A 144,179-nucleotide genomic window follows, 5' to 3' on the forward strand; every position below is an offset into this window, starting at 1 on the left:
TTTGGGGTCATTATCATGTTGGAATACTGCCCAGTCTCCATTGGCATTCATGGTTCCCTCAATAAACTGTAGCTCCCCAGTGCCAGCAGCATTCATGCAGCTCCAGACCATGACACTCCCACCACCATGCTTGACTGTAGGCAAGATACGCTTGTCTTTGTACTCACCTGGTACTCACCTGGTTGCTGCCACATACACTTGACACCATCTGAACCAAATATGTTTATCTTGGTCTCATCAGACCACAGTACATGGTTCCAGTAATCCATGTCCTTAATCTGCTTGTCTTCAGCAAACTTTGCAGGCTTTCTTGTGCATCATCTTTAGAAGAGGCTTCCTTCTAGGACAACAGCCATGTAGACCAATTTAATGCAGTGTGTGGCGTATGGTCAGAGCACTGACATGCTGACCCTCCACCCCTTTAACCTCTGCAGCAAAGCTGGCAGCACTCATTCGTCTATTTCCCAAAGAAAACCTTTGGATATAACGCTGAGCATGTGCACTTAACCATGGTGAGGCCTGTTCTGAGTGGAGCCTGTCCTGTTAAACCGCCGTATGGTCTTGGCCACAATTCTGTAGCTTAGTTCCAGAGTCTTGGCAATCTTTTAATACCCTAGGCCATCTTTATGTAGAGCAACAATTCTTTTTTTCAGAGAGTTCTTTGCCATGAGGTGCACTGTTGAACTTCCATGACCAGTATGAAAGAGTGAGAGCGATAACACCAAATTTAATACACCTGCTCCCCATTCACACCTGAGACCTTGTAACACTAACGAGACACATGACACCGGGGAGGGAAAATGGCTAACTGGGCCCAATTTGGACATTTTCACTTTGGGGTGTTCTCACTTTTGTTGCCAGCAGTTTAGACATTAATGGCTGTGTGTTGAGTTATTTTGAAGGGGCCAGCAAATTTACACTGTTATACAAGCTGCACACACACTACTTTACATTGTAGCAAACTTTCATTTCTTCAGTGTTGTCACATGAAAAGATATAATAAAATATTTACAAAAATGTGAGGGGTGTACTCACTTTTATGAAATACTGTGTATATATAGTTCCCAGGGTAGCCACGGCACTCTTTGCTTGAAATAAATGCCCAGGTGCTCACCCACAATGATATCCATATCAATCCAAATCTAGTTTAGAGGTACTCACAGATCTTGCAGAGGAGAAAGTTCAAAAACAGAAGTGTTTTTATTGTCATCGTTTTGATGAAGCCCAGTCCGTATTGAGAAATTAATTAGGGGGCAATTTTAACAAGTTACTTCTCACTCACAGCATGAGCATACTTATAATTAGGGATGAGCTTCGAGTTCGAGTCGAACCCATGTTTGACTCGAACATCGCCTCTTTGATTGTTCGTCGAATTTCGAACGTTATGGGCCGTTCGCTCCAAATTCAAGTGGCGCATCACGGCCCGTAATCTACTGCGGCATCGCAGTGCATTACTGGTTGATGATTGGCTAAGCATGCACTATGACCCGCATGCTTGGCCAATCACAGCGCCATCTGTACAGAGAGCCATAATTGGCCAAAGCCAGGGTGGCTTTGGCCAATTATGGCTCAGGGGGTTTAGTACACGCCCCACACTATATAAGGCTGCCTGCGTGGCGGCCTTGTGTAGTGTGTTGCGGCGGCGGAGAGAGAGATAGACAGAGAGACAGTGTAATTTGATTTAAGTTAGATAGAGTAGGCAGGCGAGTCAGTTAGCTGCACTTACAGTGTATTGTGTATATATATATATATATATATGCATCCTAGGTGTTGTATGTGTATATGTATATATATATATATATATATATATATATATATATATATATATATATATATACTGTATTCAGATTAGCTAGATCCGTTCCTGTTATTCTCTTCCTAATACACTGACAGGCAGGCAGGAGTTTTTACAGTTTTTACAGTTAGTGTACTGTGTCCTTTGCACAGTGTGCACCTAAAGCTACCTGAAGAAAATTTCTGGTGTTCTTCTGATCCTATTAATAACACAGGCAGGCAGCTGCAGTATTTACAGTTAGTGTACTGTGTCCTCTGCACAGTGTGCACCTAAGGCTAGCTGAAGACAATTTCTGGTGTTCTCATACTAATAATACTACAGGCAGGTAGTTGATTCTGCTAGCTGCAGTATAATCAGTATATATATATATATCCCAGCTTTGTGCAGCTACATCTCACTGCAGGCCATTAGTATGTCTGGAAGGCCAACAAGGAGAGGCAGACAGTCACAAGCCAATAAAAGAGGGCAAGCAGGCTCTGTGTCTAGAGGCAACAGTGCTGGTCGTGGACACGGTGCATCCTCATCAGCATGTGGCCATGGGACACGCTTGTCATTTTTTTCGGCAGCTAGCCCTGTTGAGCCGTAACATGCCTAAGACTTGGTAGAGTGGATGACCAAACCGTCCTCATCCTCCTCATCCTCTGTCACTTAGGCTCAGGGTACTTTGTCTGGCAAAGCAGCTGCCAACACGGCCTCTTCCCTCGGCTCAATGGCATCAGTCACTCCTTCCCTAGCCCCACCATGTCCTCCAGGAGAATGCACAGCATTTTGAAGGCTCTGATGATGGTACCCAGCTAGAGGAAGACAGTAACATTAGCCCAGAGAGAGGGGGTGCCCAAGAAGGACAGCAATCTGGCAGTCATGTTCCCCCAGCTGCAGCATACTGCCAGCTTGCTCCAGTGATGAGGAGGGAGGGGATGATGAGGAAGTCACTGACTCCACGTGGGTGCCTGATAGGAGAGAAGAGGAGGAGGAGGCACATCTCCAACGAGGCAAGATGCCCTCCAGGGGCCAGCTTAAGGGCAGCACACTGACTGCATCATAACGCAGAGCTCCGCATGTGCAGAGCGCTGCTGTCTCTGCGCATTATTCCAAAAGTTCTTTGGTGTGGGCCTTTTTTGAGATGAGTGCATCAGATCGCACCGCTGCTATTTGCAACATATGTCTCAAGCATATCTCAAGTGGCCAAAACATCACCCGCTTGGGCACCACATGCTTGACCAGACATATGTCGACCTGCCATGCAGTTCGTTGGCAAGCGTACCTAAAAGACCCACACCAAAGAACAAAGCGGACCTCTCCTTGCTCCTCATCAGCTGGGATCTCCAACCCGTCTATACCTTCAGTCCTCTCTGAAACCTACACTGAGAGGAATGAAGGTGTAGAATTAGGTGTTTCACAGCCAAGTACTTGCAGGCAATCTGCTATCGGTACACCAACATCAGATTGTTCCAGGCACATTTCCCTGCCCCAGCTGCTGCACCACCGAAAGAAGTTCGCTCTCAGCCATCCACATGCCAAGCGGTTGAATGCTAGCTTGGCTAAATTGCTAGCACTTCAACTGCTCCCTTTTCAGTTGGTAAACTCTGCCCCCTTCCGTGAGTATGTGGAATGTGCGGTTCCTCAGTGGCAGGTTCCCAAATGCCACTTTTTTCATGGAAGGCGATTCCGGCTCTCTACCGGCATGTGGAAGGCAATGTCTTGGCCTCGCTGGACAGGGTGGTCAGCAGTAAGGTGCATATTACCACTGACTCATGGTCCAGCAGGTGCAGTAGTGTTGGAGGTTGTTCCGCCACCACGCCTCCAAAATGCTACTAGTGGTGATTCTGCCACACCTCTCTCCTCTACCCCTCCTCTTCTTCTTCCTCCATGGCCTCTTCCTGTGCTGATTTGTCCTCGGAACCAGCAGTGCTCCGTAGGCATTCAAGGGGCTACGCAAGCACCCATTCAAAAAGATGCCATCCGGTGCTTGAGCTGGTGTGCTTGAGGGACAGGAGCCACACTGGGGCAGAGTTTCTGTCAGCTCTGCAGGGGCAGGTTCAGAGGTGGTTGTCGCCACGCCAGCTTAAGCCAGTAATGGTGGTTTGCGATAATGGCACCAACCTCCTCTCTGCCCTCCTACAGGGACAACTGACCCAAGTGCCCTGTTTGGCTCACGTCCTTAACTTGGTGGTGTAGCGGTTCTTGGGCAGGTACCCAGGCTTACCGGATATCCTGAGGCAGGCCAGGAAAGTCTGTGTGCATTTCCGCAGGTCATATAATGCCAGTGCTCGGCTGGCTGACCTCCAAAAGGAATTTAACCTGCCCAAGAACCACCTAATCTGTGACATGCCCACCAGGTGGAACTTAACGATGGCCATGCTGCAGCGGCTGCACACACAGCAGAGGGCCATCAATGAGTACCTATGCGACTATGGCACCAGGACAGGGTCAGGGGAGCTTGGTTTTATTTCCCCACACCGGTGGGCTATGATCAGGGATGCATGCACTGCCCTGTCACCATTTGAGGATGCTACGAGGATGGTGAGCAGTGACAGTGCATGCATCAGTGACACTGTCCCTCTTGTCCACCTGTTGGAGCACACACTGCGTGGAATAATGGACAGGGCACTTGAGGCAGAACAGAGGGAGGAAGAGGAGGACTTCCTTACCTCTCAAGGCCTCCTTTATCCAGACAGGAACACTGGAGGGGGCCTTGAGAGGTAAGGAAGGAGCAGGAGGATTGTGTCAGCATGGAGGTGGAGCCTGGCACTCAGCATCAGCAGCAGTCTTCAAGGGATAATTTACATTCTAAAGAAACCCATGGACTTATACATGGCCGGGAGGAGGTGGATATGGATCATGTCGTCCTTAGTGACCCAGAGGACTCTGGACCGAATGGCTCAGCAAACCTATGCTGCATGGCCTCCCTGATCCTGCAAAGCCTGCGGAAGTATTCTCATATTCGTGGTATCAAGAGGAGGGATGATTACTGACTGGCAACCCTCCTTGATCCACGTTACAAGGGTAAGTTTTGCCGTTGCAGAGGGAGAAGAGGATGAAACATCTTCGGGAGGCCTTGCAGAAAGGTTTGTGCAACGTGTTTCCAGAGCCTAGGAGGTTACAATTTCCTGGTCCTCCTGGACAACGTGTTGCTGAGGCTTCGGTCAGTCACAGAAGGAGCGGTGGAGAAGGTGGCCGTCTGACCGATGCGTTCACACAATTTTTTAGTCCGCAGCCCCAAGGTATGATTGGTTCCAGCAACCATCGCCAGCGTCTGATTCACATGGTGCAGGAATACCTAGGGGCAAGATTAGACTTGGACACCTTTCCCACCGAAAATCCTCTGGGTTACTGGGTCTTGAGGATGGATCACTGGCCAGAGCTTGCACTGTATGCAATTGAGCTACTGGCCTGTCCTGCATCCAGCGTTCTTTTAGAACGCACATTCAGTGCTGCTGGAGGCTTTATAACCGATCACAGGGTGCGCCTGTCCACCGAATCGGTCGAATGGCTGACCTTCATAAAAATGAATCAGTCTTGGACCACCAGCTACCAAGCACCTGATGCTGATGTAACCGAATATTTTTTTTTTAATGTGAGATCCCTTCAAGACTGCCTATGCTGATGCTGAGTGACTATCCTGTTATGCTGAGTGACAATCCTCTTCCTCCTCAATTTTCATGCTGATAGCTTGTAAGAACATTTTTGGTTCTGGGCACCGCTACCAGTGGCTAAGGCCCAATTTTTTTTCCCCTGTTTAACAGGGGCATGTAATTACAATTTGTATGCAATACTTTGCAGCAGGGCTCATTCCTGCGCTCCAACTAGAGTATCTGTGAGGGGTTGCAGTGTTGTGGCACCAGCACCAGTTCCCAAGGCCCAATTTTTCAGCCCCTGTTTAACAGGGGCGTATAATTACAATTTTTGATGCAATACTTTGCAGCAGGGCTCATTCCTGCGCTCCAACTATAGCATCTGTGAAGGGTTGCAGTGTTGTGGCACCAGTGCCTAAGGCCCAATTTTTCTGCCCCTGTTCAACAGTGACATGTAATTACAGTTCTTGATCTAATATTTCACAGCAGGGCCCATTCTTGCGCCCACCAAGAGTAACTGTGAGGACTTACAGTGTTGTGGCACCAGCACCACCACCAAAGGCCCAAATTTTCTACCACTGTTCAACAATGGCATGTAATTACAATTCTTGATCTAATATTTCACAACAGGGCCCATTCCCGCTCCCACCAAGAGTAACTGTGAGGGCTTACAGTGTTGTGGCAACACCAACACCTAAGGCCCCAATTTCTGCTATATAGGGCAGGCCCCTACTTTCAAACATCCAACTTACAAACCACTCCAACTTGCAAACGGAAGGAGACAACAGGAAGTGAGATGAAATCTACCCCTAAGAAGGGAAATTCTCTCCTGTAAGAGTTAATATGGGAAAAACGTGTCTCCTCTCCATTGATGCTTTATCACCAATCCTTGTTTCACTAAAAACCCCAAATCTTCCAAAAACATTTGTCATTGGCACAGAAAGTGAGGTGAAATCTTCTGAAGAGGTGCACAGACAGTAAAACAAATGTTACAGGGGTGATAACCCTTCCCTATGTTTTCCAAAAAGCTCAAACATAGATTTTTTGGCTGGAGCTACACTTTAAAAATGTACCAGTTCAAAATTACAAACAGATTCTACTTAACAACAAACCTACAGACCCTGTCTTGTTTGCACCGCCTGTATACTGCTGTTCAGAGTATATAGGGCCTGGGGGCCCCACGCCTTTCCTTTTTTTAATTTGGGTGCGCAGTTCCGCTTAATATCCATACAAGACCCAAAGGGCCTGGTAATGGACTGGGGGGGGTACCCATGCCGTTTGTCTCACTGATTTTCATCCATATTACCGGGACCCGACATTACATTCAAGCTGCAAGCAGTTTTAAATAACTATTCCTTTACAAATGTCATTTTGTGCATGGACTGTTTTAAGCATGGGAAAAACGCGCCAATTTACAGGCATACTATAGACACCCCCCAGGTGCGATATTTAAAGGGATATTTCACTTTTTTTTCACTTTAAGCATCATTAAAATCACTGCTCCCAAAAAAATGGCTGTTTTTAAAACTTTTTTTTGCATTGATAAATGTCCCCTGGGGCAGGACTCGGGTCCCCAAAGCCTTTTTAGGACAATAACTTGCAAATTAGCCTTTAAAATCCCATAGACTTTAAAGGGGGTTCTAAAGTTCACGCAAACTTTCGGTCCGTTCGCAGGTTCTGGTGCGAACCGAACCGAGGGGTGTTCGGCTCATCCCTACTTATAATTACACCCCAAAACACATTCTACTATACCTCCTGAGTATGGTCAGATCACATGTGTGATACTTTTTCACAGCCCAGATGCATAAAGAGGCTCAAAATCCAAGGAGCACCTTTGGGCTTTTAAGAAACATAAAGTACACATAGCATCTAGTTTCCTGGCTACCTATCACAGTTGTGGAGGCCCTGGAGCACCAGGACAATGGAAACACCCACAAACTGACCCAATTTTGGAAAGAAAACACTCCAAGGTATTTTCAGAAAAGGCATAGTGAGTCTTTTGAAAATGTCGGGTTTTTTTTACACAAATTTTTGGAAAATGCAGGAAAGAAAATTAAATTGTATTTTTTTACACAAAGTTGTCATATAATAAGATATTTCTATCACACATCATCGGCATATGTAGAATTACACCCCAAATACATTTTACTACTTCTTCCTAGTATGGTGATACCACATGTGAGAGACTTTTTATCAGCCTAGCCACACAGAGGGGCCCAAAATCCACGGAGCACTTTTGTGCATTCTAGGATCATAAATTACGCATCTAATTTCCTGAATACCTATTACATTTTTGGAGGCCCTGGAGCACAGTGGAAACACCCCAACGTATTTTCTAAGAGGCATAGTGAATTTTTGGAAGACTTTTTTTGCTATATGTTTTTGGAAAATGCGGAATAGAAATTAAAATTTATTTTTTTACACCATGTTGTCAATTTAATAGGATAAATAATAATTCACTTCACCAATATCTTCAATAAGTGTGAATTCCTAGTTGCATCACTCCTTGCAAGATGATTGCTCAGATCTTTCCTAAACTGATTCCTCTGGGGTACCCCTTCCCCTGGCCCCTAATTACAATCACCTGCATTATAAATTATAAAAAGATAATAAAAAAAGAGAGAGAGAAACTTAAAAATATCACCCTTCTTTCCATTTCACATCCCCTCCCTCTTCCCCTATCTTTCCCTTCTTCATTCGTCCCATTTCACTTTCATTCAACATAAAATATTTGTTATTTTTATTTTCCCATTCTTTTGAAAATGTGGTGCGCATCGGTACTAAAATGGTACTCTTTTGACATGACCTCACAGGCTTGCTGGAGCCTTACTCCCCTGTTTCAGAAGTTATACCTAGAAGGAACTATGTAACAGTCAAAGGAATAGTGCGCTAATTCATCCTGTACATAAATCCAAAAAATACTATATATTTTTATAAATAAATTCTGCCACTGTTGATATTATAGCAGTGTATAAATTAATTTTAAACATGAATGTAAATGACACACAATAGTAAATATGTGGTAAATGATTCAAGTGAAAACGTCCCACACAATGATATTGAGTCTAGGATCCTTCCTTAGACACTTCAATATGTGCTACGCAGTGATAAAATTCTGTGATATAAACCACCACTGCCACCTCCAGGTGAATTGCCCATTCACCTTAGGAAAAGACCCCTTAGGTCTAATCACGCCTTTGCTTTAATGGTCTTTAGTAATCATGAAAGGAAACACCGCTGTATCTGTGAAGTGACTCAGAGCAAAAAGAAGACTTTCATTGCGCAAAATTGCTTGAATAAATGCGTTTTTATTAAACATAAACATGCCCACTCACATAGTCATCATATTGTGCAAAGCCTAAAATGATCATAAGCCAAAAAGCTTGACTCCTCACCGTTTCTTCCAGGTTTACCAAGACACCGGAAGTGAAGTGGGTGGAGCCCTTGACGTCACTACCCACCAATCAAGACCCAATCAAGTAAATATGGGTGCTTATACGGAGTCCAAGAGGCTAAAGCCTCTCCAGGACTGGTGTAGCGGTGCTCATGGACACTGTAACCAGTGTGGTGGTGATTAGGGACAATATGACTGGTATGGTGGTGATGATCAGTGACACTGTAACTAGTGTGGCAGTGATCAGGGATACTGTAACTGATGTGGCAGTGATCAGGGACACTGTAACTGATGTGGTGGTGATCAGGAACACTGTGACTGGTGTGGCAGTGATCAGGGACACTCTGATGTGGCGGTTATCAGGGACACTAACTGGTGTAGCGGTGATCAAGGACACTGTAACTGGGGTGGCGGTGATCAGGGAGAATTTAACTGGTGTGGCAATGATTAGGGACACTGTAACTGATGTGATGGTGATCAGGGACACTGTAACTGGTGTGACAGTGATCAGGGACACTGTGACTGGTGTGGCAGTGATCAGGGACACTGTAACTGGTGTGGCAGTGATCAGGGGCACTGTGACTGGTGTAACAGTGATCAAGAACACTATAACTGGGGTGGCGGTGATCAGGGAATGTTAAACTGGTGTGGCAATGATTAGGGATACTGACTGGTGACAGTATGTAAAAAAAAAAAAAAAAAAAAAAAAGTTGCAGTTTCTTTTTCCAATTTTGTATCACTATTTTTTAACATAGTGTGACCAGAGCAGTGCAGTGTCACCATAGTGGCACTGGGGGGGGGGGGGTATTATTTTTGTTTATACCTTGATTGCATATTACAGTGATGATCACAGTATAAGCAATATATAAAACTATTGAAAGGCTTCATTCACAAGTCCATCAAGTCCAACCTATGTGTGTGATTATATGTCAGTATTACATTGTATATCCCTGTATGTTTGCGGTCGCTCAGGTGCTTATCTAATCGTTTTTTGAAACTATCGATCCCCCCCGCTGAAACCACCGCCTGTGGAAGGGAATTCTACATCCTTGCCACTCTTACAGTAAAGAACCCTCTACGCTGTTTAAGGTTAAACCTCTTTTCTTCTACGTGTCTTATTAAACTCCCACACCAGTATGGTATTTGTAAATTGAAATCATATCCCCTTTCAAGCGTCTCTTCTCCAGAGAGAATAAGTTTAGTGCTCGCAACTTTTCTTCATAACTAATATCCTCCAGACCCTTTATTAGCTTTGTTACTCTTCTCTTTATTCGCTCCACTTCCAGTACTTCCTTTCTGAGGAACTGAACAGCATACTCCAGGTGAGGCCGGACCAGAGTCTTGTAGAGTGGGAGGATTATTGCTTTATCGAGTTAATCCCCTTTTTAATGCATGCCTATATTCTGCTTGCTTTGTTAGCAGCAGCTTGGCATTGCATGCCATTGCTGAGCCTATCATCTACTAGGACCCCCAGGTCCTTTTCCATCCTTGATTCCCCCAGAGGTTCTCCCCCTAGTGAGTAAATTGCATTTATATTTTTGCAACACAAATGCATTATTTCACATTTTTCTACATTAAACCTCATTTGCCATGTAGTTGCCCACCCCATTAATTTGATCAGATCTTCTTGCAAGGTTTCCACATGCTGCAGAGAAGTTATTGCCCTGCTTAGCTTAGTATCGTCCGCAAATACAGAGATTTAACTGTTTACCCCATCCTCCCGGTAGTTTATGAACAAATTAAAAAGGATTGGTCCCATCACTGAACCCAGGGGTACCCCACTTCCCACCTCTGACCATTCAAAGTACTCCCCATTTATCACCACCCTCTGAACTCACCCTTGTAGCCAGTTTTAAATCCATGTACTCACGATATGGTCCACGCCAACGGATCTTACTTTGTACAGTAAACATTTATGGGGAACTGTGTCAAATGCTTTTGCAAAATCCAGATACACCATGTCTACGGGCCTTCCTTTATCTAGATGGCAACTCACCTCCTCATAGAAGGTTAATAGATTGGTTTGGCAAAAACGATTCTTCTTGAATTCATGCTGATTACTGCTAATGATAACGTTTTCATTACTAAAATCCTGTATATAGTCCCTTATCATCCTCTCCAAGAGCTTGCATACTATTGATGTAAGGCTAGGTCTGTAATTCTGAGGGATGTATTTTGGCCCTTTTTTAAATATTGGTGCTACATTGGCTTTTCTCCAATCAGCTGGTACCATTCCAGTCGTAGACTGTCAGAAAAAATTAGGAACAATGGTCTGGCAATTACTTGACTGAGTTCCTCAAGTACCCTTGGTTGCAAGCCATCTGGTCTCGGTGATTTATTAATGCTAAGTTTCTCAAGTCTATTTCTAATTCTGTCCTCTGTTAGCCATGAGGGTGCTTCCTGTGATGTGTCATGAGGATAAACACTGAAGTTTTGGTTACTGAAGCCCCCGATTCCTTTGTGAAGACTGAGGAGAAGAATCAATTCAATACCTTCACCATCTCCCTGTCCTTTGTAACCAGATGTCCTTCCTCATTCTTTATGGGGCCAATATGGTCTGTCCTCCCTTTTTTAATGTTTATATACTTAAAGAATTTCTTGGGGTTTTGTTTGCTTTCCTCCGCTATGTGTCTCTCGTGATCTAACTTATCCTCCCTAATTGCACCCTTACATTTCGTGTTGCATTTGTTGTAAAGTCTGAATGTTGATGATGATCCCTCAGCCTTGTATTTTTTGAAGGCCTTCTCCTTTGCTTTTATATGCATTTTTACTGTGGGGTTAAGCCATCCTGGACTTTTGTTCGCTCTTTTAAATTTATTTCCCAATGGGATGCACTGGCTAATGCCCTTATTTAATATGCTCTTAAAACAAACCCATATCTCCTCCGTGTTCTTTGTTCCTAAGATTTTATCCCAATTTATATCTTCTAGCAAGGTTTGTAGTTTAGGGAAGTTGGCTCTTTTGAAATTCAGAGTCTTTGTATTCCCCTTATGTTTCCTATTTGTGTGATTGCCCCGTATTTCCACATCCGTGATTAGGTCTGTATTGTTGGTAATCAGTATATCTAGTAACGCTTTGTTTCTAGTTGGTGCGTCTACCATCTGACCCATGAAATTGTCCTGCAAGACATTTAGGAACTGGCGAGCCTTAGACGAATGCGTGGTGCCCTCCGCCCAGTCTATGTCTGGATAATTAAAATCCCCCATTATGATAACACTTCCCATCCTTGCTGCTAATCCAAATTGTGATAGGAGGTCCATCTCCCCCTCCTCCCTCAGGTTACGGGGCCTAAAGCATACTCCCAGTATTATTTTCCCCTCAGCTTCATCCCTTTGAAGCTCTACCCATAAGAATTTCACCTCCTCCCTAGCTCCCTTATTGATGTCATCTCTCTCATTCACTTGTACAATATTCCTGACATATAGGCATACCCCTCCCCCCTTTTTACCCTCTCTATCTCTGTGATAAAGGGAATGCCCTTGAATGGTTGCCAGTCAATCATGAGAGCTGTTGAACCAGGTCTTTGAAATTCCCACAAAATCGAAATCCTCCTCGTACAACAGTATCTCTAGTTCATGCCACGAAACCTTTGTTTACTACTGGGATCACTACTTGGTGATCCTGCCTGTAAGTTAGGGTTGCCACCTGTCCGGGATTCACCCAGACAGTCCGGGCTTTGAATCATGTGTCAGGGTATCAGTCCACCTAAAACCCGGACACATTGTTCAGACACAGTGTCGACTGGTGCTTGCCACCCCCTCCTCGGTCGGTCAAACCCCCCTGTCGTTTTGTCGATTGATCAGCAAACCCTGCACTTACCCCATCTAGGTTGCAGGTCTGCATCTCCTCCTCAGTTTCTCCTGCTCGGCGTCTCCTTCTCTGTGTCTCCTGCTCGGCGTCTCCTGCTAGGCATCGCTTGCTCGGTGTCTCCTGCCCAGCGTCTCCTGCTCGGCATCTCCTCGGCGTCTCCTGCTCAGTGTCTCCTCCTCGGTGTCTCCTGTTTGGCATCTCCTGCTCGGTGTCTCCTCAGTGTCTCCTGCTTGGAGTCTCCTCTATGTCTCCTGTTTGGCTTCTCCTTTTCGGTGTCTTCTCCTTGGTGTCTCCTGCTCGGTGTATCCTGCTCAAAATCTCCTGCTCGGAGTCTCCTCTGTGTCTCCTGCTCGGCGTCTAATCATTGTCTCCTGCTCGGCGTCTAATCCTCCATGTCTCATGCTCAGTGTCTCCTGCTTAACGTCTCCTTCTCCGTGTCTCCTGCTCGGTGTCTTCTGCTCGGTGTCTCCTCCTCGGTGTCTCCTGCTGGGCGTCTCCTCCTCGGTGTCTTGTGCTCGGCATCTCCTGCTCGGTGTTTCCTGCTCGGCATCTCCTCCTCGGCGTCTCCTCCTCTGTGTCTCCTGCTCGGCGTCTCCTCCTCGGTGTCTCCTGCTTGGCGTCTCCTCCTCGGTGGCTTCCCCTGCATTTGCTCCTTGGTGGCCAATACGATTGCTTCTCCTCTTAGCCAGTTGGGTCTCAGGTGCCCGGTGCCCTGCATGTAGATTAGGGGCTGGGCGCATAGATTAGGGGGAGGGCCACCACTGTTCAGACAGGAATGTGGCTCGTAAAAGGGCTTGACAGGAGGGTGAGGGGGCACTATGTGTGCCGCATTGCTATTCTCTTGCCCAAAGGTGTCCCAGGTCTGTTACAATTCTCTAATGTATGCTAAAAAAAAAATGTTGACTGTGCAAAGCTAAAGTGTTCGGGTTTGGCTAGAAGAAAAAATGGAAAGCCTACTGTAAGTCTGTTTTTTTCCATCTGTTAACAGCCCAAGCTGTCTATCAGAATGGCACTTGGAGGGTTGAGACATACACTGACAGGGGTGCTTACATGGAGTCAACTTTTATTCATTTATGTAAAACCTTTATATCAAAAGGAAAAAACGGTTGGTGTAGCTGCTTAAAAGGTGTTAGCTGCAATTTCTAGTCAAGTCCCTCTAAATCTGTTAGTGCATCTAACACTACAATCTCCCCAGACCAAAGTTGCCTACCACCCGTAAATATACAGGCAGTTTGAAAATTTAGGGTGATTAAATGTTTGTTACGGGCAGTGGCTGCCTGTAAAAAAACAAAGTGGCTTTTGGCCAACTTTGTTCAGGCAAGCTTGGCGGGGGGGTGTTTGTGTGACCTCACATTGATGTCAAGGTGGCACTTAGCGCCTTTTATGAATCAGAGTTTCTAGGACTGGAGGCTGAAGGGGGAGATGGGAGGAGAGCTGCCACTCGCTGGGAGTCAGGACTCAGAGCTGCCAGGACTGGAGGCCAGAGGGGGAGATGAGAGAGCATCCTGCTGGGAGTCTCAGGACTCAGCACTGTCACAGAGGACACCATAAGGGGCTGAGAAGAGGGACGCAATGAGTAAACAGGGCAAGTCTGCTAAACCAGCAGCCAAACCAGTCTCTGTCCATCTCTGATAGTATGCCTGCAGTCTCTGACCATCTCTTGTACCATGTCCGCAGCCTTTGACCATCTCTTGTACCATGTCCACAGTCTCTGACCATATCTTGTACCATGTCCGCAGTCCCTGACTATCTCTTGTATCATGTCTGCAATCGCTTACTATCTCTTGTCTTGTGTTGTGTCTGCGATCTCCATGGAGGAGCCTGGGGAGGAGTCAAAAGCAGGAGCACCGCCAGGACGGGGGTCATGGAAGGAATCAGACGCATGGGAACTGTGGAGAGGAAAATATAGGATGAAAGCAGAGCTGCCAAGCTGGAGCCCAGAGAGGACCATCTGACTGAGCCCAGCACAGTGCACCTGAGAGGAGGTCAGTGAGAGTGGCGCCAGGCCAGTCTGAGGGGGGGGGTCACTGATGTAAGGGGGGAGTGAATACAGTAAGGTACGGGGGGCACTGATATAGAGGTTTACACATGGACACCCATTCCACTGAAAACTGCTGCATGCTCCTTTTTACAAATTGCTTTTTGAACAATGCATTAGCATTACTGTCTCTTTGGTAACTGCTATGTCAGTTTTTCATGATGTCTCTGAGCTTCAGCTGGGGAGATCCACCCTCTGTTTGCCCTGTTTACTATTCCACCAAATTCAGAACAGGAATTAAGGGGACCTCTATTCTACTGATCCTGGGATTTCTGCTCAATTCTGTGGTGGTGGCTAATTGTCTATGTGACTGAAATTGAAGGGAAATCTCTCCAGCAGGATGCATGTGACAAAACTGCTGGGTTTTATTAACCTGACCTTCATGGGAATGAAAAAATATGTTTTTTGAGTTTTCTTATAAAGTAAACACATTGCTAATAGCAGTAGCTATATGTTTATTGCTTTAATATTTGCGGTTTTGCACTTAAAATGACTGTTTTATGTACTTTTATGAAGTGTCAGTAAAAAATATGACTCTGTCAGTACATTTCATGATTTTTGTCAGTAAAAAATTGATTCTGTTTGTAAATTTTGGGCCTCGTCTCAGTAAATTTCACTTTAGAAGGTTGGCAACACTGCCTCAGACTGAGGATGCTACTATCCAAAGGTATCTTTGTTGCTTCTCCATCTAGAGTGGAGACACCCTTATGCCCCGTACACAAGGTTGGATTTTCCGACGGAAAATGTTCAATGGGAGCTTGTTGTAATTCCGACCATGTGTAGGCTCCATCGGACATTTTCCATCGCAATTTCCATCACACAAAATTTTCCGACAACAAAATCCGTTGTCGTAAATTCCGAGCGCGTGCACACAATTCCGACGCGCAGTCCCACGAAGTCCCACGTATGCTCGGAATCAAGCAGAAGAGCCACACTGGCTATTGAACTTCCTTTTTCTCGGCTCGTCGTACGTGTTGTACATCACCACGTTCTTGACGTTCGGAATTTCCGACAAGATTTGTGTGACCGTGTGTATGCAAGACAAGTTTGAGCCAACATCCGTCGGAAAAAATCCATGGATTTTGTTGTCGGAATGTCCGATCGTGTGTACAGGGCATAAGACAGGAATTATATTACTGACAGCATCAATAAACGAAACTAAAGATAAAAAAAAGCCTTAAGAAAGAGAAAACAAATGCAGCCACCACATTTAAATACCAAATTGGTAGCATATAATGTAAAGCACAGCATACATAGTGCAGTAGATTGTGGTACATAGTGTGCTATTAAAATAGCAGTTAGTAGAAAGTGTGTGAATGTGGGATCACTACTGGGTAAATATAATTTTTGCATGTATAATAAAGTCAGTAGCATTAAACATGTAATGGTTCTCTGTTGCATTTTAGAAGACACTTATATTACCATATTTGGTTATAAGTTCTGAACATGCTATTGTTTGATCTGCAATTTTGCTGATTTTACTAAAGTCATATCACTGTTTGTATTCACATTTACAGTGTAGTAGGTTCAAAATATATGTTTATTAAAGTATGCAGCACTTACATTTAAGGTAAAAAATGTCCTGCTTCTAATTGACAGCAGGGCTCGGAGGCTCCCGCGTCACTTCCAGTATAGGCAGCATCACCAAGCTTCACCCTACATGTGTCGTCACAGTCACGTGACTTCCTCAGGGATATCTGGCATCTCAGGGGTATCTCAGCCAATGGCTGAGAGAGCTGACCAGAGTGTTCTGGTTGGAAGATCGCTGTACTAACATCAGATTGCTATTACAGTGGTTCTGCCCTAAGCTGTCAGGTTTTTGCTGTATACAGAGCTTAAGGATTCACTTTTTTTTTTTACGGGTATATCTGATTGGAATCATGTTTGTTAATGACAGGGTCATAATAAGTAGTGATCTTTATCTCCTCTATGTAAATTAAGCCCCGTACACAAGGCCGAATGCTGGGAGACATCTGTCGGTTCAATAAAAAAAGTCCGACATTCGGCGCCTGTGTATGTCGGTTTGTCTGGCTGTTTGACTGGCTTCTGTCAGAAGCGCATGCTGGAAAACCAGTAGCTGACTGACTCCTGATCAGCGCTCTCAGCCAATGGCAGAGAGCGCTGATTGGAGTGTTCTGGTGGAGGGGCCGCCCCCCTGTCAGAAAACAACAGCTCAGCGGGGGAGATTGTTGTACTAACGTCGGATGGTTAGTACAACGACTCCGACCAGTTTTTTTTGGGGTTGAACAAAAAAACTGGTAGTGTGTACCAGGCATAAGGGTCTACAGAAGCTGATTCTGCTCATGCCACACTCATGCCACACTCCCACGGACAACATGTAGACAAATTGGTTCTATATGTAACGCAATCTGAATTTCACTCAATACAAAGATAATACAATTAAAAAGCCCGTGTTTAAAGGTTTTCTGCTCTGAGTCTAAATTTATGCATGGAAGCTGAGAGTTGTAATATTGAACACTTACTTTTAGAGTTCAGCTCAAGAATATCGAGGACTAGCAACTAGATTAATATTTTTAGCAATGCATTTCCCTCTGCTGCTGTACGCTGTTCACTGACTCCTTCTGTTTATCTCATTGTGTTGCAGTCTTTTCATGCACAGTTAGAGTTTTTAGTTAGAAATGTGCACTCCTGGGATAACAGAACAGCTCAAAAATGTAGAGGAAAAAAAAGTTTTTCAGCTATTTGTAGATATATTTTTAAGAACTTAAAATTCCTTTTTGTAACAATAACTGTTAGAAAAAGCCAATACACAAATGAACCAGAGATACCAAAGTGTAACAAAGACAAAAGAGGAAAGAGCCATGGGATTCTAGCTCTGTATAGTGCAGTTGATTTAAATATCTTTTGTACTATTTCTTAAGCTAGTAACAGTTTCATAGCAGCTTTATGGTAGGTAAGGTTAAATAAAGATAATAGCCCACCCAGTTCAACCTGTGTAGGTGTATGTGTGTCAATGTCGATAATCATTCCCATATCTCTGTATGTTGTGTTCACTAGGATGTACGTCCAAGAGTCTGTTAAAATTATCACTACTTCCTGCTGACACCACCAATTGTGGAAGATAGTTTCATATCCTTATCACCCTGACAGTGAAAAAATCCCTACGCAGCTTAAGGTTAATTTGCTTCTCCTCCAATCCCATTGTGTGGCCCCGTGTCCTCTAACACTCACTGAGAATGAAACGTTTTCTTCCTACGCTGCGATCACCATCATTTGTATACCGCTATCAAATCTCCTCTCAAGTGTCTCTTCTCCAGGGAGAATACATTTAGTGCTTCCAGCTTCAGCACATCCTTCCTGAGGACTGGTGACTAGGACTGGATGGAATAATCCAGATGTGGCCGAACCAGAGTTTTATAAAATGCAGGATTATTTTATCTCTGGAGTAAATTCCCTTTTTAATCCAAGCTAATAGTCTGCTGGCTTTGCTTGCTGCAGCTTGACATTGCATGGTATTGCTCAGTCTGTCTACTACCAGGATCCCTAGATCTTTCTTCATCCTTGATTCCGTCAGAGGTTCTCCCCCTAGTGAGTAGTTTGCGTTTAGATTTTTAGTCCCCAAGTGCATCATTTTACATTTCCCAACATTAAACCTCATTTGCCATGTAGTTGCCCACCCCATTATTTTATTCAGATTTTCCTGTAAAATGTATATATCCTGATGTAAAGTTATTGCCTTGCTTATTTTTGTGTCGTCCACAAAAACTGAGGTTCAGCTATTTATACCAACCTCTATATCATTTATGAATTAATTAAAGTGGTAGTAAACTCTGGTCTACCACTTGTACCTACAGGCAAGACTATAGTAAAGCTTACCTATAGGTACTGTGAATATCTCGAAAACTTGCACAGTTTATGAGATATTCAGAGTGCATGCAGCCGGTGACATTACTGTTGCATGCGCTCTGAAGGTCCTGCATACAGTGCCAAACCTTCAGAGTCCTTGCCATAAACGGCGGCTCCCATGCGCACATGCGCATGCGCGGAAGTGACGTCATTGCGCCCCTGGCCACTCATGTCAAACCCAGAAGAAAGACCGGGGGAAGATGTCAGCCCTCTCAGCTGTGACAGCGTGGTGCTGGAGGGCTTAGTTCTAAGGTAAGTCTCTCATAATGTGCTAGTATGCGATGTATACCAGCACGTTATGACATTGCCTTGTAGGGAATTTTTTTTCCTGCAACTGCAGTTTACTACCGTGTTAAACAGAATTGGTCCCAAGACAGAGCCTTGGGTTACCCCACTTATCACTCCAGACCATGGGGAACTGTATCAAATGCTTTTGCAAAATAAAGATACACCACATCCACAGGCCTTCCCCTGTCTAGATGGTAGCTCACATCCTCATAGAATGTTAACAGATTGGTCTGGCAGGAACAACCCTTCATGAACCCATGCTGATTACTGCTGATGATAACATTTTCATCAACAAATTCTTGAATATAGTCTCTTATCATCCCCTCCAATAGTTTACATACTATTGATGTTACGCTGATTGGCCTGTAGTTTCCAGGTATATGTCTCTGCCCTTTTTTAAATATTGGTACCACATGGGCTTTTCTCCAATCAGCTGGTACTATTCCTGTTAATATGCTGTCCATAAAGATTAGGAATAATGGTCCTATAATAATATAACCTGACTGAGTTCTTTGGGGACTCTCGGGTATAAGCCATCCAGTCCTGGTGATTTATTTGTGTTAAGCTTTTCTAGTCTTTTCTGGACACTGGCTTCTGTTAGCCACAAGGGTACATCCTGTGACGTGTTACTAATATAGCGGTACCCCCGTAGGGGCTGCTGAAAATTGTGGTCCACCTGTCACCCTGTCCAGCCCAGCATTCACTTCCCAGTCACATTGGAGACAATGAACAGCCTATATGGTTGTTATTGTATTTTTATTGAGGGATTTGAAATTGGATAGGGATGGGAATATTTGGGATGCCCAGTAGAATTATAGAACAGTCAATTTGGGACAGAACTATGTACACTCTTTGTACATGACATTTCTCCAGTCTCCTCCAACACGTCTCTTGCTTGCAGACTATCAACCTCTCTCTCTCCTGCACAACACTTTACTCTAGGCACAGCTATCACATGGTTTGGCCCAACTCTAACTCAGTCAGGCCTTAAGAATTTGCCCTTTCCAGGCAGGGACCACGGGTCCCTTTCTAATGTAGCAAAAATAGATTAGGAAGTCTTTAGTGCTAGCTGTCCTATGGTAGACTATTGCTTCCAGCAATCCCTCTTCAGGCCCTGCTAGCCCTCCTGGCTGCAGCTGCCCGACTCCACTGCCTGTGACATTGCAATCCTCACTGGCTCCACACCCAGATCTGACTGTTTCCTCTCAGTCCTCTCTGGCATGCCTCTCCAGTACTCCTGATAACACGTCACTCACCAGCCCTCCTGGCTGCTCGCATACCGGTGGTTCCCTCCTGAAGACTTGCCTGACAGCACCAGCTCCTGCTGTCCTCTCTGACTCCCCTCTGTGCCTCCTGTCCAGATCCTTCATGCGTTCTTGAAGGGATCCTTCTTGCACCCAAGTCCCAGGCCCAAGGTCACCACCCAGAATGCAGAATCGGGAGCGCCCACAAAGGCCCCGACAGCCTAGCACTCCATCCTCAGTTCTTCCACCCGACAACTCCTCCCCAGCTGAGCTTACCCTGGGTATATCAAGGAGTCCTGCCCCCTGCCAATCTTAGTTGGGGATTGGTCAGGGCTCCCTAAGACACCCCAGACAACTCCATCTATCTTCCATGCCTTTCTTCTAGAATCCTCTAGAAGGAAAAGGGAGGTGACAATGGAGTGATGCTGTCTGTGAGTAACCAGCCTACTCTGAGCCACTCCCAGCTCACACAGATCAAAACAAACATGCTTAGCTTCCAGCTAGGCCTGTCTAAATTGACCTGCTCTCTCACATAAAATCTCACCTCTAGCACCTACCTAAGTAGAGGGTGCTACACTGACAATACAGTCGTGGTCAGTACACTCCTTTTTAGAAGACTTAGTAGAAGAAAGCATTTAGTACAGTTGCCACCTCTGTGACATCTGTAACCATCCTCCCATTATCGTCTTTGATGTTGCCAATATGCTCTGACCTCGCATTTTTACTGTTAATATATCCAAAAAAATTCTTGTTTTTTTTTGTTGTTTTTACTCTCCTCTACTATGTGTCTCTCATAGTCTGATTGAATTATTACAGTTCTTATTGCATTCCTTATAGTGTTGAAATGCTGACAATGACCCATCCCCTTTATATTTTTTAAAGGCCATTTTTTCTCTTTTTTTTTTTTTAAAGATATGTTTATTGCAGTTTCTTAACTTACAGACATACAAAGACAAAACAAAAAGGGCCTATTAAGGTCCAACATGAAGAACCCAGATACAGAGTGCTCTTACCTCAATCCAGAACAATAATTGGTTAGTACATCCATTAAGAATTATGCTAGAAAACAAATTAGAGCATTCACAGTGTCAAACTCCATAGACAAACAGTTTGACCAATAGTCGGTAAAATTGCAAGAGAATGTAATCATGGTACAGGGCAAGCTGTCTCAGGCTTACTCTGATCACGGCAGTATAGGGGAGAGGGTCAGGGGGCTGACCAGCCCCCTGCCCCAGATTTTACGAAATGCTTTTGGTCTTTTACGGATGTCAAAAGTGAGTTTATAAAGCAGAAGAGCTTCATTAACCAGTTTTAACCATAATGCCTTAGTTGGGGTTGCCGCTCCCCTCCAGGTCAATAAAATAGATTTCTTGGCATAAAAATATAGGTTACGAAGTAGTTGTTTGACCCGGGAGGAGACAGTCAAGTCATCAAAGACATCCAGAAGGCAGTTCTTGGGGTGGATTATGTTGGGGAGTCCCAATGCCGAGGAGAGAAAAGAGCCTACGCTCCGCCAGAAGTCCTGTATTATGGGGCAATTCCAAAAACAGTGAAGGAAATCCGCTATGTGTCCACATCCCCGAAAGCACTCAGCAGAAGATACTATGCCCATTTTGTGCATTTTAGCCGGTGTGAGATGCGATTGGTGAAAAATCTTAATTTGAATTACCCTATCCCTAGAGGATATAACAGAAGCCTTAAAAGTATCACTGAATTCCGACTAGTCATCTTCCATGATGGAGATATCTAGGGATTCCCACGTCCATTGTGCCATTTTAAATCTAGGGTTAGAGTCTGTCACCAAAGCTGCATAGTAAGTAGAGATAAGTTTCGTCTGGTCTTGGGATCTTAGGATTTTTTCCAGGTCAGGAGTTTTAAGCGAATTGTCCTGGGAACCGAACTGTGCTCACACAGCATGCCTAAGTTGGTAATAAAAGAACAAATAGGTACACGGCAAGTCAAAATCTCATCTGTGAGAAGGATTTAAATCCTTGAGGGGTGTATGTGTGACATAGATATTTGATCCCTTTAGAAGTCCATCTTTGAGGGTCAGGTAAGGAATTTAGTTCCGGAAGCGTAAGATTAAACCAAAGTGGACTATTGGGGGAGGTTAACCACGAGTCAGAGGTATGTTTAAGCATCACAGTTTCAAACCAGGATAGGGAGGTACGTAAGATAGTCATTCCAGGTCCTGGTGGTGTACGACCTCGATAAACGATGTTATGTAGTGTTTCAAATGAGGAAACTATTCAGTGGTGGTACATGCATTGTTTGAGTCAGGATGCAGCCAGTCATGAATATTGACCAATTGAGATGCCTGATAGTAGAGATAAAAGTCAGGGAAAGCTAATCCCGCCAAGTGAGATGGGAGACGAAGTGTCTCCAATGCCACTCGTTCCAGAGGAACGCGATACATATAGAGTCAATGCTCTTAAAAATCGTTTTGGGGATTTTACAGGGGGGGTTAGCCAGGACATACAACAGTTTAGGCAGATATATCATTTTGTATCATTTTGAGGACGTTGGCCTGTCCCATCAAATCCAAAGGCAAGTCCCTCTATTGTTTGGTTTGGGTCTGTAATTGGAGCAGTGGTGGGCCTAGGTTATTGACTATATAGATTGACAGTGGCATTTGTACCACAACCCCTAGGTATCTAAAGGAGTTGGTTATTTGTAGTCTAGAATCCGAGTCAGTCTGTGGAGTGAGGGCTTGATCTAGGGGAAAGAGAATAGACTTGTCCCAGTTCACTTGGAATCCGGAGAAGTCACCAAAAGTGGTTACAGTAGTTAACAGATTGGTGAGTGAGTCCTGAGTAGGGATGAGCTTCGTGTTCGAGTCGAACCCATGTTCGACTCGAACATCGGCTGTTCGATCGTTCGCCGAATTGCGAACGTTATGGGCCGTTCGCGCTAAATTCGTGTGGCGCGTCACGGCCCATAATTCACTGCGGCATCGCAGTGCATTGCTGGCTGATGATTGGCCAAGCATGCACTATGACCCGCATGCTTGGCCAATCACAGCGCCGTCAGTAGAGAGAGCTGTAATTGGCCAAAGCCAGGGTGGCTTTGGCCAATTATGGCTCAGGGGATTTAGTACACACCCCACACTATATAAGGCCGCCTGCACGGCGGCCCTGTGTAGTGTGTGTTCCGGTGTGCTGAGAGATAGAGAGAGAGAGAGACAGTGTCATTTGATTTGAGTTAGATAGATTAGGCAGAACAGTCAGTCAGTTAGCTGCACTTACAGTGTATTGTGTATATATATGCATCCCAGGTGTTGCATATATATATATACACTGTATTCAGTTTAGCTAGATCCGTTCCTGTTATCTTCTATCTAGACTATTTACATTTAATGCAGTGCGTCCTGCTCACAGTGTTCAGCTAGATCCGTTCCTGCTATTTACATTTAGTGCAGTGCGTCCTGCTCACAGTGTTCAGCTAGATCCGTTCCTGTTATCTTCTAGACTATTTACATTTAGTGCAGTGCGTCCTGCTCACAGTGTTCAGCTAGATCCGTTCCTGTTATCTTCCTACTGACAGGCAGGCTTGTCTGGTTACAGTATATAAAGCTACCTGAAGAAAATTACAGGTGTTCTATTTGATCCTATTAGTACCACGGTCAGGCAGCTAGACTATTTACATTTAGTACAGTGCGTCCTGCTCACAGTGTACAGCTAGATCCGTTCCTGTTATCTTCCTACTGACAGGCAGGCTTGTCTGGTTACAGTATATAAAGCTACCTGAAGAAAATTACAGGTGTTCTATTTGATCCTATTAGTACCACGGTCAGGCAGCTAGACTATTTACATTTAGTACAGTGCGTCCTGCTCACAGTGTTCAGCTAGATCCGTTCCTGTTATCTTCCTACTGACAGGCAGGCTTGTCTGGTTACAGTATATAAAGCTACTTGAAGAAAATTACAGGTGTTCTATCCCAGCTTAGTGCAGCTACAGGCCATTAGTATGTCTGGAAGGCCAAGAAGGAGAGGCAGACAGTCACAAGCCAATAAGAGAGGGCAAGCAGGCTCTGTGTCTAGTGCTGGTCGTGGAGACGGTGCATCCTCATCAGCACGTGGCCATGGGACACGCTTGGCCTTTTTTTCGGCAGCTGGCCGTGTTGAGCCGCAACATGCGGAAGACTTGGTCGAGTGGATGACCAAGCCGTCCTCATCCTCCTCATCCTCTCTCACCCATGCCCAGGGTGCTTTGTCTGGCAAAGCAGCGGCCTCTTCCCTCAGCTCAATGTCATCAGTGACTCCTTCCCTAGCTCCACCATGTCCTCATGAGGATTCCCTCGAACTGTTTGACCACAGTGTTGGGTACATGCTCCAGGAGGATGCCCAGCGTTTGGAAGGCTCTGATGACGATACTGAGCTCGATGAAGGCAGTAACATGAGCACGGACAGAGGGGGTGCCCAAGAAGGACAGCAATCTGGCAGTCATGCTCCCCCTGCTGCAGCATACTGCCAGGTTTGCTCCAGTGATGAGGAGGGAGGGGATGATGAGGTCACTGACTCAACGTGGGTGCCTGATAGGAGAGAGGAGGAGGAGGAGGAGGAGGAGGAGGAGGAGGCGGCGGCACATCACCAACGAGGCAGGATGCCCTCCAGGGGCCAGCCTAAGGGCAGCACATTGACTGCATCACACCCCAAAGCTCCACATGTGCAGGGCGCTGCAGTCTCTGCGCGTTATTCAAAAAGTTCTTTGGTGTGGGCCTTTTTTGAGACGAGTGCATCAGATCGCACCGCTGCTATTTGCAACATATGTCTCAAGCGTATCTCGCGTGGCCAAAACATCTCCCGCTTGGGTACCACATGCTTGACCAGACATATGTTGACCTGCCATGCAGTTCGTTGGCAAGCGTATCTAAAAGACCCACACCAAAGAACAAAGAGGATCTCTCCTTGCTCCTCATCAGCTGAGATTTCCAACCCCACTAGACCTTCAGTCCTCTCTGAGACCTGCAGTGAGAGGAATGAAGGTGTAGAATTAGGTGTGTCACAGCCAAGTACTTGTGGGCAATCTGCTTTTGGTACACCGACGTCAGATTGTACCAGGCAAATTTCCCTGCCCCAGCTGCTGCACCGCCGAAAGAAGTTTGCTCCCAGCCATCCACATGCCCAGCGGTTGAATGCTAGCTTGGCAAAATTGCTAGCACTTCAACTGCTGCCTTTTCAGTTGGTAGACTCTGCCCCCTTCCGTGAGTTTGTGGAATGTGCGGTTCCTCAGTGGCAGGTACCCAAACGCCACTTTTTCTCACGGAAGGCGATTCCGGCTCTCTACCGGCATGTGGAAGGCAATGTCCATGCCTCGCTGGACAGGGCGGTCAGCGGTAAGGTGCATATTACCGCTGACTCATGGTCCAGCAGGCATGGACAGGGACGTTACCTAAGTTTCACGGCGCATTGGGTGACTCTGCTGGCAGCTGGGAAGGATGCAGGACAAGGTGCAGTAGTGTTGGAGGTTGTTCCGCCACCACGCCTCCAAAATGCTGATTGTGACACACCTCTCTCCTCCACCCCCTCCTCTTCTTCTTCCTCTATGGCCTCTTCCTCGGAACCAGCGGTGCTCCGTAGGCGTTCAAGGGGCTACGCAAGTACGCAGGCCAAAAGATGCCATGCGGTGCTTGAGCTGGTGTGCTTGGGGGACAGGAGCCACACTGGGGCAGAGGTTTTGTCAGCTCTGCAGGGGCAGGTTCAGAGGTGGTTGACGCCACGCCAACTTAAGGCAGGAATGGTGGTTTGCGACAATGGCACCAACCTCCTCTCTGCCCTCCGACAGGGACAAATGACCCATGTGCCCTGTTTGGCTCACGTCCTTAACTTGGTGGTGCAGCGGTTCTTGGGCAGGTACCCGGGCTTACAGGATGTCCTGAGGCAGGCCAGGAAAGTCTGTGTGCATTTCCGCCGGTCATATAATGCCAGTGCTCGGCTGACGGACCTCCAAAAGGAGTTTAACCTGCCCAAGAACCGCCTAATCTGTGACATGCCCACCAGGTGGAACTCAACGTTGGCCATGCTGCAGCGGCTGCACACGCAGCAGAGGGCCATCAATGAGTACCTGTGCGACTATGGCACCAGGACAGGGTCAGGGGAGCTTGTTTTTTTTTCCCCACGCCAGTGGGCCATGATCAGGGATGCATGCACTGTCCTGTCACCATTCGAGGAGGCCACGAGGATGGTGAGCAGTGACAGTGCATGCATCAGTGACACTGTCCCCCTTGTCCACCTGTTGGAGCACACGCTGCGTGGAATAATGGACAGGGCACTTGAGGCAGAACAGAGGCAGGAAGAGGAGGACTTCCTTAGCTCTCAAGGCCCCCTTTATCCAGACAGTGTTCCTGCGTGCCCGCCGATCACACAGGAAGAGGACGAGGAGGAAGAGGAGGAGGAGGAAGATTGTGTCAGTATGGAGGTGGAGCCTGGCACTCAGCATCAGCAGCAGTCTTTAAGGGATCAGTCCCAAGAAACACATGGACTTGTACGTGGCTGGGAGGAGGTGGCTGCGGACCATGTCGTTCTTAGTGACCCAGAGGACTCCGGACCGAATGCCTCAGCAAACCTACGCTGCATGGCCTCCCTGATCCTGCAAAGCCTGCGTAAGGATCCTCGTATTCGTGGTATCAAGGAGAAGGACCAATACTGGCTGGCAACCCTCCTTGATCCACGTTACAAGGGTAAGGTTGCGGACCTTATCTTGCCATCGCAGAGGGAGCAGAGGATGAAACATCTTCGGGAGACCTTGCAGAAAGGTCTGTGCAACGCGTTCCCAGAGACTGGGAGGTTACAAACTCCTGTTTCTGGACAACGTGTTGCTGAGGCTTCGGTCAGTCAAAGAAGGAGCGGTGGAGAAGGTGGCCGTCTGACCGATGCGTTCAGACAATTTTTTGGTCCGCAGCCCCAAGGTATGATCGGTTCCAGCAACCATCGCCAGCGTCTGTTTTATATGGTGCAGGAATACCTAGGGGCAAGATCAGACTTGGACACCTTTCCCACCGAAAATCCTCTGGGTTACTGGGTCTTGAGGATGGATCACTGGCCAGAGCTTGCACAGTATGCAATTGAGCTACTGGCCTGTCCTGCATCCAGCGTTCTTTCGGAACGCACATTCAGTGCTGCTGGAGGCGTGGTAACCGATCACAGGGTGCGTCTGTCCACCGACTCGGTCGATCGGCTGACCTTCATAAAAATGAATGAGTCTTGGATCACCACCAGCTACCAAGCACCTGATGCTGATGTAACCGAATAATTTTTTTTGAAATCTCAGATCCCTTCAAAGACTGCCTATGCTGATGCTGAGTGACTATCCCTGAGTAATTATCCTCTTCCTCCTCAATCATCACGCTGATAGCTTGTAAGAACATTTTTGGTTCTGGGCGCCACCACCAGTGCCTAAGGCACAATTTTTCAGCCCCTGTTTAACAGGGGCGTGTAATTACAATTTTTGATGTAATACTTTGCAGCAGGGCTCGTTCCTGCATTCCAACTAGAGTGTCTGTGAGGGGTTGCAGTGTTGTGGCACCAGCACCAGTGCCTAAGGCCCAATTTTTCTGCCCCTGTCTAACAGGGGCGTGTAATTACAATTTTTGATGCAATACTTTGCAGCAGGGCTCGTTCCTGCGTTCCAACTAGAGTGTCTGTGAGGGGTTGCAGTGTTGTGGCACCAGCACCAGTGCCTAAGGCCCAATTTTTCTGCCCCTGTCTAACAGGGGCGTGTAATTACAATTTTTGAAGCAATACTTTGCAGCAGGGCTCGTTCCTGCGTTCCAACTAGAGTGTCTGTGAGGGGTTGCAGTGTTGTGGCACCAGCACCAGTGCCTAAGGCCCAATTTTTCTGCCCCTGTCTAACAGGGGCGTGTAATTACAATTTTTGAAGCAATACTTTGCAGCAGGGCTCATTCCTGCGTTCCAACTAGAGTGTCTGTGAGGGGTTGCAGTGTTGTGGCACCAGCACCAGTGCCTAAGGCCTAATTTTTCAGCTCCTGTTCAACAGGGGCATGTAATTACAATTCTTGATCTAATATTTCACAGCAGGGCCCTGTGAGGGCTTACAGTGTTGTGGCCACAGCAATACCTAAGGCCCAAATTTCTGCTGAGTATATAGGGCAGGACCCTACTTTCAAACATCTAACTTACAAATGACTCCTACTTGCAAACGGAAGGAGACAACAGGAAGTGAGATGAAATCTACCCCTAGGAAGGGAAATTCTCTCCTGTAAGAGTTAATATGGGAAAACAATTTCTCCTTTCCACTGATGCTTTCCAATCCTTGTTCCACAAAAAAACCCAAATTTTCAAAAAACATTTTTCATTGGGACAAAAAAGTGAGGTGAAATCTTCTGAAGAGGAGGAAAGACAGCAAAACAAATGTCACAGGGGTGATAACCCTTCCCTATGTTTTCCAAAAAGCTTAGAAAAGATTTTTTGGCTGGAGCTAAACACGTTAAAAATGTTCAAAATTACAAACAGATTCTACTTAACAACAAACCTACAGTCCCTGTCTTGTTTGCACTGCTGTTCAGAGTATATAGGGCCTGGTGGCCCCACACCTTTCCTTATTTTAATTTGGGTGCGGGGTTCCCCTTAATATCCATACAAGACCCAAAGGGCCTGGTAATGGACTGGGGGGTACCCATGCCGTTTGTCTCACTGATTTTCATCCATATTGCCATGACCCGACATGACATTAAACCCGCAAGCAGTTTTAAATGAGATTTTTTCCTTTAAAAATGACATTTGGTGCAGGGACTGTTCTAAACATGGGAAACACGCGTCACTTTACAGGCATACTATAGACACCCCCCAGGTACGATATTTAAAGGAATATTTCACTTTTTTTTTTTACTTTAAGCATCATTAAAATCACTGCTCCCGAAAAAACGGCCGTTTTTAAAAGTTTTTTTTGCATTGATACATGTCCCCTGGGGTAGGACCCGGGTCCCCAAACCCTTTTTAGGACAATACCATGCAAATTAGCCTTTAAAATGAGCACTTTTGATTTCGAACGTTCGAGTCCCATAGACGTCAATGGGGTTCTAACGTTCGTGCGAACTTTCGGTCCGTTCGCGGGTTCTGGTGCGAACCGAACCGGGGGGTGTTCGGCTCATCCCTAGTCCTGAGAGTCTGCTAGCTAAACGAGTGTATCATCCGCATAGAGAGAAATCCTTTCCTCTATGCCATTGATGGGTAGACCACAAATTATTGGGGAGTTACGGATCCGGACAGCCAGGGGCTCCATGGCCAACGCGAATAGGAGGGGCGATAAAGGGCAGCCCTGTCTGGTGCTCCTGGTTATCATTTTTTTTTCTCTTTAATAAGACTTTTTTAATTTACGGTTTAGCCACTCAGGTTAAACCTTTGCTCCTCTATATTTATTGCCCATTGGAATGCACTGTGTGATACCTTTGTTTAATATGTTCCTAAAACATTCCCATTTTTCCTCCGTGTTCAATGTTTCTCGGATTTAGTCCCAATTGATGTTATTGAGCGCAGTTCAGAAACATTTATTCATTCGTCATATGCAGATCACAATTACCGTATTTATCGGCGTATAACACGAGCTGACGTCTAACACGCACCCAAGTTTAGGAGGGAAGTTTAAGGAAAAAACCTTTAGGAGGGAAGTTTAAGGAAAAAACTTACTTTTTAAATGCCCATCAATGCAGCCTTATCAGTGTCAATCTGCAGCCTTGGCCATCATTGCAGAATGATCAGTGTCCATCTGCAGCCTTGCCCATCATTGCAGAATGATCAGTGTCCATCTGCAGCCTTGCCCAAAATTGCAGCATGATCTTTTAAATTATTGCGCCGCCAAGATAGACAGAGACGGTTGTTCTGTGTATTCAGCTCCTCTCAGCTCGTCTCGCAGTCCCGCCCAGTCCCGCCCCTTGGCCCGGCTCCTATGATGGACACAACACCGGTCCTATGGTGGGACGTAAAGGCTAGGAGGCGGGACTGGGCGTGACTGCAAGCAGAGCCGATCGGAGCTGAGCCTAGCCGAGAACACAGTACACTTGACTCTGTCTATTTCGGCGCCGCCCGTTCCCTCCTTACCCTCCGCAGCAGTGGTTCGGCGTATAACACGCACCCACGTTTTTCTCCTGATTGTAACGGGAAAAAAGTGTGTGTTATATGCCGATAGATACGGTATTTTTCATTTTTTTCTAGAAATGTGATTAGTGTGATCAACACTAGCCTATGTACCAGTGGTGCCATTTAAATCTGGATATACACTAGTAGAATTTTGAACAAAAATTTGTATGCAAATTCCCAATACATTCAAATATCCTTCAAAAGTAGTTCAAGATTTTGTTTGCTTTTAACATTAGATTTGGCGTAAATGGACTTTATTGAACGACCAAATACACTGTTAGAAATTTGCACATTTGGGAAAAATTTGATTTTTCTCCTCACTGTGGTCAAAAACGTACGTCAATTTGACCTCATTAATGATTAGAAAAACAAACGTTCTTGCAACATTCATTCAATGAAAAATTTTGAACCAAATTTTGCTAGTGTATATTCAGCTTTTCTCTTTAGGCCAGTGGTCTCCAAACTGCAGAACGGGGGACAGATGTGACCTTGTGCTTGCCTTTATCTGACCCTTTGGGCAGTATTACATCAAATGACTCCAGCAATGGGACATACTTTTTCCCCACGACACCAATGATGGGGCACTATTCCTCCCACTGACACCAAGAAGGGGGCATAATTCCTCCCAATGATACCAACAATGGGGCACTATTTCTCCCACTGATAACAATGATTTGGCATAATTCCACCCAAAGACACCAACAAAGGGGCACTATTCCTCCCACTGACACTAATGATGGGGCATAATTCTTCCCAATGACACCAACAATGGGGCACTATTCCTCCCAATGATACCAATGATGGGACACTATTCTTCCCATTGATGACACCAATGAGGAACCCCTGCTGAGCTGTTGTGTTCTGACAGCACTCTCTGCCATTGGCTAATCGAGTCGGTCGGCTGCTGGTTTTCCAGCATGCTCGTCTGACAGAACCTGGCAGTTGGGAGGCATACACACAGGCTAAATGTCGGCCAAATTTTTTTGAACCGGCCAATGTCTCCCAACATTCGGCCCGTGTGTACAGAGCTTTAGAAAGCACAACTGTATGCTTTGCAAGTGAGCATAATCAAACTGAACAGCGGTTGTGAGAAAAAAAAAAAAAGCTAAGAGGAGATCCCGATCAAGTGATTTGTCAAAGTCACATGACCAGCTCTCCTCCAGTCACAGAGCTCTCTCTGCTGGATTAAGCAGAAAGAAATCCATGGGATAGTGCAAAATATGGAGAACAACAATTTTTAAATGGCCCAAAAAATGTAGCCTATGGTGTGCAGATTGCAATGGCATATGTATTCGGTCAATATAAATGAGCCCTTTATAGTTGCATTCATTTCTGTGGTACAAAATCATTTATAGAGCATTGTCTATTTTTATGTTGCACCGATTGTAGTTTGAAGAATTCATGGACACAAATTTATTGTAACATTCACTATTATACATTATTGAGTATTAAATTTAATATGTCTACTTTCAAACTCCAAACATTCAATAACTAGGTAGTAAGATGGACAGAATAGTAAAGCCCTTTGTACTGTCAAAGTTTTTTATATTGTATATTCAACTTCACAATAGAATAATTCATTAGTGGGAATGCTTTAGCAGTCCCACTATTGTTATTCGATTTTATTTATTTTTATTTTTAATTTTATTTATTATTCCGTACGTTTTTTGGCTCTGCGTAAATTCTGCATACTTTCAGCTATTAAAACCATTCAACTATTAAAATGTTCGTCTCTTTCAGCTGATGATGGGACTTTTTCAACTTTTTTTCTACTATTTATACTTTTTAAAATATTAAGCTTTTTATCACTTTTTTTTTAACATTGAAGTCAATGGGAGCATGCTTCAGATCCTTAAAATCTTCTTCCGCTCCCAAAAGTTTCAGCTCCTTCATACTTTCACCTACAGACGTCAAACAAACTTTAAAATGTTCACAAAATATTCAGCTATCTGGCTATATCTTTTCAATTTGATATCTTTTACAGTTTTTGTGAAAAGCTGTTTGTTTAGTGGTCATTTCAGGACATTTTAGCAATTAAACAGAGTGTACTGTGCTGCTTGATGTATTCGGCCACATGTCTTTGGTAAAAAAAAATGTCAATAAGCGTATATTTATTGGTTTGCGCAAAAGTTATAGCGTCTACAAACTAGGGTACATTTTCTGGAATTTACACAGCTTTTAGTTTATGACTGCCTATGTCATTTCTTGAGGTGCTAAAATGGCAGGGCAGTACAAAACCCCCAAATTACCCCATTTTGGAAAGTAGACACCCCAAGGAAACTGCTGAGTGTCATGTTGAGCCCATTGAATATTATTTTTTTGTCCCAAGTGATTGAATAATGACAAAAAAAAATTACAAAAAGTTGTCACTAAATGATATATTGCTCACACAGGCCATGGGCATATGTGGCATTTCACCCCAAAATACATTTAGCTGCTTCTCCTGAGTATGGGGATACCACATGTGTGGGACTTTTTGGGAGCTTAGCCGCGTACGGGGCCCCTGAAAACCAATCACCGCCTTCAGGATTTCTAAGGGCGTAAATTTTTGATTTCACTCTTCACTGCCTATCACAGTTTCGGTGGCCATGGAATGCCCAGGTGGCACAACCCCCCCCCCCCCCAAATGACCCCATTTTGGAAAGTAGACACCCCAAGCTATTTGCTGAGAGGCGAGTGAGTATTTTGCAGCTCTCATTTGTTTTTGAAAATGAAGAAAGACAAGAAAAAATGTTTTTTTTTCTTTTTTCAATTTTCAAAAGTTTGTGACAAAAAGTGAGGTCTGCAAAATACTCACAATACCTCTCAGCAAATAGCTTGGGGTATCTACTTTCCAAAATAGGGTCATTTGGGGGGGGGGGGGGAGGTTGTGCCACCTGGGCATTCCATGGCCTCTGAAACTGTGATAGCCAGTGAAGAGTGAAATAAAAAATTTACGCCCTTAGAAAGCCTGAAGGCGGTGCTTGATTTTCGGGGTCCAGTACGAGGCTAGGCTCCCAAAAAGTCTCACACATGTGGTATCCCCGTACTCAGGAGAAGCAACAGAATGTATTTTGGGGTGTAATTTCACATATTCGCATGGCATGTTTGAGAAATATATCATTTAGTGACAACTTTGTGCAAAAAAACAAAACAATTGTCTCTTTCCTGCAACTTGTGTCACAATATAAAATATTCCATGGACGTGACATGCTTCTCAGCAAATAGCTTGGGGTGTCTACTTTACAAAATGGGGTCATTTGGGGGGGGTTGAACTGTCCTGGCATTTTATGCACAACATTTAGAAGCTTATGTCACACATCACCCTCTCTTCTAACCACTTGAAGACAAAGCCCTTTCTGACACTTTTTGTTTACATGAAAAAATTATTTTTTTTTGCAAGAAAATTACTTTGAACCCCCAAACATTATATATTTTTTTAAAGCAAATGCCCAACAGATTAAAATGGTGGGTGTTTCTTTTTTTTTTTCACACAGTATTTGTGCAGCGATTTTTCAAACGCATTTTTTGGGGAAAAAACACACTTTTTTTAAATTTTAATGCACTAAAACACACTATATTGCCCAAATGTTTAATGAAATAAAAAAGATGATCTTAGGCCGAGTACATGGATACCAAACATGACATGCTTTAAAATTGCGCACAAACGTGCAGTGGCAACAAAATAAATACATTTTTAAAAGCCTTTACAGGTTACCACTTTAGATTTACAGAGGAGGTCTACTGCTAAAATTACTGCCCTCGATCTGACCTTCGCGGTGATACCTCACATGCATGGTGCAATTGCTGTTTACATTTGACGCTAGACCGACGCTTGCGTTCGCCTTAGCGCGAGAGCAGGGGGGGACAGAGGTGCTTTTTTTTTTTTTTTTATTTATTATTTTTTTGCTTTTTTATCTTATTTTTAAACTGTTCCTTTCATTTTTTTTAATCATTCTTATTGTTATCTCAGGGAATGTAAATATCCCCTATGATAGCAATAGGTAGTGACAGGTACTCTTTTTTGAAAAAATTGGGGTCTATTAGATCCTAGATCTCTCCTCTGCCCTCAAAGCATCTGACCACACCAAGGTCGGTGTGATAAAATGCTTTTCCAATTTCCCAATGGCGCTGTTTACATCTGGCGAAATTTAAGTCATAAAATGCTCATAGTTTCCGGTTTCTTAGGCCATAGAGATGTTTGGAGTCACTCTGGTCTCTGATCAGCTCTATGGTCAGCTGGCTGAATCACCGGCTGCATTCTCAGGTTCCCTGTTGAGACAGGAGAGCCAGAGAAAAACACGGAAGACGGTGGTGGGGGGGCATTCCCTCCCACTGCTTGTAAAAGCAGTCTAGAGGCTAATTAGCTGCTAGGATTGCTTTTACATGAAAGCCGACCGCTGGCTGAAAAGAATGATACCAAGATGATACCTAAACCTGCAGGCATCATTATTGTATAACCACTCAAATTTGTGAATTGCGTACCTGAAGACAAAAAAAACAATAAAACACAGTAAACGGTAAAGTATAAAAAATTGCATACCTGAAAAGCAAACTTGATAAAACATAATAACAATAAAACATTGCAGAATAGAATACAGTAAAAAAGAGCAGAACAATAGAGAGAGAATAGAGAGAGAGAGAACAATAAAACGACAACTATTTTTTTTTTTATTTTATATATTTTTTTGTGTTTTTTTTTTTTTTTACACTTTTTTTTGTAACTGTAACTTTTATAACTGTAACCGGTTCCAGGTTCGGGTCTCTCAAAATGCGATGGCATCTTGGGAGACCCTGTGAAAGTGTGTCCTAGTCTGTGCAATGCTGTACCCTACGCTAATACTCAACTAGTGTATGATAGCATTCAAAACATTCACCAATGCAAAGACCAAGATTGTCAGGACAGGAGGGACAATAATAGCGGGTGTCACGCCTATATCCGCGCTTGCTGCAGACACGACATCTTTTTTGGGGGGGTTCGTTGGGTAGGGGTACTCGGGAGGACATAATGAAAATGCCTCTCATGCAGCCGACTGCATTTGGTTGGGGATGTGAATGGGGGAAGTACGGGTGCCGCAGAAGCGGTGGGTTCCCAATTAGGATTGGCGAATGCAGCAGGAAGGGCATTATGGGCACGATGGGCCTGTGATTGTCTTCTTCTTGGTGGCAGCGGGACACTACTTGTGCTTGCCACCTCACCAGCTTGAACTGCATTTATGGGACTCCCCACGTCACCAAGTGTTACTGCAGTGCTGGTTTGACTATGACCGGGGTGTACTAGGCCGCTGGTGCTTGCCAGTTCACCAAAACGCTACCAAAAAAACTGTTAGCGATCGTAGGGATCAGGCCTGACTCTGCGAATGCTGCAGTTATGCATTTAGTGTTTTGTAAGTGACAGTGATCGATCGATACTGCACTTGGGTGGGCTGGGCTGGGCTGGGCCGGGCAGGGGGGCAAAACGCAGGTGCTAGCAGGTATCTGGGCTGATCCCGCTAACACTGCATTTTTGGGAACCCTAAACTGCTGGGGACGCTAGTATAGATCTGAACTGATCAGATATTGATCCGTTCAGATACTATACCACTAAGGGAGGTGTACGGTGCGTGCGTGGGTGTTAGTGGTACTGGCGCTAACCTGGTGCTGCCTGGGGCTGGTGCTTACCAGTTCACCAAAATGCTACAAAAAAAACTGTTAGCGATCGCAGGGATCAGGCCTGACTCTGCGAACGCTGCAGCTATGCGTTTAGTGTTTTGTAAGTGTCAGTGATCGATCGATACTGCACTTGGGTGGGCTGGGCTGGGCTGGGCAAAGGGGCAAAACACAGGTGCTAGCAGGTATCTGGGCTGATCCCGCTAACACTGCATTTTTGGGAACCCTAAACTGCTGGGGACTCTAGTATAGATCTGATCGGATCAGATATTGATCCGTTCAGATACTATACCACTAAGGGAGGCGTATGCTGCATGCGTGGGTGTTAGCGGTACTGGCGCTAACCTGACGCTGCCTGGGGCGACGCATATCACCGCCGGGTGATCAGGGGGTTAAACCTTTATTAGGTAATAAACCGCGGGTGCCCTGACACTATAAAAAATAAACTAACCAGCGTCACCCGTAACAGTTATACGGTGATCACTGGTGAAAGGGTTAACTAGGGGGCAATCAAGGGGTTAAAACATTTCTTAGGCAGTATATGGGGGTCCCTGACGCTATAAAACGCTGACGGCGAACCTATATATTTACCTCCTTAACTAGCGTCACCAGTGACACTAATACAGCGATCAGAAAAACGATCGCTTAGTGACACTGGCGACGGGGGGTGATCAAGGGGTTAAAACTTTATTAGGGGGGGTTAGGGGGTACCCTAGACCTAAAGGGGGCTAACACTAACTGCCCTACCACACTAACTGTCACAAACTGACACCAATGCAATAATCAGAAAAAAACAAAAAAAACAAACTGCTTGGTGTCAGTGTGACAGGGGTGATTAGGGGGTGATCGGGGGGTAATTGGGGGGTGATGGGGGGTGTAAAGTATGCCTGGCATGTTCTACTGTGTGTGTTGGTGTAACTCACTCGGATGTCTTCTCTCCTCGGCGCCGGAACGGAAAATACCGAGCCGAGGAGAGATGACATCACTTCCTCTGCCACTGTGTACTATACACAGGCAGGGGAAGATTCTCATTGTCTGGGAGCGATCGCGAGGGGGGCCACGAATGGATGGCCTCCCCCTCACCTCTGAACGCTCCCAGACAGAAGCTGACCGCCTCGGGCACCGGGGGGGTCCGATCGGACCCCCTGCCCGCGGCAAGCAATCACGTACCAGGTACGTGATCTTGCCTGCCCATGCCATTCTGCCGCAGTATATCTGCATTAGGCGGTCGGCAAGTGGTTAAGGAATACTTAAGTCATACTTAAGGAATCTGGCCAATCCCCAGCCAGTGAGCCTGGCAGGGTGGCCGTGTCAGCCCCCTAATATGGGGGCGCCTGACCAGCAGGGGAGTTGGATGGAAGATGGAGTGCTGAGGAGCCTGTCGGTGTCCTAGGAGGGGACCCCTGGGTCTAGGGGGGCTCTACCTCCAGGCTGGGGCTCAGTCTGACCTCGAAGAATCATTTTAGCAGTGGCAGCTGGTGTTTTTTTTGGGGGGGTGGTAAACAATGCACCCCCCTGGTCAGTTGGGTTACCAGCCCGGCACTCGCCCCTTTGATGGCACTGACAGTGCTTCCCTCCGGGCGACAGGCGGTGTCTTCCCCTGCATCACAGCGGCCGTGCATCTCCTATTCCTTTCGGCCAATGGAAATGGGTCTCAGGACCCACTTCCTGATTGGCCAGGAGGAGAATCAGTGTGACAATAGGGAATATTCAACTGGGTGGGCTCAGGGTGGAAATCTCTTTTTTTGAAGCCTATTAGAGCCCCTGGCTCTAATCACGTGCTTCAAAAAAAACCCCCACTGGAGTCCATGCATCCGGCATGCAGATTAGGGGGCCGGACCCATGGATGGGGGGCGGTGCCCCTGTGCTACAAATGGACAGGCCACCACTGTCTTTTAGTGTCTGTTTTTTGAGAAGGAATCTTGCCTAAGAGCAGCAGGGAACAAGGAGGACAGAGTGAGTACATCAGCACACCCAGGGATTCACAAAGGGGAAAGACTGACACATGCAGCAGGCTATCAAAGGACAGCGCTGTGCTTAACCATTTTATACCTTGTGCTGGGAGAGCTTCAGAGCAGCTGGGTGGGCTGGTAGACAAGAAGCCAGGAGGACTGATAGTACATGCAGGAGGTGGAATGAGGAGCAGTTCTATAAGAGGAGAGGAGATACTCCTGCATGTAGTTTTGTAACATTTTGTGCTATTTTGCAAAGGGTACTGAGGGCTCTTGGTCCGTAAGGGACTTTGCCACTGATCCAAGAGACTGGGTGTTTCTAGCAAGGAGAGCAGTCCAAGATCTTTTCTCTGTACACAGGAAGGAAGTTGTCCTCACCTGTTGTTCTTCAAGTCAAGTTAGGCATCCCATAATCCCTATACCCTATCAAAGTTGTTTCCCCAATAAAACAACAAGAATAAGCCCATGGACTAATTTCTTGTGTCTGGATGCAAGTTGGATATGCATGTTGCCTGCCTGTGCAGGAATAGGGGGAACCAGTAACCAGCAGCTCCAGCGGGGGGTAGCGCTTCATAAATATACCTGTGGGTTTTCTGTGGAAGCTGGAAAACACTGTAGTAGGCACCACTACTGCAGTGATCTCTCCTAGCTTTTGGGCCCTGTACTGAGCGTCTGCCCTGCTGCATTGTGAACACAGACATGGTTCAGAGAACACTTTCTCAATGAATGCAAAAGTGTTCTCTGATTGGACAATGTGTAGAGGTGGGGTGCTGAGGTCATGATCTCCACCTTGTCCAATCAAATAACACTTTGCATTCAATTAAATCTTGCAAAGTGGCACCCATGCCAAGCTGGTGATCTTCTGTGTTCACTAAGCAGCAAGGTACTGTAACTGCATGACACAGGACCTGGAAGCCAGCGGAGATCACTGTAATAGCAGATCACAGTACAGTGATTTCCAGATTTCACAAGGATCCCACAGGCATGGCACATGCATAGTTACATTGGTCCTGCTTGGACAAATATACATATGTAAAAATTGGCAACAGCATTTGTGCAGTTGTATGAAAAATCACATAGCAGTAAGTTTGCATCACAGCCCATTGTTCTATGTTAATTATAATTTTCTTTTAAAGAGGCATACATTAACAGCAGATAATGTACTTGTCTTCAATTGCAGGGCACTAAAGCTGGGTACACACTCCTGACAGCTCCAGTTGGAGCCGTTGTACTAACCATGTGACCCCCGACCAGAACACTTTGATCAGCGCTTTGTCATTGGCTGAGAGTGCTGATCGGGAGTCGCCGGCTGCTGATTTTCCAGCATGTACATCCGACAGAAGCCGGCCAAAAAATTTAAAACGTCAGCAGCTACAGTATGTGTAGCTGCTGACATTTTTAATTTTTTGCTGGAGTGGGCACTTTAAGCCCCGTACACACGGGCCAAATATCAGGAGACAACAGCCAGTTAAAAAAAGGAAGGCCGACTTTCGGTCTGTGTATATGTTGGTCTGTCCGACAGAAGCTGGATGTGCATGCTGGAAAATCAGCAGCCGGCCGTCTCCCGATCAGCGCTCTCAGCCAATGACAGAGAGAGCTGATCGGAGTGTTCTGGCAGAGGGGCATACCCCTGTCATAACACAACAGCTCAATGGAGGAGATAGCTGGACTAATCTTGCATAGTTAGTACAACGGCTCCAACTTTTAATATTAGGACACTTACCTGTCTTGGAATCCAGCCGTTGTTTCCATAGGCTCTCGGGTCCTGCCACCGCCATTGCCTGTAAGGGAAACCGGCAGTAAAGCCTTGCAGCCATCTCTCGGTAACAGGTACCCGCTCCCCCCCCCGAAAGGTGCCAAATGTGGCACTGGAGGGGGGGGCAGATAAGCGGAGCCTCCACTTTTGGGTGGAACTCGGCTTTAAGTCTTGGGTATTGAAAAATATTGGTACTATCCTCCCAGATTTCACTTTAAATGTATTCAATTATAAAACCTTACTAAAACTTTTATATATTTGTCTATGTTTGTTATCAATACTATTTTATATGACCTCGATTGTAATGTGTAATTAGAAAGTTAGTTACTACCTTGCAGAGTTCTAGCAGCGTAAGTGACCAACTGTGCCCTCTGACTGCAAATGGATCATTCTCTTCCTTTAAGATATGGTAAAAATAGTATATTTTACCTGTAACATTACACTTAGCTAATGTCCATTGTCACTGCTGTCATATGTGTCACAAAATTGAGTTTCATTGAGTGGAATGAAGCCACATTCGGCTAAAGTCTCAATATGCTTACAAAATATTACTTTTTCTGGTAGTATCAGCTGTGCTATGTTCTCAGCATGGCTAAATTGAAGAAATGAGACACTAACTTTGTGTTGCTTGACAGAATGTTGATGTTTCTAAATTACCACTTTTTTGCTGGTCACAGTAAAAATAAATCTGAATTCTGTGTTTGTCCAATTAAAAACTCAACAACATGCCAACTTTCTAAAAGATAAATCTTTCCTTATTTGCTCCAAATTGTCTGTTAAATAAATTATTGAATGCATTTTTATCTCATTTTATTAAATTTAAAAAACCTATTGAAATTCTGAGCTATCCTGTCCGCTGCCTCTGTACTCTTTCACACTTTCTATGTTACCTCAAGAGTCTGTTTGCCCCCCCCCCCTAGCTCTTATCTTGGAACTACAAGTCATTTAGTGCCTATGCTTTGGAGATGAAAACAGTGGTATTATTAAATAGTGTAGCAAAGGAAAACTGGGCAGGGCTGACACCACTCCCAAAAATGCTATGTGTGTCAGCCAACAATAAGAAATTAGCAGCTGAGTGCATTTTTAGCAGATCAACAGGGTTTTCTTAATACTTGCATGATATTTTTGGGGGAAAAGGTCTTGACATATGCTGTAAGATATAATGTTCATTAAAAGTAGGGATGTGTGAAATTGAAAGTTTTCTCTTCACCATAATTTTGGTGCATATTGGTACATTTCAGCAAAATTCACCAATTTGGTATAATGCATTGGAGTAAATAGGAAAGGTGAAATTTGGATGGCTGGTATAGTTTTTTTTAAGGTGTAATAGCCTTTTGACATTTAAAAATGTCAACAGTCCTAAATGCTAATAATAATCTCTGCCATACACATACATGAATATAATTACCTGGTGTGTCTGTCTAGTGGCTTTGCAGACTACAATTTTTTTCTTAAAAAAAAATGGTTACATTACATACAAATGTATAATCAAATTTGAATTTAGAACATGACTTTTTAGATAAGGGCACTTTAAATAAGTGATCTGAATTTAGCATAATATTTCTCATAGGTGTATGGGTCTAATCCCTGGTTTTGCAAATGTTTTAAATTACCATATTTTTTGGTGTATAACACGCACCCCAATTTTAGGAGGGAAGTTTAAGGAAAAAAACATACATTTTAAATAAAGAACTTTGAAGCAAAATTAGGGTCACAGCTCATCAATGCACCCTTCTCAGTGCCCATCTGCAGCCATTAAATTGACCAACAATGCAGCCTGTTCAGTGCCCATCTGCAGCCTCACCTTTCCCATCATTGCAGCCTTGCCAGTGTTGGATTATCCCTCATGTCTCTGAGGGAAGAGGAGGAGCATGCGTCTCTGAATTACACAGAGTCGCGATCTTCTGTGTACCCGGCACTCCGTCACTCACAGCCACGCCTCCTGGCCGTGTTCATTTGATAGACAGAACAGTGGCCCAATGCGGGGCCAGGAGGCGTGGCTGTGAGTGACGGAGCGCTGGGTACACAGGAGATCACAGCTTTATGTAATTCAGCAGTGCTCGCTCCTCCTCTTCCCTCAGAGACAGCAGGGATTGGTTTATAACACACCCCCACGATTTTCCCCTGATTTTAAGGGGAAAAAAGTGCGTGTTATACGCCGATAAATACGGTACTCATTCCAGTCGTGCATACACTGCTCAAATTACCTGACACCAGTGATGTTAGATAATGATTAATGCTGCATTGGTGCTGGTTATTGTGCAAAAATCCTTTGATAACCACACCTTTTGTAAAATAGGGGGAAGAAAGCAGGACTTTTTTTTTTCTTTTTTGGGGGGGAGGTTTAGCTCTTTGAAATTACAAGAAAGCTGACATCTGACATCTAACTCCAGCAATAACCACCAGCAAATCCCCCCAGCAAGCATGAAGGCATGCAATAACCCCCAGTAATAGTAACATCCAGCAATAAACCTCTTGAAAACTAGGAATTTCCCTAACATACTAAAAGTAATGGAATACTTCTCTGTACGTAACCTGAGCTGGGTCCTCCTGGTGACTTGGTCCTGGTTATTTTGCCAATCCAATGCCACAACCTCTTCCCCTGCTTTCCTTCCAAATCAGAATGCAGTCACTCCTCTTGTAGCCCAGTTCTTGGGTCGAAAGCCCTCTTCCCAAGCAGCCTGTTGGGACTATAAACAAATACACAGGATTACTCTGAGGACCATTTAGACAAGTCCACTCTTGCATTGCTTTATATTAAAGGTGAACTTCTGATGTTGCTTAATTTATTATAGGTGAAATTCTGACTCTGTATGATCGGGGTGCTATAGGTTTGGTGGAAGAATGTTTGGGGGTACTATAGTACACCCAGTCTTCCTCCGGCACCTCCACTGGCTGGCACCTACTGTAGCTGCTGCACTGTTTATGCTCTGGGGGGTTTGGGCTCCCTTAACTACCCCCAAGAAAAGAGGGAATAGAGAATATATAACAACTTTGTCAGAAACTCAGTGTTTTGATGAAGAGTTCTGAAGAATGCCGGCAGAGAAGTCTGTCTTACTTGAGCTTTGGTTGTATGGTGTTCTGCCTGGGTTGGTGATGCCCATCAGTTAGAAAGTGCACAGTCAACTTTACATGCATCTTTCAGGTAGCTTAAGCACAAAGCCATGTTTGGCTGCAGAAGTATGTACTGTTTGGCTCAGCACTTTAAAACTTGATGGTTGGGGGACACTAGGCAGGATTAACAAAATGTTAAATCAGAGGCTCCCTTATGATACCTGTTGGAATGTAATCTTGAGATTCCCCCTTTTGATACCTGGGTGGATATTAATCAAAAGCAAATCTATGGCCTCCTTAAGTGTCCTGAGGGTCTCCAAACTCTGGATTCTTTATTATTCAAATATTGATCAGAAGTAAAATGAGCCAGCCCTGGCCTGGCCCTTTAACCCCCCCCCCCATTGTTTCCCTATAGTCCAATAAATGGGCAGGTGGCCTTACTGGACAATAGGAGGAGCTACAAGGAGGAAGTAGACAATATCATGACTCTGCTCTCTGGCTGAAATTTACATAAAAGTGTATCCTGGGTTTTGTGGAACTCTGGGGAATGTCTGTAAATAAACTAAAGTGCTGCATTCAATACATTCTATGAACCAGTATAGCAGGCTTAAAGAGGACACATGTAGATGTAAAGCATCATGTTTATCGACTTAGCAGAATGGCATTTCTGCAGTCTTTTCCCTCTCTCTCTTAGTAAAGCTTTTTAGTAACAGTGGGGAAAAAAATGAGTACATATCTCTAATCCTAATATTTAGCTTTCTCCGAAAAGCATTTTATGTTTTGGAACACAACTCTTTTAGACCTTATACACACAGGCAATGCTCATTTTGGGATGTAATTACTTATGATTATGCGTTTTTATATGTGCAAAGTGTTAAGTCACTATATTGCCTAGAATATTCACTTATTCTAGCCACTAGAATGAGTTAATGCTTGTTTAGGTGCATTTGTGCACTTTTTATGTGCTTATGGGCATTTGTACATGCTTAAGTGTTTGGGGCTTTTTTTTTACACCCTTGAATGCTGTGCGCAAATATGTGCTTTAACACCTGCATATACATGGGCATATTAGCTTACATGTAGCTGAATTTATAGGTGTAAATAAAAACGCCCAATGAAGACAATGTTTCTTAAGCCCGTGTGCCTGAGGCCCTAAAACCAATAACACAACAGTCTTTGCGCTACAAGTCCAAGAACTCCAAAACAGAAACACACTAACCAAGGAATTCCTCATGGAAAAGAGTTAATTCGAAAGTCAATCTGGCACAACACTCATTGCAGCTCCGTGATCAGGGGGAAACTGATAGCTGTGAAGAAATAAGAAAAATCAGCGTGCACAGGCTCATGGTGAAAATAACGTTTGTTTAATGGAGTATAGAAGATAAAACAATGCACTTACAAACATAGGTGAAACACAAGCTTCAAAAATCCTCCAGTGGGGAACTGTCACGTACCTGGTGGCGGAGCCCAGAGTGCAGGGGATGGCCTCTCGTGTGCCTCTGGCTCAAGAACCCCTGATAGAGGAAACAGGGACTCGAGAGCGCAGTGGGCCACAAGTGTCTGGCAGGTGGCAGGTGTCTCTGTAGTACAACTGGAGCACTGGAACAGCGGACTGTAAGAAGATGCACCGGATAGATGTCAGGAACACTGGAATCACTGGCCGTGAGGAGAAGCACTGTAGCAGGCAGGAACTCTGGAACAGCAGGCGGCAGGGAGGTGTTTTGTAGTTCAGCTGGAGCACAGGAACAGCAGGCTGTAAGAGGGTGCACTAGGACTCTGGCAAGAACACTGGAACCACTGGCTGTGAGGGGAAGCACTGTAGCAGGCAGGAACTCTGGAACAACAGGCAGCAGGGAGGTGTTCTGTAGTTCAGCTGGAGTGCGAGCAGAATCAGACAGGCCGGGTCAACACTGGCGGGCAATCAGGTACCAAACGGAGGCAGAAGATTAGTCAGGATACAGTCCGGATGGGCAACAGGCAGGTAGCGGATAACCATAGGAAGAGGCAGGAGAATAGTCAAACGAGCCGGGGTCAGGGACTGGCAGCAAACAGGAGTAGTCAGGAACAAGCCAGGTAAACAAGAAGCAGATAGGAAGGTATTCAGGTAGCTTAGGGTCACAGGGAACGCTGTAGACCGGACAGCAAGAAGGCATGCTGACAGGTTCCTTTAAATAGGCCTAATGGCGCCAAACGCTGTCACACTGCACGTCCGCGCACACTCGTGCATGCCTGTGTACCGATCGCACGTGCCTGTTCGTACCATCGTGCACCCGCGTACACCCGTTCGTACTAGCGCACACCCGCATGCGTCCGTTCGCACCAATGCGCCTCCGCGCGCGTCCTCTGGCTCTATCAACAGTGGTTCTGTTAACCGATCTTCCGCCGATGGCTGCGCTAACGGGACGCCTTTCATGACATTGCCCCCCCCCAAGGGGCAGCCTCTGGATGCCCAACTGTGCCATCTTACTTGGGTGAGACCTATTAAAGGCAAGAATCAGCCTCCTCGCATGGATGTTGGACTCCGGCTCCCAGGAGTTCTCCTCAGGCCCGTACCCCTTCCACTTTACCAAAAACTGGATTGGTTATGTCTCTTCCTGCAATCCAGAATGGACTCCACCTCATATTCAGTTTCTCTGTCAATGATTACAGGTTCAGGGGGACCGACCCTCTGGTTGACAAAAGGATCAGGAACCGTGGGTTTGAGTAGGGCCACGTGAAAGACCGGGTGGATCCAGAACGACTCCGGTAACTTCAGTTCATAGGCCACATTATTGATCTTCCTAAGAACTGGGTAGGGACCCACAAATTTAGGGTCCAATTTCTTGGAAGGACATGCCAATTTTAAATTCAAAGTAGACAGCCAGACCAGATCCCCGGGCTTGAGGTCAAGCTCCCCCCTTCTCTTCTTGTCAAATACCTCTTTGTTGTAGTTCTGAGTCCTTGCCATAGTCTCCTGCAGAAGTTTATTATTTGACTCGAAGAAGTTTAGATTCTCTTGAACAGCTGGCACTGGGCACTCCGGAATGTTACTGGACAGGAACAGGGGATGGAAACCATAATTTGAAAAAAACGGTGATTGCTTCGTGGCAGAATGGACAGAATTGTTATAAGCAAATTCGGCAAGAGGTAGAAGCAGGGCCCAATCGTCCTGGGAGAAAGAAGAAAAGCAGCGCAGATACTGCTCAAGCGTCTGATTTGTTCTTTCCATCTGGCCATTTGTTTGGGGGTGATAGGCAGAGGAGAAAGAAAGGTCAATTTTCAAAGATCCACAGAGCGCCTTCCAAAACTTGGAAGTAAATTGCACCCCCCCGATCTGAAGTAATGTCTGCAGGAATGCCATGAAGCCTCACCACTTCCCTGATAATTGTCCTTGCAGTCTCAGCAGCAGTAGGTGTGCCCTTCATTGGTAATAAATGAGCCATTTTTGATATTCTATCCACCACTACAAAGATTGTAGTATAGCCTTAAGAAGGTGGCAGCTCGACAATAAAATCCATGGAGATCATCCTCCATGGCCTCTCCAGGATGGGTAGTGGCTTCAACAGACCCCAAGCCTAACATTTGCTGCCCTTGTTTTGAATGCAAATGGCACATGCTTCCACTGCGGCACATGGCACATGCGTCCCTGCAATCTTTCCTTAACCGCGGCCACCAGAATGTACGTAGAAGGAGTTCAGATGTCTTGTGCACACCGAAGTGGCCGACCAACATGTGGTCATGACAGGAACTAAGAACTGCCGCTCGCAACTCCTGGGGTATGAAGATCTTATCTTTGAACCAAAGAAGCCCATCTCTGGACTGTAGAGCTGAATCAGGTGGAGCAGAGGCGTCCCTAGAAGCTTGCTTGATCTGTGAGAGTAGATCCCCTTGGAGCAGCAGGAAGTTTCCTGAGGACAAAATGGTGTCTGGAGATGGAGATGCTTCAGGACCATTGTACATTCGTGACAGTGCGTCGGGCTTGGTGTTCTTTGATCCGGGATGATAGGTTATGTGGAATGAAAATCTGGTAAAGAAAAGTGCCCATTTGGCCTGTCGTGGTCTTAATCTCTTGGCAGTCCTTTAATATTCCAGATTCTTGTGATCTGTATAAACAAGAATTGGATGAGCTGCTCCCTCCAGGAGATATCGCCACTCCTCAAGTGCAGCTTTAATCGCCAACAATTCTCGATCGCCCACATCATAGTTCCTCTCTGCTTCGGATAATTTGCGAGAAAAGAAAGTGACTGGGTGCAGAAGAGTCCTAGGCCCCTGTCTCTGGGAAAGCACTGCACCAACCGCTATTTCCGAGGCGTCTACTTCCAAAATGTATGGTAATGTGGAATCAGGGTGCTTTAAGACTGAGGCTGAAACAAACAGATCCTTTAGCATTGTGAAGGCCGCCTGAGCTTCAGTAGACCAATGGAACTTAAGGCTCTGCTTGGTTAACTTTGTAATGGGAGAAATAATGGTTGAGAATCCTTTGATGAATTTCCTGTAGAAATTCGCAAATCCTACAAAACGTTGGATTCCCTTCTTGTCGGTGGGAGCAGGCCAATCCAGAATAGCAGAGACCTTCTGAGGGTCCATCTTAATACCCTCTACTGAGATAATTAGACCAAGGAACTGGATACTCTCTTGCTCAAAGACACACTTCTCAGGTTTGGCGTAGAGGCCATGTAGCCGAAGTCGGGTCAAGACATTTCTGACATGTTCATGATGCTCAGCTAAAGAAGAAGAAAAAATCAGGATATCATCTAAGTAGATAATAACAAACAGGTCAAGATAGTCTCTGAAGATGTCATTCACAAAGTATTGAAATGTAGCAGGGGCATTGCACAGTCCAAAGGGCATGACTAAATATTCGAAGTGCCCAAATCGGGTACGGAAAGCTGTCTTCCATTCGTCTCCTCTACGAATGCGGACAAGGTTGTAGGCACCACGAAGATCCAACTTGGAGAACACTACTGCAGACCCTAGTCTTTGAAAAAGTTCTGGCACCAAGGGCAAAGGGTATTGGTTCTTAATTGTGATTTTATTAAGTGCCCGATAATCCACACAAGGGCGTAGAGAATGGTCTTTCTTCTCCACAAAGAAAATTTCTGCTCCTGCCGGGGACGTGGAGGGTCGGATGACCCTTTCTTCAGATTGTCATCAATATAAGTCTTTAATGCCCCTAGTTCTAGTTCTGACAAAGGGAAAATCCTCCCAAAAGGAATCTCTGCCCCTGGAAGAAGTTCAACTGGGCAATCGTATGGCCGGTGGGGAGGAAGGGTCTCAGCCCCCTTTTGACTGAAAACGTCCAAGAAGCTGTGGTAGGCTTCAGGTACAATTCGGCAGGTTTTGGTGTCAGTTTCCATGCATAGTAGGGAAGAAGGAGCATCGGTGAATTCTGGTAGACAGTGTTGCTGGCAGTAGGAGGATACGAACTCAATCTTTGCCGAGGTCCAATCAATTTGCGGGTTATGTGCCTTTAGCCACGGCATGCCTAGTATGACGGGGAATAGAGGAGACTCAATGACATCTAGACATAGTAGCTCTTGATGAGTGCCGCCAATGGTGGTATGCAGGGGTACAGTCTCCTGAGTGACTGGCCCTGATCTGAGGGTAGAGCCATCGGCCAAATATACAGAAAGTTCTTTCACTCTGGGCCGAAGGGGAATGTGATGTCTGGAAGCAAAGGACAAGTCTATAAAACCGCTGCAGGCCCCGGAATCAATGATAGCGCTGGTTGGTAAATTCCCTCCTGGGAGCTGTAAGAGAATCGGAACAGCCAGATGAGAAACGTCATTCAGTACAGCAGGGGTAAGAGCAGGGGAAATAGAAAAGCACTTACGAAGCCTTGCCGGGCATGTCCGTACAAAATGTCCAGATTCCCCACAGTACATGCACAGGTTACCAGCCCGACTGCGTTGGCACTCTTCAGGGGTAAGTGAAGGGCGTAAGAGGCCCAACTGCATCGATTCTGGAGTATCAGAGGCAACGGTGGTTGGAGCTGGAGAAGCAGAGTGGGAAGAATTAGGCACACGGGGCAACATCCAGACAGGGCGAGAAGGACCAGAGGATCGCTCCGTACGCCGTTCCCTTAGGGCGTCTGTCTATCTGGATAGAGAGGTCTATGAGACCCTCTAGAGTCTCTGGAATGCCCACTCGGCCAGTTCGTCTTTTAGGGATTCCGACAGGCCCATACGGAACTGATACCGTAAGGCAGCATTATTCCAGTTCGTGTCGGAACTCCAGCGTCTGAATTCCGACACGTAGTCCTCCACAGGCCTGCGGCCTTGTTGTAGAGCATGCAGGGCTGCCTCTGCAGTGGCAATTAATTGAGGCTCCTCATATAGCGATGACATGGCCTGAAAGAAGTCGTTTAAGGTGTCAAGTGAAACATCCTTCTTCTCTAGAAGAAGATAGGCCCAGGACTGGGGCTCGCCTGACAACAGTGAGATCACGAACCCCACTTTAGTAGCCTCCAGAGAAAAAGTCCTTGGCTGAAGGGCGAAAAAGAGTTCACATGAATTGCGAAAAGTCCTGAATTCACTCTGGTTACCCGAAAATATTTCAGGCGTGGGGACCCTGGGTTCAGGCGGCATCATCACCACTGAGGGCGCAGCAGGAGTCCCGGAAACAGGGGGTGAGGATGCTGCTAAAGCTTAGATTCGGCCTTCCAGTTGGGTATAGCCCTCTTGTAGGCTTTTTACTGCTTGGGTAAGTCCAGCAAGATGACGGCAGAGCTCGTCCATAGGAGAGGCTCCCTGCGTGGGCTCGGACATGGCTGTCCGGTACTGTCACCTACCTGGTGGCGGAGCCCAGAGTGCCGGGGATGGCCTCTCATGTGCCTCTGGCTCAAGAACCCCTGATAGAGGAAACAGAGACTCGAGAGCGCAGTGGGCCACAAGTGCCTGGCAGGTGGCAGGTGTCTCTGTAGTACAACTGGAGCACTGGAACAGTGGACTGTAAGAAGATGCACTGGATAGATGTCAGGAACACTGGAACCACTGGCCGTGAGGAGAAGCACTGTAGCAGGCAGGAACCCCGGAACAGCAGGCGGCAGGGAGGTGTTTTGTAGTTCAGCTGGAGCACAGGAACAGCAGGCTGTAAGAGGGTGCACTAGGACTCTGGCAGGAACACCGGAACCACTGGCTGTGAGGGGAAGCACTGTAGCAGGCAGGAACTCTGGAACAACAGACAGCAGGGAGGTGTTGTGTAGTTCAGCTGGAGTGCGAGCAGAATCAGACAGGCCGGGTCAACACTGGCGAGCAAGCAGGTACCAAACGGAGGCAGAAGAGTAGTCAGCATACAGTCCGGATCGGCAACAGGCAGGTAGCGGATAACCATAGGAAGAGGCAGGAGAATAGTCAAACGAGCAGGGGTCAGGGACTGGCAGCAAACAAGAGTAGTCAGGAACAAGCCAGGTAAACAGGAAGCAGATAGGCAGGTATTCAGGTAGCTTAGGGTCACAGGGAACGCTGTAGACCGGACAGCAAGAAGGCATGCTGACAGGCTCCTTTAAATAGGCCTAATGGCGCCAAACGCTGTCACACTGCACGTCCGCGCGCATCCGCACGCACTTGTGCACGCCTGTGTACCGATCGCACGTGCCCGTTTGCACCATCGTGCACCCGCGTACACCCGTTCGTACTAGCGCACACCCGCATGCGTCCGTTCGCACCAATGCGCCTCCGCGCGCGTCCTCTGGCTCTATCAACAGTGGTTCTGCTAACCCATCTTCCGCCGACGGCTGCGCTAACGGGACGCCTTTCATGACAGGAACCCTGAACAGAATCCCATCCAAGCAGCGTGGTTAATGAGATGTCCAAAGGGTGGATGGGTTCACATGGAAGCTGATTGGTTACCATGCATGGCAGCTCCAGATTCTGCCTGCTCAGGTTTTAGTAAATCAACCCCCCCCCAACCCCTTCCCAGTTGTTCCTTAAAAAGCTAAACACCCAGCAGACTTCTATCAGATTTTATCCATGGTGTTATAATACTGGGTGTAAAACATCCAGTGCTTGCCAGAATTATGTCACTAACACAATCTCAATACATCACAGTTCAAGAGAACTGCAAACAGTTAAATCAAGACATGCAGGAGTTTTCTGTAACTTATAAACAGTTCACTGCCATTGTCAGTGCTCATCCAAATGCTAAATTCTTCTTTAGCCACAACTGTAACGTTATTGGTTACTGCCTAGCGCCAGCTCTCTACTCACACGAATTCTAATATGAAATGAAATGAAAAATCCATTCAGTGATGGCTTTTCTCATTTGTACTCTGAGGTATATCCCACTTTAGAGATTGACCATTTAGAATTAAGACCACTTTACCTCCTTATTCCATTAGGAATGTCACTGCTTTAAGTGCTGTTTATTAATCCAGTCTGCACACACAGCCTAAATGACAATCTGAGGCATTGCCACTGGATGGCATTAGTTAGTTGTAAAGATGAGTGAGTGAAAGATTCTGCTTTTATACAGTATTTCTTGTGTTAGCTTGTTCAGTCAGGCAGTATTTCTCTTCAAGTTTGACTTTCGTGATATTTTCTTGTATCAATAAGCACTAAAGTTAACGCCTGACTCAGAGGTGCAGTAGGCAAACAGGTTTTTGCAAGATTTTCTATAGATCCTTGGAGATGCTAATAGGCAACTATGGGCCATGTGTTATAATACTGCAAACTGCTCTGTGCAGCATAATATGTCCTCTTATCTATATATAAATTATGAATATATAAACACCTAATGCTTCATTATTTTACATTTGTGAAAGGTAAGAGTCACGACTTAAAAAAATTACTGTAATGGTATTATTTTTATTGTTTTCTTTTTTCACTTTTGTGTATGGTTAGTGTACAGCCATGGCCAAAAGTTTTGAGAATGACACAAATATTAATTTTCACAAAGTCTGCTGCTTCAGTGTTTTTATATTTTTTTGTCAGATGTTACTATGGTATACTAAAGTATAATTACAAACCATTCATAAGTGTCAAAGGCTTTTATTGACAATTACATTAAGTTTATGCAAAGAGTCAATATTTGCAGTCTTGACCCTTCTTTTTCAAGATCTCTGCCATTCGCCCAGGCATGCTGTCAATCAACTTCTGGGCCACATCCTGACTGATGGCAGCCCATTCCTGCATAATCAATGCTTGGATTTTGTCAGAATTTGTGGGGGTTTACCCACTTCTTGAGGATTGATCACAAGTTCTCAATGGGATTAAGGTAAGGGTAGTTTCCTGGCCATGGACCCGAAATTTTGATGTTTGTTCCCCAAGCCACCTAGTTATCACTTTTGGCAAGTTATACCTTATGGCAAGGTGCTCCATCATGCTAAAAAGGCATTGTTCATCACCAAACTGTTCTTGGATGGTTGGGAGAAGTTGCTCTCAGAGGATGTTTTTGTACCCTTCTTTATTTAAGACTGTGTTCTTAAGCAAAATTGTGAGTGAGCCCACTTCCTTAGCTGAGAAGCAACTCCACACATGAACGGTCTCAACTTGCTTTACTGTTGCCATGACACAGGACTGATGGTAGAGCTCACCTTTTCTTCTCCAGACAAGGTTTTTTCCGGATGCCTCAAACAATCAGAAAGGTGATTCATCAGAGAAAATTACTTTACCCCAGTCCTCAGCAGTCCAATCTCTGTACCTTTTGCAGAATATCAGTCTGTCCCTGATGTTTTTCTTGGAGAGAAGTGGCTTCTTTGCTGCCCTTCTTGACACCAGGCCATCCTCCAAGAGTCTTCTCCTTACTGTGCATGCAGATGCACTTACACCTGCCTGCTGCCATTCCTGCGCAAGCTCTGCACTGGTGGTGCTCTGATCCTGCAGCTGAATCAACTGTAGGAGACGGTCCTGGTGCTTGCTAGACTTTCTTGGGTGCCCTGAAGCCATCTTCACAAATACAGTGGAAATGTTTTTTATGGGATTTTTTTATGGGATTAGGTTCATTTTCATGGAAAAGAGGGACATTGCAATTAGTTGCAATTCATCTGATCACTCTTCATAACATTCTGGAGAATATGCAATTTGCCATCATAAAAAATGAGGCAGTAGACTTTGTGAAAATTAATATTTGTGTCATTCTCAAAACTTGTAATTGCTGTGTTTGCTGTTGAGGGAAAAAGTGAGAAGCCCATATCCCTAAATCTGAACCGAACTAGAAAAACCCTCTATATATGTTTTATTGAAAAGAATTAAAAATATGTTCCATAACAAAATACAATAAAAGAAAAGACGCAGTTAACATAACAGATAACCATTCGAACAGTCAACACATTTGGTTTGATGAAGACAATAATAACAATGCTTTTAGAATTTTAACAAATTTAAGCCTTTTCTTCTTCAGGGGCAATTAAATGTCAAAAGATAGTTATCTATAATACAAAAAAACAGTATTAAAACCATAATCATTTTAATACACAAAAAAAGTATTGGATGGAAATATGTATGACCATATACTACTATTAATAGGCACCACTTGGTGGGGACCTCTTATCCCTCAGTGGCTGGGGAAGTGGGTGCTCTCGTAGGGGGCCCCCTATTGTCTACCGCTTCTCCTGTGACCTATAGCAGCAAAGGACGAAACCCTCTCATTTTAAAGTATTGAATGTTTCATATGCAATTTCCCCTACCTTACCGGGTCAGTGGATATACATTGTAAAGTTTTGGGGGGATAACACAGGATCATGTGCAAAGCCGTTTAAATTTTAAACAAAAGGATGTTTATTTTTCTTCAGGAAAAAACACAAAGGAATGCTTCCAGCAGAAAAACAAAATACAAAGCAAAAGTCTGCTTGTCTTCAGCACAAAAACAGTATCAACAAAATATAAGAAAATACACAGTTCATTGAAGGGGCTTTACCCCAGAGTTAGCATGGTCCCCGGTGGGCTATTTGGCAGTTTTCTGCAAACTTGCAGTACTCCAAACATATGTCTCACCACCACTCCTACTCACACACCATCACACCTAATACTGCTTCCTGTTTTAAATGCTGCTTCCTGTGGCTCCTAACCCTGTGTGTACTGGAGTCCCTGTAGTCCCTGGAGTGGAGGCCCTTTTCCCACCCGAATATTACTTCAGGGCCTCTGAAATTCCAGGTCCCAAATACCTCTCTACTAACAAAGAGAGAACTGTGAGTCAGTCCTCTCCTTAGTATGGATATTCCAGGAATTCCTCATCCATTTTGGGTGACCCCCTGAATACTCACACACTTCCCTTAAAGGGACCACAACCTGAATACAGGTGCTATATAGTGCCCTTCCATTACCCAGCCTTGACGTCTTGTACATATCCCCGCCCTCTGCCTCAATGCAGAGGTGTTGGAGGCACCATTTGACACCACACAATGCGCTCGGGAGAGGGCATTGGCATTTTGATGCTGTCTCCTGGGTCTGTGCTCTTCCACAAAATTGAACTCTTGGAGAGAAAGGAACCATCTTGTTACCCTGTCTGTTTTTTTCATTTCATCTAGGTCAATGGGGCATGGTCTGACACCAGGCAGAACTTCCTACCTAGCAGAAAGTACCACAGTCAGTCCAGAGCCCATTTAATGGCGAGACACTCCAGCTCCACCACAGCATAGTTTTTCTCAGCTGTCGTCAGCTTCCTACTAAGAAAAACTATGGGGTGCTCTTCCATTGCCCACTTGAGACAAGACCGTTCCTAATCCTTCGTTTGAAACATCAGTCTGCACCACAAACTCTTTAGAAAAATCTGGAGCTATGAGCACCGGATGCTGGCACAATGCCGTCTTAAGCTTCTGAAAAGCTTCTTCGGCACTGGAATTTTACTTAATCATCACTGACTTTTTGCCTTTGGTTAAATCCATTAATGGTGCAGCAATGGTGGCAAAGTTGAGGACAAACTTCCGGTAGTAGCCAACTATGCCCAAAAATGCTCTGACCTGCGTTTTGCTCAGGGGATGAAGCCAGTCCTGTATGGATTACACCTTACTTATTTGAGGCTTCACAAGCCCTCTACCCACAATGTACCCTAGTTACTTGGCTTCCTCCATCCCAATTGCACACTTCTCAGGATTGATTGTGAACCCTGATTTTTTCAAGGAGTCTACGACTGCCTGAACCCAGCGAAGATATAATATATATATATATGTATATATATATATATATATATATATATATATATAAATAATAATATATATATATATATATATATATATATATATATATATATATATATATATATATATAGGAAGTGGTCTTCCAGGGTGGAGAAGGCTGTTTTCTCCCTGGCTTCCTTGGTTACAGGAATCTGCCAGTACCCTTTTATGAGGTACCCAACCTCTCAATTAGCTTGTCTACCCGAGGCATGGGATATGCATCAAACTTGGAGACTTCATTAAGTTTTCTAAAGTGATTGCTGAAGCGAAGGGTTCCATTGGTTTTTATATCAACGCGATTGGACTCGACCACTCACTCTGCGACTCTTCAATGACCTCAAGCTCAAGCATTATTTTTACCTAATCAGACACTGCCACCCTATCTGCTTCTGGGATATATGATTTAACGGGATTTTTACATTGGGCTCAGTTACAATCTCATGCTCGATGATGTTGATGAGACCAGGCTAACCTGAAAACATGTCTCTATTTCTTGTTGGGTTTGTGACCTGGACAAGGTAGCAGAAACTTGCACCAGGTCAACTCCCGCAGGGTCCCCTGACTGGACACCTACCACCGCGGATACCTGTTCTCTTTAAATGTCAGTTGCAAGTTTAAACGGCCTTTGCGTCTGCCAATTTAAAAGTTTGGGGGGTGATAGCTTATGCAAAGCCATTTAAATTTTAAACAAAGGGGTGTTTCTTCAGGCAAAAACACCAAGGAATGCTTCCAGCAGCAAAACAAAATACAAAGCAAAAGTCCCCTTGTCTTCAGCACAAAAGCAGTATCAACAAAATATAAAAAAAAAAGTTTATTGAAGGAACTTTACCCCAGGGTTAGCATGGTCCCCATTGGGCTTCAGGGCCCCTGAAATTTTGGGTCCCAAATACCTCTCTACTAACACAGAGAGAACTGCGAGTCAGTCCTCTTTTTAGTATAGCTATCCCAGGAATTCATCTTGGGTGACCCCCTGAATACTCACACACTTCCCTTAAAGGGATCTAAACGCGTTGGACTATTATTGTCTTCATCAAACCAAATGTGTTGACCGATCGAATGGTTATCTGTTATGTTAACTGCATCTTTTCTTTTGTCGTATTTTGTTATGTAACATATTGTTCACTTTTTTCAATAAAACATATATTTTTTATACATCATTAAAGTGATTGATGCCCTAAAAAGTCCCATTTAGAGAGTTTTTATTTTTTTTTTTCTCAAAACTTTTAGCTATGGCTGTACTGTCACTCTGTACACTCAAGCACATGAACACAATAACAGTATAGAATACAGAACTTTGTGAAAAGAAGCAGAGGGGTTCAGTGCCTCAAACAAATGTGTCTAAGATTGCATAACAATGTTTACCAACCACAAGAATTTGCAATACTCACAAAACCCCCATAAGTTAAACCTTAGGTAAGTTTGATGGACCCCTATTCTTCTCAAGATTCAGCTTTACCATCACCTACAAACATGGCACTGACATCTCTGATACTGATGCTCTTTTCAAATTATTCTATCTCTACAACTGTGATACGGTTAAAATTTTTAAGGTCATACATTATTCCAGTATCTTACTAGCTCTGTCTAACAATCCAGAGTTTCACATGGCCACCCGTTGGTACCTCCTTGTCTTTGGAAAAGGATGCCCCACTAGGCCCATGGCTCTAAATTTGCTGAAGGCCTAGGCATCCACAGCACATATACGCTCCTAGCATATTCCAGTTGGTGGCTCAACATGACAAGGATACCATCCTTGCTTGCCCTGTGTGGGCTCAAATAAAAGTCTTCAACTTGGCTCCCTCCTGTCTCCAGCAGCCCATCTGGGTCAAACCCTGGGCACAAATTTCAATGTGTAGCAAGGTGCAGCCATCTGTGTGATCCCCCACTCACCCCACCACTGCTGGTGTTGCTGCTGTGTACAGATCAGCTGTTCTGAACAGTGACAAAGTGGGTTGTGTCTCCCCTCTTCCGCTTTCCTTCTCTCTCCCACTACTGGAAAACTGTACAGACCGAGATAAGCACTGTGTAATGTTTTCAGTAGCCAGCTCTCTAATCTCACTTTTCTGCTGTAAAGCTACAGAGCGGGTTCTGTGTAAAATCCCACACTCATTCCTGCTTCCCCCTCCCTCTTCAAACAGTAGATCTAAACCAATCAGCTGGAGGGAGGTGGCTCTGTAGATGATACACCAGCTACTAAGGACATTGGGAATTGTAGTCCACATGGAGTACAGCACAAAACAAGTAAAGACTATGGGCTGCAGAACTGAAATTCCCAGGATTCCCCATGTCAGAGAAGCAGAGCTTCAGCATTTTCCCAGGCAAATCAAAAGGGATCGAGGCAGTTCAGAGCTGTGATTGAGAGAATGAGTTTCTGCTTCATGGCGGTCTACACACACACACACACACACACTAGAGTGATAAGAGACTCTGAAAGTTCTTCTGTCATGCCAGAACCCAGGGCTGGACAGACCCACAGTGGTTTCTGTCTGGGCCCGTGAAAGATGGAGCTCTTGTGAGCACCCATTGAGCTGAGAGACTGAGCTTTGCAGAGGACCAGACCTGCTGTGAGACTGAGCCACCAGAACCTGACTTCAGGGGACAGCAGACCACCAAGTGATCTGAATCAGATGCTTGTTCAAAAGGAGGGGTGAGCTGAAAATCCATGCCTATTACAACAGTGACACAGTTAATGCAGGAGAGACCCCTGTCTCGTTTAACAGTGCACTAGCCATCCGCTGCACACTCTTAAGGGACTGCTATATGTGCACCTCCTACAGAAGGGCCCCAACGAAAGCTTACCAACACTGACATTTAGGTTCCAGGTACTTTGCTGATACTTTCATGGGTATTCCTTAGTCAGAAACACATATGCCCACCCGCTATTGGGGCTGTATGCATAGTGTGAAGGACATTTAATTTTTTTTTCAAATTAGTTGATGCTAATACTTTAACCCTGTTGGACCGGTTTTAACTTTGTTGGACATTGCTATAGTTAAATTTACATCTAGGTTAGAGGTCATTGCTCTTTTACCTAGTATATTATCCATGAATATGTCTATTTTCCTAAGGCAGAGGGACTTTAAAGGCTTTGTACTAAGCTGAAAATATAGCAAGAATATAGCAAAATATATATATATATACACACACATATCATGGGTACATCTATTCCCCATGATATGGCAATGTAGCTTGAATTTCTGTTTATTTGCCTTTTGAATGATTTGTGCACTGTTACTAAAATTCTTCAATACATTCATTTAATCTACCACCAGTCGCTTGGCCTTTTTCCTGTGTAGTGTTATAGTATAGCATACTAACGCTTAAGGTACACAGGTGTGAGTGGCCTTCTAGCTATAACTGGGTGTGTCAGTGGGGACTCAGCAGCTTTAGGAGTCCTGCCAGAACAGAGAACCCATCAGCACCAGTGGCTTCTGTGGGGGTAAGAGCTACACATGGATTTTGTGAGAATTGGGTTCCATGACTCTCCTGGGCAGAACTTGCTCTTAACAATCGCCCTCATTCCATTTGCCAAATGAGTCCTCTCTTTGGTTTTAGAGGAGCATCCATAAATTCCTTTATCTTGTCCAAATATAAACTCTAAACATTCAGTCATAAGTCTCTGATTCTCTCTCCCGGCCCCACTCCATCAAAAGCAATTTTCTAATTGTCGCCACCATGCAGCTCCCAGCCTTAAACCCAGTGATTTAGCTTGCTAAAAAAACTCTCCATCTCAAATTACCTTCCATCAAACTTGCCCCTCACTTTATTGGTCCTTATAAAGTGTCTTCCAGAATCAATCCAGTTACTGATAGACTATAGCTTCCTCCTCAACTCCATATTCCCAATTTATATAATATTTTGTTATTGAAATCTCTGGTGCTTAATCATTTTTCTAAACCTGTTTGGCCATATAAAACCTCAGAAGCATTTGAGGTCCATACCATCCTGGATTCCAAGTTCAAAAACAATAAGCTCTATTATTTAAATGATTGGAAGATATTTAACTAGCTTTTGACATCTTTGACCCACAACTCGTTAGCAAGTGCCATCAACACTTCCCTTTAAAGCCTGCCTCCCCATAAAAATGGGAGGTACTGTGATGGCTACTTTTAAATAGAACTAAAGTTCCACTGTCACAGACTGTGAGCATGCAGGCTCTTTATTGTATAGGAGACATGCAGGATTGACTTCATCCCACCCTGGCAAATGAAGACAGCTGAAAACCGGGCCCCAGACGAAAATTGCCAGACCACTGAAGAAATTGGGGACCATTGAAGAAAAAATAAGTTTAGCAACACTTCACTTTAAAGCGAAACTAAAGTCTCCTTTTTTTCAGTTAAAAATAACAAACATGTTATACTTACCTGCTCTGTGGGGTGGATTTGCACAGAACAGCAGAACATCTTCCTCTTCTCGGCTCCCTCTTCGATGCTCATGGCCCCTCCCTGCTGTTGAGTGCCCCCACAGCAAGCAGCTTGCTATGAGGGCACCCGAGCCGAGCTGCAGCTCCCTGGGTCCATTCAGACACAGAGCCATGGCCCGACCCCTTTTCTTTCCTCATTGGCTGACTGTCTTTGACAGCAGTGGGAGCCAATGGTGCTGCACTGCTGTCTCAGCCAATGAGGAGGGGAGTCCCGGGCAGCCTAGACACACTTACAGCATTGCTGGATCTAGATGGGGCTCAGGTAAGTATTAGGGGGGCTGAGGGGGGCTGTTGCACACAGAAGTTTTTTTTTTATCCTAATGCATAGAATCCATTAAGATAAAAAACCTTCTGCCTTTACAATCACTTTAACTTTCTAGTTCCAGCAGTGTGTCCTCATGGCATGTAAAAGATCACGCATCTGTTTTTTACCCCGGGTGTTGCAGCCATAGTCAATTAGATGCATCCACTTCATTTAGACCAACGCACTCCATTGACAGATACCCATGAAATGTTTGCCTATGTAGTCTCTGAGTTCCCAAGTGTGTTACTAGCCTGTCCTTGTGCCTCTCTGTTCTCTGATCCTCTCCTGTGCCTCTACTGGTAAGATCCATCTGTCAGATCCTTTCTGGAGCTGCTGCTTCTTGTACAATCCACCTGTCAGCTTCCTACTGCAGTTGCTGCTCCCAGTATGCTTCATTTGTCATCAAATCAACACAGCCACTGCTCCTGTTATGCATTCCACCTGTCGCCTCCCCTCTGCAGCCACTCCACCAGGCAAGCACTGTAGTGCCACACTAAAGCCACTCTTTGTATGCTCTGCTCTCCAAGCCCTAACACATCTGAGCTTCCTTCTTCAGTGCTCCTACTAGCTTCCTTAGTTATCCTGCCCTATCTTTCTACTATGTCTGCTAGTATCCAGTGAAGTGACTCAATGGTGGATCACAGCTGAGTCAAAACCACCATGTGGGGATGTGTAGTCCCATCCATCCCAAGCATTTTTTGGACTCTGCTCCCCCATGAACCCAGCCATGGTCAGGGTAGGGTCTGGTCCACTTATCTCCTGTAACGGGTTTGTGACACCCCAGCTACTTCTGTATTGCTCAATGGGCAATTTCAGTGGAGTTAGAATTAATGATGACCACGGTGAGAATCATGAAGAGGAAAAGAAACCCAGGGTATGCAAATAATAAGAAGCCTGCAAATATATATAAGCATATTGGTAGATTGCCGTTACAAAAAAAAAAAAACATTTATTATGACCTATATGACACAAAAATCAGTAAACAGTAAAGAAATTGAAAAGTAACTACAGTCAACAAGATAAATGTATGAACTACAGTGTATAAAAGTTTTTGAAACTTTAGCATATGTTTAATATAGCAATGGTGTTTGCATTTCCACAGACATTTTAAGTATTACTGATAGTCAAAAAGAAAGTGACAAATAGTTATGTTAGGTACTCAGAGATGGCGAAATCAACTGCATATAAAACACCAGTAGCATTTCCTTGCTGTTTTTCAGGTATTAGATAAGCATTCAGAGAATGTCTGAGAGGCATCCTGAATACTTGACAAACACTCATGCAAATAAGCTATTACATTAAAAACAGTGCTGAAACACTTTATAACTGCCAGGAAACTGCCTAACAACTGCTTAGTAACCTTTCCTATTATTGTTATCAGAGCAGCTTGCTGTGAGTTGAAGCTGTTAGGAGTGAATGATAAGCACAGAATTCTGCAGGAGTCATCTCAGTTTCAAATGAGCTAACTGTCAACAGCTAGCATGTGTACTGTCCAATGTGTTTATAATACAAGTTTATGTAACGTGCAACTGGCATGCTGTTTAAGAGTGCATTAATTACTTACTTCAGCCCTAATATACCATCCAATAGTGGACTCTGCAGCAGTTATTTCCAAGTGTAACAACAGTTGCATTTTTTGTTTTTACAGTATACCAGGCAGCCCTTCATAAAATAACATACATTTAACACTTGACCTCCTGAAGGTTTAACTCCTTTCATGACTAGAGCATTTTCTGCTATTCAGCACTGTGCTACTTTAACTGGCAATTGCTTGGTCGTGCAACACTGTACCCAAATTCAATTTATAATTTTTTTTTTCACACAAATAGAGCTTTCTTTAGGTGGTATTTGATCACCATGGGGTTTTTTTTGTTTTTTATTATATAAAACGAAAAAAAAATTAAATTCTTTTCACATATGTTTTTAATACTGTCACCATAGTGACACTGTACTGCTTTGGGAAGGTGATCAGGATCTTTTTTACACTCTAATTGCTTATTACAGTGATGATTACCATATAAGCAATCATTTTTACTTTGTGAATGACATTCATTCTTGTGCCATTGTGTAGTATTGATAGCTGTGATTGATTGGATCTGCCACTGTGATTGGCCCTGTACCATGTGATCATTGTGACCAATCACAGAGAACATCACAATAGTACACAATGGCTATGAATTAAAGCTATTGTTTACAACTGACATGTGATGGCTGTGCCCGGTCCCCTGGACACAGCGGGTTACAGATTGCACCACTGCGCAGCCCCTAGGGCAACTGGGAGGACGTCATTCTGGCAGCTCTGTTGTCTGACAATTCTTATATAACTATGAGGTGTGGCTATGAGGTGACGTCACCCGGATACCCTGTCCCCTTGTGACGTCACGGACCCATCATGCCCGGGGTGGTGACGTAAAAAGGGTGTGGTCTCCGAGTGACATCACTGTATAGCCACACCCCATAGTTATAAAGAACAGTCAGACACCGGAGCTGCCAGAGTGGCAGGAGCTTTTGTTGGGAGAAGAGTGTTTTTTCTTTTTAACAGGTTGGCGGCAGAGGTGAGGGCAGCAGCAACAGCCAATGGTGATTGGTGTTGGAGCTCCACAGGGAACATTATTCATTTTTAATAAAGGACTTGGATTTGGGGGGGACCTCACTCCTTTTTGTTTTCAATAAATTTTGCATTGCTAACATTGCCTCTGAGCACAAGATGCATGTCACAAGTCAGATCAGTTAAGATGCTGATCCGACTTGCATGCAACTTCCACTAAATTCAGTGGGCTGAAATATGACCAAAGTAGTGCAGGAACGGACCGGCACAAGTCGGACCAGTTAACATTGATTTTTACATGTCATGCAACATGTACTCTCAAAGTCGGAGCGTATGTCGCACCTGTGTGAACCGGGCCTTAGCCGCCAATCAAATTGTGCTTTACAAAAACCTTACCAGCAGGCATATCTGATGTTACCTCTCTGAATAAAAACTGGTGTAAAAAAAAAATGTTCCTATGCAAAAAAACAATGTTTTTTCTTTAAGGCTGCACTCACACCTCTCAATTTTTAGGCACATGTGTTTTCCATTTAAATAAATAAAAATATATTAAAGAGAGTGTCAATACACTCTGGAGCATGTTGCAATGGACTTTGTATTGGACTTTGTATTGTTACAATGGACTTTGTATTGCCTGTCAATGCATAAATTAAATCATGCAAGCACACATGAGAAATACAAAACACATTGAAATGTGTGCAAACATGCACCAAAGAATGCTTTCGTGCATTTCCCTGGAATTAATTGAAAAACATATGTATATTAAAAAACATAGGCGGACCAGTGCGCATGCGCGAGGGATCCGTGATGGCCGCCTGATCACGGAGCTCTGCACCACACCAGACCAGCGCCGTCTGCAGCGCCCCCTCCAACCACACTCAGCTAGTCTTATCGGGGCAATCGGACCCTTCACCCCGCATGTTTAATCCGACTTCCAGGCGTAATCTGGAGCCGGCATTCTCAGCTTCCACCCGGCCTGGGTGTACAAAGATGGCCGCCGCGGCAGATGCAGTCACACAGCCTTGTGTCTCCTTCACATAAGGCTCGCTGGATCACAGGCAAGTGCTCTCTCTAGCCATTCTACACTACCCCCCAGGACCTCAGGGACAGGGCCAGCAAGACATGATACCCTCCCCGGCATCCACAGAGTCCCTGCTCGGCCACTCTTTCGGGGATCAGGCTTTCTCCCCCACAGGGCCTGCAATGGACACATACACAGACTTCACCCACCATGAAGCCCCTGCCCAGGATCTCCATTTTAATGTGGAAGATCTCTGCCTCAAACTGTCTCCGCTCCTGGATAGGGGCCTAGCCTCCACAGCAGCTAAAATCACTGGGGACATAAAAGATCTCCAAAATATTGGCTCTAGGATGGAGGCAATTAAAAGCAAGCTGGATCAGACTGCTGCAGTTTCTTATCAAAACTCTGATCTTATTCCAAGAACAATTGGACACAGCGGTTTCTCAAATTGACGATTTAGAGAACAGGTCCAGGAGGTACAACTTCAGGATCAGAGGCTTGCCTGAAACTATCCTGGATATTACAGCAGCAACACAAGATCTAATGGAAATGCTGATCCCGAATATCCCTCAACACTGCATGGACCTGGACAGAACCCATAGAGCCCTAGGCCCCCCCAGGAAGGATGGCTCCCACAGGGACATCATAGCCAAACCTCACTTCTATGCAATTAAGCAAGTGGTAATGAAAGAGTCACAAGCTTTTGCCCCAGGTGACATGCCAAGGTTACCCTGTGCATATTTTTGTTGACCTAGCCACTTCTACCATCCAGCATAGAAGAAGCCAGAAACCACTTCTACATGCCCTTATCCAGAGAGACATCAAGTATAGATGGGCTTTTCCATTCTAGGTGAAATTCACATATAAGGGCCAGAACAAAACCTTTTCCAACTTCGCCATGGGTGAAAAGCTCCTCCTCAGTCTGAAGATAATCTCTCAGGAGATGGACATGGAAACTGCGTCCCCCTCCACAGGCTCCAACAAAAGACCATCACCAGCAAGTCCTCTGAACGCCCTTTGGAATAAACCTAAGGCCTGCAGATCTTCCCATCATGGCCCTCCTTGAATTCCTGCCCGGAGCAGAGTTTACATCCTAGTTGGCTGCTTGTCAAAGAGCTTATCCAATCTTCTTTTTGCCAAGATTGATTTTCTCCCTTAATCCAGGTGTTGTTATCCTGGTGTTCATCCGGTGTTCCATTGACAGTTGTTTTTCAGTTTTCATTTTTCCCACTACTACCAGCAACGAGAAATCCAGAGACTCTCCCTCCACTTTGGTGGAGAGGGACAAAACGTCCTGAGCTACCTAGTGTCTCTCTCTCTGGAACCATCTCAGCTAAACTTAGCAACCCATGGTGCTTTCTCCCTCCCCTCACCTTATTCGGTGAGGTGAAGGGGGGTTCTAATGAGCAGGGATATTAGGGTCAGCTGGACTCTTAATATGGCAACATGAGTTTTTAGTGTCTGTTTATAGCTCTGCTGAAATTAACCCAATCACCTCGATTCCATGTTTTATTGTTTTACTTAAAATACTTTCTCTCGTTTTTAGGACGCTCTGGTCTGGGGTGGCTCACATGTGCCTCCCCCCATTCCTTGGACTCCTAATGGTTTCTGGGGGATAGGACCTCCAAGCCTCTTCTGGCATGGAGATTTTTGTTTCTCAAATCTCTCTCACTCCTACGTGCGAGATGATCCCTGGGTCCCTTTTCTCCTCCGCCTGGTACCCACCGGGGAGAAAACCCCCTCTTCCACTATCTCTCTTCTCGCTCCTTTTCTCTACTCTTTCTTCATTTGGGCATCACCTAACCATTTTATTCCTTTCAGTGTGTTCCCTCACCTGGCCTTCACAACCTCAGAGACCCTACTGGAGCAGACTAGAAATCACATCTACTTCCATTAGCTGGAAAAGACTACCAGAGGTAAGTGGTAGTGGACATTTCTGTGCACCTCCACTCTGGTTCCATGGCTGACCACATACGTAATGCTCTAAAAGGTAGCTACTCATAACGTCCAGGACATGAATTCCCCCCTCAAATGTAGAAAATTGTTCAACCATTACAATTCCTCAAAACTAGATATCGTTATGCTTCAAGAAACTCACTTTCCGGCTTGGTACAGTCCCAAGTTCCTTCACTCACACTTCCCTAATTTTTTCTTAGCCAGCGCAGAAAATAAAACTAAGGGGGTGGCCATTGTATTTGCAAAATCATGCAAATTCACTTCGATCTCAGACATAAAAGACCAGGAGAGCAGATTCATCCTAGTGGAAGGAACGATCGAGGGTCATCTCTATTCTCTGATCTCTTACTATACCCCTAACAAAGGTCAAGCAGCCTTCTTCAAACACCTCTTTGACTCCCTCTTCCCCATCTTGGAGGGCACGGTCATTTTTGGGGGGGGTCCAATGCAGCCTTTGATCAGGGTCTGGATAGAAGGCAGGTTGACACCAGCACACTGAATGCTGCAGCCGATTGTTCCTTGTAATGCATGCACTCTTGAATTTAAACTGTAAGTTACTACAATAAATTTGTTTTTAAATGGAATTGCGGGCTTCACTATTGGTCACTTATTTCCTTTATTGAGCACTGCTGATCGATTTACTGAATGCCTTGCATCTGATGTGAGTTCCTGGAGAAGTTTATTGAGGGAGAATATTATCTGGACATCGTTTATTTGGCCTATGGGGGAGAATTTTGCTATAAAGCCGGATATGCAGGATGAGCCTGGGGTCATTACGACATACATATAATTTCCAGCCATCTGGTAAGCAGATCACTTTACCACGTGGTGTCGAGTGCTTTCGTATACATGCACTATAGCTGGTGACTGGAATATTCCTCTCCTCTACTTTGGACTTACTAATAGTTGTCATTTTAAGCGCCACATTTTTTAGACTTTGTATTTTTATGTTCGGTTATCAACAGACTGTGCTGGCTGCTTCTATTTATTGGTTTGCATAGAATAGCGCAGATATTGATATAATTTTATACTGGATAGATCTAGACCTCCCATCCCCCCAATGACCTGCCCGACCAAAGAAAGCCTCAAAATTGCCAAACTCATACATGCCCATGGCATGGCTGACGTCTGAAGAGAATTAGACCCTACCAAAAAAGATTTCTCACACTTCTCCAGCCTTTACAACTTATACGCCAGGATTGATCACCTCTTAGTCCAGACTCACACTATCCCTCTCATCACAAATTCTGAAATCAAGGACACGGTCCTGTCAGACCACTTTTTAGTGATCATGACGATACCCTTGAAACACACAAGATCAGGCCAAGTAAGCGTCACCATGCTAGATTTTTACACCAAACTATACAGCCCCAACAAATCCAAGGATGACACTTCCATCTCCAGATACCTAAACAGCCTCCCCATTCCATCTCTCTCCACAGATCATAGGGACATCCTTGAAGCTCCCTTCTCTGAAGGAAGGGTTCTGGGAGTTATCAAAGCTCTTAAAACGGGATCAGCCCCTGGCCCCCGGATGGACTCTCTAATCCCTATTACAAGACATTTCCCACCACCCTGATCATCCACTTAACAAAATTCCTTAACACAAAGACGCAGTGAATCCCACTTGATACCCACCTTAACACAGTGTATATTGCAGTTATTCCAAAACCGGTCAAGAAAACCAGAAGAGGTTAGCAACTACAGACCCATCTCCCTTATCAAAATCCTCACTAAAATCCTGAAAATTGTTTAGCTTCCTTCATTAACATATATATATACATAAGGATCAAGTTAGGTTCATCCCAGGCAGAAAAGGCCCGCATCAGATCAGGAGGCCTATTGATATAGTATCAATTCTCCAAACAAATGCTCCTCTCGCTAGACCTACAAAAGGCCTTTGACTCGGTCTCCTGGCCATACATTTTTGCGATTCTTGAGTGATTCTTGGGATTTTGGCAAACGATTTATGGGCCTGATGCATACTCTTTACTCGAACCCCAAAGCTTACATCAGGCTCCAAGGTTATTACTCCAAGCCAATATCAATATTGAAGGGTACTAGACAAGGCTGCCCACTATCTCCACTCATTTTTGCGATAGCTATTGAGACACTTGCCAGTGCTATCCACCAAAATCCTAACATACAGGGAGTTTCCTGTGGTCCTCAGACCCATAAATGCAGCCTCTTTGTGGACGACATTCTCCTATTCCTCACTTCCCCTATAACCTCCCTTCCTAACCTGTGCCACACCTTGGATGAATTTGCCAGGATCTCAGGCCTTCAGGTAAACTACTCCAAGTCCCAAGCTCTAAATATTTCCCTACAATCTGACACCATAGTCCTCTTACAAAAAACCTTTAAATTCAAATGGAGCGATGCCGCCATTAGATATCTGGGAATTAACCTAGCAGAAAAAACTGAGGCTCTCAATGCTAGTAACTATCCCCCTATGTATCGCAAGCTGGAGTCAGACCTCCTATCCTGGTCCAAGAACAACCTATCATGGCTGGGGAGAGTGAACTCCGTAAAAATGACGCTGCTTCCCAGGTTGCTATACCTGTTCCATTCTCTACCAATACCGATTAAGAAGGACCACATCAAATCCTTTTCAAAGCAAATTTCTTAAATTCACATGGGGAAAGGCGGGTTACAGAATCCCACAACAAACGTTATACCTACACAGAAAAAAGGGAGGGCTGGGATTACCTCATCTTCAGAAATATTATGTAGCGGCAAGACTAGCTCAGCTATCGGTAATCTACTCCAGGTACGAAAAACCGGATTGGGTGCAAATAAAAAACAGGCAGCACCATGTTTCACCCTAGACTACCTACTGTGGAGTCCCCCGAGAGCTCGCCCCCCGATTATGGCCGCTACCCTTTCCCACTCCTTTGCCCTCTGGGACTCTTTGCGTTCAGATCCTTCTCTAGTATCAACATACAAACTGTTAACCCACCTCTTTAACAATTCAGACTTTCCCCCAGGAAGAAACATTCTGGCATTTAAATGGTGGCTGGACAAGGGACTGTACTGAATTGGACACTTCTTTATGGACGCGGGCCCTATTACCCTTACTCACTGTATCAAAAAGCTTGAACTACCCCATTCAGAAAATAGGTTAAGACAAATTTCTAATTTCTTAAATTCGATATGGAAGGATAAACCTCTTCCAGCAAGGTTCACCAATTATGAGCTGTGGTGTGGTCAGGCCATGGACCAGAAGGGGGGGTCTCGATAGTCTACTCGTCACTTACCTCTCCGACCGCTAAGTCATGCATTCTTGGGAGTCTTACTTCCAATTCCAGTGGGACCTGGGGAACTGGCAGAAGATAAGCTTCAATTCTTTCAAAGGCATCTTGACTACTACTTTAACGGAAGCAAGTCTGAAAGTTATCTCTAGATGGTATTACACTCCCTCAAGATTGGCCTCTATTTATCCTGCAGTGGACCCTCTATGTTTCAGAGGATGCCAGCTCATAGGCACGATGGCCCACATCTGGTAGGAGTGCCCCAGAATACGTTCCTTCTGGAAAAAAATATTTAGTATGAGCGATAAGCTTGTGGGAGGTCAGATCTCCAGAACCCCAATAGTTGCCCTCCTCAACGCACATATTCCAAAAATATCCAAATCCTCCCGCAAGCTAATACACTTCATTCTGCTGCCTGTTTAATACATTTCTAAATCTGTTTCATACGTGATGTAATTTTCAAATGTATTACTTATGTAATTCAAAATAAAATCTTTTTGAAATTAAAAAAACATAGGTGTGCTGAAATATAGTCCTTCACATTTATCTTGCAAAACATTACAGCATCTATAGATTTGTTCATGATCTCCCATCCCTAACTCAACAGCACATTGTTCCAGAACTTAACAGTTCCCTGCATACTGATACTCCATCCCCAGATCAGTGATGTATAAGGCTTAAAAGTGGTTGTAAACCCTGTACAACCACTTTTACCTATAGGTAAGCCTATATTAAGGCTTACCTGTAGGTACTGCAAATATCTCCTAAACCTGTATGGTTTCGGAGATATTTACCATATACGCTTGCGCCAACGTCATCGGCTCATGCGCACTAAAGAAAGGGCATAGTCGTGCCGTTTCTATAGCGCCCGCGCTGTGACCGTCAGCTCGGGAGTGACATCACGCGACTCTGGCCAGCCAGAGAGCCGGAGTCTGCGGTCGATGGGAGGAAAAGGGGTGAAGATAGACGCTTCCACACAGCGGGGACAGCGGTGACATCGCTGGCTGCCTTTGCAGGTAAGTGCAACATAATGGGCTAGTATACGATGCATACTAGCCCATTATGCTTTTACTTTGCAGGGAAAAAGAGGAAGTAAAACTCATCAGGGTTTACTTCTTCTTTAATTCAAAAAGTTTTAACACAAGTAAGGGTCATTATTTTTATATCTACTTGGGCTCAGCTGAAAATAACTGTCACTTGAATACAAAATATAATGTAAAAATTATACAAAAATACAAAACATAATTCCATATCCTCTCCCTATATTTTGATTTAGTGAAATGAGCCTATTTCACTGGCAAATATCACTCTCTATAGCAGTCTGGAAGTATCACTGCTTCCTTTTCCCAACTTAGCAGTTCCCTGCAAAAAAAAAAAAAAGAAAAAAAAACATTTCCCTTTCATTCCTGGCTCTAAAACATAGTGTCCTTGGAAAATGTATCTTCCCCAATCCCAGATTCAGAAGTTTAGCCTCTCTGGAGATTGCCAGGTACTATGTACTGTTAAGGATAAGGCCATATGAACATTTCTAACCACATTGATCCTGAAAATATATACTGAAAAATAATGTGTGCAAAAAAAGATGGTGAATAGTTTTTTTTACATTTTATTTAACACTAAATGCATCATTTTCTCTTCAATTGTTTGAACAACTCATTCCTTAGACCACTTAAGCCCCGGACCATTTGGCTGGCCAAAGACCAGAGCACTTTTTGTGATTTGGCACTGCGTCGTTTTAATTGACAATTGCGCGGTCGTGCGATGTGGCTCCCAAACAAAATTGACGTCCTTTTTTTCCCACAAATAGAGCTTTCTTTTAGTAGTATTTGATCACCTCTGCGTTTTTTTTTCCGTTATAAACAAAAATAGAGCAACAATTTTTAATAAAGCGCATTATTTTTTACTTTTTGCTATAATAAATATCCCCAAAAAATATATAATTTTTTTTTTTTCCTCAGTTTGGGCCGATACGTATTCTTCTACATATTTTTGGTTAAAAAAATTGCAATAAGCCTTTATAGATTGGTTTGCGCAAAAGTTATAGCGCCTACAAAATAGGGGTTAGTTTTATGACATGTTTATTAATTTTTTTTTTTACTAGTAATGGCGGTGATCTGCGATTTTTATCCTGACTGCGACATTATGGCGGACACATCGGACAATTTTGACACATTTTTGGGACCATTGTCATTTTTACAGCGATCAGTGCTATAAAATTGCACTGATTACTGTAAAAATGACACTGGCAGCGAAGGGGTTAACCACTAGCTGGCTAGGAAGGGGTTAAGTGTGTTCTAGGGAGTTATTCTAACTGTTAGGGGGCGTGGCTGCGATTGACACATCACTGATCACCGCTCCCAATCACAGGTAGCTATGATCAGTGACAGTGTCACTAGGCAGAACGGGGAGATGCTTGTTTACATTAGCATCTCCCCATTCTTCCTCTCCGTGAGACGATTGCGGGTATCCCCGCGGACATCGAGTCCGTGGGACCCGCGATCTTACTCACAGAGCTCGCGGCATGGTCGAGCGCTGCCCGGAGGCACGCACGTGTCCCCACTGCGGCAAATTCAAAGGGATGTACAGGTACACCCATTTGCGCAGCTTTGCCATTCTGCCAACGTATATGTACATGCGGCGGTATGCAAGTGGTTACATTTGAAAGAATTAGAAGAGAAAAAAATGTCAAATGACTCAGCTAGTTAAACTGAAATCTGAATAACCACTCTGGAATATTGCACTTTAAATTTTACCACAACACTTTTAAATGCTTAAAAGAATCAGAAGGCCTTTATGAACAGAAATGTCCTTACTGGAAAATTAACCAGTAATCTAATCAACGCAATTGTGAGCAGACTAACTACTACAACCCACATATAACATTAGCCATAAGTATATATTTGCACACCAGTATGGAAATAATACAAGCTTTATACATGAAGAGATTAATATTAGTAGGGATGAGCTTCAAGTTCAAGTCGAACTCATGTTCGACTCGAACATCGGCTGTTCGCAAGTTCGTCGAACAGCGAACAATTTGGGGTGTTCGCGGCAAATTCGAAAGCCGTGGAACACCCTTTAAAAGTCTATGGGAGAAATCAAAAGTGCTAATTTTAAAGGCTTATATGCAAGGTATTGTCATAAAAAGTGTTTGGGGACCTGGGTCCTGCACCAGGGGACATGGATCAATGCAAAAAAAAGTTTTAAAAACTTCAATTTTTTCGGGAGCAGTGATTTTAATAATGCTTAAAGTGAAACAATAAAAGTGTAAAATTCCTTTAAATTTTGTACCTGGAGGGTGTCTATAGTATGCCTGTAAAGGAGCATATGTTTCCCGTGTTTAGAACAGTCTGACATCAAAATGACATTTCAAAGGAAAAAAAGTCATTTAAAAGTACTCGCGGCTATATGAATTGTCAGTCCGACAATACACATAAAAGTTCATTGATAAAAATGGCATGGGATTTCCCCACAGGGGAACCCCAAACCAAATTTTTTTTTAAAAATGGCGTGGGGGTCCCCCTAAATTCCATACCAGGCCCTTCAGGTCTGGTATGGATATTAAGGGAAACCCCACGCCAAAAAAAAAAAAAAAGGCATGGGGGGTCCCCCTCAAAATCCATACCAGACCCTTATCCGAGCACGCAACCTGGCAGGCGGCAGGAAAAGAGGGGGGGACCAGAGAGCGCCCCCCCTCCTGAACTGTACCAGGCCACATGCCCTCGACATTGGGAGGGTGCTTTGGGGGGTCCCCCCCAAAGCACCTTGTCCCCATGTTGATGTGGACAAGGGCCTCATCCCCACAACCCTTGCCTGGTGGTTGTGGGGGTCTGCGGGCAGGGGGCTTATCGGAATCTGGAAGCTCCCTTTAACAAGGGGACCCCCAGATCCCGGCCCCCCCCGTGTAAAATGGTAAGGGGGTACTTACCCCTACCATTTCACAAAAAAAGTGTCAAAAATGTTAAAAATGACAAGAGACAGTTTTTGACAATTCCTTTATTTAAATGCTTCTTCTATCTTCTATCTTCCTTCGGTTTCTTCCTCCATCTTCTTCTTCCTCCGATCCTCTGCTTCTTGCTCCGGTGTTCTCGTCCGGCATGTTCCTCTGCGGCATCTTCTTCCCTTCTTCATGCTCGGGCAGCTCCGCATCCATGATGGGAGGGTCCCGTTGTGTGACGCCTCTCGTCTTCTGATGGTTCCTAAATAACGGAGGGTCCCTGTTCATCAGAGGGGGGCGGGGTCACCGTCAGAAGACGAGAAGCGTCACACAGTGGAAGCCTCCCATCATGGATGCGAAGATAGAAGATAGAAGAAAGAAGAAGCATTTAAATAAAGGAATTGTCAAAAACTGTCTTAATAATGTCATTTTTAACATTTTTGACACTTTTTTGTGAAATGGTAGGGGTTCTTTTGTACCCACTTACCATTTCACACAGGGGGGGCGGAATCTGGGGGTCCCCTTGTTAAAGGCGGCTTCCAGATTCCGATAAGCCCCCCGCCCGCAGACCCCTACAACCACCGGGCAAGGGTTGTGGAGATGAGGCCCTTGTCCTCATCAACATGGGGACAAGGTGCTTTGGGGGGACCCCAAAGCACCCTCCCAATGTTGAGGGCATGTGGCCTGGTAAAGTTCAGGAGGGGGGCGTCCCCCCCTCTTTTCCTGCGGCCTGCCAGGTTGCGTGCTCGGATAAGGGTCTGGTATGGATTTTTGGGGGGACCCCACGCTATTTTTTTTATTTTGGCATGGGGTTCCCCTTAATATCCATACCAGACTTGAAGGGCCTGGTATAGGACTTAGGGGGACCCCCACGCCATTTTTTTTTTTTAATTTTGGTTCGGGGTTCCCCTGTGGGGAAATCCCATGCCATTTTTATCAATGAACTTTTATGTGTATTGTCGGACCGACAATTCATATAGCCGCAAGTACTTTTAAATTACTTTTTTCCTTTGAAATGTCATTTTGCTGTCAGACTGTTCTAAACACAGGAAGCATGCGCCCCTTTACAGGCATACTATAGACACCCCCCAGGTACGAAATTTAAAGGAATATTACACTTTTATTGTTTCACTTTAAGCATCATTAAAATCACTGCTCCCGAAAAAACGGCCGTTCTTAAAACTTTTTTTTCATTGATCCATGTCCCCTGGGGCAGGACCCGGGTCCCCAAACACTTTTTATGACAATAACTTGCATATAAGCCTTTAAAATTAGCACTTTTGATTATTCATGTTCGAGTCCCATAGACTTTAACGGTGTTCGTGTATTCTAACAAATTTTTTGCTTGTTCGCATGTTCTGGTGCGAACCAAACCGGGGGGTGTTCGGCTCATCCCTGAATATTAGTACATGCATCAAATGTAGCAGGTATTATCAGCAAAGGGCCCAACAAGAGTCCTGGGGGAATAGTGCACCTATACCTGGGTATATATAGTTATTAACCCTTTCATGACTAAGCCTATTTTTGAAATTTGGTTTTTACAAGTTAAAATCCGTATTTTTTGCTATAAAATTACTTAGAGTTCCCAAACATTATATATATATTTTTAGCAGAGAATCTAGAGAATAAAATGGAGATTGTTGCAATAGTTTATATCATACGGTATTTGTGCAGCTGTGTTTTAAACGCAAATTTTTGGAAAAGGGACACTTTCATGAATTTTAAAAAATCCAAACAGTAAAGTTACCCCAATTTTTTTGTATAATGTGAAAGATGATGTTACGCCGAGTAAATAGATACCAAACATGTCTCCCTTTATAATTGCATGCACTCGTGGAATGGTGACAAACTACGGTACCTATGAATTTCCATAGGCAACGCTTTAAATTTTTTTTACGGTTACCAGGTTTGAGTTACAGAGGAGCTCTAGGGCTAGAATTATTGATCTCGCTCTGATGATCGCGGCGATACCTCACATGTGTGATTTAAACACCGTTTACATATGCGGACGCGACTTCCGTATGCATTTTCTTCGCTGCGCGAGCTCGCGGGGACAGGGGCACTTTAAAAAAAAAATTTTAATTTATTTTATTTATTTTTATACTTTATAAATTGTGTTTAAAAATTTTTTTTTTTTTTTTTTTTTTTACTTTTATTGCTGTCACAAGGAATGTAAACATCCCTTGTGACAGTAATAGGTGGTGACAGGTACTCTTTATGGAGGGATCGGGGGTCTAAAAGACCCCCGATCCCTCCTTTGCACTTCAAAGCATTCCGAAAACGGCAATTCTGAATACTGTATATTTTTTTAAAACCAGCGCCATTGGCAGCTGAGTAAACGGGAAGTTACGTCATGACGTTGCTTCCGCGTTTACAATGAGAAGGCTGGAACAAAGCCGCCCACAGCTTTGTTCCAGCCCGCCCCCAGCCGCCGAAGGCAGCCGATTGGACACCGGGCTTCCCGATCGCACGGGAGGCCCGGTAAGAGCAGCAGGAGGCGGCGGGAGGGGGGGATGTCCCCTCCCGCTCCTCTGGTATAACAGCCGAGCGGCTTTTAGCCGCATCGGTTGTTATACTCGGGTAGCCGATCGCCCATTGTAAACAACGGGCAGCTGCGGGCATCATCCCGGTATAACCCCGGAAAGCCGAGTACGCATATCTGCGTACGGTCGGCGGGTAGGGTTTAATAGTGGTACCTCCAGATAAATGCACTGGCACTGAGGATGATAGCAATGTGGCAACCTGAAGACCTGAATTGGAGACCTGAAGACAAGATGAGTGGTGATGGGGAGTTCCTCCAGTTGTTGTCCAACCAGCCTGGAATACAACTCACATGCAGAAGCCATGGTGTGGCACTGGAGGTCAGAGTCAGTATATCTACTGTGCAGTTTAGTTCATCCCTATTAGTTTCTAATCTGACATGAAACCAGACTAACTACCAGAAGTGGCCATTGGATAACTAACCTGGCTCAAGCCTAGGCTGGTTATCAAGCTAAAACTAGCTCTAGAATCCCAGACCAGAAGTGACAGATTTAACTAAAATAACGGGAGCTGCTTATAAACTCATTAGCAATAAACAGGTTCACCTACTAATACACTGGAAGGTGACCACTACATACAGTACATACAAAAGACCTATCTATCTGGCACTGTGCATATGAGATACTCTGTCTATCATAATGATTCAGAAACACACTCAAGAAGCCACAGGCAGCTGCCGTTAAACTATTGGAACAATACTTGCATAATAGTTTTCCTGTCTGGAGTTAACAGTATGGACAGGACATGTGGGTGAGACCTTCTTTCTCTCGCTCCACTTTTTCCTTCTAGGTTTTTTCAAAGTCCCTCCCAGTGACAGAAAGTGTTAACACATAATTATACATAACACTGGGATATTAGTAGCTAGAGAGCACTAGATCCCTACGGTAAAAAGCAAATATGTTTGTTTTACTAATTTGTCCATCTGATCATCCCCCATAGCTACTACCCTTTGTTCCACTCAAACCTCCCTTCTAGATTGTAAGCTCTAACAAGCAGGGCCCTCTGATTCCTTCTGTATTGTATTGTAATTTTACCATCTTCCTCGATGTTGTAAAGCGCTGTGCAAACTGTTGGTGCTATATAAATCCTGTATAAGAATAATAATAATTATTGTAATTAATGTAACATAATTTCATAATGCAGAGCTGCATGCTGATGTTATTTTTAGTGAAAGGGGTAAAAGTTCTGCTTTAAAGTGGAACTTTAGTAAGAAAATTGAGTCCTGCTTGATCAATTTCCTGCCCTTTTTGGTTGGATAGCTATAAAACATTAGCCTATATTGTTTAAAATCCAGTAATACGCTGTCTCACTCTGCTCTGCACATGATCAGTTGCTCTCTATTTTTGGCATTGCTCCAAAAATCTGAGCCCCTAGAGGCCGATCTGCTGACACCCTAAAAATTTACTGCTGTTCAGGGGCTCTTCAGCAAAATGGCAGCATCTGGCATGAAGAAACAGGATCGATGCTAAAGGCAATTTACAGCACACACTAATTTTGGTAGCATAATCATTAATGTGAAACGTATGTTCCTTGCTAAAGAACATTATTTTTTATCACATTGTTATGGGTAAAGTTCCACTTTGAGAACACCAGAGGATTTAGTATTTTGTTGTTTCTGATGACTGAGAGCTTTGATATCAACTCATTTTAAATGACAGGCCTGCTGCACTTAAATGATATGTTTCCTCATGTGAAATCGGTATAAGTAATACCCTTTAAAATGTGTGTGAATATTTCAAACACCTGTCACAGGCGAAGAAATAGGCTGTGCTCTATAGAGCAGTATATCTTACTCTACTATTTTTTTTTTATTGTACCGATCTAACAATTGTTTTATAAGGTGCGATTCTGGATTCTGAAGGAAAACTCAGAGAAAGTGGAGATTGATTTATTGTACAAATAGAGAATGTTCACTTAGCAAGGTTAATAAAGTGAACCTGCTTTCGCTTCAATCATTCAATCTTGTGCAAAGTAAAATCTATTTTTTTGTATTCCACAAACATTCTATTATGCTATTATATTGCAGATTTATTTATTTTACATATTTTTATGAATTCATTTTAATTTTCATATAATTTTTATTACATTCATTGACACATATTTATTGCCGTACATGATCCTTTGTTGCATCTAAATATATGTCTACATCTACTTATAATAACTGTCATTGATCTCACTAACCCATATCTCACTGCTTATGGGTACTTCTGATCCTTGTCATAGGCCTAAAAGTGCCCAAAGTTATGTTTTTATCGTCACCCAAACCATTTAATTATGGCTGTATGATTGTACATCTGTCATACCTCTCAACCTTTTGAGATGGAAAACGAAAGACACCTATTAGCACAAGTATGTAGTCATAGGACACCCCCCCTTCCACGCCCCCTTAAAGGAGAATTGTACAAAAAAATGATTAGTTAAACCAAGTTTTTTTTTTAACCACTACTTTTCCTTTATACTGGCTTTGGAAATTTAGAAGTACAGCAACTCAGAAATTGGATGAAAGGTTTAGCACTGGGAAACACTTTTTGAAAGATAAAAAGTGCATTTTATATACAACTATGTAGATCAGACTAAAACGAGGGAAAAATGAGGAGGAAAGAGGAACAGAGGGACATTGTTCCAAATCAAGGACAGTCCCATCGATGCATTGATGTGAAGTCTGCAACTATCTCTAGGACAGTGTTTCTCAACTCCAGTCCTCAAGGCGCCCCAACAGGTCATGTTTTCAGGCTTTCCATTATTTTGCACAGGTGATTTGATCAGTTTCACTGCCTTAGTAATTACCACAGCAGTTTCATCTGGGGGGTTGTTTATCCTAGTCAATTACTAAAGTTGCTGCTTGGGGACTTATTCACGCTTGTGTGGAGACCTGCTTGTTTCTGCACTAGAAGAATGGTGGTCTCTGCAAGGGCAATGTGCCTTCTCAACATTAGAATACAGGTGGCAGGTGCAGAGCAGTACAATGTGAAAATCTGCAGCATGTCTGCATGTTTCCACACTTCACCAGAGCTGTCTGTCTGTCTGTGTGTCAGTATGCACAGAAGTTGAGCTGAGGTATATAGAAATGAATGAAATGTCACTTTGTGTCATTTCAGTATAGTTAAAGAAAAGCAAAAAAAAACCAGTGCCTTGCATTGTAAAAATTCACTGCACCACCCCCTAAAACCCGTGCAGCATGGACTTCAGCCCACACAGGTAAACGGCTTATTTTACTGTCTGAGTAGTGTGAAAAAAAAACCTTATACTTACATAAAGGGTTCACACTAGTACAACACGAAAGTCATACCACTTTGGATCTGACTTTGCCCTATGATTTGAAGTCTGACATGCGTCTGACTTCAATGAACAAGGATCCAACTTTGATCCCTGAAAATACCAGGCACTGTCTGGTATGAATCTTTAGGGGGAACTCCACGCCAAATTTAAAAAAAAAAATGGCATGGGTTCCCCCTCCAAGAGCATACCAGGCCCTTCGGTTTGATATGGATCTCAAGGGGAACCCCCCACACTGAAAAAACGGCATGGGAGTCCCCCAAAAATCCATACCAAACCCTTATCCGAGCACACAGCCCGGCAGGTCAGGAAAGGGGGTGGGGACAATCGAGCGACCCCCCTCCTGAACTGTACCAGGCCACATGCCCTCAACATGGGGGTGGGTACTTTGGGGTGGGGGGACCCTCCGCCCCCCCACCCCAAAGCACCTTGTCCCCATGTTGATGAGGACAAGGGCCTCTTCCCGACAACCCTGGCCATTGGTTTTCAGGGTCTGCGGGCAGGAGGCTTATCGGAATCTGAAAAGCCCCCTTTAACAAGGGGTCCCCCAGATCCCAGCCCCCCACCCTTTGTGAATGAGTAGGGGAAACCCCTACCCATTCATCTGAAAAAAAGTCAAAAGTAAAACACAGCACACAGGGTGTTACAGTAATTTATTAAGGCAGCTCCTGCATCTCTTCTTCTCCCCTCTCCGGGTCTTCTTCGCTGATGTCTTCTAGCCCTCTCTGGTTCTTCTCCCCTCTCTGGGTCTTCTCCGCTCTCTTTCTCCGGTTTTTCTCCCTCTGTCCGCTGTCTTATGCTTCTGCTGGGTCTTCTCTGCTATCTATTCACTCTTTTGTTGGGTCTTCCCCGCTATCTTCTTCCTCTGTTCTTCTTCCGATGTTGACTCGACGCTCTCTCCCGCTCTAATGCCAGGTGTGCGGTGTGCCACTACTTATATTGGCATGGGTGGGGTCATCGTGTGATATCATTCGGAGGCCCCACCTCTTATGATGTCACCCAGCAGGGGAGAAGACCCAGCAGAGGCAGACCCAGAAGAGGCAGAAGACAGCGGACCGAGGGAGAAGAACCAGAGAGGGCGAGAAGACATCAGAGGAGAGCAGAGAAGACCCGGAGAGGGGAGAAGAACCCGCAGAGGCAGAAGACGTCAGCGGAGGAGGTGAATTCCGGTGAATGGGTAGGGGTACAATGTACCCCACACTCATTTACATAGGGTGGGGGGCCGGGATTTGGGGGCCCCCTTGTTAAAGGGGGATTCCAGATATCCGGTTTGGATCTGGGGGACCCCCATGCCATTTTTTCAGCGCAGGGGTTCCCCTTACAATCAATACCAGACTGAAGGGCCTGGTATGCTGTTGGAGAGGGAACCCATGCCGTTTTTACTTTTTTAATTTGGCGTGGAGTTCCCCTTCAAGAAAATCAGAGCACAAGTCGCAAACCAAAGTCAGATCAGCTAGGACGGAGATCTGACTTTGATCCAACCTCAGTGATATTCAGTGGGCTGAAGTAGGATCAAAGTCAGACCAAAGCAGTGCAGGGAGCATTTTCAAAGTCGGACCGACTTGTGTCAGACCAGTTCAGATGGCTTCCATAGGGAAATATTGATTTTCACACATCATGCAGCATGAGCTCCCAATGTCGGAGCATTTGTCGTATCAGAGTGAACCCAGCCTTTAAACCATAATAAAAAAAAATACCATTTAGCTGGATCCTATAACTGCCATCCCATTTATTTTGGCACCATGATTGGCTGATTGAGAATATAATTACTTTAAAAACTAAGATTTATTTTATTTTTGCCAATTTAGAGATCCAGCATAATAGAAAATAAATAGATTTACAAGTGCATGCTGACAGTAATTGTGCCAGAAGTTGTGAAAACAGTTTAATGTATTGTTATTTCTTTTAGAACATTTGATTACAAGGAACAGGGACATGAAGTTGCTAAAGGCATGACACGTGGCCTAAAGGCAGGCAGTAAAAGGAAAGGGAATTAAAGGCAAATCCAGATCAGCCTTCTCTTATGATTCAAAGTCAGCTGCTCTCTAATATACATATTCGGAGTTTGTTGGTTAGAGAGATTTGCATGCCGCACTTTAAGTCAACCAAGAACAATCGTAGGATGAAGCACAGCCAAAGCATAGTGGGTTTGCAGTGGTCCAGATCTGATAAGATCAGTCCTCAACCATCACGTACAGGTCCATAGTAACTCTATTACCATATATTTAACTACATAAATATAAAAGTATAACTATATGGTATTACTTAATTAATTTACTGGTTCTTAATAGGATAACTTTTCTTTATCATCATTACAAATCTTACACAGAAATGTGACTATACAGTAAATAATGAAAATGCCAGTTACTTGGCTGTTATGCTCACAATCTGGCCATAGTACTTTCAGAGCGACTAAGCTTCAAGTATAAGTATGCAGTAAATTAAGTAATTCAAAAGCCAAAACTCCTAACATACATACCTTTCCAAAAAAAGTATGTTCCACAGAGAGTATTGAAGACAGTAGGTTAGCATGATAGCCTAGCAAAAAGATTTTTTAAGAGAAGTCAGTGATAGCACCCATAGTTCTATTATGCATGCTCCATTTAAATAATGTTAAAACTACCAAGATTGTAGTCGAATATTGCAGTACCAAGGCATGATCTACCCAGTCATATGTATATTTAGTACTAAAATTTACTAGCTAGATTTTCTGTTTTTTTTCTACAGCAACTCAGTGTTATTATTAAAGTGTTTAATTAAAAATAAAGTAGTAGTCATTCTATGTTCCCTAGAAATGTCTTATTCATCCTAAAAATGAATTTTGACTGACTTCATTATTTTCACATGATTTCTAGCAGTTGTAAAGGATATTTTTTTTTTATTATTAAAATATTAAACACTTGTGATGCCAAGTGATTAAATAAGTAATTTTTCTTCTTCACTGGTGTGCGCTGATGAGGCTGCACTGATAGGCTGCACTGATGGGCACTGATGGGCTGCACTGATGGGTACTTATAGGCTGCAGGACCAGTATGGCCCTGGTCAGCTTGATAAGGTAACCAATTTTTACCAAACTTTGGTGGCCTGGGAACCTGGGTTCCAGATGCGTTCAGCCCTGCCAAACTAGTTGACCGTCTACGGTTAGAGGAGAGCTACAGCCATGCAAAATTTGGGGTCTCTAGGACACCGGAAATTACCCTAGCTCGCTGGCAGAATCCGGCACATTTAAAAGCCAAGAGTGACGTGCGGAGACATCCTGAGGTCACAATCTTCTCGTCTTGAACCCGTACATGTACGTCGCTTCCGGTTTAGGCTACCACCCCTTCAGTAGAACTCTACTCGGGGAGCCGAATTAGGTTCCCTTCCTTTGGGGGCTCGTAGCTTGGGGGCCAGGTGTCATTTGGGTGGTAGCTGTTGGCAAAAAAATTAAGTTGATATCACTTATAGTTTGCCCGTACCGGGGCTCCAAAGTGGGCTGTGACTGGACAGTCACCTGGAAGCCACCGAGGTTTAACATTGGCCCCTATGGGAAAACTCGGTCAGCTTGGTGAGGCACTGTTCCCGAACCATAAGGGACAGGGACCCCAGGAACATCATGATTTGGGTGTTATTGAAAATAATGGGCATCGCAAGGGTGTCCTGTAATTTGCAGCAATTTGGAATCGCAGACAGAATTGCGGCGATTCCGCCCACGATCCGGAATGACATAGTGTGAATGGAGCCTTAAGATTAGTCTCTGACATTGCATTAGATGAGCTATAGATTTTTTTTAAATTTACCTAATCTTTACAAATATTAATAGATTTTCATTACTACTGTCAAGTGATCATGAAACAAGAGTAATGGTGCCCATATACTAGGCAAAAAAGCATTTGAAAATCTGTCATTTGGACAATTTGTTTATGGTCCGGTTAATGGGCACAAATCAAAAATCAGTTGTGATGTTTTTGAGCCATAAAATCGAAGGAAACGTTTGGAAAACTTCTGCCAAAGGGACGATAAATTGAAACATTATTGTGTTTCTCGCCCAAACAGTTTGCACTAGGCATATGTGGCAAAACAAACAAAAAACTGATTCATTTATGTTCATTGAATGATTTATCAATCAAAATTCTGTCATTACAAGATGGCAAAATCGTTTGCATTCACGACCGTGTGTTAGTTTTTCGAAAACACATTTGATCGATTTTTTTTGACAGGTGTTTGGCTACAAATCCAGTTATTTACAAACACAGCTGATGATCCCAAAACACATTCTGTGTAGTCCCCAGAATTAAAGTGGTTATAAACTCTTACGTACACTATACCCAGTGACGTGACTGGCCTCAGGTGATACACAGAGATGAAATAAACCCTCCTACATAAGTTGTTCCCCTTTATTTGTGGCCCTGTTTTCTCTAAAGCTGGCTACATTTGTAGCAATAACTCTCGTTGGAGCTGCTGGTTCAAGCGGGCCTGTCCTCTATGCTCTTCACCCTTCTTAAATTGTTCAATCCCCTTGACACAAATGTAGTGCAGTGTTGTAATTATATGAATATCAACTTTAACCCACAATATACACTTACAGTTATAGTTACCTCTACCTGGGTGCTGGTAGCTCCACCTGCAGGAGAAATGACAACACTGCACACAAACTTTAGTAATAACCAAAAATAACTTATTTCTTTGAGTAAATAATATATTTATATAAAGAACTATTACAATGACTATACTATCACACCAACGTAGTGTAACAGTATAAGAAATAGTTGTGACAATCGGTAACAGACACAAATATATCTAATTATATATACATATACCCAGGATCTCCCCATGCTCTAGACCTTAAAGTCACTATCCTTTGTAACTAAATGCAGGGCCCTGCAATGAAAAGGTAGTCCTGACGTCTTCAGTCTTCGCTAGCTTTTATAATTGTAATCCGCAAAGGGTTCCTCCTGGGTGTTGCGCAGTGTAATATAACACACTAAAACAATTGTAATCCAGCAGATTGACTAAGTGTTCTTATTTGAAGAAACCAGACATCTAGCATCCGTTCTTGAATACTGGAGTCTATTCAGATGTAAAGTTTTCCAAATGAACTTGTTCCATGGGACTATCAGTCCCAGCAACACTCTGTAACAATTCTAACTGTGTATGTAGTAGTTAAACAAACTTCTGGGTGTTAACCCTCTCACCACATGGGATCCGGGCAGGTGGATGTCTCCGTTTCAGCAGTTCTCAGTCTGTATCGAGACACCACCACGCCGTCACACTGTTCCTTTCACAAGCGACCAGGAGTCCTCGGTTATCTCCCCACGGGTCTCTAGAACAATCACTTTGGCTGCTCCAGCACGCTGTGATGCGATGGCAGGATCCTTTCAGCTACTCCGCTCCTTCGCAAAGTAGGCTGCAACCCTGTAGGACACACACACCCACAGGGTTCTGCTGGCAGACCACGCGTCTCAGGAACAAGAGACTTAAGATGGCCGCTCCTTACCCTTTTATGTCCTCCCACAATGCAGTTCAGTTCTCACCTTGTCCAGGAGCATTGTGGGTGGGTCAGAGTTAAAGTTCCGAAGTAAACAATAAATCACTTCCATGTCATTTCACTTGATCATGAAATGTAAACGTATTGTACTTTCTCAATTGTCCACAAGATGGCACTAACACAACCTATGTACTGTATAATACACATAGAGCTAGAAACAAAGGTTGTCAGGGCTACATACTCCCCCTGCTTTAAATCTTTGGTCCCCAAAGATATGTAAGACCTTGTTCCTGCTACACATCTTAGCCTCTAACCGAGTGCACAGGACCGACAGAGGAGCCTCCCACCAATTCTCAGGTGTTGGAAAGCTACTCTGTGTACCCACAACTGTCACCTTAGTATCAGATACAGATGTGTCAAGGGGTGAAACAGGGCTCTCATTGTCCAGGTTGACTGAGGAGGAACTGGGCTCATCAGCATTCCTTTTGCTGGTAGCTTTTGTTGTTTCAGAACACTCGCCCAATGTATCGTGTGTTAGTCTCTTGGTGGGAGAATGTTCCTCTTTCCCCTCTGCTCTTTTGGTGTGTCCTCTGTTTCTGGATGGACACTATTTTCTTCTACTTCAGTGGAAGATAAACACTTCTCAGCTTTTTCAGACAATGGCACAAACTCCGGAGCTTCTGGCCTGAGAGCCTTACTACTCTCTTCGGCTGTTGGTGATGAAACACTCGCTTCAGTTTCGGGTATGTTAGATGACCACAACCAGCTAATGTCCATCTCTCTCTCCTCATTGTCTTCAGTTATCAAAGCCCCAGACTGGGACCTAGTTACAGGTCGTTGTACATCCTCTGATGTAGATGATAACTCCTCCTTGGGGATTATCCTGACTGCATCAGTGAGAGGCAAAAGGTGATTCCGATGCCAAGTCTTAGTTGGTCCAGCACTTCCTTCTGGCCTGATTTCAAATACTGGGAGTCCTGGGAGCTGTTTACATACAACGTATGGCTGTGATCTCCAGCGATTCGCCAACTTGTGTTTGCCAGGAATACCCAAATTCCTTAATAGGACTCGATCACCAGGTTGAAGATCTTGGATCCTCACTTTGAGGTCACAGTTTCTTTTATTTCTACTCCCTCTGCTGTCTGACATAGTCCGAGCCTTCTCATAGGCAACCTTCAGACTCTTTCTCTACCTATTTGCATATCCTCGATGAGAAGCCTCCGAGGTGTGATACAGAGAAGTTCCAAAAGCTAGATCGACTGGTAACCTAGCCTCACGCCCAAACATCAGCCGATAAGGTGAATATCCGGTGACGTCACTCTTGGTGCTGTTATATGCATGCACTAAAGCGGCAATATGCTTACTCCAGTTGGGCTTCTGTTCAGAGGTTATTGTCCCTAACATATTAAGAAGAGTTCTATTAAACCTCTCCGGCTGAGGGTCTCCTTGTGGATGATAGGGTGTAGTTCTGGACTTTTGAATTCCTAATAGATCCAGCAACCTCCTGATGAGTGTACTCTCAAAGTCTCTTCCTTGATCTGAGTGGATCCTCTGTGGTAAGCCGTAATGGACGAAGAACTTCTCCACTAATGTCTTTGCCACTGTGACTGCCTTCTGATCTTTCATGGAGAAAGCTTGAGCATATCTGGTAAAATGGTCTGTGACTACCAGAATATTTCCTTGCCCACTCAAGTCAGACTCTAGACACAGGAAGTCTATACAAACTAGATCCATAGGGCCTTGGCTTGATAAATGTCCCATTGGGGCTGCCCGTCTTTCTCTGGATACACCTATGGCAGGAGTGACAGTAACTCTCCACTTCTTTCCTCATGTAAGGCCAGTAGAATCTATCTCTTATCAACTGAAGAGTTCTTTCTGACCCCAAATGCCCATGACAATCATGCAGAGTGATTAACACTGTCTCTCGTTGCTTCTCTGGCAGCAACAGTTGCCACTTCTCCTCCGGATCTTCAGAGGGGCCCCTTCGGTAGACCACCCCTTGCAACAACTGCAACTGATTCTACTCTTTGTGTAACAACAGAGCTTCTTTTCGGGCACTTCTCAAAAGTAAATCAGGGTGTTTTCCCTCCAGAGCTTCCAATACCAAGCTGCAGAGTGGATCTTCTTGTTGATCTCTCCTAAGATCTTTCCTTGATAACTTAGGTAAACCCTCTGCAGCAATCTGGGAGACATTACAGTAATACCTGGGTACTCCTGCGGTAATCACTCCAATCTCTTCAGCTCTGGCTCCACCTTTCTCCTGCTTTACTGTTCCTTCACAAAGGGCTCTTACCCCATCGGGGGCAAGTTGAGTCCAATCCTATTGTGAGCTCAGGCGGCTGTGGGGTCTTCTTGACAGCACATCTGCATCTCTGTTGCCCACTCCTGGTCTGTATTTCAGGCTGAAGGAGAATGTTGAGAGAGCAGCCAACCACCTATGGCCTGTAGCGTCCAATTTTGCGGTGGTGAATAAGTATGTTAGGGGGTTGTTATCTGTTTTAACTACAAATTCGGCACCATACAGATAATCTCTCAGCTTGTCCACCACAACCCACTTCAAAGCCAGAAACTCAAGCTTATGAGTTGGGTAGTTCTTCTCAGCAGGAGACAAGCTTCGGCTCACATAAGCAACAGGCCTTAATTGTCCATTGTGATTCTGATAGAGCACTCCGCCCAGCCCATCTCGGCTGGCATCCACATGCAGTTCATAGGGCTTGGTAGGATCCACATAAGCTAACACTGGAGCAGTTGTAAGACTCTTCTTCAATAGACTGAATGTCTCTTCACATTCCTGGGTCCACTGATCCATGATAGATTCCTTTTTCTTCCGGGGCCCTTCTTTTTGTCTCCCAGGTTTCTCCAAATCCACATCGGCCTCTTCCTGATTCTTCAGTAGTTCTGTAAGTGGGTGAGCTATCTTTGCGAACCCCTCCACAAACCTCCGGTAGTAGGAGCAGAATCCTAGGAATGACCTGAGCTCAGTCACATTCGTGGGCCTTGGCCAAGAGGTAACAGCTTCCAATTTCTCAGGGTCAGTTGCTATCCCTTCTTCAGACACAATGTGCCCCAGATAGTTCACTGAAGATTGGTAGAATTGACACTTCTCCATTGAAAGTTTCAAACCCTCTTCATGTAGCCTCTTTAGAACTTTTTTCCAGTGGCTCTTCATGCTCTTCAACAGTTCGGCCAAACACAATGATATTGTCTAAGTATACTAAGACCTCAATCAAATTCATGTCGCCTACCGTCTTCTCCATGAGCCGCTGGAAAGTTGCTGGGGCCCCAGACAGACCTTGTGGCATCCGATTGAATTCATAAAACCCCACGGGGGTGATGAAAGAAGTCTTCTCCTTATCCTCAGGACTCATGGGGATCTGATAATAGCCACTCTTCAAATCTAATACACTGAACCACTTCGCCCCTGACAGACTCTGTAGGGCATCTTATATATGGGGTAGTGTATTGATCAGGAATGGTCTGTCGGTTCAGAGTCCTGTAGTCAATACACAGCGGGAGTGACCCATTTTTCTTCCTCACCACCACTATCAGAGAGGCGTATGGACTCCTGGACTCTTTGATAATCCCAGTCCTCTTCAGCTCAGCCAGCTGTTCTCGGAGGTCTTCAAGATCTCCCAGCGGGATCCTCCTGCCCCTTTCCCGAAAAGGTTTCTCTTCCTCCAAACGGATCTTGTGCTCTGCACTCTTGGCATACCCCACATCAAACTCGCTTTTAGAGAAAACTTCCTTCCATCTCATAAGCTGGGCTTTTGCCCTCTCCATCCATGCAGGCGTAAGGGAGGTGTTTTTCGGGTAAATATTCTCTATAGGAATCTCCTCTTCTGGCCCCTTTTTCACATCTCTTGTAGAAACCGGGGTTGCTTGATTCGCCTGCCCGAGTAGCATTCTTGCTGGTATCTTCACAGGCAAGGCTGTCGTGTTCTGAACACTGACTGAGACTCTCCCCCTGCTTCTCTTAAGCGCCTTAGTAGATAACACTTTTGGGAGTATCTCCAGACCCACATCTTCTTCCCGAGTGTCCGTCTCCAAGACAATGAAAGGACCAGGTTGTCTCCAACTCAACTTGACAGAGGCTCTCATGCATACCACTTCACCCGGTTGTAGCAGTTCTTCATTTCGGTCCAAACGCCATACTTTTCCCACCCCTTCTGGTGGGGCCTTTTGTTCATGTACTATGTTCCTGTACACTTGGGTTAGCATGTGATGCATCTTCACGGTCGGAGCACTTTCCTTCTGTACTAACGGTGTCAGGAGTCTTCTGACCAGATCAGTATTCGTTCCGATGATAAGGGAACTTTTATGAGCCCCAGGGGGTTGGGGACACACAACCATCAGGGTGTCGAAAGTCTCCGCCTTCCCAGCCACACTTGGGTCAAAGGTGAGTTTGATAGGGATATATCCCTCATAAGGAAAGTTCTGGGTACCTAGACCCCATATCTCCAATTCTTCCAACTTTTGCAGGGGCAGGTGCCGGAGATGCTTCATGTAGAAATCTTTGTATTATAGGGTCACTTGAGCTCCGGTATCCAACAGGGCCTTAGCGTAGATTCCTTCTACCTGGATTGGGATAATTGGAGAGGGTCCCACTAAGTTGTGGGAAAATTCACCCTGAGTTTTCGGCTTCTTCTGCCTACTAGAACGTATATTGACTCTTCGCTTCCATGGATGTTCGCTCAACTTCATTCCTCCCTTTACTCTCAGAACTTTAGGAACTTGGGTTTTGTTGGAGTTGATGACAATTACAGGGCGCCCACCAGCTGACTCCTTCACTGGGGCCCTTTGAAGTTTTCCGCCGGCTTTTGGCGTTGTACTGCTGCCCTTGGACTTGGGCACACATTTCTGAAATGCCCAACTCCTCCACAGTTGAAACAAAGTCCAGATCTGCTTCTGAAGGTGGAATTTGATACTCTCTTCAATTTTTCTGTTCCCTCATTGGACGGATTTGGGGGTCTCGTGGTCAGCAAAGCCATCATTTCCATCAACTGAGCCACCTGAGTCTTAAGAAGCTCAATCTGAGGATCAACCTCCATCACATTAACTGTTCGGACTCCAACAGTGTGCTTTGGTTCTTGAAGGTTCTCCTCCTTCCTTTCCAGAATAGCTTCTTCCTCCCGTACAATCCGAATTAGATCTGGGTACTTTAATATACCTCCATCTTGGCGAGTCCTTAACTGGAGGGTGATGGGGTCCAGAGGCTGGGCACCCTTTAAGACCTGTTTGGCTCGAATTTCATCCACCTTACAAGGACCTAGTCCCTTCTTCTTTGGCTCTTTGTCCTGGGGATAGTGTTTTTACCACTTGGTTGATGTGTTCCTTCTCCCAGATATCTCCCCAGAGTTCCATGGCCACGCTCGCTTCTGAGTGGACGCCTTCCGCCTCAGACAACTGTGCCACAGTGGGGGGATCCATTCTAGGGTTCTTAAGAGGGTGTTTGGATTTAGAGTGACAGTGATCCCGGACGAGCCCCCACATGTACTCTCGGTGGAGCTGCTGGTTTAAGCGGGCCTGTCCTCTATGCTCTTCACCCTTCTTAAATTGTTCAATCCCCTTGACACAAATGTAGTGCAGTGTTGTAATTATATGAATATCAACTTTAACCCACAATATACACTTAAAGTTATAGTTACCTCTACCTGTGTGCTGGTAGCTCCACCTGCAGGAGAAATGACAACACTGCACACAAACTTTAGTAATAACCAAAAATAACTTCTTTCTTTGAGTAAATAATATATTTATATAAAGAATTACTACAATGACTATACTATCACACCAACGTAGTGTAACAGTATAAGAAATAGTTGTGACAATCGGTAACAGACACAAATATATCTAATTATATATACATTTACCCGGGAGCTCCCCCTGCTCTAGACATTAAAGTCACTATCCTTTATAACTAAATGCAGGGCCCTGCAATGAAAAGGTAGTCCTGACATCTTCAGTCTTCGCTAGCTTTTATAATTGTAATCAGCAAAGGGTTCCTCCTGGGTGTTGCGCAGTGTAATATAACACACTAAAACAATTGTAATCTAGCAGATTGAGTAAGTGTTCTTATATGAAGAAACCAGACATCTAGCATCCATTCTTGAATACTGGAGTCTATTCAGATGTAAAGTTTTCCAACTTAACTTGTTCCGTGGGACTATCAGTCCCAGCAACACTCTGTAACAGTTCTAACTGTGTATGTAGTAGTTAAACAAACTTCTGGGTGTTAACCCTCTCACCACACGGGATCCGGGCAGATGGATGTCTCTGTTTTAGCAGTTCTCAGTCCGTATCGAGACACCACCACGCCGTCACACTGTTCCATTCACAAGCGACCAGGAGTCCTCAGTTATCTCCCCATGGGTCTCCGGAACAATCACTTTGGCTGCTCCAGCATGCTGGGATGGGATGGCAGGATCCTTTCAGCTGCTCCGCTCCTTCGCAAAGTAGGCCGCAACCCTGTAGGACACACACACACCCACAGGGTTCTGCTGGATGGCCACGCGTCTCAGGAACAAGAAACTTAAGATGGCCGCTCCTTACCCTTTTATATCCTCCCACAATGCAGTTCAGTTCTCACCTTGTCCAGGAGCATTGTGGGTGGGTCAGAGTTAAAGTTCCGAAGTAAACAATAAATCACTTCCACATCATTTCACTTGATCATGAAATGTAAACGTATTGTACTTTCTCAATTGTCCACAAGATGGCACTAACTCAACCTATGTACTGTATAATACACATAGAGCTAGAAACAAAGGTTGTCAGCGCTACACATTTATAAAGCTTGTCTGAGATAAAATGAAAATGACACACTACAGAGCTCAGTGAGAGCTGACTGGAGGGAAGGCACTCACCCCACTTGAACCAGCACACAGGAACAGAGCTGAGGCTGATCATTATTGTAACAGCAATCAAAGAAAAAATCCCTGATCACCCACTTAGAGTAGTACAGTGTTACTATAGTGACACTGAACTACTCTTATGAGAATATGTAAAAAAGAAAAAAAAAAAAAAAAGAAAGATGTGAAAAAAAGTTTTTTTTTTCTAAAACATACTGTGACCAGTAGGGATGAGCTTTGAGTTTGCCGAACAGTGAACAATTTGGGGTGTTCGCGGCAAATTCGAATGCCGCGGAACACCCTTTAAAAGTCTATGGGAGAAATCAAAAGTGCTAATTTTAAAGGCTTATATTCATGGTATTGTCATAAAAAGTGTTTGGAGACCTGGGTCCTGCCCCAGGGGACATGGATCAATGCAAAAAAAAGTTTTAAAAACGTCTGTTTTTTCAGGAGCAGTGATTTTAATAATGCTTAAAGTGAAACAATAAAAGTGTAATATCCCTTTAAATTTCGTACCTGGGGGGAATCTATAGTATGCCTGTAAAGGGGCACATGTTTCCCGTGTTTAGAACAGTCTGACAGCAAAAAATTTTTCTAAGTAATTTTCTAGCAGAAAAACCTGTTTTAAACATGTAAACACCTAAATCCAAAATGAGGCTGGTCCTTAAGTGGTTAAATTTCGTACCTTGGGGGTGTCTATAGTATGCCTGTAAAGGGGTGCATGTTTCCTGTGTTTAGAACAGTCTGACAGCGAAATGACATTTCAAAGGAAAAAAAGTCATTTAACTACTCGCGGCTATTAATGAATTGCCAGTCCGACAATACATATAAAAGTTCATTGATAAAAATGGCATGGGAATTCCCCACAGGGGAACCCCAAACCAAAATTTTTTAAAAAATGACGTAGGGGGTCCCCCTAAATTCCATACCAGGCCCTTCAGGTCTGCTATGGATATTAAGGGAAACCCTTGCCAAAATTTAAAAAAGAAATGGCGTGGGGTCCCCCTCAAAATCTATACCAGACCCTTCAGACCCTTCAGATTCCCATGCCGTTTTTATCAATGAACTTTTATATGTATTGTCGGACCGGCAATTCATTAATAGCCGCGAGTAGTTAAATGACTTTTTTTCCTTTGAAATGTCATTTTGCTGTCAGACTGTTCTAAACACAGGAAACATGCACCCCTTTACAGGCATACTATAGACACCCCCAAGGTACGAAATTTAACCACTTAAGGACCAGCCTCATTTTGGATTTTAGGTGTTTACATGTTTAAAACAGATTTTTCTGCTAGAAAATTACTTAGAACCCCCAAACATTATATATGATTTTTCTTCTAACACCCTAGAGAATAAAATGGCGGTCATTGCAATACTTTTTTTTGCACCGTATTTGCGCAGCGGTCTTAAAAATGCACTTTTTTTGGAAAAAAAATCACTTTTTTGAATAAAAAAAAAAGACAACAGTAAAGTTAGCCCAATTTTTTTTTATATTGTGAAAGATAATTTAACGCCGAGTAAATTGATACCCAACATGTCACGCTTGAAAATTGTGCCGGCTCATGGAATGGCATCAAACTTTTACCCTCAAAAATCTCCAAAGGCGACGTTTAAAAAATTCTACAGGTTGCATATTTTGTGGTACAGAGGAGGTCTAGGGCTAGAATTATTGCTCTCGCTCTACCGGTCGCGGCGATACCTCACATGTGTGGTTTGACCACCGTTTTCATATGCGGGCGCTACTCGCATATGTGTTCGCTTCTGCGCGCGAGCTCGTCGGGACAGGGGGGTTGTAAATTTTTTTTTTTTTAATTATTTATTTTACAAAATTTTATTTATTTTTACACTGTTTAAAAAAAAAGGTGTCACTTTTATTCCTATTACAAGGAATGTAAACATCCCTTGTAATAGAAAAAAGCATGGCAGGACCTCTTAAATATGAGATCTGGGGTCAAAAAGACCTCAGATCTCATATTTACACTAAAATGCAATTAAAAAAAAAAAGTCATTTAGAAAAATGACATTTGAAAAAATGTGCCTTTAAGAGGCGTGGACGGAAGTGACGTATTGACGTCGCTTCCGCCCAGCAGTGTATTGGAGACAAGTGAGCACCATCTTGGCCTCACTTGTCTCCAGACACACCACAGGAAAGGACGCGATCGCCTCCGCCGCTACGACGGCTCCGGTAAGCGGCGGAGGGCACCGGATCGCGGCGAGGGGGCCCTCTCCCGCCACCGATAAAAGTGATCTCGCGGCGAATGCGCCGCAGGGACCACTTTTATCTGAAAAACGTCCGCCGCACGAAAATGGGGATACCAGAGTTATGGCAGCTAGCTGCTGCCATAACAACGATATCCCCATTCAAAGTTTGGACGTATATAATCGTGCGGCGGTCTTGAAGTGGCTAAAGGGATATTACACTTTTATTGTTTCACTTTAAGCATTATTAAAATCACTGCTCATTAAAAAAACGGCCGTTTTTAAAACTTTTTTTTGCATTGATCCATATCCCCTGGGGCAGGACCCAGGTCCCCAAACACTTTTTATAACAATAACTTACATATAAGGCTTTAAAATTAGCACTTTTGATTATTCATGTTCATGTCCCATAGACTTTAATGGTCTTTGCGTGTTCGAACAAATGTTTTGCCTGTTCCCAAGTTCTGGTGCAAACCGAACAGGGGGGTATTCGGCTCATTCCTAGTGACCAGTCAGTATCCCTGATAACCACCACAACAGTCATATGATGATGCTGTACTGCACTGGTGACAGTATGTTTAAAAAAAAATTACTTTCTTAATTTTCCAAACAATTGTGACGAAAACTTGCAACCTGAAAAAACTCACCATGCATCTTACTAAATGCCTCAGACTGTCTACTTTCCAAAAAGAGGTTATTTGGGGGTTGTTTGTACTGTCCTGACATTTTAAGGGCCTCAAGAATTGAGATAGTCAGTCAGTACATCAGGACTGATCAATTTTTGAAATATATACAATATACACCCTAGTTTGTAAATGCTATAACTTTAATGCCCCGTACACACGGTCGGACATTGATCGGACATTCCGACAGCAAAATCCTAGGATTTTTTCCGACGGATGTTGGCTCAAACTTGTTTTGCGTACACACGGTCGCACAAAGTTGTCGGAATTTCTGATCGCCAAGAACGCGGTGACGTCAACCACGTGCGACGAGACTAGAAAAGGCAATTTCAGAACCAAGCTCGGCACCCTTTGGGCTCCTTTTGCTAATCTCGTGTTAGTAAAAGTTTGGTGAGAGACGATTCGCGCTTTTTCAGACTCGTGGCTTTCAGATCGTTTTTTGCGGTTCAGTTTGTGCTTGTGGGTTTGTATCTGCTCTTCAGTGCATGCAAGCAAGCTACGTGTGACTTGGATTAGTCATTGTGTTCTTGTTTGTTCGTTGCTGCTTTTCAGGTCGCTCTTCACAGGCCTTGCTGTTCTTCAGTGCGTTCTGTTACTTCGTTCTGAGCAGCCGACCGTTTTCTAGCCATGTTGCGTATACGTACTCCTTGTAGAGTTCGTGCTGTGCGGGGGCTTGGCGTTGGGGTCCTGACCTTGACACAAGTCCAGTCCATGAACAGGGTGGGGAGGAGTTTATGGACCAAGAATTGGTTGCTTCAGCGTGACCAGTTCTGTCATATGCCTTTGCTCCGTGAGAATAATCCTGATGATTTCAGGAACTTTCTCAGGATGACGGACCCCGTATTTCACCGTTTGTTGGCTTCGCTGACCCCTATATCAGCAGGCAGGATACCTGCATGAGGCAAGCCATCACTCCGGAGCAGAGGCTCGTCGCTACCCTGCGGTACTTGGCGACGGGGAGAAGCCTGCAGGACCTCAAGTTCTCGACAGGCATCTCCCCCCAGGCTCTGGGTATCATTATCCCAGAGACCTGTTCTGCCATCATACAGGTCCTGCAGAAGGAGTATATGAAGGTAAGATTTTTATCCTTTAATATCACATTTTATTGTATATAATGTTTGCTAATGTATTGTATTTCTTTCCTCATTCCCTAATTACCATGATTGTAATATGCTGTGAATGTCCCCTTTGTCCTCATGCATGCTGGAATTTTATGGGTTTTTTTTTTTAGTCCTTCATACATATTTGCCTTCACTTACCTCCCCAGCATGCTCTCCTGGCTCTATATTCACCTCATGTAGTCACTTAACAATGTATTTTATCAGCTCCATAGTAGTGCTTTACCCCAAACAACCCCTAAAATGTTTAGAAATGTGATTTGTGCTTTAAATTCAGGCAGAGTGCCAGAGGCTTTTTTTTTGTAGTGTCCCCAAATCATTTTTATTAACCCTCCCTCCCCCCAACTGCTAAGTCAGCTGATCCCAATTCTCTATCTATCCTCAATCATCTATCTGCTGACTTTGCCAAACCCATACACACTATACCCACCTCTTTTGTGGTCAGATTTATGGATGAATTCCCCAAAGCATGTAGTGCAAGGGCCTGCCTGTATACTTTCAAATGGTACTGTTTAAAGTTTTTGTATTATATTATTATCTTGATAGGTAATAGCAGAATGTCCAAATGTGCTCAAATGTGTACAGTGTGTATTTATATCTTTGTATTGTGACACTTCTTACCTGTCCAGCGGTCTGCCAATAGTATAACTAAGGAGGGGCTGTTCCAAGTAATACCCATTATTTAGGCATTCATCTCTCAATGAAGTGGAGAGGGTTACCTGTCCAAGATTCCCCCCCCTCTAATGTTAGAAATGGCCCATGAGAGGGGGGGGAATCTGATAGGTGTACCTTATACTTTGGTGTTTAAAAATTCCCATTAATAAATGTTATCTTGATGTTGGCCAAGAATGTTTGTGTCTAATCTGCTTTCCATGTTTTAATGTGCAAAAAGACTAATTTTTTTGTTTCCTCCACAGTTTCCTTCCACGCCACAGGAATGGCAGACTGTGGCCTCCCACTTTGCCCAGCGGTGGGACTTTCCTAACTGCGAAGGGGCAATTGATGGGAAACACATCCACATCGTCCCACCCCCCAACTCGGGGTCACACTATTATAAATACAAGGGGTTCAATAGTATTGTGACGTTGGCAGTGGTGTCAACTAATTACGAGTTCCTGTATGTGGACATGGGGAAGAATGGCCGGATGTCCGATGGTGGAGTCATCGCCCAGACGGAGTTTTACAGGCATCTCCAGAATGGCAGCTTGGACTTGCCACCTCCAGAAGAGAATGTGGAAGGACTCCCATTCATCTTTGTGGCGGATGAAGCATTTGCGCTGGGGGACCATCTTATGCGGCCATTCCCGATGAGGACCCTCACCCCGGAACAGAGGGTTTTTAATTACCGGCTGGCCAGAGCCAGAAGAGTGGTGGAGAACACATTTGGAATCATGGCCAGCCGGTTCTGCCTATTTCTTACACCCATCCATATGGCGGAGTATAAACTGAATCATATAATCCTGGCGTGCTGTATTCTACATAACTTTTTACGGCAACATTCTGCCAACTATGCTGGCTCAGTTGGGCCTGAGGCTGGAATTATAAATGAAACAACCCTGACGGCACTTGACGGCTTGCCCTCCCTGAGTGCCCGTGATGTCCGGCTAAGATACCTTGAGTTCTTTGCGGGTAGGGGGGCCATCAATATGCCAGACAATTTGTGAAACCTTGATCAAATAAAAAAAAATTAAGCAAATCTTTGGTGACATTTACTGCTTGTGTTTGTTTTAGCTGACCCTGACCGAAATGTGGTGAGTACTGAAAATGGCATGATTGTGTAACCTTATACAAAGCACTGTTGGGTGTTATTTACTAAAGGCAAATACACTTTGCACTACAAGTGCACTTGAAAATGCACTGAAACTGCACTTGTAGTGCAAAGTGGATTTGCCCTTAGGAAATAACACCCATTGTCACAGAAAGCAGCAATAACATCACCACAAAAGTGTTGTAGCGTTGAGACAATAATCCACAAATTCTTGATTAACAATCTTTTTAATACATGCACAATCACATGTGCTTTTAGAAAAGATTTTTAAAACAAACCAACATGTTTGTTGTATAACAATTTTTGGGGTGGCATTATCAAAAATAGAAATGTCCATTTAAGATAAAACAGGCATGTTTCCAAACAACAAGAAAGACACAAATCTTGAACTTACAAAGTTCACATATGGTAAAACTTGAAGGCAATATCAGACATGAGTATTTAGGAACTGTGTTTGATATTGCGTTCAGATGGGGTGAAGTCACCCCAGGAAAAGCCAAATTTTGAAGATCCACACAAATTTACGAATGTCAACATGTGCTAGCTGCCATCACGGGGGATCAAGGGACGTGTTTTGGGGGAGCAACCCCTTCCTCTCAGCTACTTTATTATTCAGGAAGGGGTTGCACCCCCAAAACGCGTCCATCGATCTCCATAATGGCAGATAGCACATGTTGACACACTGTGTGCATCCTCAAAATTTGGCTTTTCTAAAAATCGCTAAAACATTTTTAACATTGTAGCACACAAAAAAACACAGGGATTTGGAGGGGTTTTAAACTCTCCCCAAAACATCAATGATGTTATTATTTTTTTGAATAACATCATTGATGTTTTTCTTGATGTTTTCCAAAGCTAAATTGCACCCCATGATCTCCCCAATCAGGATCTGTGCACTTTCCGAGGTGAAATGCCCTGGATCCACAACATCACGATCACCTAAAAAGAGAGAAAACCACAAAAAAACAGGTATTATAAATATGCCGGCATCCATCTCTTACCTGTGCCTGTGGTCACAGACACTCACCTGTTGTGGTGCCAATTTCCACCACGTCTTCTTCCTCCTCCTGCTCTGCTTGGGTTGGGGGTATTTCCCCTTCTTCCCGAGGTGGGGGGTCTCTGGTCTCCTCGGATGAGGGGTGTCCTCGGAGTCTTTTCTCCCCTATGTAAAACAAAAATTGTATAATTAGCACACAGATATTTGGTGGCCGAAATATAAAGATGAAACATTGCTTGGAAGTGGTGTACAATTGTCTATTTTTGCAGAGTTCCAAGATGTAGAATTTTTATTTTCCGTTGTCAGGCTTCAAGACTTTACCTGTTTTGTACAAGCTTCACAGATGGAGACCCCCCTATAGTATACACTGGAGCACCTGTGTGGGCCCCCTAATAAAAAGGGTGTTCTTGTGTCCCACACTAGTGCTCCAGCGTCTAGATGTGAAAACAGCTGCTGAGTGTCCTCTCCTTACACAGAATCTAGTTTGCATTTCATTCTAGTAACAAACCCATGTACACAACCAAATATTTTTCATACAAGTGGGCCCTAAAAAATGTGGGCAAATGCATATGGCCTAAACAATGGTGTTTTATAGGCCGAAAGAAAAATGTTTGATACGAATGAATAATGTGCCCATAAACATGAAAGTTGCCATTTTAAACTGTATAACACTTAAGAAAAGCACATGGCGTGCGCAGGCGCGGGACTCCCAAGATGGCCGCGTAAGCCGGGAGCTCCGCTCTACCCAGCCCAGCAAGCCACCCAAGTGCCGGTAACAGACCGCCTAGACATCCATCACGAACGGATTCGGATCCGGGAACCCCCGCTGCCTCGATCCGTGCCAAACAACTCGGTCCGCAGGGACCTGGGACCGCAATTCACAGCAGAGGATTCCCGGGCCTCGCCCAAGATGGCGGCCGCAACACAGCATAAGGAGCCTTATACAGGAGGACACGTGGAAACAAGCCAAGTGATAGCTCCTGCCACCCTAGCCTACACACCCCTAACCACTCTGCATAACCAACCTATGGGGACCCCATCTCCAGCCTCTACAGTATCCCTCTTAGAGCGCACCTTTGAGAACTACTCTCTGTCCCCACTGAACACCTCACCACCCCATCAGGGTGCCGGGACCTCCACAGGAGAACCAGAGAGCGCTATACCTCTCAATGCAGGAGATTTATTTCTCAAACTGTCGGATCTTCTAGACAGAGGTCTAGCAAATACAGCCACAAGAATCACAAACAAGATTAGAGCTGACTTTCAAAACTTGGGAGCAAGGATGGAAGCTATAGAACACAAATTAGACATCACAGTGTCCAGAGCTAACCAGAACACGGAGCACATTCATGTTGTTCAAGAGCAGCTAGAGGTGGCACTGAATAGAATCGACGATTTGGAGAACAGGTCGAGAAGGGACAATTTTAGAGTCAGAGGTATCCCTGAATCAAATACAGACGTCCCCAAAGCAATCCAGGAATTAATCAAATCCCTCATCCCTGAGCTGCCCCCCATCAAATTGGAGCTGGACAGAGCACACAGATCCCTGGGTCCCCCCAGAAAAGACGGATCTCCCAGAGATGTGGTCGTTAAGCCACACTTCTACAGTGTGAAAGAAGCTATAATGAAAATATCGCGTCAGCAATCCCGTATCCTTTTCCAAGGACAGGAGGTACAAATCTTTGCGGACATTTCCCCCACGACCATCCAGAAACGCAGAGCCCTGAAACCCCTTCTGCTGATCCTCTCCCAGAAGGAGATCAAATATTGGTGGGCATTCCCTTTCGCCTTGAAATTTACCCATAATGGGAGAACCCATTCTTTCACCTCGTTCTCAGAAGGCGAACGAATTCTCCTCTCACTCAAGCTCATTTCCCTAGACTCGGAAATGGACTCTGGAGGTCATTAAAAATCTGAAAGGGGGCTCTGCCCCAGGTCCAGATGGTCTATCTAATCTTTATTATAAGACTTTTGCCGAGACTCTAGCGCCACACTTAACTAAAATGTTTAACTCCAAACGAAAGGGAGACCCCTTAGACCCCCAGATGAATGCAGCTTACATTACTGTCATCCCTAAACCAGACAAAAATCCGGATCAGGTAGAAAATTATAGACCAATATCACTTATAAATAACAATTTAAAAATCCTGACAAAAATTTACGCCAACAGACTAAACTCTTTCATCAACACCTATATCCACAAAGATCAGGTAGGTTTTATCCCCGGCAGACAGGGTCCAGACCAGGTCAGAAGAGCCATTTTACACTCAGGTTGGGATGGAGGTCCTAAGCAGGAGGGTCTCTTCCTTTCCCTAGATTTACAAAAGGCCTTCGATTCCGTGACTTGGCCCTTTATATTCACCTCCCTGAAAAGCTGGGGGTTCGGTGAACACTTCATCGGAATCCTCAAATCACTATACTCTGAACCGGAAGCGAGAGTTAAATTACAGGGCTTCCTTTCAGCCCCAATTAAAATTGCCAGGGGCACAAGACAGGGCTGCCCCGTATCCCCTCTTATATTCGCCCTAACAATAGAAACACTAGCCATAGCAATCAGATCGGACCCTAACATTAAAGGTGTCAACTGTGGCATGAATACCCATAAATGCGCCCTCTTCGCAGACGACCTTCTACTATTCATTACCTCTCCAATTACTTCACTGCCCAACATTAACAAACTGCTTCAGACATTTGGCAAGGTCTCAGGCCTACGAGTCAACATGACCAAATCACAGGCATTAAACATCTCCCTCAATCCAGCCCTAACTGAGAGATTAAAACTAGCCTTTAATTTCAATTGGAGTGATTCCTCAATTCGATACCTTGGTATAAATCTCACACCTAGAATAGACTCCCTCTATCAAGCCAACTTCCCCCCTTTGTACCGTAGATTGGAGGAGGACATTCGAATTTGGTCATCCCACAAACTATCATGGCTGGGGAGAATCCATGCCATCAAAATGACCCTGTTTCCTAGGATCCTGTACTTATTTAGAGCCCTTCCGATCGCGATTGACAAAAAACACCTCAAAAATTTTCAGGGAAAGATTATAAAATTCATATGGGGAGGGAAAGGATATAGATTCACGCGAAACACCTTATATGCTCCGAAATCTAAGGGAGGGCTAGGCCTCCCCGAACTTGCCAAGTATTACCAAGCAGCCAGATTGGCCCAACTCTCCACCATATATTTCAGGGGCGAAAAACCCGACTGGATACAAATAGAACGCCAAGCGGTTCCTTCCCCCACTCTAGACTTTCTACTATGGACTCCCAGTAAATCCAGACCTTCCATCATGGCCCCTACACTGTCACACTCCTTTAAATTATGGGATAACATGGTCCAACTCCCAGCCTTGACCTCACAGCTTCGCCCCCTCTCACACATATTTCACAACCCTCTCTTCAAGCCGGGGTTAGACATCAAATCCTTTCAATGGTGGCTTGATAAGGGAATGTACCGCATTGGACATTTCCTTGTCACCTCCGGACCAATCTCCATGAAACACTGCATTGAAAAACTAGAGCTCCCCAATTCCGAAAAATTCAGATTCCTTCAAATCTCCCATTTTCTTCACACTATTTGGAAAGACAAATCGATTCCCCCTGAGTGCACATCTTATGAACAATGGTGTGGACAAGCTACAGAGCAAAAAGGAGGTATATCCCTGATCTATGAAGCCCTTTCAATTCCCCCTTCCAAACTCCCATACATGATAGAGTGGGAGAGAGACGTGGGAGAGACTTGGGACCTGGAGATCTGGAATAGAATGAGCACAAGAGCCTACAAAGGTATAGTTAATATTGCATTAATAGAAGCTAACATGAAAGTCCTAACGAGATGGTATCTGGTTCCTTCCAAACTTGCACAGATGTTTCCTTCCTCATCTCCTTTATGTTTCAGAAACTGCCAAGCCCAGGGCTCGATGATTCACATTTGGTGGGAATGCCCGAAAATCAGGGGCTTCTGAAACAGGATATTCTATCTGATCAGAAAAATTACGGACACTCCCATCTCTAAATCCCCCCAGATAGCGCTACTAAATGGTCATATTCCCAAGATCCCCAAAACAACTGCCAAACTAATTTCTTTCATCCTGATTGGTGCCAAGCTCTCCATAGCAAGGGCCTGGAAACAACCAGGAGTTTCTCTGGCGGCTGCCAAGAGAAAGATCTCGTGGATCATGTCCCAGGAAAAATTAGTCAGTATTAGTCAGCGTTTAGCTGGTTCCTCGATTTATCTCTAGTGGATCGTTTTCCCAGCCGGAATCTTCAGGATACATTTATGGCACCCCTGGTTCCTTTGGCCTTGGCCTTAGAGACCTGGGGAAGGCTCCCTCACGCAGTCTGGGACCCTCATTCTCCCGGAGGGCGTGATGGGCCTCAATAGTTTAGTCACACACCAAATGATGAACATCAGCTGACACAGTATGTTCCCGATAGGGGTGTCGAGCCCACCTGAAGCACTAGGTGTCTCCTTTTTACACCTGAGGGCTCTTTTCTTTGTTTAACTGATTAAGTGCAGTTTTTCTTTCTTGGATCAACCTCTCTGTTACTGTTTAATATTTGACTTTTGTCACAGAGGTAGGCTGCGCCCTACCAGCATTCCTATGCTTTGAAGTGTAATGTACTGCTCTTCAATAAAAATTCTTTAAAACTCAAAAAAAAAAAAAAAAAAAAAGAAAAGCACATGGAGCAGCACGAACGTAATAAAGACAAAAAGAATAGGAACACAGCACAACTACTTACTTTTTTGCAGAATCTCCGGATCTTTCTGTACTGCTTGGGCTCTCTTAATTTCAGGTCCGACCACCACTTCCTGAGCTGATCTATTGATTGTCGTACCCCGAAATTCCGGTGCAGACTTTTGACCACTTTCGCCATGATCTTGGCCTTTCTGATATTGGGGTTGGGGTAAGGTCCATACTTTCCATCATAGTCGGCCTTCTTCAGGATGTCGACCATCTCCAACATCTCACCAAAGGACATATTTGATGCCTTAAATCGTCTCCTTCTGAATCGGGACGTTTCCGGATCCGGGCTTTCCTCCTCCTCGTTGCTATAATTAGCACGCACCTGCTCTGACTCCGCAATGTACTCTTCACCCACTGCGCCGAATGAAAAGGGGCGGGGAATAAATTAGAAAGAACGTCAGGGGCGGGCGGAGTTACACGCATGAGCAGTGTGTATAAAGCGTAACACGCGTGCGTTATACGTACAATCTGTGAGCAGAGGAAGGAGTATCGGAGGCGCCGATCGTGATAACGAAGGTAAGAGCCAAACTTGGGCCTATACTGCTTCTAGATTGAGGCCTATATTGTAACTAGATTAGGAGAGTTTTGACTGACATTAGGGTTTGTCTTGTGTTGTTTCTTGCAGTGAAAATGGATATCTTGAAAGATACCGACTTTATGGCAATCTTCATAGATATGTTCAGGAGCTGCCTTGTCTTTGGGAGATAAACCACCCACATTATAAGAACCAAACAAAGAGGAAGGCAGCACTGGATCAATTGCTGGAATTTGAGAAGACGGTGATCCCCACGGCAGACATGACCTATTTGAAGATCCTAATTGGTGGCCTGAGGAGCACTTATCTAAGGGAGCACAAGAAGGTCCAGGATTCCCAGAGAGCAGCAGATGACATCTATGTCCCCAGGATGTGGTACTATGACAGGCTGCATTTTCTGGCAGGCCAGACTGAACCCAGGTGATCACTTTCCAGTCTTCCTTCCCCCTCAGCTGAGGCTTCTGATGCCCAACCTGGGCCTTCCAGGCAGCAACATGTGGAGGAGCCCAGCTTGAGCCAGGTATAGCATTCCTCTAAATAGTTCAGGTTGTCCAATCAATGATGTTAACTAGATGTTAGTTTGGAGTACTAATTTATGATTGTGATTGATGATGCAGAAACTAAAACCATGTCCCTTTTTCATACACAGGGAAGTCTCAGCCAGGAGGTGGCCAGGCCGAGCAGGCTGCCTGATATCCAGGTCCCTCCCCTACACCCGCAAAGAGAAAGTGACAGGAAGAAGAGTACCCTGCAGGAGGCTGCCATAGGCCTCTTTTGGAAGGCTACAGAGGCCCTGACAGCCCCCCACACTGTGGAGGAGGACTTTGCTGGCATAATTGCCTGTAAAATGCAGTGGATGGAGGAGGGCCAACAACTCATGTGTGAGTCATTAATTTTGGAAGCTCTCAATAAGGGGTTGAGGGGCCAAATAACATCTGCTACCCACATTTGTGACCTCACACATGGTCCTCCTCCTCCAGGTCCTTCTACTTCTCCTCCTCCTCCTCCTCCTCCAGGTTCTACTAGTCCTCCTCCAGGTCCTACTCCTCCTCCTGCCACATCTCCAACAGCAGAGCCACAGCTGGGAAGGAAGCGTGGAAAGAAGACCAGAAAGTGATGACCTGGGTTCAGTCTGGTCTGGCAAAAGATGCAGCCTCTTGTAGTACCACAGCCTGGGGACACAGATGTCATCTGCTGCTTTCCGGATCTCTAGGACTTCTGGACCAGACTGCACTCCCTTACATATGGACTCCTCAGGCCACCAATTTTGATGTTAGAGAATTGATGTCTGCCCTGGGGGTCCAAGGCTTCGCGAATTTCTGCTGTTTCTCCAGCGCTGCCTCCCTCTTTGTTTGGTTCTGAGCCCTTAATAAAGGATTTTTGGTTTCAATTATACCCGCCTATGTGTTTTTTCCTTCGAAAAGGACAGTTTGTTTGTGAGGATTCAGGTACATTTCTAAAGTACAATGTGAAATTAACAAGGGACACCAACACCAAGCAATCTCCTTGAGATTAAATAATATAAGATATCAATGGTGTTGTGGTAACTTGACACACAAAACACACACAAAAATATTCTGGAGTAAAACTAAAAATAAAATAAAACAAAGATCAGCCTTAAAAAAAATACAAACCTAAAAAAAAAGAAAAAAATCTGCCTTAAAAAAAAAAAAAAAAACACAAAAATATTTTTGTCAGCTGTGACAAATCAAAATATATTAAGGGAATCCCGATAAATAATAAAGAAAGAAGTTTGTGAGAAATCTGTGTGAATATGAGCAGCAAAACTACTTTATTCTTCTCACATTATAAAGAAGAAGAGAGTGCGCTGTATTAAATCATTTTTAACATTTCACCGTGACGAAAGTGTTGCATCCATTGCGAATGCTAAGTTTACCAGACCGAGCTGTTCCGTCTCGGAATTTCTTCTGAGCATGCGTGGCACTTTGTGCGTCGGAACAGGCCAAACACGGTCGGAATTGACGCGATCAGATTTTGTTGTTCGAAAATTTTATAGCCTGCTCTCAAACTTTGTGTGTCAGAAAATCCGATGGAAAATGTCCGATGGAGCCCACACACGGTCGGAATTTCTGACAACACGCTATTTTTTATAACAGGAAGTAGAAAATAACTTTTCAGTCTTTTTTAATTTATATCGCAAAAAATTAATAACCCAGTGGTGTACAAATACCACCAAAAGAAGGCTCTATTTGTGTGAAAAATAAATTTATAAAAAATTAAATTTGGGTACACTGTTGTATGATGACACAATTGACAGTTAAAGTAGCACAGTGCTGAATAGCAAAAAACGGCCTGGTCATGAAGGGGGTTAAACCTTCCAGAGCTGAGGTGGTTAAAAAGCACTTCAACAAATGAATTATGATCCTTGATCCCCCCCAAAGAAATGATCAAGGATGCAACCTGCACATTTACTCAAAGTGGTATTAACCTCTTCAACCCCATAGGACGTACTGGTACGTCTTTGGGTTGAAGTGGTTATACTGTGGTGATGTCTGAAGCTGCAGTCATCATCCCATGACCTACATTTTCAGCCAGTGATGGACTTACATCAGCTCTACAGCTGCTCAATTACTTCTACAGGGCACGGAGGAGGGCCCCTCTCCCACCTTCAGCTGCCACCTTTACTGGGCCCTCCCATGCAATTGGGGAGCCCAGCACTGCTGCCACTTGGTGAAGTTGGTCCCCTCTGTAATGCAAGAAACTGGAAGCAACGAGGAACTTGATGCCGTTCTACAGCCATACGCAATTTTAAAGTGTGACATGTTAGGTATCTATTTACCGTGCATAAAATCATTTTTAATATTTTACCAAAGAATTGAGTATTATATTGTGTTTGTGTGCACTAAAATGCATTACATTATTTCTTTATCTTGAAAATTTGCATTTAAAAAATGGCTGTGCAAATATCGTGCGACATAACAAATTGCAACAATCATAATGTTTTTTTCCAGGATCAGTTTGAGTTGTCTAAGTAGTCTTCTAGCAAAAAGATGCAGATTTTTGCATGTATGAGAGAAATGTCAGAACTGGCCTGGGGTCAAGTAAATAAACTCAAAATCAAATTGTAATATATTGAAGCTTAACAATCCTTAGATGCGGTGGCTCCATTAGTTTTCTTTTTTTAGACTTTTTCCATAAAGAATGAGGAAGGAAATCTGGTTACAAAGGATGGGGAGATGGCAAAGGTATTGAATTTATTCTTCTCCTCAGTCTTCACGAGGGAATCGGGGGGCTTCAGTAACCAAAACTGCAGTGTTTATCCTCATGACACATCACAGGAAGCACCCTCATGGCTAACAGAGGACAGACTTAGAAATAGAATTGGAAAACTTAACATTAATAAATCATCGGGACCAGATGGCTTGCACCCGAGAGTCCTTAGGGGACTCAGTCAAGTAATTGCCAGACCATTGCTCCTAATTTTTACTGACAGTCTACTGACTGGAATGGTACCAGCTAATTTGAGAAAAGCCATTGTAGCACCAATATTTAAAAAAGGGCCAAAATACATCCCTGGGAATTACAGACCAGTTAGCCTAACATCAATAGCATACAAACTCTTGGAGGGGATGATAAAGGACTATATACAAGATTTTAGTAATGAAAACAGTATCATTAGCAGTAATCAGCATAGTTTCATGAAGAATCATTCTTGCCAAACCAATCTATTAACCTTCTATGAGGAAGTGAACTGCCATCTAGATAAAGGAAGGCCCGTAGACATGGTGTATCAGGATTTTGCAAAAGCATGTGATACAATTCCCCATAAATGGTTACTGTACAAAGTAAGGTCCGTTGGCATGGACCATATGGTGAGTATGTGGATTGAAAACTGGCTACAAGGGCGAGTTCAGAGGGCGGTGATAAATGGGGAGTACTCGGAATAGTCAGGGGCGGAAAGTGAGATCCCCCAGTTTTCTATGCTGGGACCAATCCTATTTAATCTGTTCATAAACAACCTGGAGGATGGGGTAAACAGTTAAATCTCTGTATTTGCAGACGATACTAAGCTAAGCAGGGCAATAACTTTTCTGCAGGATGTGGAAACCTTGCAAAAAGATCTGAACAAATTATTGGGGTGGGCAACTACATGGCAAATGAGGTTTAATGTGGAAAAATGTAAAATAATGCATTTGGGTGGCAAAAATATGAATGCAATCCATACATTGGGGGGGAACCTCTGGGGGAATCAAGGATGGAAAAGGACCTGAGGGTCCTAGTAGATGATAGGCTCAGCAATGGCATGCAATGCCAAGCTGCTGCTAACAAAGCAAACAGAGTATTGGCATAAATTAAAAAGGGGATTAACTCAAGAGATAAAACAATAGTTCTCCCGCTCTACAAGACTCTGGTCTGGCATCACTTGGAGTATGCTGTCCAGTTCTGGGCACCAGTCCTCAGGAAGGATGTACTGGAAATGGAGCGAGTACAGAGAAGGGCAACAAAGCTAATAAAGGGACTGGAGGATATTAGTTATGAAGATAGGTTGCGAGCACTGAACTTGTTCTCTCTGGAGAAGAGATGCTTGAGAGGGGATATGATTTCAATTTACAAATACTGTACCATAATGGTGACCCCACAATAGGGATAAAACTTTTTTTGCGGAAGGGAGTTTAATAAGACATGTGGCCACTCATTAAAATTAGAAGAAAACAGGTTTAACCTTAAACTGCGTAGAGGGTTCTTTATTGTAAGAGCGGCAAGGATGTGGAATTCCCTTCCACAGGTGGTGGTCTCAGTGGGGGGCATCAATAGTTTCAAAAAACTATTAGATAAGCACGTGAACGACCACAACATACAGGGATATACAATGTAATACTGACATATAATCACACACAGGTTGGACTTGATGAACTAGTGTCTTTTTTCAACCTCACCTACTATGTAACTATGTAGCTATGTACTAGCAGATTTAACCACTTCATGACTGTAGGACATCCATGGACGTCCTTAGGTGGAAGTAGTTATACCGGGATGATGCCTGCACCTACATTATTAAAATTTGCAGGTGATTCCCTTCTAAACAGAAGTGATTCAAGTGGCTGAACAGCCACTCGATCACTTCTTTGAGTGGCAGAAGGGCACCCCCTCCCAAAGCTGCTGCCTTTCCTGGACACTGTTTTCTGATCGTGGAACCTGGGAGCCATGTGACAGGCTACGATGGTGGCACTATACAGGGAGGAAGGAAATGACATTGTCTCTCCGTCTCTGTAAACCCGGAAGCCACAAGCAAAGAGGATTTCCTAACCTTTCGGTTTTGGCTTTTTGTTTACCTGGCCATTAGCGACCAGGAAAGAAGTTGATCAGACCAATCTGTGTCTGATCAGCTACATTGGAGGCCAGAGGAGAGATATGGAGTCTAATAGACCTCAGATGTCTCCATAAAGGGGACCTGTCATAGCCCATGCTGTCACAAGTGATGTTGTCTATTCTTTGTGACAGCAATAAAGTTAATACAAAAAAATTAAAGAGACAATGTAAAAAAAAAGTTTTAGATAAAATAATTATTAACATTCTTTTATAAAATTTAAAGCGCCCCCATCCCCCTTGCTTAAGCGCAAATGTGAACTCATACGTAAGTCGCGCACGCATATGTAAACAGTGATTGCACCACACTTGTGAGGTATCATCGCAAATGTCAGAGTGAAAGCAAGAATTTTAGTGCCAGACCTACTGTGTGTCTCTAAACTGGTAACCTGTAAAGGAGTTTAAAATGTTGCCTATGGAGAATTTTAAGTACCGTAATTTGGCGCAATTCCATGGCCGGACACAATTTTAAAACATGACATGTTAGGTATCTATCAGCAGAACATCATCTTTTATATTTTACCAAACAATTGGGTATTATATTGTGTTTGTGTGCAATAAAATTAATTCATGTGTTGCGACACCCATCATTTTATTCTATAGGGCCTCTGCTAAAAAATATATATATAGATATAGATATAGATATATATCTATATCTATATATCTATATATATGTTTTGTGGGTTCTAAGTAATTTTCTAGCAAAAAAAAGTAGATTTTTACATGTACAGTATGTGAGTCCGAATTGGCCCAGTAGGCAAGTGGTTAAATACACTAAAAAATTAAAGCCAAACTTCAGCTCACATTGCAGTTATACAGTTACAGCAACATTTTTTTCTCTTTTGGGATAAAGATTTTATATGAATAAATAAAAACTGATGATTGTAAGCACCCTTGTCAGTGGTAAATGGTTTGTCTCAACACTCTGCCACAACTGCTACATTTTCAGAGCTTGTTCTGTTGAAAAACAACAAACTTAGTGTCCAGATCACCAGGTGAGGCTCAGTTCACATATAAGCAAATTTTGAACCGTATCCAATTTGCATAACATGTGCATTAACATTTATACGATGCATCTGCAGTGTGCATTTAAAAAGAGTCCTGTGCATTTTCTGAGCACTGCCATGTGGTTTAGGTGTGAATTCAAGGCTCATTGAGCTTTTAAAATCGCGTGTTCAGGATTCAGTTCCTCTCCTACTACAGGAGCTGACATCCTTTAACTCCTATTGATTGGCCTGCACTGAAAATGCAGCTGTGACAAAAATCGGGTCCTGAGCGTTGAAAATTCGCATCAGAACCATCATGTTCAATCAAAAACGCACCCGAACTGCTGAATAAATGCTTTTTTATTCGCTGTGAAAAAGGACATACAATTCACACCAAACACATGTGAACCCAGCCTAAAATTAAAGTAAAAAAAAGCTTAAAAAAGAAAATTAATGCCGCCGCCACCTCTAAGGATTGGTAAGCTGAAATATAATAAATGATTGCTTTTGGGTTTAATACCACTTTAAGGTTTGGTTCACACCTGTGCAGTTTGCTTTTGACCCATTTCTGCAGTGCTTTTTGTTGTTGAATTTGCAATTTTGCACATGCATTTTTGACACATCTTTCACTTGTTTTTTGATGCATTTTGCATTTTTTATGGGGTTTTTTAGCCAATTTGTTGTTTGGTGGATTAAAAAATGCATAACACAAACCATGGTAAAAACACACCGTTTGCATTTAAAAAGGTCCCTGACCCTTTTCAAAAATGCAGCAGCTGCAAAAAGCATAGATGTGAACACGTCCCATAGGAAACCATGTTAAATGGACTGTAGTGTGTTTCTGCAAAAAGCAATAAAAACACATACTGTAGGTGTGAACCAAGCCTTAAAGTGATCACCTGAAATTACAATGCAAGGAGCTCATGTCATTTTCCAGAAGAACATCTGCTGGTAAATAGGGACCTGATGTTGGAATCGAACTTAATGTTCGACTTGAACATCGGGTGTTCGTTTGTTTGCAGACTAACTGAACATATGGGGCATTCGCAGCAAATTTGAGTGCCGTGGAGAGCCCCATAATGCACTGTGAGATCTCAGTGCATTGACTGCTGCTGATTGGCCAAAGCATGCACCTGACCTGCATGCTTTGGCCAATCATGGTGCAATCTGCTATGACAGCCATGACTGGACAAAGGCAGGGTGCCTTTGGCCAATCATGGCTCAGGGGGCTAAGTCCACGCCCCACAATATATAAGGCTGCTTAGACAGCAGCCGTATGTAGTGTGATAACGTGGAGATTGAGAGAACTTGAGCTAGATTAAGCAGGTTAGTTAGTGGCGTGCAGGCAGTTTAGTATCTATATATATATTGTATATACAGTGTAGTCAGTGTAAAATATTATATAAAGTGCAGGCAGTGTATTAACATATACAATATCTCACAAAAGTGAGTACACCCCTCACGTTTTTGTAAATATTTTATTATATCTTTTCATGTGACAACACTGAAGAAGTTACACTTTACTGCAATGTAAAGTAGTGAGTGTACAGCTTGTATAACAGTGTAAATTTGCTGTCCCCTTAAAATAACTCAACACGCACAGCCAATAATGTCTAAACGACTGGCAACAAAAGTGAGTACACCCCTAAGTGAAAATGTTCAAATTGGGACCAAAGTGTCAATATTTTGTGTGACCACCATTATTTTCCAGCACTGCCTTCACCCTCTTGGGCATGGATGCCACTGGAGTCTTCTTCCACTCCTCCATGACGACATCACGGAGCTGGTGGATGTTAGAGACCTTGTGCTCCTCCACCTTCCGTTTGAGGTTGCCCCACAAATGCTTAATAGGGTTTAGGTCTGGAGACATTCTCGGCCAGTCCATCACCTTTACCCTCAGCTTCTTTAGCAAGACAGTGGTCATCTTGAAGGTGTGTTTGGGGTCATTATCATGTTGGAATACTGCCCTGCGGCCCAGTCTCCGAAGAGAGGGGATCATGCTCTGTTTCAGTATGTCACAGTACATGTTGGAATTAATGATTCCCTCAATGAACTTTAGCTCCCCATGCAGCCCCAAACCTTGACACTCCCACCACCATGCTTGACTGTAGGCAAGACACACTTGTCCCTGTACTCCTCACCTGGTTGCCGCCACACAAGCTTGACATCATTTGAACCAAATAAGTTTATCTTGGTCTCATCAGACCACAGGACATGGTTCCAGTAATCTATGTCCTTAGTCTTCTTGTCTTCAGCAAACTGTTTGTGGGCTTTCTTGTGCATCATCTTTAGAAAAGGCTTCCTTCTGGGATGACAGCCAAGCAGACCAATTCATTGCAGTGTGCGGCGTATGATCTGAGCACTGACAGGCTGACCCTTAACCCCTTCAATCTCTGCAGCAATGCTGGCTGCACTCATAAGTTTATTTCCCAAAGACAACCTCTGGATATGACGCTGAGCATGTGCACTCAAATTCTTTGTTCCACCATGGCGAGGCCTGTTCTGAGTGGAAACTGTCCTGTTAAATCACTGTATGGTCTTGGCCACCATGCTGCAGCTCAGTTTCAGCATCTTGGAAAACTTCTTACAGTCTAGGCCAACTTTATGTAAGGCAACAATTCTTTTTGTCAGATCCTAAGGGAGTTTCTTGCCATGAGGTGCCATGTTGAACTTCTAGTGACCAGTATGAGCGAGTGAGAGCAATAACACCAAATTTAACACACCAGCTCCCCATTCACACCTGAGACCTTATAACACTAACGAGTCACATGACATCGGGGAGGGAAAATGGCTAATTGGGCCCAATTTGGACATTTTCACTTAGGGCCGTATTCACTTTTGTTGCCAGTGGTTTAGACATTAATGGCTGTGTCTTGAGTTATTTTGAGGGGACAGCAAATTGATACTGTTATACAAACTGTACACTCACTATTTTACATTGTAGCAAAGTGTCATTTCTTCAGTGTTGTTACATGAAAAGATATAATAAAATATTTACAAAAATGTGAAGGGTGTACTCACTGTGTATATATGTATATGTATATATATATATATATATATATATATATATATATATATATATATATATATATATATATATATAGAGAGAGAGAGAGAGAGAGAGAGAGAGAGAGCGAGCATTCAGTGTTGACTATATACACAGTGCACGCAGTCTAATATATATATATATATATATATATATATATATATATATATATATATATATATATATATATATATATATATATATATATATTACAGTGTATTGAAGTGGTTAAGGGGAACTCTATGATAGAATTAAAAGAAAAAATGGCATCTTGGGGATAAGGGTCTTGTATGGATTTTGGGGGGGGAACCCGCACAGCAATTTTTTTTTTACATTTTGGCGTGGAGTTCCCCTTAAAATTCATACCAGGCCCTTTGACAGGGGGGGGAATCGCACGCCATTTTTTCCCTTGATTTTTTAATCTATATTCCCAGGAGCTGGCAATACAATACAGACACAAGCAAGTTTAAATTACATTTTTTCCTTTACAAATTTATTTTGCTGCAGCACTGTTCTACACATCACACAGATGCACCACTTTGCAGGTAGACTAAGGGGGCCCCCCAGGCACAATATTTAAAGGAAAATTTCATTTTTATTGTTTCACTTTAGGCATTTAATAAAATCACTGCTCCAACAACAAATTTGAGAAGATTATTTCTCAACTTACAGATACCATCGGAAAATAAAGGGAACAGGGCTATATAGATTCTTTGTTTTGAGTTTTGCTATGGAAAGTGCAAAACGCGAGAAGAAAGCTTTCTACATTACAACTTCCTAAGGATAAAGGGGGCCTAGTGGTTCCAAATGCTAAAATGTATTTTTTGGCAGCTCCACTCCAACAGGTTGCAGATTGGGGTATGAAAGACTTGGTAGATCCTGTCAAATCGATACTCTTGAGTAGATCTTCACAATACCATCTGATAGCTGAATTAGAAGCAGGTTTATTACATGATTCACAAAGCCCTAACTTAGAATTAATACATAAAGCATGGTAAGAAATGAAAAGTATTATGCACTATATAAAAATCTCAGCTTACTCTCCTTTATGGGGAAATAAAAATTATGAGGACATTATAAGGGCTGAGGTTATGGAGAGAGGCAGGAATAAAAAATATAGTACAGCTCTATTCAAGGTAATCTGTTATAAACATTTTATGCTGTTCCTGCTGCTTTCTCTCTCTACTCCCTGTCAGTGTAATTCCCCCACAGTTAGAAACACCTCCATAGAACACATTTACCCCTTAATCGCTCCCTAGTGTTAACACCTTCCTTGCCAGTGACATTTATACAGTAATCAGTGGCTATTTTTGTCTCTGATCGCTGTATAAATTAGAAGAAATTTTTTTAATGGATATTTATTATAGCAAAAAGTAAAAAAATATTGCTTTTTTTCAAAACTGTCAGTATTTTTTTGCTTATAGTGCAAAAAATAAAAACCGCAGAGGTGATCAAATACCACCATAAGAAAGCTCTTTTTGTGGGGAAAAAGGGACATAATTTTTTGTCAGTTAAAGCGACGCACTGCTGTATCGCAAAAAAAAGGCCTGGTCATTAAGGGAGCAAATCCTTCTGGTCCTTAACTACTTCAATTCACCTTTCAGTGCTGTCACAATTTGAATGACAATTGCGCGGTCATGCTACACTGTAACCATGTGAAATTTTCTTTACACAAATAGAGCTTTCTTTTGATGGTATTTAATCACTTCTGGGTTTTTTATTTTTTCCTAAAAAAAAAAAAAAAAAGACTGAAAATTTTGAAAAAAATAAAAGTTTTTCTTTGTTTCTGTCAGTAAATTTTGTAAATAGTAATTTTTCTCCTTTACTGATGGGGGCTGATGAGGTAGCACTGATGGGCACTGATAGGCTGCACTGATGGGCACTGATAAGGTGGCACTTATGGGCACTGATGAAGCGGCACTTATGGGCATTGATTAGGTGGCACTAATGAGGAGGCACAAATATACCGCACTTATGGGCACTGATAGGTGGCACTGATATGTGGCACTGATAGGCGGCACTGGTGGGCACTGGTGGGTGGCACTGATGGACACAGATAGGTGACACTGGTGGGCACAGATAGGCATTGATGGGTGGCATTGATGGGCAGCAGTGATAGGTATTGATGGACAGCAGTGGTGGGCAGTAGTGCTAGCCAGCACTGACTGGCATCACTAATACTGATTGCTTACATTTGTGTGCACTTTTTGCTGGCACTGGTAGGCACTCACTGATGGCACTGGTAAGCACTCACTGCTGGCACTGGTGGTGACACTGCTGGCACCATGGGCGCTTTATTGTAATCAGAGCACTCTGTCAGTGTGAGGCAAGGAGAGCCAACCGATTACCGGCATCTCCATGTTTGATTTGTCTGCCGCAATTTCGCAGTCCTGCTAAAAATTACAGATCACTGGCATTAGTAATAAAAAAAAATAATTTAAAAAATGCCATAAATATATCCCCTATTTTGTAGACGCTATAACTTTTGCGCAAACCAATCAATATACACTAATTGGAGTTTTTTATACCAAAAACATGTAGCAGAATACATATTGGTCTAAACTGATGAAGACATTTTATTTTTTAAATGTTTTTATTGGAGAAAGTAAAAAATATAGTTTTTTTTTTTCTTTTTTTGTTTATAGCGTAAAAAATAAAAAATGCAGAGGTGATCAGATACCACCAAAAGAAAGTTCTATTTGCATATTTTTAGCACTGATCACTGTAATAATGTCACTGGTTTAAAACAAAATGCCATTACTAGAAAAAAAAATAATAATAAAAATGTCATAAATCTATCCCATATTTTGTAGACTCTATAACTTTTGCGCAAACCAATATACGCTTATTGGGGTTTTTTTGTCAAAAATATGTAGGAGAATACATATTGGCCTCTAAATTGATGAAGTGTGTATGCGGCATTAGTTTGGCCATTAGCTGAACCTCCCAAACAAGCGAATCTTGAGCTCAACTGTACTGTTACATCAAAACATATACTGGCAAAAACTTAATTGTATGCTTTGTTTGGCATAAGAATGAAGGATATCTTGAACTCTAGTAAAGGAAGTCCTGGCTGATTATAAACGTTTTCTAGCCTTAGTCTATAAATAATTTAGGGTTTGCTCACACTATCTGTAGAGCTGTGTTGATCTACATAAATCTACACATCCTGAATGCAAGCACACATGGAAATGAATTGTTCACAGCACACTGCTGCATTGAGGTGGGTTGCATTGCATTTTTCTGTAAAAATGCAGGCATGCTAACTACATCACATGTCATAACACGCTGTGTGCATACACTTGAATGAAGTTCCATTTTGTGACACTTCAATAAGGTTAAAAAGAAAGAAAAGGTAAACAGTGACTTTAGCTATTTAGATAAAGGGGGACCTTATTGGTCCTTTTGGTCTGTTATATATACCATTTTTAGTTATATCTGTTCAATAAGTCTAAAAATCTGTTGATCCTGCCAGAAGAGTTTAAAACTTCTTAAGTTTATGTCTCTGATGACTGTTCCCATTAGCATTGTTCCCTGCTGTAATGAAGTACTAGGGATGAGCCAAATGTACTTGGATTTGGTTCAAGCAAGGTTCAGAAAACATTAGATAAGTTTGGATACTGAATCTGAACCACATTAAAAGGAATAAAAATAAATTAGCCACTTTCTTGTAAAAAAAATGACATTTGAATTTGATAATGCTTAAAGCGTGAAACAATAAATAATGCCCAATTTCTTAAAAAAAAAACCTTCCTGCCACCTTGTTTTTCCTTGTAAAAAACAACATGGACCCCCCCCCCCACCCCCCCAAAAAAAAAATCATATTGGTGAGAATTTTCACAGCCATCCAGAGCCTGCACCCACTGGGTTCTTAGCAACTGCTGATATCACCCAGTCCTTTCACCTACATGGCCAGTTGAAGTCAGTAGTTGCTAAGGACACAGCAGGTGCAGGCAGCAACTGCTTATTTAGCAACCATCGATGGCAGGAAGCTGTTATGTTCTTCCATGCCAAAAACCCTAATGTTTGGCGCAGGGTCGCCATCAGGGGGTACAGCTGATACAACTGTAAGGGGCCTGAGCGCCTGGAGGGGCCCGACCAGGCTAGAAAAAGGCAGGAGCGGGTAAAGGGGAGCCGTGTTGTGCAATGCAGAAACGATCTCTGCAGCGTCTGCTCTCTGTTGCATTTAGCTCAGACATCGAGCTCTTTACTGCCACCCACCTCTAGCTACTATGTGCATGTGCACAACTCATGTGTTGCATGTACTACTGTGTTATGTAGTGTGATCGGCTGCAGCCCTTCTGTTTCTCAGCAACAGGTCAGCTTTGTGGAAACAGGAGCTGGGACCAGGTAGGAAGATCTCCTTTACAAGTAGGGGCTGTGAAGAAAAGGGAGAGGGGCTGTTTGTGTACAGGGAGGGGCCAGAGCTTTGTGTGTTTACAGATGTGTATATGCAGGAAGCTGACATGTATACAGGTATGAGGGGGGGCCTGACATGTATACAGGTGTGAGGGGGGCTGACATGTATACAGGTATGAGGGGGGCCTGACATGTAAACAGGTGTGAGGGGGGCCTGACATGTATACAGGTGTGAGGGGGCTGAGTGCGTACATGTGTGAGGAGGGGGGCTAACATATTTACAGGTGTGAGGAGGGGGGCTGACATATATACAGGTGTGAGGGGGCTGACATATATACAGGATTGGGGGGGCTGAGTGCGTACAGGTGTTAGGAGGGGGGCTGACATATATACAGAATCAGGGGGCTGACATATATACAGGCGTGGGGAGGGGGGCTGAAATATATACAGGTGTGAGGGGGGTTGATATATATACAGGATTGGGGGGAGCTGAGTGCGTACAGGCGTGAGGAGGGTGGCTGACATATATACAGGTGTGAGGGGGCTGACATATATACATTAATTGGGGGGGCTGAGTGCGTACAGATGTGAGGAGGGGGGCTGAGTGCGTACAGGTGTAAGGAGGGCAGCTGAGTGCCTACAACTGTAAGGAGGGGGCTAACATATATACAGGATCGGGGGCTAACATATATACAGGCATGAGGAGGGTGGCTGACATATATACAGGTGTGAGGGGGCTGACATATATACAGGATTTGGCATACAGGTGTGAGGAGGGGGGCTGACATATATACATGATTAGGGGGCTAAGTGCGTACAGTTGTGAGGAGGGGGGCTGAGTGCATACAGGTGTGAGGAGGGCAGCTGAGTGCCTACAGGTGTGAGCAGGGGGCTGAGTGCCTACAGGTGTGAGGTGGGGGGCTGAGTGCGTACATGTGTGATGAGGGGGGCTGAGTGTGTATTCGGTGGGATGGCCAATGGGCAGGCCCTGGGGAATGTTGGTGGTCAGGCACGAGCTGGGCCCAGGCCTAAAGCTGTGTAAGGGGCCCAAAAATTTCTGATGGCTGCCCTGGTTTGGCATTTGGCCAAACAGCAAGTGTTCAGTTTGAACATAACTTTGGACCAAACACTCAGCTCACCCCTATTAAGCGCTACAGAACCACCCACTCCCATGTTATGGGGAAGAGGAATCCGTTGTTCTAGGGTGACAACACAGCTTCTTCATAGATACAGTTCAGTTAGGCTGCCTTTACACTGGAGCGGTGTGCTGGCAGGACACCAAAAAAGTCCTGCAAGCCGAATCTTTGCAGCGCTGTAGGAGAGGTGTATAAGTGCCCCTGCCCATTGAAATTGAAATCGATGGGCAGCGCCGCCGAACCACCGGCATAGTGCGCAAACCTCCGCAAAAATGACAGTAAAGCACCGTTAAAAATAGCGGTGCTTTATCGCCGACTCCCCCAATGCCCCAGTGTGAAAGTTGCCTTAGTGAGCATTGTCATTCCAGGTCAGAAAGTGGGTTGTTGGCAGGTTCACCAGGTGGAAATAAAGAGAAAATAAGCTTGAAAAAAAAGAAAGCTAATGCAGACACTAGACCTAGACAAGCTGAAATATATAACTTTTTTCTTGGGTATGCTGTTTTATTAACCCAGTACACTCGTGACCTTGCACAATTCAACATGATACCTTAAGTGGTTCACTTGTTAAGTATTGCTAAGGCAATAAAATTATTTTATAGGAAAACTATTGGCTTGCTTCAAACTGAATCTGTGCTTTGCACACACAAGGCAAAGGAACAAGTTTACTTTATTACAGATCTCATATAATGCATATAATTACCTTCCTTTTGTCTTCCTGATAATATCTCCATCTGTTGGGAATGAAAGGAAACTTCCTGTGTAAGCTTCAAGTTGCTGGATTTGTAGCTTAAATAGAGCTAAGGAATCCCTTTTTGACTAACTGGCAGCAAACAATGCATGAAATGAGTCACACGCTCCTCCAAGCTCAAAAGAGATGGGTCATTTCCTCAGCATCCAATGTTGAACAGAGTGGTAGGGGAGAGAAGGAAAGGTAAGTATACTAGTGATGGTGGAATGAAAGGAAACTAGCTGCTTTTCTTTGAATAGACAAAGCACAGGTTTACTTTAGGGAGCATTATAAGCAGTTTTCTCAGACATTTCAATGAGTTATAAAAAAACTTACATTTCAAATGATTACCAATAAAAGTCCTTTCTATAAATAACAGTCATGTTATACTTACCTGTTCTGTGCAGGTAGTGACCCCAAACCTCATCTTCTGGGGTCCCCTGCTGGGGCTCCAGACTCCTCCTTTTTTCAGTGAACCCCCATAAGAAGCTGTTTCCTGTGGAGGTGCACCTGTGGGCTTGATCCTGAGTCGGGCTGTGTGTGTGTGTCTATTGACACACACTTAGAGTGGGTCAGCCCCGCCCCCTCTCTTTACTTACAGGATTTGTTTGACAGCAGCAGGAGCCAGTGGCTCCAGCTGCTGCCTCTGTGAGCAGAGAAAGAGGAGAGAGCCGCTGCAGAGAGGCAAAGCACTGGTTTGAAATAGGACGCCGGTAAGTATAAGGGGGTGAGTGGACAATACAATTCCTGGGACATTTTTTACCTTAATGCAGAGAATGCATTAAGATAAAAAATGTTGAGCCTTTAGAACCCATTTAATATCAAGCTGCCAAAAAGGTAATAACAAAGGAAAATGTAATTTTTATTTCCTAATGCACCAGCTTGAAGGACTTTCACATTGATTTTTGTGAGTGCTAGAGCACCAATAAAAATGCTCAGAAAACAAGCATTAATTTCCCATTCATTGCTGCTACAATTTGCACTGTGAACTTTAAATTGTCTGTTCTTCTTTCATTCCTTATTATTTTCATTAGTTTGTGGAAGGGAATTGTATTTCTTCCCTGTCTGTTAGCAGCATAAAAGCCTGATAGATTCTGTCCTTGAAATCTAGTTAAAATGGTTCAGAAGCACAGCCCATTCAGATACCTAATCATAACCATCAGAATGTTTACATTTACCCGAATTCTAGATAGGTGATATAAAGAAATGTATAGACTCATACCTCTTTCTTAAATCACAAAAGTGAACTTAGCATATCTTTCTTTTTCATGGGTAAACACATCAGTATTTAGTACTCAGAAAAGCAATCTGTTTACAAAAATCTGGCCACTGTTAACCTCCTTCTGAAGCTAACCATACATATAGCAATCTGACTCTTCAGTGAGGATCTAAACAATCTAATCAATTTGTTATCAGGCAGGCAGGCCCTACAGGTCATTTTTTCATTCAACCCTATGGGAGCCGGTGTACTAACCAAAGTAAGTACAGCGATCTTCCTCGCTGAGCATTTGTGTTCTGACAGGGGGACGGCCCCCCGCCAGAACACTCCGATCAGCGATCTCTGCCATTGGCTGAGAACGCTGATCGGGAGTCGGTCAGCTGCTGGTTTTCCAGCATGCTCATTCCGAAAGAAGCCGACCAAATGGCCGGCTTCTTTCGGACAGACTGACATACACACGGGCCAAATATAGGATGGTTTTTATTGAACCGGCCAAAGTTTATCTACCATTGGCCCATGTGTATTGGCCCATGTGTACGGGGCTTAAAACTACATTGTACATTGTTGTTGGTAGATCTAAAGGAGATTGTACTGTTAAGTTTTAACATACAGTATGTGGCGTGGACAAAAAAAAATGATGTTGCCTGGTCATCTTTGACTTCAAACCTTTCTGAGCCACTGAATGGGAAGAAGCATGAAAATTTGAAGGTCAGAACTGAGTCAGAACTGCTGGTCTCCATACCTGTTTCAGATCAATACCTCTGAAAGCCATTGGATTACCATGTCATCCAAGCAATTTGCACTTTCAGAATTAGAAATTAGCAGTATCAGTCTTTATATTCTAGCAGAACAGGTTTCTTCAACATTTCAAAGTTTTATCATATCTGGTGATTAGTTCATAGGAGTAGCATATATGTTACAGCTTCAACTATGTTCAGAAGAAACTAGTGTTTGTTGTTGTTCATGCTGCTGGCACTACACTATACCAAATAACATTATATATAGTGAGCGTTACCTTTCTGAATGTAGGGCACATCATATTATTGTCACTGTTGCATATTCCATAAGCTTAAACCTTTAGACAGCTAGCAGTAAAAATATGAAACTGGGCTTCAGCTCCCTGGGTTCTTGTTCTTGTGACCCTGGTGACAGCTAAGTGTATGTTTCTGATCCCTAGTGAATAGGATGTGTAAATTTTCAGCTTCTTGTGGTTTGAAGTTTTTCCTTCTGAATCAGATCACTTGGCTGCCTCATCATTATATATATATATATATATATATATATATATATATATATATATACATATATATATATAATGAGTATATATTTTAAAATTTTCTCCTTAATGATTCATGGGAGAGAGCTTGAAATTAACTGTACCATGTGAACAATTTTCATAAAGATCAATATCCTTTATAATAAAGTTATAATGGCATTCAGATGTCACCCTTTTCAGATATGATCTGAGGTGCTTCAAATGCATGTTATATATTATGTATACTCCTTTGCTCCTTTTTGTTTTACTACCATATATCTTTGCCAGCTGCTGATTTGTACAATACACCTACGTAAATCCCATACCTCGTGTATATGCATATGCATGTCTATTTATTTCCACTATATAGATTTACATTTCTAGCGACAAGGCCTTGATAATCACAAAAGGTCATTAATATGTGGCTCCTAAAGCAATTTGTTTTCTGTCTATTTCTATTAAAGGAAAATTACAGTTTGCTGTTAGTTGAAGGAAATTTAAGATGTAAATTGGATATTCTGTACCTCACAATGATTCTCATGTGAGCTCATGAATGTGGGCTTTGCAATTTAGTTAGGTTAGACTCTTATTTATACTCTTATTTTTATTTAATGCCTGTTTATATTCTCTGGTATAGTCATTAAAGTTTCATTTTTTTATGTTTCTGACATATTTTAGTCTCAGTTTTTTATTAAAGCACTCTGATTGTTAAACTTTGCTGGATGGTTGTCGTCTGCGTGCAACAATGTGTTTAATTTTTAATGTAGTGATTCCCAGCTCAAACCTATTTTACATACCATAAATACAGTCAGCTCTTAGATTTATAGCTGGAAGGGAAGATCGTTGTGTTGGAGTGTTAAAAAAAATTGCAACATGTATGTACCTTGAAACAAGCAGCTAGTGAATATATTTATATAGTCTTAGCATTATATAAAGCGTTTTGATATACAGTATCTCACAAAAGTGAGTACACCCCTCACATTTAACACACCTGAGACCTTGTAACACTAACGAGTCACATGACATCAGGGAGGGAAAATGGCTAATTGGGCCCATTTTGGACATTTTCACTTAGGGATGTACTCACTTTTGTTGCCAGCGGTTTAGACATTAATGGCTGTGTGTTGAGTTATTTTGAGAGGACAGCATATTTACACTGTTATACAAGCTGTACACTCACTACTTTAAATTGTAGCAAAGTGTCATTTCTTCAGTATTGTCACATGAAAACATATAATAAAATATTTACAAAAATATGAGGGGTGTACTCACTTTTGTGAGATACTGTATATAAATGACCTAAAGTGAACCTGTGCCCAGATCATGCACACATACACATTCTTAACAAGCAATAAAAGCACTTTAAAATAAAGATGGCTATAGGCAGATTGAAATTTGACTGGGTCAGCAGGGACAGGTCAAATGTCAGTCTATGTGTGGCTTTCCCCATTTGACAGAAATCAGTTGTTAGAATTGCTGACTTCTGTCAAATGGACAAGCTACAAAGCTTTTGAATAGCCACGTGTATTCAGCATAAAATGTCCTGGCAGGGAAGATTCCTACATCCATCTCATTTATGTGGATAGAGGAATTTGTTCTTTTTTTTTCATTGAACTAAAAAAAAAAAAAAAAGAATCATCTATGGCCAGTTTGGGTAGGGTCTTTCTTATGATAAGGCATGAGCTTTGGGGTTGGGTTGCTATAGCAATAACCAATAATGCACTTCCTGACCATTCTATGGAAAATTGCTATACCAACCTACATATTATTTTGCAACCCTCTTGGTGTTCACAGTGCGTATAGACTCAACAATAATTTCTGGGACTATGTTTGTGTGTGGGTCAACAACAATTTCTGTTGCTGTTTCACTGCTAACCCCCACCCCACCACCTTTCCTGGCCAGCCAGGATTCATTTTCGCATAAGGGTCTGGAATAGAGTTATTTTTTGCATGGGGTATCCATATAAATCCATAACAGATCCTCATCAAGGATAAGGATTTTAGGGGGAACCCCCATGCTGTTTTTTTTCTTTCTTTTTTGCTTGTTTGTTTGTTCTTTGTGGGGGTGAATTCTTATAGTCCATAGCAGTCCCTCATATAGAAAAAGGGTCTAGTAATGATGTAGAGACTTTGCTACATTGTAAAGGTGTGCCACTTCACATGCGGGTTTAAGGCTGGCCAGGAAATGTCATTTTGCAGCAAATTATATGTTTTTCTTTCTAAATGTCACTTTTGCTTAAGTACATTCTACAGGTGTGCCACTTGGCAGGCAGATTTAAGGCATCCTTTGAGCATATTATTTAAAGAAATTATAGACACATGTCCAATTTGCCAATTTCCCATGGTGCCACAGTGAAGCTGTTCTCTTGGTTTCGCTGATCATAAGGGCATCATTTTCCTACAGCTATGGAAGTAACATTACTGATCACATGACAACCACAAGTAATATCTGACAAACTATCTCTGTGCTCTGTGGTAAATGAGGATCCAGTAATTGAAAACCCTTAGCTTTCATAGGAATTGTGTCGGTGCCTCTTTTACCCAGGGCAGGGCCATATACATGTAACAATTAGACTTCCAAAATGTGTATTAATTATTTTTTATAAAGTCAGCTACAATTATGACTTATGTATTATTATGTAATTTACATTAAATAATATGAATAGTTGTTTTATGAACTACTTATACAGTAATTGACATACAGGTAAAGCATTCAATCATTCTGCAAAAATAAAAAGTCAGTAGCTACAAAAACTATAGCTGCTGACTTTTAATAAAAAGACAATCACCTGTTCAGGGATCCTAGGGCATTTTTTAGTCTGTGTCCCCACCAGAGAAACTGCAAATAATGAGACATTTCTTCAGAGGTGTCACTTACCATGGTAAAAAAAACCTGTCAGGATCTCCATCTCTTTTGGAGTTGGAAGTCCTTCGAATGGGGAATCTACTAGAACACCATAGTCCAGTTATTGTACCAAACACATTTAGCTAAAAGCTCCCTAATTTTTGTAGGAGATGAAACTTGGAGCGGTATAGAAAAATCCTTCAATGATTTGTTTTATAAGGAAGCCCAGCACTGCTGACTGAATTGCTGCTTGTCTTCCTAAAAAAAAACACATGGGTCTATATATGCTAAGAAAGGTGAAAGGATGTCACTCCTCTTGATCATTCACCTTTGTGTGCCATTGGATCTCCTGCTATATATTTCCCTCACTAAAAGTCTCAAACATAGAAATTAAAACAAACATTTCAAGTTACACAAACTCTATAACATAACAGCTGGGAATCCTTGCTTAATGCTTAATCCTAATCCTTATGAGCTGCTAGTATCTACAAATCTTCCCTGCCCTCTGAGAAGTGTACCGTTTCTGTTAAAATAGAGTTTATTACTTGTGGGAGGGTCTACAGACTTTCTTGAAGCGTCATACCAAAAATGGTTTGGCTCTGGAGTCTGGAACCACCCCTTTCCTTTCATCTTGCTTGATTGATGTCAGCTCTCTGCTCAGTCCCGAGACTTCACAAAACACACAGAGCTGCTCTCCTCCTCCTCTCTCCATCCTCCCCTCTCCCCCTCCCCTCTCCATCCTCCCTGTTGTAGACAGAATGATCTCAGCACATATTAAGGATACAGCAGGCATTCATGAATGCAGAAGTCAGTGGTAGTGCTCTGTACACTGTATTGTATTCTACTTTCCTGCTAAAATTCTAATGCAAATAATACATTTTTAAAGTAAAATACAACACTGACTTTTGTCAGCATTGCCTGCATTTACTGTAAAACAATGAAAGCTAATATTGTGATCTCATAATTTTATTGGCTATTCAGATTGTTCTATATGATTGAGGTCATGGAGCCTTCCATGTACATATGCTGGTTTCACACTGCTAGGAGTATAGGGGATGGGGATGAAAGGACTGTACAGGGGATGATGGGAATGTATAGGGGAACAAGGGATGGGGATGATGAGACTGTATAAGAGTACAGGGGATGGGAATGATGGGACTGTATAGAAGTACAGGGGATAGGGATGATGGGACTGTATAGGAGTACAGGGGATGGGGATGATAGGACTGTATAGGAGTACAGGGGATGGGAATGGGGATGATAGGACTGTTTAGACTGTATAGGAGTACAGGGGAAGAGGATGACGAGACTGTATAGGAATACAGGGGATGGGGATGCTAGGACTGTATAGGAGTACAGGGGTGGGGATGATGGGACTATATAGGAGTATAGGGGATAGGGATGACAGGACTGCATGGGAGTACAGGGGATGGGGATGAGGAGACTGTATAGGAATACAGTGGATGGGGATGATGGGACTGTATAGGAGTACAGGGGATGGGGATGAGGGGACTGTATAGGAGTACAGGGGATGGGGATGATGGGACTGTATAGGAGTACAGGGGATGGGATGATAGGACTGTATAGGAGTATAGGGGATGGAGATGATGGGACTGTATAGGAGTACAGGGGATGGGGATGATGGGACTGTATAGGAGTACTGGGGATGGGGATGAAGGGATAGGAGTACATGGGATTGGGATGATGGGACTCCATAGGAGTACAAGGAATAGGGATGAGGGGACTGTATAGGAGTACATGGGATGGAGAAGATGGGACTAAATAGGAGTACTGGGGATAGGGATGACCGGATAGGAGTACATGGGATGGGGATGATGGGACTGTATATGAGTACAGGGAATAGGGATAAGAGGACTGTATAGGAGTACAGGGAATAGGGATAAGGGCATGGTATAGGAATACAGGGGATGGGGATGACAGGACTGTATCGGAGTACAGGGGATGGGGACAATGGGACTGTATAGGAGTACTGGGGATGGGGATAATGGGATGGGCATACATGGGATGGGGATGATGGGACTGTAGAGGAGTACAGGGAATAGGAATGAGGGGACTGTATAGGAATATGTGGGATGAAGATGACTGGACTGTATAGGAGTACTGTGGATGGGGATGGTGATGATTGGATTGTATAGGAGTACATGGGATGGGGATGATGGGACTGTATAGGAGCGATGGGAATGGGGATGATAGGAGTACATGGGATGATGGGACTATAAAGGAGTACAGGGATGGGGATGATGGGACTGTATAGGAGTACAGCTGGTGGAGATGAAGGGACTGTATAGGCATACAGGGGAAGGAGATGAGGGGACTGTAAAGGAGTGCAGGGGATGGGGATGAGGGGACTGTATAGGAATACAGGGGATGGGAATGATAGAACTGTATAGCAGTAAAGGGGATGGGGATGAGGGGACTGTATAGGAGTACAGGGGATAGGGATGATAGGACTGTATAGGAGTACAGGGGATGGAGATGATGGACTGTATAGGAGTACAGGGGATGGGGATGATGGACTGTATAGGAGAACAGGGGATGGGATTAGGGGACTGTAAAGGAGTACAGGAGATGGGAATGGGGATGATATGACTGTATCAGAGGAGTACAGGGGATGGGGATGAGGGGACTGTATAGGAGGAGTACAGGTGATGGGGATGAGGGAACTGTATAGGAGTGCAGGGGATGGGGATGATGGGACTGTATAGGAGTACAGGGGATGGAGATGAGGGGACTGTATAGGCATACAGGGGATGGAGATGAGGGGACTGTATAGGAGTACAGGGGATGGGATGATGGGACTGTACAGGAGTACAGGGGATGGAGATGAGGGGACTGTATAGGCGTACAGGGGATGGAGATGAGGGGATTGTATAGTAGTACAGGAGATGGGGATGATAGGACTGTATAGGAGTACAGGGGATGGGGATGAGGGGACTGTATAGGAGTATAGGGGATGGGGATGATGGGACTGTATAGGAGTACAGGGGGTGGGGATGACAGGACTGTATAGGAGTACAGGGGATGGAGATGAGGGGACTGTATAGGAGTACAACAAATGGGATGAGGGGTCTATATAGGAGTACAGGGGATGGGGATGACAGGACTGTATAGGAGTACAGGGGATGGGATGACAGGACTGTATAGGAATACAGGGGATGGGGATGATGGGATTGTATAGGAGTACAGGGGATAGGGATGGTAGAACTGTATAGGAGTACAGGGGATGGGGGACTGTATAGGAGTACAGGGGATGGGGATGATAGGACTGTATAGGAGATCAGGGTATGGGGATGATGGGACTGTATAGGGGTACAGGGGATGGGATGATGGGAACGTATAGGAGTACTGGGGATGGGGATGATGGGATAGGAGTACATGGGATGGTGATGATGGGACTGTAGAGGAGTACAGGGAATAGGGATGAGGGGACTGTATAGGAGTACATGGGATGGGGATGACTGGACTTATAGGAGTACAGGGGATGGAGATGAGGGGACTGTATAGTAGTACATGGGATGGGGAAGATGGGACTGTATAGGAGTGATGGGGATGATAAGATTGATAGGAGTACATGGGATGATGGGACTGTATAGGAGTACAAGGGATGATAAGACTGTATAGGAGTACAGGGGATGGAGATGAGGGGACTGTATAGGCATACAGGGGATGGAGATGAGGGGAATGTATAGGAGTACAGGAGATGGGGATGATATGACTGTATAGAAGGAGTACAGGGGATGGGGATGAGGGGATGTTATAGGAGTACAGGGTATGGAGATGATGGGACTGTATAGGAGTGCAGGGGATGGAGATGATGGGACTGTATAGGAGTGCAGGGGATGGGGAAGAGGGGACTGTATAGGAGTACAGGGGAAGGGGATGATGGGACTGTATAGGAGTATAGGGGATGGGGATAACAGGACTGTATAGGAGTACAGGGGATGGGGATGACAGGACTATATAGGAGTACAGGCGATGGGGATGATGGGACTGTATAGAAGTACAGGGGATGGGATGATAGGACTCTATAGGAGTACAGGGGATGGAGATGAGGGGACTGTATAGGCGTACAGGGGATGGAGATGAGGGGACTGTATAGTAGTGAAGGAGATGGAGATGATAGGACTGTATAGGAGTACAGGGGATGGGGATGAGGGGACTGTATAGAAATAAAAGGGATGGGGATGATGGGACTGTATAGTAGTACAAGTGATGGGGATGAGGGGACTGTATAGGAGTACATGGGATGGAGATGATGGAACTGTATAGAAGTACAGGGGATGGGGATGATGGGACTTTATAGGAGTACAGTGGATGGGATGAGGGGACTGTATAGGAGTACAGGAGATAGGGATGGGGATGATATGACTGTATAGGAGGAGTACAGGGGATGGGGATGAGGGGACTGTATAGGCGTACAAGGGATGGAGATGATGGGACTGTATAGAAGTACAGGGGATGGGATGATGGGACTGTATAGGAGTACAGGGGATGGGGATGATGGGACTGTATAGAAGTACAGGGGCTGGGATGAGGGGTCTGTATAGGAGTACAGGGGATGGGGATGACAGGACTGTATAGGAGTACAGGGGATGGGGATGACAGGACTGTATAATAGTACAGGGGATGGGGATGAGGGGACTGTATAGGAGTACAACAAATGGGATGAGGGGTCTGTATAGGAGTACAAGGGATGGGGATGACAGGACTCTATAGGAGTACAGGGGATGGGATTCCAGGACTGTATAGGAATAAAGGGGATGGGGATGATGGGATTGTATAGGAGTACAGGGGATAGGGATGGTAGAACTGTATAGGAGTACAGGGGATGGTGGACTGTATAGGAGTACAGGGGATGGGGATGATAGGACTGTATAGGAGATCAGGGGATGGGGATGATGGGACTGTATAGGGGTACAGGGGATGGGGATGATGGGAATGTATAGGAGTACTGCAGATGGGGATGATGGGATAGGAGTATATGGGATTGTAATGATGGGACTGTAGAGGAGTACAGGGAATAGGGATGAGGGGACTGTATAGGAGTATATGGGGTGGGGATGACTGGACTTATAGGAGTACAGGGGATGGAGATGAGGGGACTCTATAGTAGTACATGGGATGGGGATTATGAGACTGTATAGGAGTGATGGGGATGATGGGACTGTATAGGAGTACAGGGGATGGAGATGAGGGGACTGTATAGGTGTACAGGGGATGGAGATGAAGGGACTGTATAGGAGTACAGGGGATGGGGATGATGGGACTGTAAAGGAGTACAGGGGATGGGGATGAGGGGACTGTATAGGAGTACAGGGGATGGAGATGATGGGACTGTATAGAAGTACAGGGGATGGACATGATGGAACTGTATAGGAGTACAGGGGATGGGGATGATAGGACTTTATAGGAGTACAGCGGATGGGATGAGGGGACTGTATAGGAGTACAGGAGATAGGGATGGGGATGATATGACTGTATAGGAGGAGTACAGGGGATGGGGATGAGGGGACGGTATAGGAATACAGGGGATGGAGATGATGGGACTGTATAGGAGTGCAGGGGATGGAGATGATAGGACTGTATAGGAGTGCAGGGGGGTGGGGAAGAGGGGACTGTATAGGAGTACAGGGGATGGGGATGATGGGACTGTAAAGAAGTACAGGGGATGGGATGATAGGAGTCTATAGGAGTACAGGGGATGGAGATGAGGGGACTGTATAGGCGTACAGGGGATGGAGATGAGGAGATTGTATAGTAGTACAGGAGATGGGGATGATAGAACTGTATAGGAGTACAGAGGATGGGGATGAGGGGACTGTATAGGAGTAAAGAGGATGGGGATGATGGGACTGTATAGTAGTACAAGTGATGGGGATGAGGGGACTGTATAGGAGTACATGGGATGGAGATGATGGAACTGTATAGAAGTACAGGGGATGGGGATGATGGGACTGTATAGGAGTACAGAGGATGGGGATGAGGAGACTGTATAGGAGTAAAGAGGATGGGGATGATGGGACTGTATAGTAGTACAAGTGATGGGGATGAGGGGACTGTATATGAGTACATGGGATGGAGATTATGGAACTGTATAGAAGTACAGGGGATGGGGATGATGGAACTTTAAAGGAGTAGAGTGGATGGGATGAGGGGACTGTATAGGAGTACAGGAGATAGGGATGGGGATGATATGACTGTATAGGAGGAGTACAGGGGATGGAGATGAGGGGACTGAATGGGCATACAGGGGATGGAGATGAGGGGACTGTATAGGCATACAGGGGATGGAGATGAGAGGACTGTAGAGGAGTACAGGGGATGGGGATGGTGGGACTGTATAGGAGTACAGGGGATAGGGATGAGGAGACTGTATAGGAGTACAGGGGATGGGGATGAGGGGACTTTATATGAGTACAGGGGATGAGGATAACAGGACTGTATAGGAGTACAGGGGATGGAGATGATGGGACTGTATAGGAGTACAGGGGATGGGGATGATGGGACTGTATAGGAATACAACAGATGGAATGAGGGGTCTGTATAGGAGTACAGGGGATGGGGATGATATGACTCTATCGGAATATAGGGGATGGGGATGATAAGACTGTATAGGAGGAGTACAGGGGATGGGGGTGATGGGACTTTATAGGTGTACAGCAGATGGGATGAGGGGACTGTATAGGAGTACAGGAGATCGGGATGGGGATGATATGACTGTATAGGAGGAGTACAGGGGATGGGGATGAGGGGACTGTATAGGAGTACAGGGGATGGAGATGAGGGGACTGTATAGGCATACAGGGGATGGAGATGAGGGGACTGTATAGAAGTACAGGAGATGGGGATGATGGGACTGTATAGGAGTACAGAGGATGGGAATGAGGGGACTGTATAGGAGTACAGGGGATGGGGATGATGGGACTGTATAGGAGTACAGGGGATGAGGGGACTGTATAGGAGTACAGGGGGTGGGGTGATGGGACCATATAGGAGTACAGGAGATGGGGATGATGGGACTGTGTAGGAGTACAGGGGATGGGATTACAGGACTGTATAGGAGTACAGGGGATGGACATGATGGAACTGTATAAGAGTACAGGGGATGATGGGACTTTATAGGAGTACAGAGGATGGGGATGAGGGGACTGTATAGGAGTACAACATATGGGATGAGGGGTCTGTATAGGAGTACAGGGGATGGGGATGATAGGACTGTATAGGAATACAGGGGATAGGGATGATATGACTGTATAGGAGGAGTACAGGGGATGGGGATGAGGGGACTGTATAGGAGTACAGGGGATGGGGATGATGGGACTGTATAGGAGTACAGGGGATGGAGATGAGGGGACTGTATAGGCATACAGGGGATGGAGATGAGGGGACTGTATAGGAGTACAGGGAATGAGGATGATAGGACTGTATAGGAGTACAGGGGATGGGGGACTGTATAGGAGTACAGGGGATGGGGATGATGGGACTGTATAGGTGTACAGGGAATGGAGATAAGGGGACTGTATACGAGTACAGGGGATGGGGATGATGGGACTGTATAGGAGTACAGGGGATGGGGAGGAGGGGACTGTATAGGAGTACAGGGGATTGGGATGATGGGACTGTATAGGAGTACAGGGGATGTAGATGAGGGGACTGTATAGGAGTACAGGGGATGGGGATGATGGGACTGTATAGGAGTACAGGGGATGTAGATGAGGAGACTGTATAGGAGTACACGGGATGGGGATGATAGGACTGTACAGGAGTACAGGTGTTGGGGATGATGGGATTGTATAGGAATACAGGGGATGGGGATGGTAGAACTGTATAGGAGTACATGGGATGAGGATGAGGTGACTGTATAGGAGTACAGGGGATGATGGGATTGTATAGGAGTACCGGAGATGGGGGATAGGGATGACATCAGTAGCAGAGGGATGGGGGGTTGGATCAATGGCATAGGGATGGTGGGGGGTGGGATCAGTGACAGAGGGATGATTTGTGTATACAATAAATGAGACTCTGGGGACATATTAGAGGTCACTTTAGATGTCGGGGAGTTGTTAGTCTCCTATGTACTATACACAGGTATGCTCTCTACACATAGCACTTTTTTCAGAGTACAGACACAGGGCACAGGTCACTATGCTCCTCATCATGTCTCGTGTTCTGAGTGGCTGCCAGAGGGTGCAACACAACCTAGGCACATTTTCATATATCAGTTAATTTTAGGTATACACCTCTTTATTGCCAAACAGTGTCACATTTGGACATCAGCCTTTACCCCAAATACCAGCATCGGTCTTATACAGAGGATATAGCACTATTATAGGAAAGCCATCATTGGTGTTCCCCTTATGCACATGTATTGCTCTTTCTGAAATTCAGATGTGCATATTAGGGGGTAACACACCTGAATACTATTTTACAAGACATCACACCCTGCAGAGAGTATATGCACATTGATGCTGATATCTATCCATGTACTCCCCCTCCTGATTTGGATGAAGCCATTAGAGGATAGCATATCTGTATATTGGTTGTAAGGTATCACACCCTGCTAGGTACCTTCTGCTGATAATTCGTCATTTATACATTATTTTGGCATTCTGTTTATTAATCCCCTCACCATTCACACCTGGTTCTGGAGGACTGCAGAGGGTGTAACACAGTAGCTTTATTACAAAACACTCTTTTCCTAATCAGAACAGCGCCACACCTACATCCTCCTTCACATTCGTGTTCTGATATAACACAGTGCTATGTGTAAAAAGATTACCCATGTTCATTTCTGTACGTGAGAAGTTTTCAGTGACACTTCCCCCTTCCCCCTATCGGCTGGACAAGACCGACATGAACTTTGAATGAGTGAGGGGAGAGGGGGAATTCAGAGGACACAGGAAGGAACATCAAAGGGCAGGGGAGATGTGTTTGAGACATGCAGAGGAGAGCTTGCAGATAACAGCCAGAGAAAGATGAGGACTTCACTGCTTGTATCACATGGTCTCTCTGCTTCTGGATTTTAGCTGGGGACATGCTGCCATGGAAACAGAGGCACATGAAGAATGTGCTCATTCTAGATAGCAGCCTGGGTGTGCACCTCTTCACCAAACACACCCACATGTCCTTTAGAGGGAGGGACTGAAGGATTGTGGAGCTGTGTCCACCCCTGGAAACTTTTTAACTGAAAAAGAACCGTTAGAGGCTGATTCTGGACTCTTCAAAAGACTATTCTTCAAAAACTAAAGGACTGGGAAAAGAAAGAAATGCAATGCAGGTATGAGGGTAGCGTGTACTACCTATTTTTGCATTCCCATACTTCTCCTTAAACCACTTCCCTACCAAACGCCGCAGTTATACTGCGGCAGGTTGGATCCCCTGCGCGAGCCATCGTAGCTATAGGCCGGCTCGCGGGGCTAGGATAGCAGGCGTGCGCATGCGCCCGCTGCACAGCAGGGGTGCTGTTGCTCGTGGCCGACGGTTGCCATGGCCACAGGCCACGAGCGATCGCGAGCAGGAGACACAGAACAGGGACGAGTGTGTGTAAACACACACTTCCCTGTTCTGTTCTGACAGGAGTGACAGATCGTGTGTTCCTATTAGCTAGGAACCACGATCTGTCACTTCCTCTAGTCAGTCCCCTCCTCCTTCATTTAGAATCACCTCCCAGGGAACACTGTTAACTCCTAGATCGGCCCTAGTGTTAACCCCTTCACTGCCAGTGACATTTTTACAGTAATCAATGCATTTTTATAGTATTGATCGCTGTATTAATGCCAATGGTCCCAAAAATGTGTCAAAATTGTCCGATGTGTCCTCCATAATGTTACAGTCACAATAAAAATAGCAGATTGCTGCCAATATTACTATAAAAAAAATAAATAAAAATAATATAATCTAATCTATCGATATAAATCTATCCCCTATTTTGTAGACGCTATAACTTTTGAGCAAACCAATCAATATACGCTTATTGCAATTTTTTTTAGCAAAAATATGTAGAAGAATACATATAGGCCTAAACTGAGAAAAAATGTGCTTTTTTAAAAAAAAAATGGGGATATTTATTATAATAAAAAGTACAAACTATTGCATTTTTTTCAAAATTGTCGCTCTTTTTTTGTTTATAGTGCAAGAAATAAAAAACGCAGAGGCAATCAAATACCACCAAAATAAAGCTCTATTTGTGGGAAAAAAAGGACGTAAATTTTGTTTGGGTACAGCGTCGCACGACTACGCAATTGTCAGTTAAAGCGATGCAGTGCCAAATCGCAAAAAGTGCTCTGGTCAGGAAGGGGGTAAATTCTTCTGGGGCTGAAGTGGTTAAAGAGTTATCAGCATTTATAAAAAGGCGACTTGAATGCCTCTTGGCTTTGCTGAATGGTCTTTCTGAAATTTCTGCACCATCTGTTCAGAAAGATAACCTTCTTCAAGAAGTATATCCTAATGCCCGGAATAGGCATTTTTTCAATTATCAGATCATATTATAAAGCTGGATTATCCATGTTGGTGCTATCCCAATTTGGCTAAAAAGTGGAATTACACTTTAACCACTTCAATACCTTGCACTTTCACCCCTTCCTGCCCAGAACAATTTTCAGCTTTCAGCACTGTTGCACTTTGAATGACAATTGCGCGGTCATGCAACACTGTACCCAAACTAAATTTTTATCATTTTCTTCCAACAAATAGAGCTTTCTTTTGGTGGTATGTGATCACCTCTAGAGTTTTTCTTTTTTGCTAAACAAACTAGAAAATACCAAAATTTTTGAAAAGAAAAAAGTTTTTCTCAGTTTCTGTCATAAAATTTTGTTTTCCCCTTCACTGATGGGCACCACTAATGAGGTGGCACTGATGGACACTGATGAGGCGGCATTGATGGGTACTGATGAGGTGGCATAAATAAGGTGGCACTGATACGTAGAATTGATGGGCACTGATAGGCGGCACTGATATGCATCACTGATGGACACCAATAGGTGGTACTGATATGCAGCACTGATGTGCACTGATAGGCGGCACTAATAGGCGGCACTGATAAGCACTGACAGGCAGCTGTGATGGGCACTGACAGGCGGCACTGATTGGCACTGATAGGTCATACTGATTGGCACTGACAGGTGGCACTGATGGGCACTGATAGGTGGTACTGATTGGCACTGACAGGTGGTACTGATTGGCACTGACAGGTGGCACTAATGGGCAGCACTGATGATGAGGTACTGATGTGTTTCTGACAGGTGTTACTGCTGGGCACTGATTGACACTGTAAAGGGCACTGTGGTGGGCACTGATTGGCACTGTGGTGGGCATTGGCAGTCTTTTATCATGGGTACACTGCTGGGCACTTATTGGCATGTGATTGGCACATCTGAGGGGGCTGTGCTGATAATCAATGTGCTGATTATCAGCACAGACCCCTCCCTCTGACAGGGAGAGCCGCCGATGAGCTCTCCCTGTCAGCGCGAACCGAGGAATGCCGTTTACCGGCACTTCCTGGTTCACACGATGATCAGCTGTGATTGGTCACAGCTGATCATGTGGTAAGAAGCCTCTGACAGAGGCTTCTTATCACGATCGAAGATGGGGCATGTCAGACTGACACGCCGCACTGGTGATCGCCGCGCTGCACACCCCCGCGGGTGCGCGCCGGCATGTTATCCTGCTGGATGTCATTTGATGCCCAGGCAGGATAACAGAACCACTTCCTAGACATCAATATGCTATTGACCGGACGGAAAGTGGTTACAGTGGTGTCCCAGGCGAAATTTTACTTTTTAGATAAAAATACCCGTATAATCCTCACGCCTAATGTATTCCAGTAAAGGTATGCTGTAAACTAAGGTCTGTTTTGTATTTTTGCAGCATTGTTTTCCTAGTTTTGTAAGTCCCAGCAGACCGCGGCCATCTCATGTGTGGACATCTGAAGCCAGACTGTATCTTTTCCTGTATTCCAGGCATGCTGGTTACCCAGCATGCACCTCCAGATCCCGCATATGCTCAGAGCAGCACGAGCAGCGTAATAGGTTGTAGGTTGGGTTTCCATAGCAACAGCAGCGTCAGAATTTGCCGCCTCTTAGCTATGGAAACCTTTCCTCCCCCTCCAGGAACCAGGAAGTTTCTTTACATTTACAAAGACTTTAAATCTAGAAATACAAAAAGATATATATATATATATATATATATATATATATATATATATACACTACCGTTCAAAAGTTTGGGGTCACATTGAAATGTCCTTATTTTTGAAGGAAAAGCACTGTACTTTTAAATGAAGCTAACTTTAAACTAGTCCTAACTTTAAACAAATATACTCTATACATTGCTAATGTGGTAAATGACTATTCTAACTGCAAATGTCTAGTTTTTGGTGCAATATCTACATAGGTGTATAGAGGCCCATTTCCAGCAACTATCACTCCAGTGTTCTAATGGTACAATGTGTTTGCTCATTGGCTCAGAAGGCTAATTGATGATTAGCAAACCCTTGTGCAATCATGTTCACACATCTAAAAACAGTCTAGCTCCTTCCAGAAGCTACAAAACTGACCTTCCTGTGAGCAGATTGAGTTTCTGGAGCATCACATTTGTGGGGTCAATTAAACGCTCAAAATGGCCAGAAAAAGAAAACTTTCATCTGAAACTCGACAGTCTATTCTTGTTCTTAGAAATGAAGGCTATTCCATGCGAGAAATTGCAAAGAAATTGAAGATTTCCTACAACGGTGTGTACTACTCCCTTCAGAGGACAGCACAAACAGGCTCTAACCAGAGTAGAAAAAGAAGTGGGAGGCCGCGTTGCACAACTAAGCAAGAAGATAAGCACATTAGAGTCTCTAGTTTGAGAAACAGACGCCTCACAGGTCCCCAACTGGCATCTTCATTAAATAGTACCCGCAAAACACCAGTGTCAACATCTACAGTGAAGAGGCAGCTGCGGGATTTTGGGCTTCAGGGCAGAGTGGCAAAGAAAAAGCCATATCTGAGACTGGCCAATAAAAGAAAAAGATTAAGATGGGAAAAAGAACACAGACATTGGACAGAGGAAGACTGGAAAAAAGTGTTGTGGACGGATGCCAAAGGTGTGCAATGCTGTAATTGCTGCAAAAGGAGGATTCTTTGATGAAAGCAAAGTTTGATGTAAAAACAATGTTATTTCAAATACAAATCATTATTTCTAACCTTGTCAATGTCTTGACTCTATTTTCTATTCATTTCACAACGTATGGTGGTGAATAAGTGTGACTTTTCATGGAAAACACAAAATTGTTTGGGTGACCCCAAACTTTTGAACGGTAGTGTATATATATATATATATATATATATATATATATATATATATATATATATATTATTATATATTATTATATCTATTCATGTGACAACACTGAAGAAGTGACACTTTGCTACAATGTAAAGTAGTGAGTGCACAGCTTGTATAACAGTGTAAATTTGCTGTCCCCTCAAAATAACTCAACACACAGCCATTAATGTCTAAACTGCTAGCAACAAAAGTGAGTACACCCCTAAGAGTACATTTCTAAATGAAAATGTTCAAATTGGGCCCAATTAGCCATTTTCCTTCCCCGATGTCATGTGACTCGTTAGTGTTACAAGGTCTCAGGTGTGAGTGGGGAACAGGTGTGTTAAATTTGGTGTTATCGCTCTCACACTCTCATACTAGTCACTGGAAGTTCAACATAGCACCTTATGGCAAAGAACTCTCTGAGGATCTGAAAAAAGAATTGTTGCTCTACATAAAGATTGCCTAGGCTATAAGAAGATTGCCAAGACCCTGAAACTGAGCTGCAGCATGGTGGCCAAGACCATACAGTGGTTTTACAGGACAGGTTCCACTCAAAACAGGCCTCGCCATGATCGATCATAGAAGTTGAGTGCATGTGCTCAGCGTCATATCCAGAGGTTGTCTTTGGGGAATAGAAGTATGAGTGCTGCCAGCATTGCTGCAGAGGTTGAAGGGGTGGGGCGGTCAGCCTCTCAGTGCTCAGACCATACGCCACACACTGTATCAAATTGGTCTGCATGGCTGTTGTCCCAGAAAGAAGCCTCTTCTAAAGATGATGCACAAGAAAGCCCGCAAACAGTTTGCTGAAGACAAGCAGATTAAGGACACGGAAACCTGGAACCATGTCCCATGGTCTAATGAGATCGAGATAAGCTTATTTGGTTCTGATGGTGTCAAGCGTGTATGGGGGCAACCAGGTGAGGAGTACAAAGACAAGTGTGTGTTGCCTACAGTCAAGCATGGTGGTGGGAGTGTCATGGTCTGGGGCTGCATGAGTGTTGCCGGCACTGGGGAGCTACAGTTCATTGAGGGAACCATGAATGCCAACATGTACTGTGACATACTGAAGCAGAGCATGATCCCCTCCCTCCAGAGACTGGGCCGCAGGGCAGTATTCCAACATGATAACGGCCCCAAACATACCTCCAAGATGACCGCTGCCTTGCTAAAGAAGCTGAGGGTAAAGGTGATGGACTGGCCAAGCATGTCTTGAGACCTAAACCCTATTGAGCATCTGTGGGGCATCCCACAGATGGAGGTAGAGGAGCAGAAGGTCTCTAACATCCACCAGCTCCGTGATGTCGTCATGGAGGAGTGGTAGAGGACTCCAGTGGCAACCTGTGAAGCTTTGGTGAACTTGACACTTTGGGCCCAATTTGCACATTTTCACTTAGGGGTGTACTCACTTTTGTTGCCAGTGTTTTAGACATTAATGGCTTATGTTGAGTTATTTTGAGGGAACAGCAAATTTACACTGTTATACAAGCTATACACTCGCAAATATACATTGTAGCAAAGTGTAATTTCGTCGGTGTTGTCACATGAAAATATATAATAAAATATTTACAAAAATGTGAGGGGTGTACTCACTTTTGTGAGATACTGTATCTGCACAGAAACAAGGGATATCATTTACAATTAGTAAAGTAATAACCTTTTGCAGGAGCTGTCCTATAAAATTGCCCCATAAAATTTCTCCCATCATATTGCCACTATCAAAATTGCCCCATTATATTGCCACCATCAAAATTGCTCCATCATATTGCCACCATTAAAATTGCCCCCATCATATTGCCACCATTAAAATTGCCCCCATCATATTGCCACAATCAAAATTGCCCCATCATATTACCACCATCAAAATTGCCCCATCATATTGCCACCATTAAAATTGCCCCATCATATTACCACCATCAAAATTGTCCCATCACACTGCCAGCATCAAAATTGCCCCATCATACTGCCACCATTAAAATTGCCCCATCATATTACCACCATCAAAATTGCCCCATCCCACTGCCACCATCAAAATTGCCCCATCACACTGCCACCATCAAAATTGCCCCATCATATTGCCCCCATCATATTGCCCCCATCAAAATTACCCCCATCATATTGCCACCATCAAAATTGCCCCATCATATTGCCACCATTAAAATTGCCCCATCATACTGCCACCATCAACATTACCCCATCTTATTGCCACCATCAAAATTACCCCATCATATTGCCACCATCAAAATTGCCCCCATCATATTGCCACATAAAAATTACCCCCATCATATTGCCACCATCAAAATTGCTCCATCATACTGCCACCATCAAAATTGCCCCATCATACTGCCACCATCAAAATTGCACCATCAAAACTGCCCCATCATGCTGCCCCATCATACTGCCACCATCAAAATTGCCCCATCATATTGCCACCATCACACTGCCACCATCAAAATTGCCCCATCGGAACCTCCCCATCATACTGCCCCATCATACTGTCGCCATCAAAATTGCCCCATCATATTGCCATCATCACAATTTCCCCATCACACTGCCACCATCAAAATTGCCCCTTCATACTGCCACCATCAAAACTGCCCCCATCAAATTGCCCCTATCATATTGTCCCTATCAAAGTTGCCCCCATCATATTGCCCCCATCAAATTGCCCCATCAAAATGCCTCCATCAAAATGCCTCCATCAAAATGCCTCCATCATATTGCCCCCATCAAAAATTGTCCTCCATCAAATTGCCCCCATCAGAACTGCCCCTATCAATATTGTCCCCATCATAGTACTCTTTTAAAAATCATTAGTAATGCTGTGGCTGTGCTGTCCCCTGGGCTCTGTAATCAGAGCTGAGATGCTCCAGCCACCTCCCCCACTGCCCATCGCTGTGTATAAGAAGCTTTGGTGACAAAGGCAACAAAAGCCTGGTTACCGTTTTTAAAAATGGCGCTGGCCGCCGCCTTGCATTGCATCATTTCCAGTTTGCAAATAACGCAATGCTACCGCCCAGCGATGCCTATTGCCTCCTGGGATTGATGACACACATCTCCCAGGAGGCATTGCAAACTGGAAATGATGCGCGGGGCCGCGGCCAGGGAGGAGGAAGTGAAAAATGAATACAGCATTTATACAGTAGGTGCAGAGAAAAAAATTTAAAAATATCCAATTCGTTTCTAGTGCACAGATTAGTGAGGGATGCTGAGCAGTAGTAAAAGTGGGAGGAACCTCGCTTTAAGTCATTGTTTACTTTTTGCAGTTTTAACCACTTGCTTACTGGGCACCTAAACTCCCCTCCTGCCCAGACCAATTTTTAGCTTTTAGCGCTGTCACTCTTTGAATGACAATTGCGCGGTCATACAACACTGTACCAAAATGAAATTTTTATAATTTTTTTCACACAAATAGAGCTTTCTCTTGGTGGTATTTGATCACCTCTGGGTTTTTTATTTTTTGTTAAAAAATTAAAAAAGCCCGAAATTTTCTAAAAAAAAATACAAAACCATTTTATATTCTGTTAATAAATTTTGCAAACGGGTAATTTTTCTCCTTCTTTGATGTAGGCTGATGAGGCTACACTGATGGGCACCGATAGGCTGCATTCATGGGCACTGATAAGGCGGCACTGATGGGCACTGATGGGCACTAATAGGCGGCACTGGTGGGCACTGATGAGGTAGTACTGGTGGGCACTGATAGTGGCACTGATGGATGGCACTGAAGGGCATTGATATGTGGCACTGAAGGGCACTAATAGGTGGCACTGATAGCTGGCACTGATGGGCACTGGTGGGTGGCAGTGATGGGCACTGATCGGCACTGGTAGGTGACACTGATAGGCAGCACTGCTAGGTGGCACTGATGAGGCACTGATTGGCACCACTGGTGGGCATTGATAGGTGGCAATCATGGGCATTGATAGGCGACACTGATTGCTGGCACTTATGTACTGGCGGGCACTGATTTGTGGCACTGTGGGCACTGATTCGTGGCACTGGCAGGTGGCACTGGCAGGTGGCACTGGTGGGCACATACGAGGCGGCATTGCCTCTTCCTCTTCAGGACCGATGACCCTTCAACAGAAGCCGGTGATCGGCTTTTTTTTCTCCTCACGCTGTTAGCGTGAGAAGAAAAAAAAAGGATTACCGTTCTTCCGTTTACATCACGTGATCAACTGTCATTGACTGACAGCTGATCATGTGGTAAGGGGTTGGGATCGACCCCTTACTCCAATCTGTGATCACCCGAGTCTCATTCGCTCGGCAATCACAGCGTGCGGCATGCATCTATTGACACCCTACCCTATCAGTTGTTATCATCAGAAAGCCGACCGCCAGCTCTAAAAAAACATACTGGGGAAAAGCCCGGTACAACCACTTCCTCAGAACAATGTACAGGTACGTTGTTTTGCGCAAAGTGGTTAAAGTGGTTGTAAATAATCACTTTGTAAAACATCCCACTTACTGTAGTTTGAAATAGAAATGAAAGGCAAAACATTTGTGTATAGATTTTAAAAGAGATATAGAAATACCTTTTTTTACCTTTTTATAAGTGATCACCTTTCCTCTGTTCTCTCTGTTCTCAGCTGCATAAGAGCTGGTGGAAGGGGAAGCTTTCCCAGTGAAAGGTTGTGCAAGAGGAGCATGTCAGGAAAAGTCTGATCATTGGAAGAGAGCGCACTGAGTTCCCAGCATACCTAGAGAAATGACCACGGTGTGCTCTCCTGCTTAGTGTGGTCAGTTTTTATTTCAATTCTGATCTTATTGAAAAATGTTTAAATTTACATAACAAAAAGGAAAAAAGAGAGATAAACATTAATCACATCCTATATGTACAAATAAAGAACATACCACATAATAATAATAATAAATAATAATATAATATAATAATATATAAAACATAAACATATACCAACATACTGCAGGGGTCTCTGAAACAAGAGAAAAGATAAAATAGAATAAACAAAGAAAAAAAAAAGAAGGGGAAAGAGAGCCCATGGTGATACTCCAGACCTGTGATGGCGAACTCCGGAACCCCAGACGTCCCGGCCACACACCCCCACCACCACCACTGCACTCTACGAAGTAGTTATGTGTCAAGGGAAGTGCAGCCCCGAACATCCAGAGCACCAAGGTCCGCCACCACTGCCCAAGACCACCCACATTGTGTACTAAAGGTTTTTACCACCAAATATGTAATAAGGAACTTTTGGCAGAATGACAACGCCAACACAGGTCTGAGACATTTGGATATATCCGGTGAAGCAACAACGGTCATCTATACCACCGAGAGAGAAGCTTAAAATTCGTCTTGTGAGCCTTGGTTGCTAACGACATACTATGTGTGAGGTTAAACACTTTTTCCCATTCCTCTGGTTTAATTTGGACATTCAAGTCCATATTCCACTTATTTGTAAACTCCGGGAGACATGCATGGGGCCTAAGAATAAGGACCCCATACACTGCAGACAAAATATGTTCTGACACAGTTTCTTGTAACAGAAGAGACTCAAAGGTATCTGGCTCTCTATTAAACACATCTATAGAAGGAAAGGAAAAAAGAAAAGACGTTAATTGCCGATATTCCAGCCAGTGTTTAATTGATTGCTGATGAATAGGGATCAAATCTTATAGCAATGGGAGATCTCCCTGACAAAGAATTTGGGATATACAACGATTTGACTCCTTACTCCATAACAGAAAATGTTTCTGTGTCGTTGCACCCTGGAGAACCCTGGGTTACCAAACAGGGGTGTCATTAATCCCACTTTAGGGAAAGGTCCTAATTGGGTTTGTAATTTATCCCAGGTACGCAATAAATGTGCTGTAAGAAAGGACAAAGAAGAAGGTGGACCCCGGGCAGAGATATCTAGCCAGGGGAGCCCCTGGAGATCCAAAGGAGCAATTGACTGTTCTATGTGTACCCATTGTTTATGATGGGAATGATGGAACCAGTTTACTAGTCTAGTTAACAGCGCTGTAAGGTGGTAGGTTATTTAGGTCAGGTGCTCCTACGCCCCCCTTTGCTTTAGGGAGAGGTAAAATTCTCCTTTGCAGTCTAGGTCTATTGCATCCCCAGATAAACCTTGTAAAGGTAGATTGTAGAGTAGTAAAAAAGGAACGGGGGGGCCACTATAGGTATAGTTTGGAAAGGATAGAGAAAACGCGGTATTATATCCATTTTTAAAATATTAATCCCCCCAAACCTTGATCGTACTTCTTAAGGTCCTGTATTGTACGCTGCATAAGAGGGTAATCATTTTCTATATATATCGCTTAGTAAGATCTTGTGGAATTTTTATGCCCAAGTATTTAAGTGTCGAGGTACAAATCTTAAATGGGAAATTATTCCCAAGAGCCTGAACTTGATGAAACATTAAGAATTTCTGATTTGGACAAATTTACTTTAAAGTTGCTCAAAGCTCCAAAATGCTGAAATACAGAATAGATGGCATGAAGACATGTGGGTTGGTGACGTAGAGTAACAGATCATCAGCAAATACTGCCAACTTCTCCTCCTGCCCGTCTAATGGTATGCCTGTAATACAAGGATTTTGTCTAAGAGCAGTTACCAGATGTTCCATTACTAGAACGAACAGGAGGGGAGACAGCGGACATCCCTGGCGTGTACCATTTTGAATAGGAAAGTTAGGAGATAATGACTGGTTGATCCGTATTCTTGCTCTCGGCTTAGTATAAAGTGCCATAATTTTCCTTAACAGGATTGGTCCTAGTCCTATTTGAATCAGAGTTTGTTCCAAAAACGGCCACCCAACACGATCAAATGCCTTCTCTGCATCCTGCTTAGTGTGGTCAGTTTTTAATAGGAAAGCAGAAGGACTGACAGGAACACCAAGGATTTCACACAAAAGAAGCGATACAAAGAGAACATGATACAAGTACATGGTACAGCAGGCACATATCAGGAATATGACATGTTGGGGTAACAAACACTTTAATGTATTTTTATTGTTTTTTTTTTTTTTTTCGGCACTTTAAAGATGGATATCTTGGTAACGGCAGCAGCTGCTGCCATAACCAAGGTATTCATCTTTTCAGTGAGCGGTCCTGTTAACGATAATGGTGGTCTCTGAGGCGGATTTTCTGCGAGATCACCGTTATTGGCGGTGGGAGAGGGGCCCTCCCACCGCTCTTCCACGCCCTCCGCCGCTTACCGGCAGCGGCGGAGGCGATCGGGACCTGTCCATGGCTGAGTATGGAGATGAGTGAGGGGTAGATGGCCCCCACCCATCTCCATACCAGAGCAGGGTGGAAGCGACGTCAAAACGTCACTTCCACCCATACGTCTTAAAGGGACATTTTTTTGTTGCCATTTTTTCAAATGAAAACATTTTTTTTTTCTTTTATTACATTTAAGTCCAAATATGAGATCTGAGGACTTTTTGACCCCAGATCTCATATTTAATAGGGCCTGTCATGCTTTTTTCTATTACAAGGGATGTTTACATTCCTTGTAATAGGAATAAAAGTGACCCAAATTAAAAAAAAAAAAAAAGTGTAAAAATAAATAAAATCAAGTAAAATAAATTGGAAAAAACATTTTTTAAAGCACCCCGTCCCAACAAGCTCGCGCGCAGAAGCGAACGCATACGTTAGTAGCGCCCACATATGAAAATGGTGGTCAAACCACACATGTGAGGTATCGCTGCGATCGTTAGAGTGAGAGTAATAATTCTAGCTATAGACCTCCTCTGTAACTTAAAACATGCAACCTGTAGAA

The sequence above is a fragment of the Aquarana catesbeiana genome, linkage group LG01, assembly GCF_042186555.1.
Source record: "Aquarana catesbeiana isolate 2022-GZ linkage group LG01, ASM4218655v1, whole genome shotgun sequence".
Classification (NCBI taxonomy): Eukaryota; Metazoa; Chordata; class Amphibia; order Anura; family Ranidae; genus Aquarana; species Aquarana catesbeiana.